At 40.7% G+C, this 144,179-nt stretch overlaps 6 protein-coding genes, 1 long non-coding RNA gene and 1 pseudogene across 8 annotated transcripts in view; 3 read left to right on the top strand and 5 right to left on the bottom strand.

Annotated features, from left to right (window-relative positions):
• Positions 1–1,562, bottom strand: part of LOC143109669 (microfibril-associated glycoprotein 4-like) — a 2,838-nt gene extending 1,276 nt beyond the window's left edge. The window contains exons 1-4 of the mRNA XM_076272496.1: positions 1,371–1,562; positions 775–993; positions 460–556; positions 1–146 (exon numbers count right to left, since the gene is read on the bottom strand). The exon at positions 1–146 is cut by the window's left edge and continues 22 nt beyond it. Coding sequence (XP_076128611.1) covers positions 1–146; positions 460–556; positions 775–993; positions 1,371–1,403 — 495 coding nt within the window. The 5' untranslated portion in view covers positions 1,404–1,562. The remainder of the gene's footprint in view (positions 147–459; positions 557–774; positions 994–1,370) is intronic.
• Positions 1,563–18,320: 16,758 nt separating this feature from the next.
• LOC143109583 (peroxisomal sarcosine oxidase-like) lies at positions 18,321–23,061 on the top strand. The gene is made up of 8 exons (XM_076272388.1): positions 18,321–18,680; positions 19,275–19,423; positions 19,699–19,912; positions 20,722–20,904; positions 21,178–21,330; positions 21,988–22,137; positions 22,309–22,384; positions 22,686–23,061. The coding sequence occupies exons 1-8, from the start codon at positions 18,573–18,575 to the stop codon at positions 22,814–22,816; spliced, it is 1,164 nt and encodes a 387-aa protein (XP_076128503.1). The 5' UTR covers positions 18,321–18,572; the 3' UTR covers positions 22,817–23,061.
• A 4,213-nt stretch (positions 23,062–27,274) lies between these two features.
• Positions 27,275–38,006, bottom strand: LOC143119419 (uncharacterized). The gene is made up of 5 exons (XM_076280916.1): positions 37,907–38,006; positions 36,863–36,989; positions 30,086–30,619; positions 28,257–28,364; positions 27,275–28,151 (listed from the first exon to the last, which is right to left on the bottom strand). The coding sequence occupies exons 1-5, from the start codon at positions 38,004–38,006 to the stop codon at positions 27,275–27,277; spliced, it is 1,746 nt and encodes a 581-aa protein (XP_076137031.1).
• Positions 38,007–45,901: 7,895 nt separating this feature from the next.
• LOC143109443 (B-cell receptor CD22-like) lies at positions 45,902–54,984 on the bottom strand. 2 transcript variants are annotated; one of them, XM_076272287.1, is made up of 11 exons: positions 54,876–54,984; positions 50,939–51,005; positions 50,434–50,733; positions 50,120–50,332; positions 49,578–49,880; positions 49,236–49,493; positions 48,545–48,808; positions 48,273–48,354; positions 48,075–48,123; positions 47,746–47,981; positions 45,902–47,524 (listed from the first exon to the last, which is right to left on the bottom strand). In XM_076272287.1, exons 1-11 carry the CDS (start codon positions 54,891–54,893, stop codon positions 47,479–47,481), a joined length of 1,836 nt encoding a protein of 611 aa, XP_076128402.1. In that variant the 5' UTR covers positions 54,894–54,984; the 3' UTR covers positions 45,902–47,478. The 2 variants fall into 2 exon arrangements, with proteins under 2 accessions (XP_076128402.1, XP_076128330.1); XM_076272215.1 differs by lacking the exon at positions 54,876–54,984 and adding an exon at positions 54,422–54,484.
• A 32,746-nt stretch (positions 54,985–87,730) lies between these two features.
• On the top strand, positions 87,731–94,727 carry LOC143119409 (von Willebrand factor A domain-containing protein 7-like; annotated as a pseudogene).
• A 2,301-nt stretch (positions 94,728–97,028) lies between these two features.
• LOC143119406 (B-cell receptor CD22-like) lies at positions 97,029–102,952 on the bottom strand. The gene is made up of 9 exons (XM_076280899.1): positions 102,822–102,952; positions 100,125–100,191; positions 99,602–99,913; positions 99,290–99,502; positions 98,879–99,178; positions 98,522–98,779; positions 97,586–97,849; positions 97,304–97,385; positions 97,029–97,134 (listed from the first exon to the last, which is right to left on the bottom strand). The coding sequence occupies exons 2-9, from the start codon at positions 100,177–100,179 to the stop codon at positions 97,029–97,031; spliced, it is 1,590 nt and encodes a 529-aa protein (XP_076137014.1). The 5' UTR covers positions 100,180–100,191; positions 102,822–102,952.
• A 13,709-nt stretch (positions 102,953–116,661) lies between these two features.
• LOC143119400 (uncharacterized) lies at positions 116,662–120,979 on the bottom strand. The gene is made up of 6 exons (XM_076280884.1): positions 120,971–120,979; positions 117,852–118,110; positions 117,580–117,661; positions 117,378–117,432; positions 117,004–117,239; positions 116,662–116,778 (listed from the first exon to the last, which is right to left on the bottom strand). Exons 1-6 carry the CDS (start codon positions 120,977–120,979, stop codon positions 116,733–116,735), a joined length of 687 nt encoding a protein of 228 aa, XP_076136999.1. The 3' UTR covers positions 116,662–116,732.
• Positions 120,980–129,067: 8,088 nt separating this feature from the next.
• Positions 129,068–131,299, top strand: LOC143109393 (uncharacterized). The gene is made up of 4 exons (XR_012983854.1): positions 129,068–129,353; positions 129,797–129,864; positions 130,108–130,218; positions 130,349–131,299. It is a non-coding gene; the product is annotated as an uncharacterized LOC143109393 (long non-coding RNA).
• Positions 131,300–144,179: the final 12,880 nt, after the last annotated feature.

The raw sequence follows: 144,179 nt of genomic DNA, 5'->3' as shown, positions 1-144,179 counted from the left end.
AAAGAGACGGAGTCTATACCCATCCACTGCTGATTCTACAAAGAAGTTGGGGTACAGAGCATAGACTTTCGCCCCAGCAAAGTCCTCCAAGTCCACTCTCAGTGCATAACCCCGCCCCCGTGTGAGGAGGTGCATGTTCTCCAGACCTAACAGCAGGTGACACAACAAACATTGGAACAAACATTGACAACCAACAATAAAAGAGTTATATCTCATCAAGATTTTTTGGGATTTTCAAGAAATCGTCCTCTTGGAATTATAAGGTTATTCCTGACATTTTTGTCAAAACAGAATTATTCACATATCTTATTTACATTCTGTGGGGTGTTTCTTTCTTACCTGCATTTTTTTAACTTTATTTAAAAAAGACTTAAAAGGAATTCAAAAACTTTAAAGCTCAATTTGAAGTCCTGGTTTGTATGTTTATGGTTTCATGTAATATGATTGCAGATGTCTTACCCAGCCAGTACTCTCCATCCTTGTATCCAAAGCCCTCCTTATACGTATCATAGGTTCTGTCAAAATTCACACTCCCATCCATTCTCCTCTGAATCACCTGATGCGAAGGTGTTGAAAGCAGGAAAGTCATAATGGGTAGACCATAACAGACCTTAAACCTTTTTAGTAAGTACTGTTTAGGTTTATATGGTGTGTTAATAAGTCTATGCCATAAACCTCAGGCCAAAGTTACATCGTACATGTCTGTGCATTTGGCTCATATTACGTCATTAGGACCAAATCTACACTTTTTATGAGTCAAACACATTTACTCACCGTCCAATGGCCCCCTTCATGGTTTTCATTCTCACTGCAACCCATGTCACAGTACACCTCCATAGGTGAGTCCTCTCCTACAGGGTAGATGGTGTAGACGCCATCGTGAATCGATCCGTTTTTGAAGACGTCTTCGCAGTCGATCGGCAGGCCCTCGTGATAGATGCGAGGGCGAGACTGCACCAGCAGGGGCAGGAGCAGAGCAACATGCCAGTAAACCTGCCAGGGTTGGAGGACAATAATGTGAAGAAAAGTACTTGGGTACTGGTCTGTAGAGCTGAGCAGCCTCCGATTTCTCTACAATAAATAAAGGTCATTATTTCTGGTGCCTGCATGATAACCTCAGTGAAATGCTCTTGAAGGCTGCCTTTTTTTGCCCACAAAGATTGCTTTGTTGGTGATTGTTTTTTATAGGCTTGTTTGTTGATTGGCCGCTGTGGGAAATCCCCTACCTATAGCAATCATACCTATAAGGAATTTAACACCTCTCCTCCATCTGACGTGAAATAAGCCTCTGATAATAAGTATATAATATCCTAAAAAGTTGTTTTTATCTTTGTATACTCAACCAAAAATGCATTTCAGCTGTAACTCACCATTATGAGGTCCAGATAGTGTCTGGTGTCCATGAAGATCGAAAGGTCTTCTGTATCTTGTATATCTCTTTGCACAAAAGTGTTTAACCAATGAGTATTTATCTCTTGAAGAAGTATTGTCAAAGATGTCTATCAAAAATCTCACGTCTGTGGATGGGCAGTGGTTCCAGGGTCATCTCTCTGGTACTTGCACTCACCAGGTGTTATATAGGGCAGTTCACGGAGGTGGGGGTTGAGGGTTCAGCAATAGATATTAATTTGGAACCTGTATTACATGTTTTGTTACATTCAACCCTTTTTCCAGTAACAGGAAGAAATCTCATGGTTAAAGTTTGTTATTGATCTAGAACATAGGTTCTCAAAGTGCGGCCCGTGGAAACATTTCTGGCGGCCCGCGATAACATCTGTGAAACTGTACAACTGTACTGTGTGCTTTGAAAAGAATGAATCTCCATTTAGTGGTGTTTAGTGGCCGTCGGGTTTTCCTGTGGTGCTTTGGTGGAATTGCTCCTGAATAAGGCCTATGCTGATAAGAAGCAAGGCACACTGAGACTGTTTGTTCTAAATAAGTTTGTACTTGAAATGGACTGCAACCAGAACTGTTATATCCCAAATTTGTCTGTTGAGGGTGAAACCCGGGGATTGTGTGTAGATTTTCACAGGTTTTGCCAGGTTTAGCCTCAGTTAAGAATTAAAATGTGTTTAATGCAATACATATAAACTGTAGAGATGCAACCTGTTCATTAAAATGATTACAAATGGGATTTATTTCCATTTTTTTTTTCTTTTTCTCCCCCCGCCCCTTTGGCGGCCCTCAGTTCAATGTTGGGTTCCTGAATTGGCCCTCACCTATCAAACCTTTGAGAACCCCTGCACTAAAGAAAGGTGAGTTATGATGTTTTTCACAAAAGAAAGGTGAGTTATGACGTTATTCACAAAAGAAAGGTGAGTTATGATGTTTTTCACAAAAGAAAGGTAAGTTATAACATTATTCACAAATTGGGAAAGGTAATGACATTATTCAGAAATTGGGAAAGGTTATTTAATTTTGTTGCGCTAAAAAATAGCGGTGGTGTAGTAACATCACCGTCAGGGAAACGATATGCACTCCTGACATCAAACTGCTTTTCATCTCCATTCATCCGTTTTATCTCCCGAGAGAATTTCCCCAGATATTTGTGACTGTAACATATATACACCCCAAAGCAAACACACAAACTGCTGCCGATACAAATAAGGAGGCTTATAGGCCTCCCCTCTGGCTCCTATAGGATCCTCAGATCACTGTGCTTTCAATCTCATCCCGGTGTACAGAAGGGGGGAAGTCAAAACTAGAGAGATTGAGATCTGGGAGGATGAGTCTGTTCTGAAATTACAAGGTTGTTTTTATTGCACTGATTGGTCTGTCTTCATTGACATTGAGACTGGGCAGTAACAACTTGAAGATAGCATGGGATGGTGTGAAAAGAACGATAGGTTTGCAAAAAACACATAATAAATCAGTCCAATTGCCAATGTATAAAAATGATAGCAAGTTATCCGAAGCGTTGAACACCTTTTTTTCATGTTTTGATATTCATGGCAAATTAAAGAAATTAACTGAGGAACAGGCTGTAAAACAATAAACTGAAACTGAACTAATATAGCATAGTATAAGTATATCCTTTTGATCCCGTGAGGGAAATTTGGTCTCTGCATTTATCCCAATCCGTGAATTAGTGAAACACACTCAGTACACAATATACACACAGTGAGGTGAAGCACACACTAACCCTCTATTGCATGAATTATTTTTTTAACATGATAAAAATATGTTGATGTGTTTTTATGACTTCAGATTGCTCAAATAATGCAAATCTAAAAAAAATGTTTAACAAAATTATAAGGGGGGGGGGGGGGGTAGTTGGTAATTTGTTGCCATATGGCAACAACGCGCAATCGTGGAAAGTGCCTTAAAATCCATTATTTCTTTAAAACATGCTTTTATTAAAGAAAATACTGAACAACTTCAACTTACTTTTGTTAAAATGTATAGAATAACTTATTTTACAATCAAATGTATTTAGTTTTCATTGTAGTTTACAAAGAATATTAATAATAACACTGTAATAAGGCATTTATATACCCCTGAAACAACACACACATACACAATTTATTCGATTGAAAAACACTTCAACTCCAGTTTAACATCACTAAATCCTAAAATATTTAATATTCATTCATGTCATTCATCTCATTTGGTACAAAAAATATAATTTGGTACAAAAAAATCTTATTTGGTCATCAGTAACCACGTTTTTAAAAATCCACATTTCAGATTGATTTCATCCCTGATGAAAGGCAATGAAGCAGTTGCGCTCCTGGGTGATGCAGAGAAAAACATCACATTTTGAGTACTTGTTTCTCACTATGCCTTTGCATCCTGGCATCTTGCACCTTCCTTTGTCAGCTGCATGCAGGGCCAGTGGTCTGTGCTGTCCGTTCTGACAGGATCTGGGGGCACAAAGCTGTTGCGTCCTCGCTTCTTTTCCAAGACCACAGCTTGGGCAGGTCTCCCCTTTCTCTTGTAGACCTTTTTCCTTTCCAGGCACAGGCAGGAGGCTACCTGCATCTTGAACTCCAACAGTGGAAGTTCCTCACTTCCTGGCATCAGAGATTGGACATCACGGCGATAAAGCAGCCATGCCTGCACCAAGGTCAGATCCAGCGAATGAAAAAAGATGCGATGGTACCACTTTTTGGACCTTATCTTGATTCGGTAGAGGGCTATTAGGGAGTCCAAAAGATCAACTCCCCCCATGGTCTTATTGTAAACTCCCACAATGTTGGGACGCTTCACACGTACAGTTTCCTTCCTTTTCTTGTCCCACCTTTGGACTTCCGATGTAGGGTTGGCTGACACAAAGGTGCTCAAGAGAGTCACAACACGTAGGCTGTCAAACCACTTGACAGCCCACAGGTTAACGCCATTGTGAGTAGTCATCTTTTCCGGGAAAGTACCCCTTCCTTTGGCTTTCATGATTTTGTCATCCATGAAAGAGCACCCTGCCAGCCTTGACTGTTGCACCGTGCCCACACTGTGGATCTTTTTTTTCTCCAGAAAAATCTGAAGGTCTACACCACAAAACCAGTTGTCAATCTTGTGGGAGATGTTTTCAGGGATGATGGAGGCAAGTTGCAAAACAATGTACCAATGTTTGGGAATCCTTGTTGTGCTAGGATTGGGCCGGAGTGGACATCAAAATTGTACACAATGCCATGTTGGTCAGCAAGAATGAACAGTTTGTAGCCCCAGCGTTTTGGCTTCATGCGTATGTAGTGTTTTAATGAAATCTTTCCCTTGAAGGGCACCATCTGCTCGTCCACGCAGAGTAGTTCATCCATGGGAATAGTACTGAAGCGCTCTCTCAGGTAGTTTAGGAGAGGCCTGACTTTGAAAAGCTTGTCTTCCCCTGGCACCTGGTTGTCATTGTTGGCAAAGTGGAGATTCCGCTTTCCCAGCGATTTACCGTCATGGTGCTAGCTACTGCTTCTACCCTTGTTTGAGGGCTCCAGTACAGCCTGGTTTTTGGGAAGCCATGGATAGACATGTAGAAGCACACCCCAATGAACTGCTCCATTTCATCCATGCTCAAGTTAAGGGGTTTGGTTATGTCGCTCTGTAAAGCATAAAGATTGCTTTGCCTTACAATGTCTTCAATTATTTCCCTATGGAAGAGGGAGCTAAAGTAATCCACTGGCTCTAATATTTCCTCTGATACTGGGAGAGAGCCTTTCCAGGATGACACGGGGGGAATTGTGCGATTTGAGTGCCAGTGGAGGTTTTTTGCTTTCTGGAAATCTTCAAAATCATTCATCACTGGCTCACCTGGGGATTTTTCAAATAAGAGCAGGTAAGTAACCATAATTGAGGTAAGTAACTGGAAAGCTACTCAAAACTCTCCCACATCTGCGTTCTCTGCGTTCTCTCTCTCTCTCTCTCTCTCTCTCTCTCTCTCTCTCTCCCACACACACACACACACACACACACACACTCACACACCCTTGACTAAGTAACTATCTAACACCTTTACCTGCTTCCTCTGAGTCTGCCTCTGGTTCTGTGTCTGCCTCTGATTCTGTATCTGTGCCTGAATCAGACTCTGACCTTTCACTGCCCTCATCAAGGTTGACGTCGATATCGTTCTCTTCCTCACTGGTCACTAGCTCATCCTCACTTTCCTCTCTTGGCAGAGCTGTCTGCCCTTTTACCTTTCCTACCATAGAATATGCTGGCTTGCATGTTCTAAGGATGAAAATCAACAGATTCAAGCTGACTGGAGGTACAATATAAGCTGAATACACTGACTACACTTATAAATATTGAAATCTATGGCCATTGAAAAAATATGTCTAAAACATTTCTTCCATTTAACCTTCCATTAGCAAAAACGAATTTATTTAGCGAGCAGTTCATATATTTTCCATAACTCAAATAATATATTAATGATATAACTAAATTGAATATGTTTTCCTTTTGAAATGTTATTAGTAATAGAAAACATAGTGTCAGAATAGCCCAGTGCTATGTAAGTCAATGGGAGCTCATTAGGATGAATGGACAGAATTAACTTCAATATTCGCATGAATTAATTTTAGCCTTTTACAGAAAAAATATAATTACTAAATTGGTTTAAATGATGAAAATGTAAAGTTTACTTACCCCAGACAACAGTTGGATTTTTATTTTGGCAGAAATTCTACTTAATTCTAAAAAAAAAAAAAATTTGGCTGACACTGTGACGTGACCTCCACAGTGGGGCACATGTGTGGAAAAGGGTCCGGTAAACAGGATATCCTGTTTATGTGATGTCATCAAACTTAAGAAATTTCAAAATTAAAGACCCATTTTCTCAACTAAAGAGAAAAGACTGGATTTTATGTTGTTGTTCATTAAAAAAAAACTGAGAAAAAGAAATTGTTGCCATATGGCAACACCATGCAATCCCGGCGCAGTGAGCTGCCTGCAACAACAGCGGCGCTCGGGGAGCAGTGAGGGATTAGGTACCTTGCTTAAGGGCACTTCAGCCGTGCCTACTGGTCGGGGTTCGAACTGGTAACCCTCCGGTAGCAAGTCTGAAGCGCTAACCAGTAGGCCACGGCCTCCCCACGGCTGAACTGAACTGAATTGAACTGACCTGACCTGAACTGCCTGATATGGTGAGTGGTTTTGGCTTGCCTGCTTAGGCAAGCCAAAACCACTCACCATATCAGGCAGACCACAAAGGTGGGGGTTCAGCAATAAGCATTTGGAACCTGTGTTACCAGTTTTGTCACATTTATCTCTTTTCCAGTAAGAAGAAATCTGAGGATTATCGTTTCTTGTTACAGATCAAATTTTAGATGTGATTTTTTTTAGAGCAGGCAAGCCAAAAAGTTCCCAAATCTAACAACCTAACATCCTAACAACCATAATAAACTTGCAAGTCGCAAGATTGATCTCAGCTTCACATCATGAAATCAAACTGAGAATGTTAGCTTACTAAAGATAAAAAAGTGCAAGTCACCTGTTTTCATTGTTTAAAAATATCCATCAAGTCTATTTCATGAGCAAAAACACATAGTTAAAATTCCATGGCACACCCTCCCTTTGTCTTGGCACATCAGTTGAGAACCATCATCACCCATGTGTCACATCATTCTAAAATACAACTAAAATTCTAACTGCTTGCTTTTCATTAATAGCACTTTTTTAGGCTTTCATATGGAATGTGATGTAGCTGCCTTTCTATACATGTTGGATAAACTTCATTATATGCCTATAAAAGGAAGCAGCAGTGAAAATGAATGGCAGCCATACCTTGATCAGGCTTCAAAGACATTGTGTATGAAGTGTAGGCACCAAGTTTTAAGGTGCTGCATGAACTTAATAGCTTATCCAAAGTTCTGGGGTCGTATTAACAAAGAATTTTAAGGCTAAAAGTAGCTCCTAAGTGGCGAATTTAGGAGCAACTCCTAAAAATAATGGGCGTGTCACTCCTAACTTTAAGACTCCTAATTTTTTTTTCACTAAAAGTAATTCACGAAGCATTTTAGACCTAAAAGTAACAGGAGCACTCAATTAAGAGGGAATAATTATGCATTGTAGCCTAATTAAAGGATGCAATAACGCCACCAACAACCAAAACTATAATTGCATGACTCATTGTAGCCTAAATCAAATTAAATTATTTCTCCTCTTTACGAATGTATAGGCCACATACATGCAGATTAATTTAAAACATGTTGCAAAGACATTGCATCAATCCATAGTGTATTTTATTATGCTACTAGGCCATTTGCTTTGTCTTACTCTTTATTCATTTAGGCTATTTATTCATCATCTTCCATCCCTCGCGGTACTTGTGTAGCGCACACATTCTCACCAGCACAGACCTGTCACCTGTCACTCATCGTCGTAGGGGAGGTTTTTGGCATCATTCCCACGTTGTAATCATCAGCCAATAAAGGTGGTCACTTCAATCAAGCTCGTGCATGAGTAATGACGTCAACCATAGCAACAAGACTCACCCTTAGTTCAGGAGTTGTCATTTTTCCTAACTAAGAGTAGGTCTGAAAGGCATGGTGATTAACTTTTAAGAGAAAACTCCTAGCTAAAATCTTTTAGGGCGATTTAGGAGTAGGCCTACTCCTAGGGGTAAGATAAAATGCTTTGTGAATATACGGCCCCTGATATAAAAAAGTGCAAGTCATGTAACCTGTTTTTATTGTTTAAATCTCTCAAGTCTATTTCATGAGCCTGAACAAAAACACATCGTTCAAATTCCACAGCACACCCTCACTTTATCTTGGCACACCAGTTGAGAACCATCATCACTAGGGGTGTAAAGATTAACCGATACGTATCGGTATCCGTTTTTAACGTGTATGATACGGCTACATCGATACGTGATCGACTCATTTACGTTCCAAGCAGCGCGTTCATCCCACTTCCGGTTTTGAAACTATACGTGGCACGGAATTGTGGGTAATGCAGTTCGTTTTTGGTTACATTCATTGCCCAAAGTTGTCAAATGACCTCATTACCCATACATGTATTGCAACTTAAGCATGTGACAACTTGCACTCGGTCGGCTTTTGTTTTTCGAAATCCAGCGCGAAATTAAGCACTTATAGCATTCCTCAGGGGCGGACTGGGACCAAAAATCGGCCCTGGCATATTTGGCCCAAGTGGCCCTCAAATCGGTCGGGCACACCTAATAAATACACAATCTTGCATTACCCTTAAATATGCATATATTTTCAACTGTCATGGAGCACTGAAAGTGATGTAGGCCTCACTGGCTATCACTCTGACCGATCAGAGGTAGCCATAGAGCACATGATCTCCATATTCAAGTAGGCTATACAAGCAATTATTAAATAAGAGTTTCTGCTTGAATTCAAAGTATCATTTCAAATTATTCAATAGGCTACATTTAAACTAGCCTATACAATGCTCAATTAACAGCAGCACCAAACAATTACTGAAGCCTATGTGTAAATAACTACCTAGACTGTCGTAGACATTAATGTAATGTATACCAGTTATCACTGTAGGACAACTGAAACAACACGAAATAAACAGGGCTGTTGCTGGAAATATTTTATTCCTGTAGGCTATAGCCTACATTGCTGGTACATTTTGGAACATAGCTACAAGAACTAATGTCTTCGTATAGTTTATATAGCTTAGTTGGCTCGTGCATGAATATGACTTGACGTTTTAGCCTATATTTCCGTCAGTCTAGGGCCTACAGTCTTTTAGCCCATCTTTACCATGATAAATCTTCCAAGATAGAACCCTTTCGACGCTCTACTTTGAGAGACCAACCACCACTCATGCCATCGATGTTGAATTTTGGGCGTCTGATGGAAACTGATCAATCTGACCAACAATTAACGTCGATTTGACACTCTTTTGCTGTCCGGGTTTGCAAATCATTCATTTAGAAAATTTGCTTACATCCTCGTTCAAACTCAACTTCAACATGTTGCTGACATATGCTAGCCTACTTGCAATATTGTCTTTTTGAAACTTCTACATTGGTGTTACTTTTGCACAATTGTCACTACGGCACCCGCTGCAATTTCGTGTAGGAAACTTCGATTAACTTTTGATGCGCTCACAGAATCCTGGCTCTGAGCCAAAATGGGAGGGGTGGGGCCTGACGTGAGCTGTTATTGGATCAGTCGAGTGTCAATATGGAAATGTAACCAATGGGCCGCTGATTGTCCTTCCTTTGGGCCAATCGTTGGCCCAAATGATTAAATTATGTAGGCTATATAGCCTATTGTATCGGCCCAAAAGGTGCGTCGGCCCACCGGGAAAATGCCCGGTATGCCAGATGGCCAGTCCGCCCATGGCATTCCTAAACAGCAACGATAGTCTGTAGAGTAGCATTACCTTTGATGAAGGGATTTCCTTAATGTTAAATAATAATTTGGCCCTTGCTGCTAAAATGATGCATAAATTATTAGCCAATGATTTTGTTCATATTCACTCAGACTTGTGGCATTTTAGGTTTTTGCATAGGTCTACTGTTGGAACAAAATAAGCCCAATTCATTGATTTGTAGGCCTATTTTATTCTTGTAGAGTAGGCTAGGCCTATATGAGAAAAGGCCAAGAGTGTCTTAAGCACTGTTTTATTTTATTTCGGTATTGTCTTACCTCAACAAGGCTACAGCTCCATGAAAACAATCAGATATAACTCTATAAAATCTGTAAAGTCTATAAAAATGTATTTTTATGTTGTATTTGGCTGCTGTGTTTGACTGAAATGTAGACTATTCTTTTTTCATTTCAATACAGTATATGAAACAAACCTCAGTTTATATAATCATATTCACACATTTTGTTGCCTAATTGACAACCATGACCATGATAATTGATAATATAAAAATGAATGTGCACCTTGAGCAAATTATAAAAAATCTTTCAGAATGCTTTCCATTCTTGAACTGCATCGAATTGCATCGAATTGCATCGCATCGAATCGTACTGAATCGTTTTTTATAAACATGTATCTTTTCCCTAATCATCACCCATGTGTCACATCATTCTAAAATACAACTAAAATTCTAACTGCTTGCTTTTCATCAATAGCACTCTTGTAGGCTTTCATATGGAATGTGATGTAGGCTAGCTGCCTTTACATGTTGGATAAACTTCATAGGCCTATAAAAGGAAGCAGCAGTGAAAATGAATGGCAGCCATACCTTGATCAGGCTTCAAAGACATTGTGTATGAAGTGTAAGCACCAAGTTTTAAGGTGCTGCATGAACTTAATAACTTATCCAAAGTTCTGGGGCCGTAGCCTATTATGCGTGTGTGCGTGTGCCTGCCTGAGCTCATCCAAGACAGAGCATCCTGGGCCTGTTTCAGTAAATTAAGTCATTTTCTGATCAAATATATGTGCTTCTACTCAAGCGTAGGTTTCAAATACTTTATAGGCTTCTGGTAATGAGGAGGGTGGGGCATAGGCTACCTTATGTCATATCACATCCTGAGGGTGTAAGCTTTCAAAAAACATATGGTGTAGGCGTAGGCCTATGGGTAGAATCAGTTTGCCCTTCATGGTTTAGACCAAAATGTGCTGGTTGTAGGCTATGCTAAAATATGGGCTCTGGTTAACGGTTCACAGCTTTTATTGGTATGACAGAATGTGTATGTTGTTGCCTCCTCCTCAACCCTCAGCTCGTTGCACAGGCTACACTTTTTCAGTAGGCTATAGTACAACGGAGTATTAGGGACACACATGAAGAAAAAAATATTTTTGCCATGGCGAGATTAAACTTGACATGTTGACTTTAAAGTCACCATGTCGACATTAAACTCGACATTTCGAGAATAAAGTTGAAATATCATATCTACTTTAATCTTGACGTGTTGACTTGCCGACATTAAACTCGAAATACAGTTTAAACATAGCCTAGGCCTACAGTTTAAACTATGTAGCCTACACTAACACACATGTGGCATGAATAATAGGCCTACTTCAAATAGGTGTTATTTCAGATAGATTAGATTGCAGATAGATTGCGTCTTCTGTTACCTCATTGCCGTCATCGTGAAGCGCTGTATCTCGAAGCACTATAATATAACAGGGGTGGGCAAACTTTTTGGCTCAAGGTCCACATTGGGTTTTGGACTGGGCACATTGGGCTGGCCGCACAACAACCCTCCCCCCCCCACCCCACCCACGACACACACATAAAAAAATACATTTTTTTATAGCCTATAATTTAGTATGAAAAGTATTTCTTTTAAAATATTAATTGCTTAAAATACTGCTAATGTTATGCTGTTTAACAAATGTATAAATTGTGCACTATCGCTTTAAGACAGTCGCTTTAATTCACATTTATTTCTCAATGATCTTCTGCCTGCTCCGCTATGGCTAGTGCTGTACCTACGGCTGGGCCCTCTCACAGTTTTTAAATGGTCAGTAGCCTAGTGGGAACTACTGTTGCCTTCATGATTTCCTTTTAAAAGTTTCTTATAAGAAGGAGATATCAATTATCAACAATGACAAGCTGGAACCTGCGGCTCTCTCTCTCCCTCTCGTGAGTGCAGACGCGTTATCAATTAAATGGATCGCACAATGTTCACGTTAGATCTGCTGCAAAGGAGAGTTAACTTAGTTTAACATGATGTTATCTATATTTAACATGATGTTTTGACATTGACATTGTAAACGTTCTCTAAGGAGAATGAAAAGCAGTTTGCAGTAACCAACGTCGTCTCTATCGCAGGAAAAAAATAGCGAGCAGCCTGATAACCAAATGAAATGCTCGGCGGGCCGGATGAAAGTGCTTGGGGCCGCAGTTTGCCCACCCCTGAGCTAGAATAATACATGTTTCCAATGATATAATGTTTAGTAGGCTACAAAATGTTATTATGACCGCCGCGCAGCGAAGCGGCGGTCATATAGGTTTAGTCAGATTTTTTTTTTTTTTTCTTTTTCGCATGTCCAAATTTCCGTCAATGATTCCCGGGACACTGAAAGACCGGGGTAGACGAAACTTGGTGGGCATGTAACCCCATATGGATAGCATGGAACCATCGTTTTTCGTTTTGATCTGTAGCCCCCCCGCTGGACTGCACCCCCCGAAAGGAGGGTAGGGCAGACACAGTTTTCTGTGAATATCTCGAGAACCGTAAGGTTTAGGAGGACCATTTTTTTTTGTATGTTGATCTCAAGGGGCCATGTCAACCCATTCCATAACCACTCATTTCATGTATAGCGCCACCTAGTTAAACACAAAAAAGTAAAAATGAGGTGTTGTAATCGCATGTATCTGTGACCTAACATAGTCAAAACTGCATGAAATTGGAAGTGTAGGATCATTATGACACCCGCTGAATGCACGCCAAGTTTCGTGGAATTCCGTTCATGGGGGGCCACACAATAAATTAATTTATGTTACACCAACTGGCCTGTAGGTGGCCGGAGACAGTTTTCTGTGAATATCTCGAGAACCGTAGGGCCTAGGAGGTCCACCTTTTTTTTGTATGTTGATCTCAAGGGGCCATGTCAACCCATCCCATTACCACTTATTTCATGTATAGCGCCACCTAGTTAAAAATTAAAAAGCAAAAAATTAGGTGTTTTCATCACAATATCTCTGGCTGACATGGTCAAAACTGCACGAAATTGAAAGTGTAGGATCATTATGACACCCTCCGAATGCATGCCAAGTTTTGTGTACTTTCGTTCATGGGGGGCCTTACAATAAAACAATTTATGTGTACATTTAGTGACGTACACCAACAAGGATTCCCGGGACACTGAAAGACCGGGGTACACAAAACTTGGTGGGCATGTACCCCCACATGGATAGCATGGAACTGTCATTTTTCGTTTTGATCTGTAGCCCCCAGGCTGGACTGGACCCCCCGAAAGGAGGGTAGGCCAGACACAGTTCTCTGTGAATATCTTGAGAACTGTAGGACCTAGGATGACCATTTTTTCCGTATATTTGCTTCCAGGGGTCATGTTAACCCAGTTCATGTGCACACATGTGCACAAACAGATACACACACACACACACACATTCACAGTAATCATACGTATGACCAGGGCCGGCTCGAGGCATAAGTGAACTAAGCGGCTGCTTGGGGCCTCCTGGCCACCAGGGGGCCCCCAATCGAGTTTCTTTCTTTTTTTTTTACATAATAAATAACGTAAACAAGTGACATCAATGAATGAATAAATGAAACAATTATCATTCAAATCAAGAAAATTATGATTTCATGATCAATATGCCTGCCTACTGCTACTGTGTCTGCCAGCCTTTGAGTCACGCGCATAAAGTAGACACCTCGGGTGCATATACAATTCGTGCAGACACTGCATCAAGTTCAACAATCGGAAGAGACGGTAATGTTCAGACAAGTCACAAAAAAGGACGTATCCCTCTGGTGCCGAAAACAGAACGAAGAAAATGACAGAGGAGGAGAAAAATGAGCAAGATACAGGTATGTTTTGCATGAGGTAGCTAGCTAGCTGTCATGATCTAATATTAGCCATCACCAGAGCTAAATCTCCGCCATCAACAGAGAAATGTCTCCCATTAATATATATTTATCTAGATGTATTTCAGATGTCAAGGATATTGGGATTGTTTTGGATGTTCAATCAAGCATGTACCCTAGCTCTAGGTGGGCTTATTATGTCGTAAATTAAAGTTAGCTAGCTGACTGAAGTGGACATTAGCACTACAGTAGCTAGCAGCTACATGAAAACGTAGCTGAAGGCAAATTTACCACAGAGGGATTGTTTCTGATTTCGCACCTGAAAGTGTTGATAGTTTATTACTGCTCTATAATATGTGACATAGTGGTAAGTCTGATAGCAACAACAGACTAAGCCCAGGCTCCCAGTCCCAACCCAACCCACTGACTAGCGCGACTCTGGGCATCGGTAACGTTCCAGCTTCATAGGCAAAGATGGAACAGTACGTGCGCTCTGCTCTAAGATCTTTGGAGAGAGATGGTAGTGTTTGAGAAAATATACCATGTTGGGTGGGGAGACTTCTGTGATGAAAATAAATTTACATTTGATTAAGAGAGTGGCAAGTGATGTAGCGGTGCTACCCTAATATTTAGCCTGCAGTAGATCACCATGTTAAGCGTTCACCATACTGCAATTAAGTATACTCTTTTGATTATGCCTCATTTGCCAATAGAATATAAATTGTTAGATGTGGAATTGCTTGTTATTTGAGTGTAAGTAATGATAGCAAAATAAACTCATTCTGCTCGATCAACTATGCACTTATGCTGTTGAAGTCCTTTGGAGCACATCTCTACCTCTACCTAACTCTACCTACCAGAAGGTGAGGTTTTCTTGATGGCAAATGGTTACATAGCCTGTTAATATGACACGACACATTTAACATCGTTTTTTATTTATTTATTTATGTATTTATTTAATCATTGCAGGTTCGTCCACTGCAGAGTTGCAGATGCCTAAAAACCAGGAACGAAGTAGGAATAATTATCTATTTTTTGGGACATTTTATTTTTGATTATTAATGTTTGTCTATTTTGTTTTTATTTTGTAGTTGAAAATTGCTCATTTAATGCACATTTGCGGATTTGTTCAGCAAATCTGTTGAAAAACAAGTCATTAAACTGATGTACTTGTTTACAACAAATACAAATGCTGTTGTATTTTGTTATTTGTCAATTCAACTTCAATAAACCACCCTTAGTGCTTCACTTTGAATATGAATGTTTCAAATAAATCTGTGATTTTAGTACCCTCTAAGATTAAAAGGTGACAGCGTTGGTGTAAATAACAACTATATTAATACATTGGTTTACCAAGCACATGGGGCCAGAAGTCTAGATTGGAGCCCCAAAAAATGTTTGGCATGTGAGCAAGGATGGATTACTGAATGAGCCTACCGAGCCCAAGAGGTCAAGGGACCCTGAACCCCAAGTAGTTGTGTGAATTCACTACCAATAAGTCAAAAAGCAAAAGGCTATGAATCTGAACAAATTTAGGTACTGCCCTTCTCCAGCTGACCATCCCAAAAATGCACCAGAATACAGGAAATCACATCTAACCCCCCCCCCCCCCACACACACACACACACACACACACCCGTTTGTACCCACATTTGCACAAAGAGGGTAGGGGGAGAGGGTCCTTATGCATCTGTGTCCAGGGGGACAGTAGTTCATAATCAGTCGCTGTATTAATACATAACCTCACTGTATTAATTTATAATATGACATTATAGTGTGAAGTTGTCAATTATCGCCAAGCACAGGTGACTGCGTTGTGGGAGGGGGCCCCCAAATCAAATTCTGCTTAGGGCCCCCAAAAGGCTTGGGCCGGCACTGCGTATGACACATACTCACACAGTAGACATATGTACGCTTCCATGCACAGGCACATACGCAGGCACACACACAAGCACGCACACACACACACACACACACTCACACACACACACACACACACACACACACACATAACATAAACATAACACAAACAATCAAGAATTTCTCATAATTATGAACAGGCAAGATGGAGGTGGGGTTGTATAAAATGAATTTTACATGTGAAATCTATGAACTAATCATGTTTTGGTACTTGTTGTCTAGCAGATACCAGTGAGAATTGAGTGTGGATAATGCAATTTAGTGAGACAGTTAGAATCATATAGGCCTTTCAGCGTGATTTATTTTTGTGGAAAAAATGTGCTGGACTGGGCGGCGGTCATATTTTGTACCGCTCTGCGGTACATCTAGTTTCACTCTGTTTTACGTGGGAAAGGCCACCGCACATCCAAATAACTGGCCTTCATCACCCACAGGCCGTCATTCTAAAACTGCTTTTCCATGTCTCACCTGCATATGAGGCTATAAACACAGATATAGGTTATAAGTACATAGGCCTATACTCTTCCCGTGAGGGAATATGTGTGCATTTACTTAGATTGGGGTTGCCTGGTCGGGAGGACAGATTCATTCGTCCCTTCAGCAATAGCATCCATTAGCCTACAAACGAACATGCAATGTGGAAGTCTGGGATTGGGGAGACCTTATTTGGGGGTGATTTTGAATAAGTTTGTACCCCCCCCCCCCCCCCCAAAAAATAAATAAAATAAAAATGAATAAATAACGAACGAACGATTCATAGCCTAGTAATGTCATGGCTAATACGATATTAATTTTGCCACCTTTGTAACATTTTAGTTTTAGTATACCGTGGTGTATGACTTTAAACAGCGAGTGTGCTTGGTATGATGATCAGCTCATCTAATGCAGGGTAGGACTACGTTTTGACAAGCATACAAATTCACCTTGTTCTTGCCCCATCTGAAATGACTCCTCTACTTTTGCTGCCTCCATCCTTTCTGTATTTGTTGTGTAAAAAAACGTATATGATGGCACTGGTAACCAAATAGCCTACACATTGCGCTACACGCTGCGTAGGCTACGTGCATTCTCTCTCCTGCTGATTTGCGTTCAGTAGCCAAGTGCGTAATATTGCAAAAGTTGAAAAAATAAATGTGTTTATTAGCCTACAGAAAATAAATAGCCTACTATCATACTGTCAGTTAATCGGCTACTGTGCAGTCATGGGCGGATTATGAACTTTCGGGCCCCTGGGCCAGGATGTATTAAGGGCCCCCCACTCAGTTTCGTATATGTGGGAGGGGGGGTTTGGGGGTCCTCCCCCAGAAATTTTTTAATTTGTTTGATGTGATTTCCTGTATTCTGGTGCATTTTGGAGATGGCCAATACTAAATTCCATCAGATTCATAGCCTACATCCTGATTTGTTGATATTGAGGCAATGATTCCATGCAAAGGCTTGGGCTTCAGGGCCCCCTGACCCCTTGGGCCCCTGGGCCTGGGCCCAGTAGGCCCGTTCAGTAATCCATCCCTGAGTGTAGTGAAGAGTTTGGAGAGTAAAGGTATAGGGCAACTTGAAGTTTTATGAAATTTATTTATGAACCAGAACATAAAGACCATGGAGCTTCTATTTCTTGCAGCTGTTAAAACACCCGCTAGATAGTTTAAATACCCACCAACATTCGTTTTTTGCAGTAGCCTACATATTATTTCTGAAAGTTATTTGTCTACTAGGCCTAGCCTACTGGCTGATTTATCAAACGAGTGCTTTCTCGTTTGTCCTCCGCAAACTACAGGTGTTTCGGTAGAGCCATTGAATAAGCGATGCCAAGCAATTTCTGTAACACTTTTTGTGACATTCAGCAAATATCTCCTCATTTAATGTAAGTTCCTTCAGACAATAGGCCTACGTTCTACGTGCAGTTGTCCTCCATCTCAGTTGCATCAGTTTTCTACATTTTGAAGGTTCTAAAATATGACGATATGCTTCACTGAATCCTTCCCGTTTTCTTTCATTTGTCCAGCTAACTTTTTCATTGAAACTAGCCATTTATGATGGATTACACACTCGACATTCTGAAATGTCCTGCACGATCAAGGCCAAATTAAGTTATCACGCAGCCACTGTGTCAGCAGCATGAGTGCTGACGGTGACGGTGTGTTTCTGATGTCAGATTATTATGTAGGCTAGCCTACTAGACTGTTCTCACGTTGCAGCGCTTTACTATATGAAGTAGCATTAATCAATATGAGGGGCAGAGGGGGATAAATGTTGTCCCCACCGGGAATAAAAATAATTTAGCAGAGGTAGGGAAAACCAGAGGGGGGGAAATCCCCACCACCTCTCCCCCACAAATCGCACCCTGCCTATGTCTGTGTCTAGTCATTGTTCCACTCGAAGAAAACTGCAATGTTTCATTCGTCCTCCCTTTCAATCGTCCCGAGCGGTCGTCTATCTCTCTCCAAACTAACTTTATACTCAAAATGTTGAGTTTAATGTCGACACGTCGAGATTAAAGTCGACATGATATTTCAACTTTATTTTCTTTAAATTCGATATGTCGAGTTTAATCTCGTCAAGGCAAAAAATATTTTTTTCTTCATGTGTGGCCCTAATACTCCGTCGTAGCCTACAGAGAGCCACTAAACTAAGGGAATGCCAACTAGGCCATCTGTCAGGCATGGTTACGTAAGTTTAACTAGATAACTCCGGACTGCTAACTTCAAGTTGGAAGTGTAACAACTTCCACTCTTTGGAGTTGATTTAAGTCCGTCAGTGTGTGATTGTCGCGGAGCTGTGCGAAAAATGTCTTCGCAAGTATACGATTGCATTGTGATCGGAGCTGGGATCCAGGGGTCTTGTACAGCGTACTACCACGCGAAGAATAACAAGAAAACGCTCCTTCTCGAACAGGTCGGTGCTCAGTGCCCTCATGTAACCTTACTTTCACGCTGCACCTCTAGGATATGTACATGCCCTGGGTATGCCTGACCTACAAACTGGTAAACTATTTTGATTCCATACTAAACAGGCTACACTTTTGTCGAGTGCTGACTCATAACAAAGGGAAAGTTTTTCATATTTTTGTTGTAGCTTAGGCTACTTTAAATAAGTAGCCTACTTCAGCTGAAGGTTGGCGATTCCCTTACAAAAAATACCTGCACTACTTCTAGTAAGTTTTTCTGTGTTTGAATACTGCAGTTTTGGAGGAATTGTTTGCAGTTCATATGCGTGTAATGCAATATTTTTGAACATGAAAAGAATGCATTGCACTAGGCTATACTTTGCTGCACTTCACTTAAGAAATAGGCTACAATATTTGGGACATGAAAATATTGAACTGCAGTCTTGTGTCCTATCACTGCTTTTGAGACATTGGACTCAGTGTCACTATCACTGCAAAATATTGAGTGAAAGACACTGTTGCAGAACTGTGTGTAATTTAACACAACCAACCTTAAGCATACAGGGTACAGGGTTTGACCTCATTACTTCCTGCTCTTTAAGTTCGTCCTGCCTCACTCTCGTGGAAGTTCCCATGGCCAGACACGTATCATCCGGAAGGCCTATCCGCAGGACTTCTACACCCGGATGATGGAGGAGTCTTACAAACTGTGGGCTGAGCTGGAGAAAGAAGCAGGTGTGAAACTATACAGGTGGGTGAGATGCTTCCTCTGATATGCTGAATTAAACAGTAAAATATTATTATGTTTGACATATTTGACATATTTTCATTTAAGTCAAGAGCGAGCTGCCCCCAAGAATGTAATACAACATCTCACTGAACTTTTATAAAAGACGATCAAATAACATCAGACTTCCCCAAAATACAACTGCAATGAATTAAATATCTTCTGCCTATCGTTTGGTTTATGTTCAGCTATTACTCTTGTGTTGGCTTGAAATATTTCTTTGGATATTTCCCCTGCAGACGCACAGGCCTCCTTGTCATGGGCGCCGAGAACGGTCAGCAGTATCCCCGTGTCAAGGACGTGCTGCTGCGGAACCGAGTTCCCACGGTGGTGCTGAAGAGAGAGGAGTTCAGCCAGCACGTCCCCAACTTCAACCTGAGCAGCGGGGACGGGGCGCTGGTGGACACCACCGCAGGGGTGCTGTACGCCGACAAGGCCCTCGCGTCCATTCAGGTGAGGACCACTCTCACAGCGCCATCGCTGTGCGTCATCGCTGTGTGTCAGTACGCACAGTACACATAGTGTTGCAGGTAAATGCCTTTAACAAAGCTAGGTGCACTACTGTAGATACAGCCAGGTAAGTGAGATTTAGCAAAAGCAACGTAAAAAGAACCTGGGCCCACCACTTAACATATTTCCCCAGCCTCTGAACAGAACATTAACAGCGTTAGGCCTCGTTTTAAACCTTGAACCTTAACGCCACTTGCTGTATCACTGCTCACAATCTCAGCCTAACCCACACAGAGGACTCAGGCCAGGACTTTGATCCATTACACTTTATCATTAAACCCTGCTTTTTAACACCCATGTCTCACCCACTATTCTGTTTTTCCTTCAGAATAGACATTCTTGTGTGTGTAAGTGCAGGTTCATTCTCATAAAGGACATTGTGTTACTGAGTGATGGTGTCATCCTGTTCAGACATTCAGATCCCTCAACATAACTCAAGCCAATCAGGTCGGATGTAGTTTGATACCTAATGATACCCACCTACTCTCATGCCAACACAATCAATGGCACTTCAGGATGGGGTACGTGCTCCCATTGGCTAGTCTATTTCATGTGTTTGCAATGTTTCCTGTTCAAACTGCCTCGGAGCTGAGTAAATCATTAATTTACTAATCTCTGTTTCTGGTTCATGTGGGGTCATATGACACTTACACTTTGTTAATAACTTTTTCACAGCCATGGACATGTCTATGGTCATTTAACTTGTTTGTGTCATGATTCTACAGTATGTCTACCTGTGCTTCCTCCATCAGAGGCTATTTCAGTCACTTGGCGGGGTGATCAAAGATGGGCAAAAAGTGACTGGCATCACGCCAGGTGCGGTCGTCACGGTGACGACAGTCTCTGGGGCGTACCAGGCTAGGAGCCTGGTGATAGCGGCGGGGCCGTGGGCTAACACGCTGCTCTCCCTCACTGGACTGGGGCTGCCACTGCAGGTACAGCTGAACACCACGAACCACCACCACCACACATGGCCTCAGATGCTCTCTGAGTGTATACCAGGTCATTCAATTTAAAAGTGTATTGTGAATGCAGCAATTGTTGGAGGCTACTTTTGGGTTTGTTTGTACAACGCAGGGGGAATCACTGAGGAAAGGCCTGCCTGTAGTTCCTAGGACCAATTTTCATCTGGGCAAATAAGATCTGCCTGTGGGTCTTGGGCAGAATTTAACTTCCTCCTCCTCCTCCTCCTCTTTTTTCCTGGACAGGTAGTGAAGATAAATGTGTGCTACTGGCGGGAGAAGGTTCCGGGCTCGTATGACGTCCAGAAGCGCTTTCCCTGCTTCATCCAGCTGGAGAGCCAGGAGGCGGATCAGCACATCTACGGCCTGCCGTCCAATGAGTACCCAGGACTGATGAAGGTGAGGCGGCCTGATTGGCTGAGAAAGGTGGCTGTGTGGGATGGAGTGGAGCATAGGGCCTTGGGGCTCCATTTGCGAAATAAGAACTATTCATATGAATTTCTTTTTGCATGTGCATTACACTGCTGATTCCCCTCCCTGCTGACTAACACACTGAGATTAGTGCAGCTTTTAAGTGCACCTCTGAAAACTAAAACTCTTTCCTAATTGTTGTTTTGACAACCAGCTTTGACAGTTTATTTTTCGGCACCTGCACATTAGATCATACTGTTTTTTTTTCCCGAGTGGATGAGGCAGCAGGAGTTTTCTACAAACTAAGTCATCCCTGGAACAGTTAGCAGATCTTCTCCTCTCCGATTCCTTCCCTGCCGAACACCTCCAGTGCTGCTTCTTAAAAAGCACCTCATTAGTGCTATCAAGCAAATGCAGCACGCCCCCTCCAATGACATAACTCTTATACTCTTGGGGGAGCGACTATTTGGTGCTTTGAAGTATATTATAGTTCTATTGTCCTATCCCAGACAGAATAATTATATATGGGTGCTACCACCTGTCTCCATCCTCTAACAGGTGTGCTAATAGGTGCTATTACCTGTCTCTATCCTCTAACAGGTGTGCTAATAGGTGTGCTACCTACCTGTCTCCATCCTCTAACAGGTGTGCTACCACATTGGTAAGGAGACAGACCCGGACGAGCGCGACCGACAGACAGACCAGAGTGACATCGCGATCCTGCAGCGCTTCATCGCCCGCTTCATGCCCGGCCTGGTGCCCGTGCCTGCCGTGGTGGAGAGCTGCATGTACACCGTGAGTCATGGGTGACCGTCGTCATGGTGCCCGGCCTCTCAACCGGAACGCACTGGCCCTACACGCCACAGGCTGCATACATCTCTGCCTGCTGCTTTTCCTTCAGCCAAAAGTGTCCTGATTATGTTTATTATAACTCATCATTAAGAGTTATCTTTGGAATTTTGACAGTTAACACCTGACAGTGACTTTGTCCTGGACCATCACCCGACTTACAGGAATATTGTCATCGGCGCTGGATTCTCAGGTCAGTCCTGGTGTTCATGATGGTAACCTGGTGCTGTCTACATATGCCCTAAACGCCTTACCATACTCCCACGGCACCCAAAGCACACTTACACACAAACACACACATACAATTTCTCTGTCTGAACTTTTAATGAGGCCTGCACACAAAAAAAAACCATTAAAAAAAAACATTAAAAAAAACAACAACAATCTTGTGGGTTGGATTTGCGGGCTGGGAGTGTGGTAATAGAACTAAACTACATTATAGGCATGTGAGGTTTTGGTCTCTAACTCGGCCCTTCATGCGACTTCCCTTTCAGGTCATGGCTTTAAGTTTGGCCCCGTCATCGGCAAGATCCTGTACGAGCTGAGCACGGGACAGCTGCCCTCCCACGACCTCTCCCCGTTCAAGATCAGCCGCTTCCAGACGCCCACCAAGTCCGCACTGTAGACCTGCTCCTGATGATCGCTCTCCATGGGACCAATGCTATGCATCATCAAGCATCATGGACTAGAGACCAATGCTATGCATCATCAAGCATCATGGACTAGAGACCAATGCTATGCATCATCACGCATCATGGACTATTGAATCAATAGACTCTAATGCTCATCAACAGTCTGCCTCATGATGAGAGGAGATCGCTTTAAAGGAATTATCCGGAGTAAAATGCACTTTAGATCGATTTAGGATGATTGGGGGTACATACGTTGAGTTGACATCAAAATCATGTCATTCGGATGTGTTTTGAGAAAGTTCGATTGTACCGTTTTCAGTCACAACTCGTAGCCTGGAAGTGAGCGGGGCATTTCAATTGCGCTATTTTTATACCTCTTCTACAGTTCCAAACAACATAACACTTACGTGGTAGTGAGTAGATGGTCCCTTAAGCCAAACCGAAGTATCCCGAGGTCTTTATGTGGTCGAATAGATAGTCCAGAATGAATTTCATCAAGCCAGTACCTTTCCGGAAATGTTGCCATCTTTGCCGCCATCTTCAGGGGAAAGTCCGTAGGAGTCTTATTGCTGAGTGTGTTGTAACACGCTCTGGAAATTCACAATTTCGTCGCCGTTTTTAAAAAAAAAAAAAAACATAGTCCAGTATTTCTTTCGAAATTGAAATGAAGTTGTATGGACTGGACTATGTTTTTTTTTTTTTCTTAACGGCGACAAAATTGTGAAGAGGTATAAAAATAGCGTTTTGTAGCGGCGCAATTGAAATCCCCCGCTCACTTCCAGGCTACGAGTTGTGACTGAAAACAGTACAATCGAACTTTCTCAAAACACATCCGAATGACATGATTTTGATGTCAACTCAACGTATGCACCCCCAATCATCCGTAAATCGATCTAAAGTGCATTTTACTCCGGATAATTCCTTTAAGCTTCAATGCCTTTGTCCCAGATGACGGGGCACACAGTCATAGAATATGGGTACGTAGTACATGTATGAGCGTGTGCCATCTGAGCTCCTTCACACGGAGAAGACATGATTCAGAGGCATTCAAGCTTAAAGTGCACTTGGTGTGATTTTTATATAATGCTTCCACTACTACACCCTCACTCCCTACCTTGAAGTCGGGGGAAAGGGTGAAAATAAAGAACGTCGTGAAAAATCATCAACTTTGTTGCCACTGTTCTGTTCTGCTCACTTTCTGCTGCCCCCTACTGTCTGCTATCACCTATCACACAATTCACAGATAATAATCTGGGGCCGTATTCACAAAGAATTTTAAGGCTAAAAGTAGCTCCTAAGTGGCGAATTTAGGAGCAACTCCTAAAAATAATGGGCATGTCACTCCTAACTTTAGGACTCCTAATTTCTTTCACTAAAAGTAATTCACAAAGCATTTTAGACCTAAAAGTAGCACCTAAGTCTGGGACAGCTTAAAAGAAGTCGAGAGGACTCCTAACTCACTAAGACCTATTCACAAACAGTTTTTTGTGGCATTTCACGTTGCGATGTTTTGAAATGCGTATGCGGCAACAGGAACTTCCAATCGCGAGGGAACAATTTTGCATTGTAGGCTAGGCATAAAAGGGATGCAATAACGCCACCAACAACAACCAAAACTATTCATTGTCAACATGTAAATTAAATGTAACGTTTCATTGTGAATCAAATTCAAATGTTCTCCTCTTTGCAAACGTAGGCATATGGTGACAGATTAATTTAATAATGTTGCAAAGATACTGCATCAATCCGTAGGCTACTAGGCTATTTGTTTTGTCTTACTCTTTATTCATTTAGGTTAGGCCTTTTCATTCAGTTATTCATCATCTTCCGTCCTTCACACTACTTGTGTAGCGCTCGCATTCTCGGACCTGTCACCTGTCACTCATCATCGTAAGGGAGGTGTTTGGAATTATTCCCGCGTTACAATCATCAGCCAATCAAGGTGGTCACTTCAGTCAAGCTCGTGCATGAGTAATGACGTCATCCATAGCAACGAAGACTCACTCTTAGTTTAGGAGTTGGCATTTTTCCTTACTAAAAGTAGGTCTGAAAGGCGTTGTGAATAACTTTTAAGAGAAAACTTCGAGCTAAAACCTTTTAGTGCGATTTAGGAGTACTCCTAGTAGTAAGATAAAAGGCTTTGTGAATACGGCCCCTGGTCAAGATGCTTGGTATGTATGAATACTTCATTGTAAGGGTTCTGGAGAACCACTTATCACCTATTACATGCTATGGACAAAATGTGACAGATGCACAGAGCCACCTGAAGCATGCAGATGTGTTTACAAAAAGGAAAGTCTAGTTGGAGCAACATCAAGGCGATTCAAATATGCTTTACCAACTGTGGTTGTGGTTGTATTATTATTTTAAATGTATTATACTTTACTATACTGTATATAATTGACATCGAGGCGATTCAAATATGCTTTACCAACTGTGGTTGTGGTTGTATTATTATTTTAAATGTATTATACTTTACTATACTGTATATAATTGTATAATATTTTAAATTATATTTCAATCATATTAAAGGTTGTATCAGCGATAGCGGGGATACATCACTTCTGTTGATGTTTAAACAAAACAGAGAGCTAGCTTGCAACCCCCCCTTCCCGTGCAATTAAAACTCTCCTAAATGCGCATCTCGTCGGTTATTGGTTTTTGACGGCCTGCTTATGGGGCAGACAGCTAGCGGATCGTTAGGAAAGATTAGATGAATGTGATCATTTATATTTGGGCCTTTTTTTGGCCTGAAATTGCTGATACAACCTTTAATGCAGTAGTACAAACAATGACCTTCAAATAAACCTACAGTATAGCCTGAAAGCTGTGGGTTCAATTCCCGACTTCCACTGCTGTGCCCTTGAGCAAGGTACTTAACCTACAACTTTAGAGTATATATTTTACAACCTCGTCAATCAGTCGGTCTGCCATTTCCTCTTTCCCTGTTCCTCCAACAACAAATGACTTGCTTTCTGCTTCTTTTCACTAGCTCTGCCATGACGAATGTCTGAGAAGCTCCATCGCTACCTTGTTCTAGCCGGTGCCTGGCTAGAACACTAGTGCAGTAAAGCAATTTGTTACATCGCGAGGCTGTGAGACTTTCTGTCTCTGAGTCCGGCGGCCTGCCGGCCTACAGTTGCAAGGGTGGCTATTCTGCTCACAGACGCTAAGGGAAAACATTTCTTATGTTCATTGCAGATAATGATCATTATGTTGTCTTACCAAATGCTATACATCAAGTTAACATACAAGGCACCTTAGTGATGCTTTCCAAATTCTGCATATTTAAACTGCTTTATAGAAGTGCTAATGCAATCGTGTATGATTTATTTCCTTATTGGACACTGACATATCTTTGAAATATTGTTATTCTCTGTCATTGTAGTCAACAAGTAGTATTATTTTGATATCATAGTTACCAGTATTATGTTTGTAACATAAGAGACACAGATTGTAAAATATGCTTTTATTCAAACTCCATTTTGTTGTAACCAAATTATTACTGACATTCCATATTTGTGAATACTCACAAACTTACGTGAGACCACTATTGTGTCTATAGCGTCACATGGTGCCAATGCCAGGTCAAAAGACAGATCACTGAGAAAACATTGTAGGTGAGCCCCTAGCACGTTGTGCAAATGTGCTAGTGAGATAAAATACATTCTATTTTCTCTTTGTCACTTTTACAACAACAACACATAACATTTAATTAGCGCTTTTCTCGACACTCAAAGCGCTTCACAGGGAATTAGGGAACCACCTACTCTTTGCGATAAGTGCCATGGGATCTTTAATGACCACAGTGAGTCAGGACCTCAGTTTGACGTCTCATCTGAAGGACGGCATCTCCTACAGTGCAGTGTGCCCGTCACAGCACTGGGGCATTGGGATCGATCTTTTTGGCCAGAGGGAAGAGTGCCACCTACTGGCCACCCACCAACACCACTTCCAGCAGCAACCTAGTTTTCCAAGGAGGTCTCCCATCCAAGTACTAACCAGGCCCACCTAGCCTCAGTAATTCAGCTAAGACATCCATTGGTCTGGCTGCTGGCTACTTTTAGTACTTCTCAGTAGGCCTATTTAGGCAATTTAGACGGTGGGACGTTTACTACGCTGTTGACTGATTGACGTTGATAGACTTTTATTTTAACTGTTAGTCTTCTCGGGCACATCCACGGATAGTCCTAGTCATTGACCCAATCAGATCAGAGTAGGCTACCTAACATCATTGATTCATGTCAGCCAACCGCGTACAACTTGAACCAAACACGGGACAAGAGAACAACCCGTAACCACCGGACATTCATGGCAGGCGTGTCATCTCCCAAGGGTCCTCACGACTTCTGCTCTCCGCTGCTGGGCTCACGTTACACATTACATAAACATATTTATTTAACGTGTAAAAAACACCAAGTCCTCTATTGTTGTCTTGACCATTTACAAAACTAAAGTAGATGGGCAATTCCACGCAAAACTGTCACATCCATAACATCCATGAAGCTCTTGGTCCCTCTTCTCAAAGACTCGTGGATCCTAGACCAAGACTCCAGCTCGGAGCGCCACAGATCTACCCTGGACCGGATGATCTGGGCAAATTCATTTTTTCCCCTTTTGGACAGACTGACACTTTCTCTGGCTATCATGACGCCATCAAAACCAATGCAAAGTACATTGAGACCAATTAAGCCATATCGTGCAGCCTGAGTAAGGGCCAGTGGTGTTCCTTTGAAACCCTTCCCAATCTTAACCACATCCTTACTTCGAAGGACTTTCACAGCCGAGGCACCATCTACTAATGAATCTATCTTCTTTGCAATGGCACCAACCCTATATCCAGCCTTCCCTACTTCTAATGCCCTTCTAATGCCTTTCCTATCTGACCCTACAGATCCCTTAGAATCTGCTACCTCCACCAATAACACACTAAGCTTCTCCATATCCTCCTTGTAATTCGTGAAGATATAATCAGCTTTCTTTCTATGGCGACTGTTGACCACTGCATCTGTGATGCCAGTGACCAGACTGTTCACACCGCCGGTAACCCCTAGACCAACCCCAGTCAGAGTGAGAGCCAAGGAGGCACCTCCGGTCACTGGAGCTAAGGCCAGACCAACAATGGAACATATCCCCGATGCCACCGCTACTGAGTTGCTAGCTACACTAGAGATACTGGCACCACGTTGCATTTTATCCAGCTTTTTTTCTGTCTCCTCCAGATCAAACAGGAACTGCTCCATCCTGGTATGACGCTTGCTGAACTCATCAATAAAAGTTTCCGCCGTGTCTTGGAAGAGGAATGTCAACCTCAGATCCGGGTCATTCCTGTAAAATTACCAAGGGCTTTGGGTCTTCAGCTCACTTTCATTGTGCCACCATGCAATTTGAAATCATGTTCCTAGATTTACAGCACACAAAAAATATGATTACCTTAAATCTATTAGCTGTTTCAAATGGTCAAGAATGGATTCTTCCTGAATGAATTCCTCATTGCTATCCTCAGAGAAGCTATCCTCGGAGAAGTTGGTATTTTTCTCTCTGCAAATATAAATGACATTGGTAAAAAAGTCATTGGGGCAGGCATTTCAATAGCCCAAATGAAAAAAGAACATTTTCCAATGCATCTATTCAAGAAAGCTACCCTGGAAATCCAGAGTTCTCGCGAGAGCACAATTTGAATTGTGCCCGCAAGATACTCTGGCCACGAGCAATGATCCAAATTTCTTCTATCTCTCGAGCGATAGGGACCAATCAAATCGGTGTAGGCGGGACAAAGGCGAGCTACACTGATGACGACAGTGCTGCGACGTCCGGAATCATCTAGAAAACATTGCAAGATGGCTACCGATGAACACCAGTTGTTTGAAACGGCTTTGGCCACTACAATAAAGGATTTAGATTTGGCTTTTCAACTAAAAGAGGAGCAGAAAATCGCCCTCAAATCGTTCCTTTGCAAGAAGGACGTTTTTGCAGTTTTGCCGACCGGGTATGGCAAGAGTTTAATTGATCAGTTAGCTCCGCTGGTAGCTAGGCGTCACACCGTGAATTGTTGTGATTGGTCGTAGCGTTATCCAACTGCGTGCAGTGAGAGTTTCAAATGCATGCTTGGTGCCGCCCCTCGAATTGGGCCATTTTCATTACTCGTGGCCAGACCCTTAATCTGAAAGATTCCAGGGTCTGGTTTACCAGGCTACAAGAAAGCAATAAAACCCATTTTTTTACCAAGCACAAACTAATAAGATTAATAACATAAAGATTATTTTACATCAGTCAATAAATGCACTGAAGTATCAGATTACAAAAGACATTGAGAGGTCTAAAGGCCTATCACATTACACGCGGTATGCGCTATGAAATGCATTATTGTCAAAGTCTTGCGCGCCCAAGAACTGGTCTGCCACTGTGCTGAGCAAAGCGCAATGCAAGCGCCATTTTGCTAGCCTGGCGAGCCAGACCCACATTAACATGTAGGGTCTGGACACTCACCGTTCGCAGTGCTCAGTCCGAGGGGCGGGATAATCAGTTGTCTTTCAAATTCCCTCTGCACGCAATAGGACAGCGGCAGCGCTATGAGTCCCATGCGTTTCCCACCAGCGGAGCTAGTTGGCTAGTTCAAACGTTTGCCAACTTAATAAAAGCTTAACTCGTGTCACACTGTTCGCCAACAGCAACATCCATCTTATTTGTTTTCAAGTAGCAGGGAATTCAAGCCAAACCGTTGCAACTCTGCCATCAATCATTATGTTAAGCCCACTTAACGACTCTATACACGATTTCATTGGCCCGGAGAAGTTTCGATATCTGGAGCTCACAAGCCAACGGAGAGTTGCTAGACTAGCCCACTAGGGGCGCGTCTAGATTTCTAGGCTACCATTTTGCCGCTCTTGCGCGTGCCGCGGTCAAAGTTCAATCAGGTTGATTGTGTTTGTTCAATCAGGTTGATTGTGACAGGAGATGTGTTTTTTATTCATACCATCAGTGTGTAGCTGGCACATTGTGTGTTTACTATTGTGATGGCTTGTGTTTACTGTTTGATACGAAAACACCATTTTTACGAAGGTGTGAAGAGTTAAGCAAGGTGTGTTAGCTTTTGCAAGAGAACTACAATGTTTTGCTGATTGGGTGAAAGGTTTTCCTATTTGTGTGTAGAGTTTTGCAAAAATAGCCAATAGTTACAAAAGATGTGCTTAATCAATCAGAAAAAACTGTAATAGGTTAACAATTCAATTTAAATCTTCTAATGTTATTTGACACCTGACCTTGTTTCCAGCGTTTCACAGATCAGCTTTGAGTTGTTAATGTAATTCCCCAGCTGGCATGTCAGAACTTCCACAATATCCAGGCTGGGTAAGAAGAATGCCTTGTCGTCCCTCTTGAAGTGGATGACACGAGGGGCAGCCATCCTGGCAGCCATGATGACTGAACGGACATCCGCAGCATTGAATCCTTTGGGTAAGTGGTGGTCATCGGTGAAAACATAGAGTGACGTGACGGCCAGCTTCTCCACAGCTTCCAGAAAGGGTTGCAACTGCTCAAGCCCTTCCAGAGTGCCTTTTAGAACATCCCCCAGCTTCTTCTCCAGGTCTCGACGTCCGCTGTCACCAGTTATCACGCCCTTTAGAAACTTTCTAAAGCCTTTGCGCTTGGCCTCAGCCTGGATTGTTTCCATCTGTGTTATCTCCTCATTTCTCTTTTGGGACCAATTGTCTTGTTGGGCACAGAAACAGTTGATGGCATGAATGCTGGATAAGGTTTCAGAAATGTACCGCTCTAAAGTTCTTTGTAGCGCCTGTCTGAAAATAAAGGAAATATGATAACAATCATATAGAGACACAAAGCAGAAAAATGGAGCAAACTGTAAAACAGTATGCCTATAGGCTATATGCATACATATGTATTATTTAACTATTTATTTAAATTAATTTATAGGACACAACAAATCTACCCAACAAAACTGATGACTGTTTTAGTCACAATTTAGTGACAATATTTTGATGTAACAGAAATCACTGTATTTCTCTCCTGAAAAAGACATTAGTGACCATTTCTTTTGCCATAAATAAGTGATCCCACATTCATCTGACACATCTATTGCCCTGTTCAGCTGATCAAATGTCTCACCTTTTTGCCGTCTTACCCATATTGACATCTGGCCAAGTCATGTTCGTTCAACCTTTAAAAAGACACAAAAGGATGATTTTCTTCACATAGGCTGTGAAGCTCAGTTGATTTAATTAAATGTATGTGTGTGTGTGTGTGTGTGTGTGTGTGTGTGTATGTGGTGGGGGGTGCTTGGCCAGGGGTATTTGGGGGGCCTTGTCATTGAAAAGAGCGGCAGCACTGTCTATCAAAGAAATGCAGACCTGCAAACCTTGAAGCATTTTTTTGAGTAGCACCTCGAGAAAAAATAAATTACTCAAGTCAGCTTGCATGCAGCCAACAGACATAGCCATGCACACAAGATACATTTTGAATAGCGACCCATCTTGGATATCTATCTAGATTTGATCCAATGCGTGCAAACTGAATATTTTATAGTAGCTCTATAATGTTGACAATTTGTTTTAGAGCCCAATAATCCTGACCTATGAAAACCACTTGTGTTGATAGGGACTGATGTGGATATGTTGTCCATTTTCTTATATGGTCTTTATTCAATCATGCCTGGTCTATTATTACCTGGTCTACTATTTGTAAAGAAATAGGCTACATCTCTCCATCTGTACATGTTATGCCAACATATTTAATTCACCAGAATATTAGGCTACAGAGATTTATGGACATCTGCCGTTGTCAATGTGCAGTCTATCCCTTAACTACTAGTAACAACTGCTAAAAATAGCCAAATACTAACACACGGTAGCAGCTGCTTGACAAACAGAACGCAAACAGCTTGTATGACATGACGTCACTGACGAGCTACGAGTTCGCTAAAAGACAAATCTAACGGCACAATAATATATAATAATAATGGCCTACCTTTCAACAATGAGCCCAGTCCAAGAAAAGAAAGTAGCTGCCAGTCGGCAGTATCTACAGTACAGCAGTCCTGTGTCCTGTGTGTGTGTGTGTGTGTGTGTGTGTGTGTGTGTGTGTGTATGTGTGTGTGTGGGGGGGGGGGGGAGGGGAGAGGGGAGAGGGGACCCTGAAGCACAAGAGGTCTTTTTAATTTCCCAGTCCTAAATAAAATGTTATGGTATATAGGCTACTGTGAGTTGTGTTTTCTTCAACCTAAGGACCCAGACAGCTCTATGAGCAGGTTGGAAATAAATGTACTTGGGCTGAGGCTCAGAGTTTCTGCAGATCACACCATAGGCACTTGGGTAGTTGGGTAGTGTGAAAGACGATAAATAGAAAGGCAAAGTTAGAGAAGAATAAATCAAGAGTGTGCCAGTCTGGGGGGTACCACATAGAGTCTGGAGGGAACCACTGGTATGAAGTTAATTGTGTAGTGTCTGTGTGTGTGTGTGTGTGTGTGCGCATGTCTGTCTGTGTATGCATGTGTGTGTGTGCGCACGTCTTTGTCTCTCTCTCTCTCTCTCTCTCTGTGTGTGTGCATGTGTGTGTGTGTATGTCCTGTAATCCTTTCTATTTCTCTGAATTTCAAGATGATACACTAATATAGGATATTTTTTCAAGAGATCATGGAGTGTGTGTTTGTGGAACACCACAGTAAAGTGTTGGTTTTAGTTTAATGATCAGTAAGGTTTTTAAGAAATGTAATCCATACCCTATCAAAGTGGCTTTTGTGATTGTTCCAGAATGTGAAATAGATAGATAGATAGAGATAGATACTTTATTGATCCCCAGGGGAAATTCAAGAAATAAATAATAAAATAAATGTTGATATTTGAAGTCGTTGGCAGTACTTGTGTTTTTCTTGTACAATCTTGTCATATTTAAAAATACATCTGATCAATTAGACTACTCTTTCCTCAGTACAGTCAATAAATACATCTGAAAATCCCAAAACCTATTTGACTATTTATATAGTATTTGAATATCACAGCATACAGTAAAGTGACAACATTTCCCATACTAAGCCACACAAATTACATGCAGTGATATTCCATCTCCACTAGAGGATGTGTTGTTTAAGCCACTACAGAAGAAAAAGTATTGATGCATCAAACTTTATTATTCACATCATGTAAAACTAAATGCACAACATATACTTATAAAGTAGATGTACCACAAAGCGGTACACAGGGTTCCTACGCAGTATGGAAAACCTGGAAAAGTATGGAATTTGATTTTAGAAATTTCCAGGTCTGGATAAGTATGGAAAAAAGAAACAAGGGTATGGAGAAATATTTGTGTTTCCAGACTATTGCATCTACAGTACTAATCACTTCACTCAGGTCATAATAAACTATTCCTACTGTTGTGTAGCTTAAGATGTCAGTCCACATCATCAAGATACAATTGAATGGGGGTCCTCAGAAAAAAATCTCTCCCACAAGGGGACCCTGGTACCAAAACCAAATCCAAAACCCCAGTTCTATGTACGTGCCCTATACCTAGCTCTGCTATTTTCGGCTAAAACACTGGTAGACTTTTTTGATTTTGTAAAAGTTACCAAGACATGGATACTACATTATCTGATAAACTGTTATTGCAAACAAATAATACTGTTTACGGTGATTTCTGAAGCCTCTGCCAGCAGTGCACTAGTCTCCAACATATGTAGTATGTTGTATCAAATGTGAGTGCACCTTCCAACACAGCACTTCCCCATCGAAAAGTATCCAACAATGGGAAAGTGTTTTCTGAGGGCTAACAAGTTAATAATAAACATTATTATACAGTTCTTCACAATGCTAGTAGAACACTCCATTGACAATATCTAGAATACGGTCAGAAAAATCTACCGAGAAGTTTGAACATTTGAGTATGGAAAAAGTATGGAATTTTGAAATGAAAAATATGTAGGAACCCTGGGTACATCATATGAATGCCACATGGTTAGGCCATGTACTGTATCATCAACAACAACTACAACAACAACTAGATGTACCGCAGAGCGGTACAAAATATGACCGCCGCCCAGTCCAGCACATTTTTTCCACAAAAATAAATCACGCTGAAAGGCCTATATGATTCTAACTGTCTCACTAAATTGCATTATCCACACTCAATTCTCACTGGTATCTGCTAGACAACAAGTACCAAAACATGATTAGTTCATAGATTTCACATGTAAAATTCATTTTATACAACCCCACCTCCATCTTGCCAATTCTTGAATTGTGTGCATGTGTGCGTGTACACGTTTATGTTTATGTGTGTGTGTGTGCGTGCTTGTGTGTTTGCCTGCGTATGTGTGTTTGTGCATGTGCATGCATGCGTACATATGTCTACTGTGTGAGTATGTGTCATACGTATGATTACTGTGAATGTATGTGTGTGCGTGTGTATCTGTTTATGCACATGTGTGCACATGGGTTAACATGACCCCTGGAGGCAAACATACGGAAAAAATTGGTCATCCTAGGCCCTACGGTTCTCAAGATATTCACAGAAAACTGTGTCTGCCCTACCCTCCTTTCGGGGGTCCAGTACAGCGGGGGGGCTACAGATCAAAACAAAAAACGATGGTTCTATGCTATCCATGTGGGGTTACATGCCCACCAAGTTTCGTGTACCCCGGTCTTTCAGTGTCCCGGGAATCCTTGTTGGTGTACGGTCACTAAATGTACACATAAATTATTTTAATACAAGGCCCCCCATGAACGAAAGTTCACAAAACTTGGCATGCATTCGGAGGGTGTCATAATGATCCAATTCCACCAAGTTTCGTCTACCCCGGTCTTTCAGTGTCCCGGGAAATTTGGACATGCGAAAAAGAAAAAAAAAAAAAAATCTGACTAAACCTATATGACTGCCGCTTCGCTGCGCGGCGGTCATAATAAGTGCCTCCTGCGCACAGACTTCCTCTGACCTTCACTGACTCAGACTGGCGGTCCACTCCGCTCGGGACAATACTGCATGACACTATGGACGGCCTGGACACAACACACCAGAGTTCCCAGAGCCAGCTGGAGCTCCTAACAGCAGTGGCTCCACAGTCTCCACAGTCTGAGCTCTGGGGGGAAAGAAACACTGTGCATGCATGCAGACATCGTCACCCCATGTTTGTCCCCGTTTGTCCAAGTTGAGAGGTTGTTGGCATGAAAAACAAACATTGAGCTTTACAATCTTTTGTCCAGGAGGTGGCAACAGATACAAACACGTCAAAGCAAGTAACATTACTGTAAGCGACTTCATCCTAGTCTGAAGCATCTAATCTCTATTCAAATAACAGAGAAAATCCACCCCATGAAAATATCATGAACTGAATTAAATTTCCCACTGAATTGGAAATGTACAAATATATTCATTATTTTAACTTATTGCCACAGTTTTTGCCATTACTACTAACTACCAGCAACATTCTTGACAGTGATACCATCATGCGAGAAGTCTTTGAAACACCAGCATGGTGTTTCATTCTTTCTCAGCAGGATGTCCATGGCTGACCCTTATGCAAGGGGAGACTGACACGTCAGACGCTGTCATGCACTGCTGAAGGAAGTGTAACTCCGGGTGAGAGGAATGTTGCAGAGTTCTTCCCAGTAGCACATCAGTGCCGTGAAGTAAGATAGGTTAAATAAGGTAGTATATTGCACATTTTCTGGCATAGTATAGCTACACATAGGTGCTTCACATACTGTACAGTAGGCACAAACAAAGAAATCATCAATACAAAGTCCAACACACAACAGCATGGAGCTCTTGAGCAGTCCAACCAGGTTGTGTGTGTGTCATAATAACCTTTGAGTTAATAACAATATACACGTTTTCCTTTCCAACCTAGAGCACATTTTTGTCAGATACTACCAAAACAATGTCAGTCACTTCACGTTAATACCATCTCTTAATGTTTTAAAGCCATGATTCACTTCATATCAGAACAGAAAGACCATTTTCTGGGCTTTTATCGTTAAGTATTTAGCTGCTTTATTTAAAATAATCAGACTTAAGATAAATCAGTAAAAGGAATCTCTGAGTTGCTCTCCGAGTGATTTACAGTAACATTCAATCAGAACTCAAAGGCAGAACTTTAACATGCAATAAAACTCACTTTCTGTAATAAAAGTGTGGACACTTTCAAGTGTATTCAAATGACCGGTAGTGTGGTTTTAATAAACGTTTTTTTAAAGCCATTTTGTAATTTCATTTCAATTTCAATAAGTAATCTGTTTGTAACAATGTAAGTCCATGTAACAATGATCTGATATCCATTTATAGAAATCGTGTTTTTTTATCATGACCAAAACAGGAGACTCCTGTAACTAGTCCTCTGACTCAGGCAAGGAGACTCTTCTCACCTTCATGGAGAATTTCCTCTGTGAATAGCGGTTCCCTTTCTATCCACTCCAAAACACCCCAAGTTTGTATTCACCATTGGGATTGGCATATGCACCATAGTGATACCAAAACCCTCCCCTGAAAGTCACTGCACAGTTGCCCCTGGAGTAGGGATCCTGGTCTCTATCAAAGGTGGAGAACTTCTGTCCATTATGGTATAGAGAATTACCTGAAAGTAGTGTTCGTTTTTATTCAAATTAAAAAAGTGTGTGCTTTCTGTACTGTTAGAGGAAAAACAATCTGCATCCTAGGTGAATAAATAGATAATTTGGGACAACATAGGCCAAGTTATGGACAGCCAGCTTAAAGCAGACCCATGGGGCAGTGAGGAGTTACTTTCAGTTTCAGTTTTGATGCCCCATGGGTCTGCTTTAAGCTGCCTGTGTTAAGTGGCCTATTATTGTCCCAAATGTCTCATTCTTTTTCTAATGGGCTGCATGTGGTGAGCTTATACAACAGGGCTATGGGTCATTTTACATGGAACTTACACTTTAATGTCCCCAGGGCACAGCACTATGTAACATATCCCATCCACACATAACATATCCCATTTGAATCCCATATCTGAGGACAGGCCGGATTTACCTGCACCACCATCAATGAAGTCAGATACATGTAGCCTGTACCCATCTGACTCTGGTCCTAGAAAGAAGGAGCCGTACAGAGCGTAGACGCTGCCCCCCTCCCAGTCCTCCATGTCCACCCTCAGCTCATACTTCATCCCATATGTGAGCAGGAACATGTTCTGGAGACCTGAGGGATGGAGAAATGGGGTTAGAACAAACATCCCATGTGTGAGCAGGAACATGTTCTGGAGGCCTGTGGGGTGGAGAAATGGGGTTAGAACAAACATCCCATGTGTGAGCAGGAACATGTTCTGGAGGCCTGTGGGATGGCCAAATGGGGTTAGAACAAACATCCCATGTGTGAGCAGGAACATGTTCTGGAGGCCTGTGGGATGGCCAAATGGGGTTAGAACAAACATCCCATGTGTGAGCAGGAACATGTTCTGGAGGCCTGTGGGGTGGAGAAATGGGGTTAGAACCAGGGCTCCGAACCGGTTCAAGGAACGAAAACGAAAAACGAAAACGAACGGAATTTTACGGAATTTTACGAGGAGCGGAAACGGAAACGAAAACAAAATGGTCTTCAACTGTTCCGGAACAGAAACGTTATTCTGAAATCCACAAAACCGGTTAATAACGTTTTTTTTTTTCGTTCTCTATATAACAGCCTAATAATTTGATTTCTGCAGTTTGAAAAAAAAAAACGAAAATGGACCTTTGGTCCAAATGTGTATATTTTGTCTTGCTGTTGTAATGTAATCTTCGGATCTTAGGCCAGCTCGTAGCGTAGGCTACTGAAACTGATTTGGAAATTGTTTGTAGCCTATGCGTAATAGCCTATTTTGCCTGTCCACGCCTTGTCATTTTAAAGTCGGGATTTGAAATGTTTGCGCAATTATAGCCTATTCTATGTAGAAGAGTTAAACGGGAAATTTGAGTTCCGAACCGGTTTAGGACCGATATGTTGGTGGCGGAACGCATGCAAGAACGAAAACGTTAAACATATGCCTACCTGAACCGTTCGGAGCGGAACTTTTGAAAAATAATTCCGTTTTCAAGCCCTGGCCTTTCTATTAATGTGTTTGGACACAGAGCTCTGTGAACAGCCAGCCTCTTTAGCAATGACCTTTTGTGTCTTGTCCTCCTTGTGCAAGGTGTCAATGGTCGTCTTTTGGACAACTGTCAAGTCAGCAGTCTTCCCCATGATTGTGTCTACATAACTAGACTGAGAGATCATTTTAGAGGCCTTTACAGGTGATTAGAGTGTGGTACCAGGTGTCTTCAATATTGAACCTTTTCACAATATTCTAATTTTCTGAGATACTGAGTTTTCATTAGTTGTCAGTTATAATCATCAAAATTAAAATAAACTAGATGTACCGCAGAGCGGTACAAAATATGACCGCCGCCCAGTCCAGCACATTTTTTCCACAAAAATAAATCACGCTGAAAGGCCTATATGATTCTAACTGTCTCACTAAATTGCATTATCCACACTCAATTCTCACTGGTATCTGCTAGACAACAAGTACCAAAACATGATTAGTTCATAGATTTCACATGTAAAATTCATTTTATACAACCCCACCTCCATCTTGCCTGTTCATAATTATGAGAAATTCTTGATTGTTTGTGTTATGTTTATGTTATGTGTGTGGGTGTGTGTGTGTGTGTGTGTGTGTGTGTGTGTGTGCGTGCCTGCGTATGTGCCTGTGCATGGAAGCGTACATATGTCTACTGTGTGAGTATGTGTCATACGCAGTGCCGGCCCAAGCCTTTTGGGGGCCCTAAGCAGAATTTGATTTGGGGGCCCCCTCCCACAACGCAGTCACCTGTGCTTGGCGATAATTGACAACTTCACACTATAATGTCATATTATAAATTAATACAGTGAGGTTATGTATTAATACAGCGACTGATTATGAACTACTGTCCCCCTGGACACAGATGCATAAGGACCCTCTCCCCCTACCCTGTTTGTGCAAATGTGGGTACAAACGGGTGGGTGTGTGTGTGTGTGTGTGTGTGTGTGTGTGTGGGGGGGGGGGGGGGGGGGGTTAGATGTGATTTCCTGTATTCTGGTGCATTTTTGGGATGGTCAGCTGGAGAAGGGCAGTACCTAAATTTGTTCAGATTCATAGCCTTTTGCTTTTTGACTTATTGGTAGTGAATTCACACAACTACTTGGGGTTCAGGGTCCCTTGACCTCTTGGGCTCGGTAGGCACATTCAGTAATCCATCCTTGCTCACATGCCAAAAATTTTTTGGGGCTCCAATCTAGACTTCTGGCCCCATGTGCTTGGTAAACCAATGTATTAATATAGTTGTTATTTACACCAACCCTGTCACCTTTTAATCTTAGAGGGTACTAAAATCACAGATTTATTTGAAACATTCATATTCAAAGTGAAGCACTAAGGGTGGTTTACTGAAGTTGAATTGACAAATAACAAAATACAACAGCATTTGTATTTGTTGTAAACAAGTACATCAGTTTAATGACTTGTTTTTCAACAGATTTGCTGAACAAATCGGCAAATGTGCATTAAATGAGCAATTTTCAACTACAAAATAAAAACAAAATAGACAAACATTAATAATCAAAAATAAAATGTCCCAAAAAATAGATAATTATTCCTACTTCGTTCCTGGTTTTTAGGCATCTGCAACTCTGCAGTGGACGAACCTGCAATGATTAAATAAATACATAAATAAATTTAAAAAAAAACGATGTTAAATGTGTCGTGTCATATTAACAGGCTATGTAACCATTTGCCATCAAGAAAACCTCACCTTCTGGTAGGTAGAGTTAGGTAGAGGTAGAGATGTGCTCCAAAGGACTTCAACAGTGTCTCTGAAAAAAAAAAATATTGCATAAGTGCATAGTTGATCGAGCAGAATGAGTTTATTTTTCTATAATTACTTACACTCAAATAACAATAAATTCCACATGTAACAATTCATATTCTATTGGCAAATGAGGCATAATCAAAAGAGTATACTTAATTGCAGTATGGTGAACGCTTAACATGGTGATCTACTGCAGCCTAAATATTAGGGTAGCACCGCTACATCACTTGCCACTATCTTAATCAAATGTAAGTTTATTTTCATCACAGAAGTCTCCCCACCCAACATGGTATATTTTCTCAAACACTACCATCTCTCTCCAAAGATCTTAGAGCAGAGCGCACTGCTGTTCCATCTTTGCCTATGAAGCTGGAACGTTACTGATGCCCAGAGTCGCACTAGTCAGTGGGTTGGGTTGGGACTGGGAGCCTGGGCTTAGTCTGTTGTTGCTATCAGACTTACCACTATGTCACATATTATAGAGCAGTAATAAACTATCAACACTTTCAGGTACGAAATCAGAAACAATCCCTCTGTGGTAAATTTGCCTTCAGCTACGTTTTCATGTAGCTACTGTAGTGCTAATGTCCACTTCAGTCAGCTAGCTAACTTTAATTTACGACATAATAAGCCCACCTAGAGCAAGGGTACATGCTTGATTGAACATCCAAAACAATCCCAATATCCTTGACATCTGAAATACATCTAGATAAATATATATTAATGGGAGACATTTCTCTGTTGATGGCGGAGATTTAGCTCTGGTGATGGCTTATATTAGATCATGACAGCTAGCTAGCTACCTCAAGCACAAAACATACTGTAAATAATCATGCAAAACATACCTGTATCTTGCTCGTTTTTCTCCTCCTCTGTCATTTTCTTCGTTCTGTTTTCGGCACCAGAGAGATACGTCCTTTTTTGTGACTTGTCTAAACATTACCGTCTCTTCCGATTGTTGAACTTGATGCAGTGTCTGCACGAATTGTATGCACCCGAGGTGTCTACTTTATGCGCGTGACTCAGGAGGCCCCAAGCAGCCGCTTAGTTCGCTTATGCCTCGGGCCGGCCCTGGTCATACGTATGATTACTGTGAATGTGTGTGTGCGTGTGTATCTGTTTGTGCACATGTGTGCACATGAACTGGGTTAACATGACCCCTGGAGGCAAATATACGGAAAAAAAATGGTCATCCTAGGCCCTACAGTTCTCAAGATATTCACAGAGAACTGTGTCTGGCCTACCCTCCTTTCGGGGGGTCCAGTCCAGCGGGGGGGCTACCGATCAAAACGAAAAATGACGGTTCCATGCTATCCATGTGGGGGTACATGCCCACCAAGTTTTGTGTACCCCGGTCTTTGGAAATTTGGACATGCGAAAAAGAAAAAAAAAAAAAAAATCTGACTAAACCTATATGACCGCCGCTTCGCTGCGCGGCGGTCATAATAAACACTTGAAATATATCAGTCTGTGTGGAATGAATACTTTATACATTATACAAGTTTCACTTTTTGAATAGAATTACTGAAATAAATCAACTTTTTCATGATATTCTAATTATATGACCAGCACATATAACCTTTCAATCTGTTCCAAGAGGATTTACGAAAGTCAACTTTACGTAAAACTTGTCTTTTGTCCACAAGTTATCATTAGCTCAATGTTGTTTCTGTGCCTCAGAAATGCTTTTGGAATGCACATGTTTCTGCAGATGAAAGGGTCTATAGGCCTATGGATAAACATGTCCAATGCCACGCCCCATCCCCAAAAACACACACACACACACACACACACACATACACACACACACACAATAATATATTTTCTTTGGAAAATGAGCTTTTTCAAAGCTCCATGTACTTCTGGTGGTCAAAAGTGACAAAAGTGTTTATAATGTGAGGTGAGTTGAGGCATTTTGTGTGAACAGTTGGGTGTTGTGTGTAGAGTTTTGAAAAATAGACACAGTTTGAAAATGTGTAAACAGTAAAACAGTGTAAACTGGACCTGTCTGGATTTTGTTATTTCAACAGGAAGTGACGTATAATATATTTCCTGTATCACACACATGTCCATATGGTGAATTAACTGTATGTAACTCTGTATCATACCTGTTAGACTCAGGAGAAAATGCACCAAAAATACCTCCATGTCTTTTAAAAGCATGTTCTGCCTGCCCTGCAATCATATACAATACAATCCAGTCTACCATTATGATTTTTTTTGTGCTGGTGCTATGTATTTGTAAGAGCAGAAAAGGCACCAATTCAGCAACGGTTGGAGTTGATGATTTTCATTGAATTCTGTGCCATTAATTCTCAGACATCAAAATAGGGGTCCGCTGAGGAAGCTGTGGTATTCATGTCAGCTAAGTATCTAGAAGTAAAAAAAATAAAAATGTTTAAATATAGTCACCATGGTTCCTCCATGGTAAGTGAACTGAGAGCCTTAACAGAGGTCATACCACAAGTAAGAGAAAGAACTAAATTTACAGAAAGGAAGTAGCTTTGTTAGTTCTGCAAAACACTATGTCATATGAAGAGATCTTTTCCAAAACCGGAATAAATCCATGTTTTAAAACAAGTCATGTGATTTAGTGGTGCATTTCAGGTAATATCAGTATATCAAGTGCAGTTGTGTTGTTTTGATTGAGTGAAGAAAACAACATTTTAAAAATATATTTCTGAAAATGCATTAAAATGGAGGATATAGCATTTTGGAACAGAGATCTTCATATAAAGAGTAGCCTACCTCTGGATGGCAGCTGGGTTATGTTGAGTACCTTGATCCTTTTTCAGTGTGCTTCTGGATCACAAGCTGTGCTACACCACTGTGCAACAATCTTGACTAAATGTCACTGAGGTGTACGTCATATTGATGCAGAAAAAAAAACATATTGAGGCAACGTGCAGTTACACCACGACCACAAAGAGACATACATATGTGTGTGTGTGTGTGTGTGTGTGTGTTTGTGTTTGCCAGGGAATGACTCATGAGGCACATGAGAGCCCATGGATGATCTTTAAATTTGCAGAAATTTCGTCACCTGCAGAACATTTATAAAGCCCTATCTGGCTCACAAATTCACTGTCTCTTACTTGGGAAGACCCCAACATTTCTTCGGTTACACTTTACTTGACAGTATCGACATGAGTGACATGACACTGTCATGAACGTGTCATAAACAAGTCATAAACGTTTATATGACATAACGCTTTTGTCATTTAAGTGTCATTCGGTTTTTGTCATAACAATTTAGGGTTAGGATTAGGGTTAGGTTTAAGGTCACGGTTAGGGTTAGGGTTAGAGTTAAGGTTAGGGTTAGAGTTAGAGGTTAGGTTAGGATTAGGGTTAAGGTTAGGGTTCATGACCTCATTCATGACCTCATTCTTCTTTTCTTGACCTCATGTGAAGTCCCTTCTCTCTGTGCATTACAAAACTGCATGTGTCTTCCTTTCTCTGGTCTTGGATGTTGAATTATAAAATGAAAGTTTGAATAATCATGAATTTTGAAAGTCTGAATAATTAGTCCTAGTGTTATTTGATAATAGGGCTTTTTCAGGTGTTCACGTTCATGAAAAGGTAATCGATCCATTATCGTATTTAGGCATACAGTATATAATGGTCAATATGGCATTCATTTAAATTGTTTTAGGTTACTTTGTTTCAGTCAGTCTCTGACAGGCTGTAATCTATACAGGCTGTAAATTAGGGTGTCAATACATCAGGCCGAAATAGCTCTGTTCTGTGATTATTTTCATATCGGTGACTATGCTAACTGGCAACAGCAGCCACACTGTCACGTTCACACCATGACTCAACCATAATTCAGGTAGAGAATAGAAACAGAAACAACATTTGATAATCATATGTGTTTGTGTTGAAAAAAGTCATTTTACCTGAGGTTGTGTGAGATCTGTCAGTTTTGTGTGTCTCACGGACAGTGTGTGACATTTGAGAGCATGTGTGGTTGCCAGGGTGCAGTTAAAACTAGAATACTACCAGTTTTAGATACTAGTTAAATGGCCAAGCAGACATCATACAGTATGTTTGTAACCCTCCAAGACTAAGCCTACAATATTTTCTGACAGATATTGATACTGCATGTTGATCTTAATTGTCTGTGTCTGGATGAGGTTGCAAAAGTCTTAAAGTTGACTGATTCTTTCCTCGCCAAGGAGGCTAATAGGGCCGATACTTAAACCTGATTTCTGTGTTCTTAAGCAGGTGAGAGTAGACTCCCTCTGGATGGGACAACAGCCCCATTGCAGACTAACCCCCAGCCAAAGCCAGTACCAGTGCACATGAAATGCCTCGTCCAAGGGTCAACATTGGCAAACTTCTGGTAATATTTTCTAGTGAACTCATTTGTTTCCCACAAATCACCCACAAGTTTGCTGCAAATCATGCCTGAAACAACTGAAAACAACTCCACCCTAGCTATGACACAAGTCCATTTAGAAGTGCAGTATCACTTCCAATATTTGCTCCTTTCCTCATTACTCCTTTCTTCAATCACCCATTGCCACCCTGCCCAATTGACATCATCATGTGCTCTCGCTCTCTCTCTCTCAGTAATCATTAGTATCACGGTGTTCAGTAATGTTAACTAACCATTTCTGATCTGATCAAATCAAAAAAATATTAACTTACTGTATCTCTTAGGCCCTGTACACAGTGCAGTAGATCAGATTAGATTCAAATGTATTGTCATTGTGCAGTACAAGTATTGTCATTGTGCAGTACAAGTACAGAGACAACGAGTATGATAGCTCCATGACATTATAGTTGATTGATAGCATTCATCTTGCAAATCGACCCAAAAAAAATGTTTTCATGCAATTACTTACAAGTGTATTGTCATATACTTGATAGAAGATGTTACATCAATACCAGTAATGAAATGTGTAGACTCACCCCAACTTCCCAGAGTAAGTTAAATAGAAATAATAAATAGAAACATTCAAAAACAGTAATTAGAGTCTTAAGTGCAAAAAGAAAGATAAGAAGAGGAATGAAAGTGGCAAGAAACAGCGTAGACATTAAAGGTTGTATTTGCGATTGCGGGGTATCGTCACTTCTGTTGATGTTCACACAAAGCAGAGAGCTAGCTTGCTACTCCCTCCCCCTCCCTCCCGTGCAATTGAAACTCTCCTCCGCATCTCGTCGGTTATTGGTTGGAACACTTTATTTTGCCTTTGAGTGGTTGGCAACACTTGTTGGTAGCAATTGTTTTTGTGTACAGATCTCGGAGCCTAGGTTGCCTACAGACGTGTTTTTTTGATGGCCTGCTTATGGGGCAGGCAGCTAGCGGATCGTTAGGAAAGATTAGATGAAAGTGGTCATTTATGTTTGGGCCTTTTTTGGGCCTGACATCGCTAATACAACCTTTAATGTTGTGTAATTGTATGTAGAAAATTATACAATTTATTTAAGACATATAAGAAGTGTTTACTATACCCAGACCCCGCAAACACACACACACACACACAATAGTATCATCACCACCACTCATCAAACGCTCACTGGGTGGCAGCACTGATGATAGAGAATATCAGCAAAGGGCAGATCTTGATGTCCTGGAAGTACTTGAACTCTTTCATCCACAGACAAGAGATCATTTGACTTTATGATTTCCAGAACAATAATACTAGACATACTGTACCTGAACATAGAGCTGTCCAAGTCGACATTTTTATAAATAAAAATGCACTCTTGCATTATTGGAGCATATTCAACAGAGGAAAACAGCTTTTTTCTGTTCTAAAATGACATTAGGCCTACATGAAAAAGGCATAGCATTGATATGGCATATCATAACACAGCAATACATTCATTATACCTATCCTGTACTTTCATCTAGTCTTTTAGACTAAATTGCCTGGGCCAAGTCTGCCTAGACGGATTGTCTTAAACTCCAACATGAAATGATGCTTTCTAAGGTGTGGATATTGGATATTTGGTTGAGACATTGTTCTTTGACAGGAAATATTTGAATGCACCAATCACAAACCATCACTACCCAAGTCTGATTTACCAACAGACAAAAACAACATTCCCTTGATATAGTCCCTTGTACAGTTAGCTATTTGGACAGTGTCACAGTTTCTGTAATTTGACCTCTGCACACCACCTCAATGGATCTGAAGCAAAGCAATCAAGATGTTTAGATTTGGTTTATTTGAACATATTTTTAACAAATATATCACATGAACTGTTTAGGGATTTTAGCCATGTTTATACATTGTCACTCCCAAGGCTGGCACCCCAAAGTTCATTGTATATTCTTGAGAGTACAAAGATTAAAAAGAACCTCTGTATCAGTATTTACAAAATAAAACAACACTCATAAATAGGAAAAAAATCAATAGAAACAAAAACTCAAATAGAATATCTGAACACTTTTAAAAGGAAAGAACCTCCTCATGAACTTCAACATACATATTCGGTAGATCACATTACAATTATCCAGAATCTTGAATTGTGATATACCTGATATATACAATGCAGAAAAGAGAATAAGGTTGGAATACAGACACAGTGAGGTCACAGCTCCTGACAAATAACACAGGTAACCCATATATCCAAGCTGCACGAGGCTAAATTAATGGTGTATACAAATGAGAAGAAAAATACACAGACATGAACTGTAACTCTCTTAATGTAAACCCAATGCAACACAAAGCTGATTAGAGCAGCCCAGAGCCAGATTATGATAGAGAAAATAGAAAATGCTTAATTTGGAAACTTTAAAAGGAGTTAGCATTGATAATACGATTACTTAACACCAAAAAATAACTTGTAGCACTTGTATAGATGTCTGCTCTAGAGCTCAACAGTCCCGCCCCCCTTCCGTTCCGGAAGTAAGAATCCAGTTCATGTTCTCCATTGAGAACTGGATTATAGGCCATAAAATTGTAACCGGCTATGGTAGACTTAAAGCCAGCTATGACATGACTAAGCGATTGTATATGCTCATATATAGACGCCAAAAGGTAGGAAGTAGTCATCTTGTCTTATATTCAAAAGTAAGCATGATAAACTATTGTTATGTTGGAAATCTTTGGAAAATGTATAATTCGCTATGGCTGATGGGATGAGTAGTACCTTCGCTTGGAAATTATTGTGTAATTTCATGGGATAATTCTTGGGGGAAATTCTCCCATCTAGCGGTGAGATGGTATATTGCAACAGACTCCAGCTCCCCCCGACTGCAAGCGTGGTTTACAAGCTACGGAAGCCGCACCCTAAATGTCCTAGCTGACATTACAAGATGTCATACACTACTTTAGAGTATTCCTTATCGACCCACAAACGCGAAAGGCATAGCTAGAATTTCAGGTACAGTACATGTATGTCCCTCCTTGGCTAATGTATTCTGAAGATGGAGTCCGAAACATGGCTGCCGCCATACAGGAGACTCGCTCGTATGCATTCTGAATGGCAGATTCTACGCTTAAGAAAATACTTTGATTTGTTGGTGGAAGTAATTATACACAAATGAGCACATATTCTTGGAAAAAAATGTGTTTTTGCTAAAAATCGGCCCAAACAATTACACAATGTAGCTTTAAAACATTTACCTTTATTTTAGTTTTTCTGTTAGTTTTTTTGCTCAACATGAACTGATTACGTCACAAGTCACGTCATAGCTGGTCAGCTTAAGACACAGGTCTAAAACTCTTTATATACAGATTTTCCAGACATCTATTGGAGAAATTAACGGAAAATTTACTTCTGGAAAGTAAGCCCTCGCGGAAGGTGGGTGGGACTGAACGCTATACTCTGACGATGAGATGAACAGAGGGTATTTCTGTCCTTTCCCTCTGTCAGGATTTGTGGACTGCACTGTAGATCTCACCCTTATCATCAGCTCTGCAAACACACAACAGAACACAGTCTGAGAAATAGGAAATACGGATAGATTGTGATGGAGCCCAGCAACACAGGTCCACCTACTGCTAAGCACGAAAGGGGGATGACTGCACATTAAGTCTAACATTGTGCTTGTTTAGACTAATCATTCTAATCATGAGCATCTAACTGGCCCTGTCAATTATGCAGCAAGATTTGTTGTAATAATCTGAAAGGCCCACCTGGTGGCTGCACTCCCTGTGAGGAGCTGAACTGAAGTGTAGACAATGTTGTTGTCCAGTGTGGATGTTGGAACCATGTTAACAGTGGAATTTAGAGGCACTTCCTGTGTTTTGGAGAGATTGATCCGAACACTGGCATACTTAATGTCATCTTGATCACATGAGGTCGCTCTCTGTGTGGGGTCAGAGGCCGTGGCTCTTGCTGTGATGGTGCTGTACATGGGACCTGAGTCACTCTGATCAGAAAATAAATGATTACATAATGTGACAGATGTGTCCTATGTATAGATATAGATATGATTACGACAGTTAAGCTCCAATGTCCTCACCTGTGTGTTAACATTTGTGGCCCTTGTAATACTTTCAACATTCTTCTTCCTAATTTGTAGGCAGGACAGTCATATGCATGTTTAGTTAATGATAGGTAAAAATATATTATGTCATATTTAATAGAAATATGCTGTAAGCATTATATATGTCACGCCTGGATTGGCATTAAATTATCTCAGAGGAATTGGTTGCATCACCTCAAGTGACCAATTCCAAGTATCAGCAGGACGGCGAGAATGATGAATGTGGTGACAATGGCTGGCAGGAGGACATCAGCATCTAAAGAGACATTTTTATGAAGCAAAATGATCAACTGTGTTGAGAGATACTTCACAAGAGCAGCTGACTGGATATAGCATAGTCATGTCTTCTTCCTCATTTTGTAAGTAAACTGCGGAATTGTAGCAGTAACAACCTCTTAGCGGTCAAAAACACACTTTAGTACTCAACAGACCACATAAACACTTACCTGTTTGAAAAACAACTTCAGTAGAAATCTGAGAGCCAAGTTCATTCTGTGCCTCACAGTAGTAAAGTCCACTGGTATTAGAAGTCAGATTGAAGCTGACACTCTCCCCTGTGCCCATAACAAGAGATTCAGCTCCACTCTTCATAGACCAGGTGTAGGTGTGCACTGGTGGGTTGGCATCACTGCTGCAGGTCAAGGTCACTACACTGCCCTCCTCTATTGTACTAGAGGCAGTGATGGACGCAAGGACATTCTTTGGCTTGTCTGTTATAAGAGGGTATTATAACAGACAAGCCAAAGAGGGTTATAAGAGGGTTTTAAGAGGGTTGTAAGAGGGTTTTAGTTTTTTGCTTACTAAAGCAGGCATGGGAAATTGTATAGAAGACATATAGTACATGCTTGTCATAATAAATCTTTCATATGTGTTTAGAACATGCGTTATATCTGTGTTAAAGTATGTGAATCTAATCCAACTGCCGTAATTTCTCATGGTGCTTCAGTTGTCTATTCACATACAGCCCTGGCTCTGTAAAGCCTCATTCAGACATGTCTTGGACTCAACAATACCAGCCCTTCTGAGGCTCAAGTGGTGTATAATTTGATTAGCAGTTGAGCTCCAACCTCAAGAACCTTTAATCAGAGTTATGGACTGCAACTTTAAGTAGGAGTGAAATCAGGCATGTTTACTTACATCGGACATTGAGAGAGACAGCTGCTGAAGAGAGACTCTCATCTCCTTTAACAGCACAGGAGTAACTGCCTGCATCCTCACTGCTGACTGGGTCTAGATGCAGCTTGTTGTCTCTAGTTGTGTGTTTATAGGTCACAGGCTGTCCATTCTTGTACCAGATGAAGTTGGGGTTGTTACTCAGAGTACAGGTAGTATTACAGGTGAGGGTGACTTTGTCCCCCTCTTTCACTGTATCAAGAGTTGCCCACACCTGCAGATCTGGAAAATACACGATGCAATGAAATGTGGCATGTAGACAAACTGCAGTAAAATCATTAAACTGTATTAAACTTCAAATGTTACCTGTAACAGAGATGGTGACTCCAGGTACTCCAGAGAAACCCTGCCCCCCTGTTGTTGTTAACCTGAAGGTATATTCTCCAGAGTGACTCTGTCTGATGTCTTCCAATCTCAGTGTAAAACTATTTTCTTTCTTACCAAGATACCCATACATTATAGATTTTTGATTGTGATACCAAAACATGTTGCTAATACGGTCATCTCTTGGATGCAGGTAAGTGCACAGAATGTCCACTGATGAGCCCATTAATACACAGATATTCTCATCGGAGTAGGTCACACCCCAGCACTGTTTATCTGGAACACCTATAATCACACACAGCACCAAAACCCACATGAATGAGAAAATATACAGGCTGAATGTGCACATTATTGTTTGTTAGATATGACAAAATACAGCCTAGTACTTTGTAAAATCCATCAGGGCGGCAGTGGCTCAGGAGGTACTTGGATTTAAATCTTTGAATGCCATTCCTGCTCTCTGAGTCCTTCTGCTATAGCTGAAGATGTTCTAATGTAAGACCCTGAAGGTGATCTGTACTCACACACTGCTGGGGAGCGTAGAGCTTCATGACCTCTCACTGCACAGGAGTAACTGGCCACTTCATAGACTAGTATGGAGGCTGTGGTTCTGTCTTGTAGAATCTGTCCAGTCTTATACCAGACATACTGAAGGTCAGGGTGCAAACTGCAGGAGGTGCTGCAGGTCACTTCAGTCTGATGCTGTTTCTGTGCAACAACTTCCTCTACTCTCAGATCTGTTCATGGGCAGGCAGGAGTGAGATATAAGTTGACCATATTAAGTTATCAACCATAAATACTGATAAAATGGCAATGACGTCTAATCCCAACACATTACCTGTAACAGACAATGTAATACCACGTTCACTTGTTATCCATTTCAAGTGTAAGACTGTATAAAACCGAAACTGATAAACACCAGAGTCTCCATCTGAAAGGTTGTCTATGTTCAGACTGCAGTCAGGATAAGTAGAGTGACTGTGTTGTATGACTCTACCACTCTTCTCTTCATACCACTCTCCTCCCAGATACGCCCCTTCATAAGAATACTGGTATGTGCAGGGCAGGACCACTGATACTCCTTTAAGGCCACAGACATGTGTAGAGGAGTAGGTCACATTCCATTCACACTGCACCGCTGAAACACAACCAAAACAAATGCCGTCGAGATGAAAACAATATGCACAACAAACTCAAATAATCAAAAAGGAACTTGACTGGATTTTGTTCATTCAGGAAGCAAAGTCTAATAAACAATATTTCCAGTATGAATCACACATGCACAAACATACAGTAAGTACATATTATTTTGTGAATTGATTTTATGTAACTCTGCATCATACCTGTTAGACCCAGGAGAAAATGCACCAAAAATCCCTTCATGCCTTTTAAAAGCATATCTTGTTCTGTCTGCAATCAGAAAGAGCACAATCCAGTCTACCATTATGATGTTATTGTGCTAGTGCTATGCGTTTGCGAGAACAGAAAAGGCACCAATTCAGCAACATTTGGAGTTGATGACTCATTGCATTCTGTGGCATTAACTGGTTTCTTCATGGGTATAAGTGAACTGAGAGTCTTGATAGGTGTCATACCACAAGTAGAAGAAAGAACTAATTCTACAGAAATGAGGTAGTTTGTCAGTTCTGCAAAACACCATGTCAAAAATATATCATATCACATCACATCACACCACAGACAACATGACAATTTAATCACAACAATGTTCTAATTCAGCTACAGCTGCCTTAGATATAGGTTCCAGAAACACTGTTAAAACAATTGGCTCAGCTCAGTTATGTCATCTTGATCCATTGACTGAGTTGAGATATGTCACGTTATGCATAACTTAGTCAAAGCAAAATTATTATTTTTTGTACAGAATAGCTTACCTCTGGATTACCTCTACACAGCTATAAAGTAGCTCTGTAGCCCAGTGACTTGACATGGGCAGTATTTTAATTATATGTATTTTAAACACATATTTAATTACTTTAGCATATTTTGTAATTAGTATTCTAGGATTGGAACAAATCTAATGTAGTTTGTAACAAAATACTTTGAGGGATTGTATTTAGAGTATTTCAAATACTTAAGAAAATCTGTCATTTTTTCTCTAATAAGCCAACATTTCATCACTTAAATATCCTAACCATTACAATAAGCTATGCTTATCATAGTCCTGGAGCCAAATGCCAGAATCATGGTGAACCTTGTTTTGTTGGTTAAAGGAACCATATGTAAGAAATGTATTTCAATAGACATAGACCTCTCCAGAATAAGTCCCGCCTCCGTAACTTCCGTATCCATCCAACTTCCTGGCGTCGATTGTCTATGGGAAATAACATGGCGTTTCGAAATATCATACCGGTAAAACATCTGTAGGTAGCGAAGTAGAAAAAGCTGGTGGGCAGATTGGCCTACACACTTCTGCCATCTAGTTTCCACTGGATTTTTTGATTGTCGGTGCCGTTTAAGTAGTATACTATAGACTATACTACTTAAACGGCACAAAAAATCAAAAAATTTGGAAACTAGATGTCAGAAGTGTGTAGGCCAATCTGCCCAGCAGCTTTTTCTACTTTGTCACCTACAGAGTTTGACAGGTACGATCTTTCAAAACGCCATGTTATTTCCCATAGACATGAAGTTAGGAGGTGGGACTTATTCTGGAGAGGTCTATTAAGAAATCATGTACATTTCAAATATTGTTGCCTAGGGGTTACTCCATAAGAATAGGGTGGGTGCCCAATGATATCCCTTGGGCAATTCCCTATATTCAGCTCTAAAGTTGACCTTAAAGTAGCGATGTATCCATACAATTATTAATAATTTCATTACCCTTTTGGAAGGACAGCGTAAAATGTAAACCCATTTTTCCTTTTTCTTGCAGTAGTTTGCCACATTGTGACCAACGTAAGTGTTAGATACAACTTTTCTCTTTTACGATCCCCTCTGGACATGTCTGAAGTTGGAAAAAATGAATAGAAAAGTCAACTGAGGGAGCCAAAATGGTCAACATGGGTTGTAAACCCAATTTTTTTGCGCCGCCAATATAATGTCACCCTATAGACAAGTTAAAAGCATTATACAGTATCTGTCTTTTCTGTTTCATCATCCCCTTAGAACACTGAAAGTTAAAAAAAAGTAACTAACTTCAGGAGCTTGAATTGTCAGGTGTGTCAAGTCAATACTAAAATGTGAAAACGATACAGATAAGATACTGAGGGAGAACATTAGGACATGGACCCCATATGACCTAATAGCTGATGTTCATTCTCACTACAGGACAGTATTAAAACCACTTGGATTTGACATGAGGATTTATGCCAGGGATAACATCCGCCGAGGTATGCAGAAGTAATGGAGGAGACGGACGCAAAGACCTCCCTGATGCAGAAAGAGTTTTCTCCACCAAGTTAATTATTTCTGTATATCGGGACACCTTACAGGATGTTATTCTGTTTGTCCCCCATGTTGCCAGTCATTTATGTAGGCAATAGGCATGCATTTATAGCACAAAAAGGGAAATGCAGTTTAAAAAGAGGCCGACCTGTTAAATTTGTCATTCTACATTCATTCACATCCACCAAATGATGGTGGGTAGTATGCCATGTCAGTGGTTCTTAAGTGGTCTGGCTTTGGGACCCACAATTTCCCATGTTCATAAAGTCGCGACCCATATTTTTAGCGTTCAAGCCAATTAATATGGTGAGCTACATGGTAAGACAAGCGAAGTGCCTGTATGCCTACTTGTTTGGAACATGCAGATGTTTGGCATTAGCCTACATTTGTGAAGTCTTCAACTCTTGATAAACATTGTCTATGTCCATGGCAATGACTGATATGTAGGCTATTAATAAAGTTTATCAAAATAAAGGTCCAACATTAGATCTGATAAGGCAGCATTTTAAATTTGCGATTTTCTACCTGTGCGACCCACTTTTGGGTCCCGACCCACCAGTTAAGAAACACTGTATGTTACAGTTGATTCCACTGTTGCGAAGTTTGCTTCTTTTCAGTTCAATCATCGATATGGGATGCTGTTTACATTTTTTTTACCAGATCTACTTCATAGGAGCCCCAATGTACAGAATTAATAGCCCTCTGCCAGCCAATCAGAACATAGTATTTCTTGTCTCTTGGGGATACCTTTTCAATAATATGCTTTGTAGTTTATTTTTAAAAAGTTGGTATACCATGATTATTGTGTGGATATTGTGTATTTTCAAAATACTAATTACTTGTATTTTAATTAAATACATTTTTTCACATCAGTATTTTGTATTTTATTTTGTTACATTTTATGAGCCAGTATTTGTAGTTTGTAACAAAATAGTTTTTGATGTATTTGTGCCCACCTCTGTTCACAGCTTGTGATCCAATCTTGACTAAATGTCACAGAGGCATATGCCATACTGATGCAGAACAGTATAGAACACTAGACACTAGACTATGACCTACAGAGACAACGGCAGACACAGGAAAAGTGCAAGTTGGTGGTTCTGATATTGCAAAGTGTAGTGGCAGTGCTATGTGTAATGTCAATATGTAGTGTTTTGTTTATGATAACCTTACATACATCCACATAGTAATTTTGCAGACTTACAAAAATAAGGAATAGCATTCAAACTTCACACTACACTACACACACAAGAGGACAAAGGTCCTCTTTTTCACAGAAATGTAAGTAAAAGTGTAAGTAATGTAAAAGTGTAAGCATAAAATGCTACGTTAAATAACAGATTTTGTATTGGTCCAGTCATCACATTGGTTACCAGAATACAGATAAACATCACAATAAAATCAATAAAAATCACACCCACATAGGCTGAAGCAGGAACTGTACGCCAAGACATCCTGTTTAAGAACCTAGTTATGTGGCCAAGCAAAGAATTAGTAATTGCAGAATACTTTACACACAATGCTCAATGCTGTACCTAATATAATGCTTTTGAGGGGAAGAAAAGTACTGTATGTATGTTGAGCTAATCTAACCAATCACCAGGTCACAAAATGATTGTGTCTGGAATGCTCTGGGCCTTTTGGCACATCTGTCTCGTGTTATGGCTTCATTTGAAATCCCACAGAAGCTTCTGGAATCATTAGTCACTCTGCATTCTGACAGAGAACAGAAAATATCCTCCTAGGTGCTCTTTAAGGCATCAAATGCTCAACTGAGAAATCAGCCTTACAATGTTCTGCACTACATATAAAATGTACGCAATGGAAAGAGTAACTGTAAAACTGCAGGAAAGTAAGATAATACCATCATCTCACCATGATTATGGTCTTCATTCCAACTCAGGTTGTTTGGTTCAGTAAATAAATCCACATAGCATGCATTGTAGCAAATTATAGGATACTTACAGGTCACCTCAACATAGAGGGTTGCTGATATGTGATTTTCCAGCTTGAGTGAAATACATGTCCTCACTTAACGCTTAGAACAAACACTTTCACTTCATGTTCCTCTTCATCTTCCTGTCAAGAGGTGTGAGTGTGTGTTGTGTTGCCAACAGTGTGTGAGTGTCAGTCAGGTTTGAGTGGCTAGTAAACTTTGCCCATCTTTCAGTTTCTAATGTTTCAAAGCACATCTCAAGACCTTTTCTTAATGATCACTTCTGCTCCACACCCAAATAGCTCTGTCTTTCCTACTACTCTTTTTTGTCTTTGTTTGTATTGTTTGTTTTTTTGTTATTGTATTTTCTTTTCCACTATGTAAAACGACCTTGGATTTTAGAAAGGCGCTATAAATATAATGTATAATAACAATAATAATAATAATAATAATAATAATAGCAATAATAATAATTAGGGCTGTCAAAATAACTGATTCATTTTGATGAATTAATTTGAGAAAAAATAACTGATTAAAAAAATTAGTGCAGATTAATCGATTCCGTATGACCTTTGACCCCGAGCTGTTCTAGTCAGTAAAAATTAGACTGTAAAATGAAGGAGAGAGAAGAAAACGTGCTGCCTGGATCATTGATTGGAACATTTACTTTTAAAAAACGGCCTGATGGTGTTGATAAAAATAAAAAGTGTTGAAAATAAAGTCCTCTGCAATGTCTGCAGCAAGGAATTTGCATATCACCGGAGTTCATCAACTCTATAGTCGCACATCAATGCAAAGAAATAAGTGTTGACATTTAGGGGAGTGTTAATTTATTTTCATTGTGTCCCCCTAGGTTATATCTGTGGCCTGAAATGCCTTGTTTGTGAAAAAAAACTTCCCGAGGCACTTTTGAATTTATTTCCTCAGCATATTAGGTCATATCATAGATTATTATGGCAATTATTTGAACAGTGAAAATAATAATAAAAGAGTTTTTGAACTTTAAAGTCACTAATGCTGATTATTCAATGATTCATTTGAATTTAAATATTTAAAATACTTTCACAGCAAAAATTATATATGCAATTAATTTAGATTAATTAATCACAGAGTATGTAATTAATTGGATTAATTTTTTTAATCGATTGACAGCCCTAATAATAATACTACTATGTTCCGATCAGCAAAATATCGAACAGTTTAGTACATGGTAGATGGAGAATATCCCTGGCAATGAAAAATATTTAATCTTTCATCAAGACCAACACTGAGAGGTTGTGTCATACACATTGACACCTTAACGTTGTGTTTCTGTAATGTTGAATGTATGTGTATTCCGCTAAAATTAAAACATTTTACTTTTTTATCTGAACATTTCTGGCACTTCAGATCATGATAAATCCTACCCCCAGGTGCACTGGTTCCTCTGTGTGTACAGCCTCCATCATTCATACAACATTATGCTGAGAAACTGATAAAGACTAGCCTGACGAGCCAGACCCACATTAAAATGTAGGGTCTGGGCACTCACCGTTCGCAGTGCTCAGTCCGAGGGGCGGGATAATCAGTTGTCTTTCAAATTCCCTCTGCACGTAATAGGACAGCGGCAGCGCTATGAGTCCCATGCGTTTCCCACCAGCGGAGCTAGTTGGCTAGTTCAAACGTTTGACAACTTAATAAAAGCTTAACTCATGTCACACTGTTCGCCAACAGCAACATCCATCTTATTTGTTTTCAAGTAGCAGGGAATTCAAGCCAAACCGTTGCAACTCTGCCATCAAATCATTATGTTAAGCCCACCTAACGACTCCATACACGATTTCATTGGCCTGATTGAGTTTCGATTTCTGGAGCTCACAAGCCAACGGAGAGTTGCCAGACTAGCCCTGGCAGCAAATATAATTTGCTGCCGCTAGGGGCGCGTCTAGATTTCTAATCTAGATAAAGACTGCTTTCACCGAGAAAATCTTTCTTTGTTTGTCATCAGGTGAAAACGGCACTGAACGTCCATCACAATTGCACTAGTCAGCTCGGGTACTAAACAGGTACAGTTCATGGTTCTTGGCTTCCTCCCACACACACATGCACCACACATACAGTACACTTTTTCCACACAGATTCCCTGCCTCACACCAACCCAAGTGAACAAATTCACAAAGCTGGTGTTAGATGAAAAAATACGATAGTTGAGGAAAAAGTTGTGAGCCAAGATCACAAGAAGATGAACATACTGTACTGTACATCAGACCAATTCTCATGTGAAATGCAATATACTACTGCAACACACAAACCCACTAGACAGACAATCACCAAAACATTCACAGAAACAAGATGTCATTCACACAGTAATAAGGACATTCACCTTCTGAAACAAACATTCAGATAAACAAAGAAAAACAAACAAACAAAAAATAAAAAAGGGGGAATGGGGTTTATAATTTTACAGTAAAGAAAAGAAAAAACATAGCCTGGAAAAATCCAAACTCCTTCACTAAGTGAATAGAGTCTGGCAACTCGGAACGTTTCCAACACTTGCACCACGACAGGCACCAAGTTTGAAATCACTGGTCCAGTCATACCAATCACATTGATCAGAGATTCCTAACGTTACTTCCTTCTTAGCCTAAAATTTACAAGCTAACAATAAACAACATCAACAATCAGGAAATTAAGCAATAAGGCCCGAGAGGCCGTAGGTTACGCTGATTCTACAACAGCTAAGGGGTGTTGTTAGGCACGACGCGCTAGCGGAGCTCAACATGAACTGTTGTATGATAGCACTAGCACTATTTTCTTGCTCAACATGAATTTCGCGCAATATCTGCCGTGATTCCCTATGCGTGAGTCACAAGCTCCTTCCAGCTACTCTGGCAGATCTCGTGGACAGTCAGTCGCGATCGATTATTTAATAAATAAATGTGAATTACGAATAATAATAAAAAGCTTCTACCTAATGTGATCCATGAAATGTAAAAGAAAACACGTTTTTTCCAGCTGTATTCTCCATAAAGAGTAAAGTGAATTATGTACTTATTTCCGGAATTGACGTCACTTCCTGGACTCGTCTGAGGCTGGTCTAATGGGTCTGAGGCAAGGGGGCAGGCGAATTCCCGGAAGTAGAAGAATCAATGTAAGCTGGAGGGACCACTTCTCTGCTAACCCCCATAGAAGCCCATTCATTTTAGGATTTTTTTGAAATACCATAACTTCATATAACATATATCCTGTGCCGATATTGTAGCTTCTGTGTAATCTACATAAACAATAAAAGGCAAAACAAGACTCGACTACCTCGTACGTAACGTTAGGTTCCCGTAAGAAGAATGTTTAGCATGTCCGGTTGTAGTGAAGCTAACGTACCGTAGGGGGATAACCGTATTGTTTGAATAAGAAGCTCAGTCCAGCCAGCACGGAAACTCATGAACAAAGCTATGTAGCCTATAGCATTGTATGTTAAAGTAAAGCATTGCACAGAGGCAAGTAAACTTAATGAAAAACGGCACTAACGATAATCATTTCAGAGGTTTTCGATGGATTGACCGTAGGTCGGAAAAGTGGAAAGAAGCTTCAACATTAACACGACTTGGTATCACTTGTGAGGATGATATTAATAATAATACATAAATAAATGTTTAACTTTAATGACTTTGAAGGCGAAGGAAGTGTGAGAAGAATTTCTGTGTATCTATCATATGAGTTACAAGATTCAGTTCGATGGCTAACGTCACAAAGTTAAGTGTGAGTCTGCGTAGTACTGGGGGGACCAACTGAAAAATCGTTCTATTTGACTCAGTGCCCTCCCATTGAAAACGACGGTCTGTTAGTCCATTTCTTTTACTGTGTATGGTCTGAGGTCTCGCAATGACTTAACCCCTACTGGGATGTTGGAGCCATGTTAACAGTGGAATTTAGAGGCACTTCCTGTGTTTTGGAGAGATTGATCCGAACACTGGCATACTTAAATGACAAGTTCGGTATTTTACACTTAAAGCCCTGTTTTCAGATAGTTTATGATTAAATAGAACGTTTAAGATTGAAATTTGGACACATGCTGCTGTCCTGAGAATTTTCGGTTTCTGTGGTAGCGCCCCCCCCCCCCCCCCCCTCCTCCTCCACAACGCTGCATAGGTGCACTGGAACAATCCTTCCTAAAGCGCATTAAACTTTAGTTTACAAAGACGTGAAACTCACCGAGTGGTCAGGGTGTTCACTGATATGCTCACACAAAAATCGCTACAAAAGATTCTTTCCAACAGGTTTTATCGTAGTTTTTGTCCAACTCCATTGACTTGTATTGGATGTGCTGTGAGGTACGGTATTACTCCGCTGCCGGAAACGGATATGGGGTTGTTTGTATTCTTTCTGTAGTCTTATGCAGTCGCAGTATCGTACTACGCTATCCAAATTATTGTCACGTCCAACCATGGCTAATGCTAAAATGTCTTGGAACTTGCACGATGTGAATGATAGCCTACGTGAATCATTACGTTTTCATCATGAAAGTTCCACAGCCAAAAAAATAGTAAACGTACAAAATCATGTAGCCAAATTATTCATGTAGGCTAGGGTTAGTGTTAGGCTTATGATGTGAACATGACAGGTTATAGACATAACAAATAAGTTCATTTTCCGCCTGTTACAAACGTTACGTTACAAAATGTCAACCTTACCCCAAGTTCTTCCAACTCTGTCGTCCCAGGACAGTAGGAGATAAGAAAAACGAACAAAACTAAATACACTATATAAATTAAATGTAAAAAATCCAGTGTGCTTGAGGGTGATCAAGCATGAGATGCTTGTAGTGACAGGGCCTGTAGTTCTGTGTGCATGGTGAGGTGCTCAAGAGAGTGAGTGTCATGGTGAAGGTGCAAAAGTAGTCCAACAGTAGTCCTGTAGTTCTGTGTGTATGGTAAGGTGCTCAAGAGAGTGAGTGTCATGGTGAAGGTGCAAAAAGTAGTCCAACATTAGTCCAACAGTGCAACAGTGCAATAATAAGGTTTAGAGACCAGCATAAATAATATGAACAAATAGGAGAGTAAAGTATAATGTAGACAAGGTAATATAAAAAACTATTAAAAACTATGTCAGTGCAAGAACAGGTTGAGGTAATAGGGTTACAGCCATTCAGTAGCAGAAGCCATTGATCATGTGTGCTAATATAGCATGAAAAACAGTGTAGCAGGAAAACAGTAGTAAAAACAGTGGGCAGTCAGTACTCAAACATGGAGAGGGTGGAGAGGCAGACAGACTAAGCAGAGAAGTCTATCTCTCCTCTTCCCTTTAGTGAAGCATTGAACAGTTCAATGGCCCTGGGGACAAATGACTTCCTCAGCCTTTTAGTTGTGCATGGCAGTGAGCGAAGTCTCCAGCTGATCAAGCTCTTTTGCTTTTTTTTTTTTTTTTTAAGTATATTTTTTTGGGTTTTTTATGCCTTTAATTATATAGGATAGTGGAGATTGACAGGAAGTGAGTGGGAGAGAGAGTCGGGGTGGGATCCGGAAAGGACCACGGGGCGGGAATCGAACCCGGGTCGCCGGCGTACGGTGCAGGTGCCCCAGCCAGTCGCGCCACTGCTGGGGCCTCTTTTGCTTTTTAATAGTGCTGTAGAGTGGATGGCATTCATTGTCCAAGATGTTGTATAAGTATAAGCATATAAGTATATATACTCTTTTGATCCCGTGAGGGAAATTTGGTCTCTGCATTTAGCGGCGCTCGGGGAGCAGTGAGGGGTTAGGTGCCTTGCTCAAGGGCACTTCAGCCGTGCCTACTGGTCGGGGTTCGAACCGGCAGCCCTCCGGTTACAGGTCCGAAGTGCTAACCAGTAGGCCACGGCTGCCCCCCAAAGTAGGCCACGGCTTCCCCCCATGTTGATCGGTTTGTTCAGGGTCCTTTTGTCAGATATTGAAGTGATGCACTCCAGTTCAGCTCCCACTACAGAGCCAGCCTTCCTTACCAGCCTGTCAAGTCGCCCAGCAACCTTCTTCTTTGTGCTTCCTCCCCAGCATACCACTGCATAGAAGAGGACGCTGGCCACAACAGACTGGTAGAACATCCTGAGGAGCTTGCTGCACACATTGAAGGACCGCAGCCTCCTTAGGAAGTATAGCCTGCTCTGCCCTTTCTTGTAGAGTGCGTCAGTGTTGGCTGACCAGTCCAGTTTATTCTCCAGGTGGAAACCCAGATACTTGTAGGTGCTTACCACCTCCACATTGACCTCATCAATGGAGACTGGTAGCAGAGCGGGCTTAGACCTGCGGAAATCCACCACCATCTCCTTGGTCTTTGAAGTGTTGAGTTGAAGGTGATTGAGTTTGCACCATTGCACAAAGTCCTCCACCAGGCTCCTGTACTCCTCCTCTTGCTCGTCCCTGATACACCCCACAATTGCAGTATCGTCAGAAAACTTCTGCATGTGGCATGACTCGGTGTTGTAGCAGAAGTCAGATGTGTACAGGGTGAACAGGACTGGAGAGAGCACAGTTCCCTGTGGTGCTCCGGTGCTCCTGATCACAGTGTCAGAGAGACAGTTCAGTCTGACGAACTGTGGTCGCTCGGTCAGGTAGTCTGTAATCCAGGTTACCAGGTGAGCGTCCACACCCATCTGCAAGAGCTTGTCTCTCAGTCTGAGGGGTTGGATGGTGTTAAAAGCACTTGAGAAATCAAAGAACGTGATTCTCACAGCACTTTTCCCCTTGTCTAGGTGAGAATGTGTCCTGTGTAGAAGATAAGTGATGGCATCGTCCACGCCCACTCATGGGCGGATTATGAACTTTCGGGCCCCTGGGCCCAGATGTATTAAGGACCCCCCACTAATTGTCGTATATGTGGGGGTTGGGGGCCCTCCCCCAGACATTTTTTAATTTGTTTGATGTGATTTCCTGTATTCTGGTGCATTTTGGGGATGGCCAATACTAACTTCAATCAGATTCATAGCCTACATCCTGATTTGTTGATATTGAGGCAATGATTCTATGCAAAGGCTTGGGCTTCAGGGCCCCCTGACCCCTTGGGCCCCTGGGCCCGGTAGGCCCGTGCAGTAATCCATCCCTGAGCCCACTTTCTCCTAGTATGCAAACTGTAACGGGTCTAGTGCATGGCGTACCTGGGGTCTGAGCATACCTAGACCAGTCGCTCCAGTGTCTTCATCACATGTGATGTTAGAGTGACAGGCCTGAAGTCATAAAGCTCGAAGTCGTTGTCACCTCATTGTTCGTGGTCGCCATGTGGGGGAAGGGTGCAATATCCAGTGATGGTGGGGGTGAGTGTTGCACTGGTAATGAGGTGGGGTGGGGGCTGGGGGATGACCACCTCCTTGATGTCCCTGTCAAGGTTGCAGAGTCTTGGACAGCTCAACAGGCACAGGCAAGGAGGCATCAGGCGGGGGCAGGGCGTGGGGTAATGGGGGCTCAGATCGTTGGATGTCCCCGGGATGCAGAGCTGGAGAGACTGGGAGACTGGGAGGTGGGGGTGGGGCGGGCACGCAAACAAGAGCACTACTTGGAGCTGGTGCAGGGCAATCGAACCTGTTGTAAAAGTGGTTCAGCTGGTTCACCCTGTCCAGGTCTCCCTCCACAGAGCTGCTGCTCTTCTTAAGGCCAGTGATGGATTTCATACAGTCCCACACCTCCTTCATGTTGTTTTCTTGCAACTTCTGTTCCATCTTCCTTCTGTAGTCCTCCTTAGCCTCTTTCAGCTTATTCTTGAGTTCCCCCTGTACTCGCCTCAGCTCTGCCATGTCTCCCTCTTTAAACGCCATCTTTTTCCTATTGAGAAGGGTCTTGACATTACTGGTTATCCAAGGCTTGTTATTTGGATAGCAGCGTACAGTCCTTGTGGGAACAACAATGTCCATACAGAAATTCAGATAGTCAGTAGTGCAATGTGTGACCTCCTCTAAGTCCTCTCCATTCAGTAGCACACTCCAGTCAGTGGACTCAAAGCAGTCTCTCAAAGCCTCATCCGCTTCTGGTGTCCACTTCCTGAAGGTGCGCGTGGCAACTGGTAGCCTCTGAACTTTTGGCTTGTACATTGGCTGAAGATGAATGAGGTTATGGTCTGACTTCCCCAGTGGGGGAAGGGGGGTGGCACTGTAAGCATCCCTCACGTTTGCATACATGAGGTCTATTGTCCTGTTTTTCCTAGTTGGGCAGTCAACAAACTGGTAAAAGTTTGTGAGGGTGGAATCCAGTGTAATGTGGTTGAAATCACCAGAGATCGCAAAGAAGGCATCACTTTGCTGAGTTTGGAGCCTAGCGACTGTAGAGTGAATGACGTCACACGCTGTGTCCGGGAGGGTTTGAGGCGGAACGTAAACACAAACAACAATGGCGTGCGAGAACTCCCTCGGCATGTAGTATGGTCGTAGACTGACCACTAGTAACTCCACATCCTTACAGCATACACTTTCCTTCATTGTAACATGTCTGGGATTGCACCATCTGTTGTTTATGTATAGCACCAGTCCGCATCCCTTCTTTTTGCCAGAAAGTTTAAACGCTCAACGTTAGCCGGGGGGATATGGCTTGTTAGCCACGTCTCCGTAAAGCATCGCAAACTACAATCCCTGTACAACTTCTGATTTCTTACCAGAGCAGCCAGTTCGTCAGTCTTGTTGGCCAGTGAGTTCACGTTTCCCATAACCATCAAAGGAACTGAGGGCTTGTGTTGCCACTTCTTCTCCCGACGCCTAGTCCTCACTTTAACTCCCGCTCTGCACCCCCGAAAGCACCACAGCTCCTCCGGGATGTTTACGTGAACCCTACCAGCATTCCGTCGTATTGCAAGCAGCTGATTCCTTGTGTACACAAGTTTGCTGCCGCTGGAGCATTGTAATAGATCCATATCCATAGGATAGAATGAAAACACTCCTCAACGTGCGTAATCCAAAAAAGTTGCTTAGTAAAAAGTAAACAACGGTAAAAAAACACAAAGACACGGAGCTACCTCGACATGCTGCCACTCTTGTCGGCGCCGGAACCAGAATGGCTAACCCCTACACATTACCTTTAACAGCCAATGTAATCCCAGGTTTGCTTGTTATCCATGCCAAGTGTAAGGCTGTGTAAAACCGAAAGTGATAAACACTATGAAATTTGCTATATTATTGCATTTTACACACTTATAGGTCTTCTGTGAACACATTCATTCTTTGGATGTCGTTGTGTCTGGATCAGAGACAAGCTAAGAGATGCCATTTGTGATGGAAACACATCAATGATTACGTACCAGCCACAGTAATTTCAACTCCAGTTGAGTTTTGAGATCCAACTTCGTTCTGCGCCTCACAAGAGAGTAGAGTCCACTAGCCTGGAAACCAGACTCTCTGACTTCGCAGAGTCTGGCCTAGATCTTAGGCGTACGTTTATTTCCGGTTTGGGAGGGCACAGTTTGAGGTTTAAAATCATTGGAGTTTCTTTGAACCAATCACTAACAACCGGCGTTTCGTCATACAGAGAAGTTTCTCTGCATCACGCCCATAACAAGCAAGCGTGCATCTTCTCAGCAAACAATCACACGTTTCATCGGCGTAACTCTCGCCAAAATTCATCATATAGTGTTTTGTGAATGTACCCAAGTCAAACTTTCATATAAATGCATAAGTACGTCCAAAGTGCCAATTTTAAGCTTGTATGCGTTGTCGGCTTGTATGCGTTTTCGGGTGAAATGACCTTTTGAATGGGAATCCTATTGGGCCACTACTTTTTTGATACAATTGTGTCAAAATCGCTATTTTTCAAACACTACGAAGGCTCGACACAACATGAAACTTTGATTGAAGTATCATCAGTGTCTCTACACATGAACTCGAGCATTGAGAACATTGTTGGTGTACACAGAGTTGACTAAAAGAGAGGTTTTGAACAACTCACTTGTTTTTTCTGCTCGCTGCCATCTTGCCATCTTGCAAGGAGTGAGTTGTGATTTTGACGAGACCATGTAGCCTACTAAACTAAAGTTTGACTCGGGTACTTTCGTAACCTATTTCAAGTGACAAAATTAGTGCTGCCACTAACGACTAATTTTCTAACGACTAATCTTTCGACTAATTTTTCGATTAGTCGACTAATCTAAACGACTATTTTTTTTTTAAATCAAGTGTTTGTTATTTTGTTGTGTACGTTTTATTTTGAACTCAACTAAAGGGAAAACGTAAAATATATATCACCCTACTTTTGTTAGAAGCTGTATTACTGTAAGTAAACTGTTCAAAAACATTATGTATTAAAAAAAAACACCCATTTAAAATGCTACCTTCAGATCTAATGTCAGACCTTTGATAGACTTTATTTGTATGCCAGTGTTGCCATCAACATAGACAACTTCTTTGACCTGAGGCCCGGTCATGGCATACTTTGGGGTCATAGGGCCCACCTACATGAACCCACCCCCCATCAAATTATCATTATATCACATCACAATTATTATTGTTATGCTATATTGTTATACATGCACTTCAAAGCAGCCAGTGTTTAAAGTGCTAACATTGTTCACAAAAAGTTTGAAAACATGCACATCAGAGGACTGCTTTACTAATGTAAAATATAATTAGAATAGTTCCATTGCTTTTGCATGGTTGCATGATAAATAGTTATCAAAACAACAGCAATTATATGGGTGTCATCGTTTTGGGATGTTTCCCTTATGCAAGCATCATATACTGGTAGGCAAATGGAAAGAATATTTACATATTTAATTATGCCACAAGCTTTTGGCCACGTTATTCAAATTTGACTATACAATACTAGATAGTGTATTATAGTCTTTGCTCTGTTTTTATGGAAGTTGCATAAATCCACATTGTTCTATTAAATGTAGTTTCATAATTAAATAGCTTTCCAATAGGTTGAATTGGAGATTTGCTACCAACGTTATCAAGTGGTTTCAGTTTCTCTCGCGCATTGAATGAATGCTCATACCACCATTTAATTGTATGCCTCTATGTTTGATGACACCAAATTGGCAAGTAATTCCTACTGATTGCAGAAAAGTTTCTTTTCTTTTTCTGTCGGTCCGCGGTTCGTTGATCAATTTCGCAGCAAATTATCAGACGAAGCCCCGGGAATAATTTCACTCCGCGGCTCCGGACCAGCAATGTCCACGTTACGGCCGGTGCTGGTCCGCGCGGCCCATAGTTTGAGAAACGCTGGACTTTGAAAGGCGACAGGAGTTGAGGACTTTGCAAATGAGCCTAACATCAGCATGTTCAAAACAAGTAGGCTACAGGCACTTTGCGCGTCTTACCACATAGGTTACTTCACTTTATCAGTTGGCTTGAACGCTAAAAAAATATGCGTCTTGACTTGTTGACCATGGGAAATGACGCGCACCTTGATTGTTGATATCACGGGCGGCGGCATGTTCGCTATAACGTTTTTTTGTATGAATGAACTACAGTAATGACACGCCGTTGCCTTGTCAACGTGAGGCACTTCACTTCATTTATTTCAATTTCCACAATACTATATTAGTCAGCAAGGGCGTCAGTTTGTTTTTAATAGTGGTGGGGACAATAACCATAAGCTTGAGTGTGGTTTGAAAAGTGCTTGCTTCACGCACAAATGATAACCTAGGGCAAAGAGAATGGACATCTCAACATAAGGATACATTAGAAGATGATGATTGGTGTAAACTTTGTCACACGACGACGACGTGATAAGCAGTTCTGGCGCATAAAAACGCAACGTTCCATTCAGTCATAAATCATTCAAAAGTAGGCCTAGTGCTCGTCATGAAAAGAAAACAGCAGCTTAATATTTTTCAGGTGTTTAACAGTAGGCCTAGGCGCACTGTATCAGTTATGCCATAGGCAGTGAGATTATTAGGCATTGCATCCTGTCACTCTGTTTGGAACATCGCAGTTCGGGTTGATAAGATTCAGTTAATGCGAGTATAGGTCGTCTCAAAGTTTGGGACAACTTTGGGACAACTAACTACTTGTTAGGTTACCAATAGCTGTCTTTTCTCTAGGACTAGGCATATCGGAAATCGTGACATAAGCTCGTTGGTTTCTTTTTTCTTTTCTTTCTTGTTCGCGTGTTGGGTAGTAAAGCGATAATGCATTTAAATCAATGTACATCAGAGCCGATATGGCCAGCCCTGATCTGCTGCTCTGTAAAGGTATTTCTGTCCCACCCAAATTTGCTGAACAACTTGCGAAATAGCCTATTCATCACAGACATCACATGTATCACACGAAAGAGCTTTTTCTCAGCTTTTAAACGATGTTGGTGGTTAGTTGTTGTGGTAAACGGTTCGCGAGAAAAGTAGCTTTAATTTAATCATATTTTCTGCGCCCGTCTCCCTACCCATTCATCTTGGCTTCGCGAACTTTCCCTCAACACATGACAAACCATATATCAGAATAAACAGCAGACCTTACCGAACACAAAGGTGTAATTAAAGTTTAAAGTTTTAATTAAAGTTTAAAGCACTCCCCTGTACAGTTAGCCATTCCAGAGTAATCCGGTTTTACATTTGCAGCAATGTCTATGCATGTCTCCAACTTTGGGGTTCACAATGTGTTTAAATTGTTCAATAGGCCTACATGATTTTATAACAGGCCAAATACAAAATAAATGTTACAAATATCGCCTAGATAGCCTATCTGTAATATACATATATAGGCCAGACCGACCCTCGAGTTCATGCTTTGTTTTATCGCTGGATTTTAGGATAGCCTATGGCAACCGATTGCATTCCGAGCTACAGTCAACTCTAGCAGGCATTATGACTGGAGGGTCGGGTGGGTGCGGATGTTAAAAAACCTTAACCACAACACTCGATCCACACATATCCAGGCAGGTGTGCATGCTGTGAGGATGTCATTGTGCGCGCCTATCGCATGGTTTAGACTCGATGATTTCATATGTGGGGATTTTTTCGGTCGCAATTGGTTTGCACTTTTTTAGAAGTGGTGGGGACAAAATTCAAATTATAAATAGTGGTGGGGACATATCCCACCCGTCCCCACCGTAATCTACGCGTATGTTAGTCAGAGTCTGGACTAGCGTAACCTACTAGCTTAGCTCCCCCCACTTAGCTATGCCTAATAATGAATTGCGCTGAAAGCAGGCAGGCACGCAGCTTTGCTGCTGGCATTAACACTTGCGTGCATAGTGGGGTTTAAAACATGACTGCCAAAGTCGCTTGTTTAACATCCAAAGACAGTCATTGTACTTTTCAAGAGTTAATAACATAGAGTTAATATAACATTACAGCCGTGTGAGACCAAAAATAAATAGGCGGTCAATAGTAAAACGACTCTTCGACTAAAAAAATTGCCATCGACTAATTTTCATGGTCGATTCGGTCGACTAAGTCGACTAATCACGGCAGCACTAACCTGGACACTGTGAAATTGGTCTATTACTTACAATGCTGTGCCAAGAAGGTGAAGATGAAGATCATAGATGTCAGTTTGGATCTACTTTCAATTTCAGGTGCATTTTAGCTTTTGACAAAACTGTAAGTAAGCACAACCCCCTTCATTTCAGAAGTGACGAATAAACACAAAAAGGGAACATAAGGTTTGAGGGTCTGATTAACATTAAGTGGGAAAAGAACTTAAACATACTGATTTGGCTACAAGCCTCTGACAGTGATCAAATCAAAGTTTCAACTATAGCTGATCATATACTCAATTACCTAAACCATTTGTTGTAAAAGGGTAATTCCATGGAAAATTAAGTTTTTTGTAACATCCATAACGCCAATAAAATGTGATGGTATGGTATGATGTGAATCATTACATGAAATTTGAGCATTTGCTATTTTTGACTGAAGAATGTACATGAGAAAAAATGCACAAAAAATGAATGTTATCATTCACATTATAAAAATGCCAAGGCATTTTACTGGCGTAATGGATGTGACAAAAAGTAAATTTTCCGTGGAATTGCCCAAAAGCAAAACTGTTGAAAGACAGTCTATGAAAGATCCTTCATCTCCATCTCTGTTTGGGGCGTCTCTCTTCCCTGTAGAGTCTCATACACTGAGGACTGAGTTCTTCTCTGGAGAGGCCTGTACGTGTCACTCACACTCCCCACACTGAAAGATACAGATGCAATTACTGTAAGGCTTCTAACAGTTTGATTAATTCATGAAGAAATGCACACACACATACACACACACACACACAGTGGTGGAATGTAACCAATTACAAATACTTTGTTACTGTACTTAAGTACATTTTCCATGTATTTGTACTTTACTTAAGTAGAATCTATAGTGCATACTTTTGACTTTTACTTTGTTACATGTTGCAGCAATTATCTGTACTTTTACTCCGCTACATTTCTACAACACCATCGTTCCTTTTTACGTTAGGCTACATTTTATGATCAGTTTTTTTTGTCTCTGACAAACACGTTTGTTTTACCAGGGGGCGGGGTTGAGATTCTAGAGCGCTACGTGCCCCGCTTCTACAGCTTTGAAACATAGGCTTCTAGTCTAGACCAGGCAAAGCGTGAGCTTGTAGCCATCTGCATTCGGTAGGGCAGGCTATTCACCAGACCCATGGCTACACTGGACATGCAAATGTGTTCTGTGCCCTGAGCATATGCTTGCCTTTCTCTCTATTATCTGCAGCGTCATGCGTCATTTTTTTTATTAGAATATAGATATTAAAAGAATAAATCATTATGCAAATACTTTTACTTTTAATACTTAAAGTACATTTAAAAGCAGGTACTTTTTACTTTTACTTAAGTAGGGTTGTCATTGTGGTACATTTACTTATACTAAAGTAAATATTTCTTTGCTTATTTGTACTTTTACTTAAGTACTGAGTTTCAGTACTTCCTCCACCACTGCACACACACACACACACACACACACACACACACACACACAGCCACAAATAGCCTTAGGATTTTTATTTAGTCATTCAAACATTATTGGGGTAAGGGTTGCTTTTTTTTCAGGCTAGGTTTTTGATTGTAACCCCTTGTCACTCAATAGTGAAAGTAAATAACTGTGTAGAACTGTCAACAGTGATGTGATGATAGTTTCACTTAGCCTTTGAGCTCAAATAATAGGTGAGTGCAGAATGCATGTAGTCACAAACAGGTCTCAGTAAAGCAAGGTTTAGTGGAACCTCTGTGTTCTCTACATGGTCTCGCATGCAAACAGATTCCTTCAAATGCGCCGCTGACTGGCAAGGACCAATGCACTGTTTGAAGTTGCGCTGCTTGCTGTTAAAGGGAATGACAGATGTCACTCTCATCGGTTGAAAGGATGTTACGCCCAAAACACACCCATGACTGATTAAGAAACAGAAGAACAACCTTTGTGAACAATGCGCCCGACGTTGGATAACAAAACCACCCTGAATGTGAACTGGACACACCCCTAAATGTATTTTAGCTTTTCACCACTGACCATTCGTTTAGATTGTCAAAATAGGACCCAATGTATGAATAGACAACAGTGGAAAAGAACTCAAGATGTGCACAAATATGTGCAGGAAACCCACCTTACACAAGCTACAGTGATAGCAACTGAAGCTGCCACAGCCAGAAGAGCCATCACACCAAAACAAATAACCTCTTAACCAAAACAAAGTACCTCTTACCAAAACAAATAACATGGTGCCCATCTTTATTGCTGTGTGTGTTTGACAGAGAGAGAGAGAGAGAGAGAGAGAGAGAGAGAGAGAAACATACAGAAAGAGTAACTGTAAGTTCATTACATTTCACACATGTGATAGTCGTTTTGGTAAAACTCTTAAAGGGCTGTCGAAATCTCAAATGATTTTTGGCATCACACAGTGAAGACACAGTTATTTTGTGTCTGAGACACCACAGGAGACTGAAGATCCTCATAATTTGGTAGAGTTAATTTATTTCTGAAGTGTTTTGTTGTTGTTGTTGTTGTAAAGTGAATTGTGTTGTTTTCTTATTGTAACAATATGACAGTGAAATATTATTGAAATATAAATAAATTAAGTGAAATATTATTATACCTTAATATCTGAAAACATCAGAAAACATTTTAGTATATTCCACAGACTACAATTGCACTAACCTTTTTGAACAGCAACTTCAGTAGAGATCTGAGAGCCTTCTTCATTCTGTGCCTCACAGTAGTAAAGTCCACTGGTATTAGAGGTCAGATTGAAGTTGATGCTCTCCCCTGTGCCCCTAACAAGAGATTCAGCTCCACTCTTCATATACCAGGTGTAGGTATGCACTGGTGGGTTGGCATCACTGCTGCAGATCAGAGTCACTAAACTGCCCTCCTCTATTGTACTAGAGGCAGTAATGGACGCAAGGACATTCTTTGGCTTGTCTGGTATAAGATGTATCCAGGTTATAGGTTTCAGTTTTTTCTTAATTACAAAAGCAGGCAATCAGTCTGTCACCAGTGTCTATAATATGCATTATGTCTGTGCTAAAGGAGAGGTACATGATTCTAATCCAGTACACGTTTTGTCTTATTCAGCTAATTCCTCATGATCCTTCAGTTGTCTATTCACATACAGGCCTGGCTCTGTAAAGCCTCATTCAGACTGCAAGCGACTAGCGACAAGAAATCAATGCTAATGTACTTCAGCGATTACAGGCGAGAACACTGGTGATGCAAAGCGTCACACGGCATACTGTAGTTAATCGACAGACGACAAGCGAATCTTCATGTATGTGCACAGGGCAACAAACATGTTTATGACCGAGCTAATCAATAGACTCCTTCATGGGCTTGAAGGGATGGGGTGTAATTTCATTAGCAGTTGAGCTCTGATTTCAACAACCTTAACAGACTGCAACTTTAAGTGGGAGTGAATTCAGGCATGTTTACTTACATCGGACATGGAAAGAGACAGCTGTTGAAGAGAGACTCTCATGTCCTTTTACAGAACAGGAGTAATTGCCTGCATCCTCACTGCTGACTGGGTCTAGATGCAGCTTGTTGTCTCTAGTTGTGTGTTTATAGGTCACAGGCTGTCCATTCTTGTACCAGATGAAGGTGGGGTCGTTACCCAGAGTACAGGTAGTATTACAGGTGAGGGTGACTTTGTCCCCCTCTTTCACTGTATCAAGAGGTGCCCACACCTGCAGATCTGGAAAATACACGATGCAATGAAATTATGTATGTAGACAAACTGCAGTAAAATCATGAAACTGTATTAAACTTCCTTAAAATGTTACCTGTAACAGAGATGGTGACTCCAGGTACTCCAGAGAAACCCTGCCCCCCTGTTGTTGTTAACCTGAAGGTATTTTCTCCAGAGTGACTCTGTCTGATGTCTTCCAATCTCAGTGTAAAACTATTTTCTTTCTTACCAAGATACCCATACATTATAGATTTTTGATTGTGATACCAAAACATCTTGCTGATAAGGTCATCTCTTGGATACAAGTAAGTGCACAGAATGTCCACTGATGAGCCCATTAATACACAGATATTCTCATCGGAGTAGGTCACACCCCAGCACTCTTTATCTGGAACACCTATAATCACACACAGCACCAAAACCCACATGAATGAGAAAATATACAGGCTGAATGTGCACATTATTGTTTGTTAGATATTCACAAAATACAGCCTAGTACTTTGTAAAATCCATCAGGGCGGCAGTGGCTCAGGAGGTACTTGGATTTAAAACTTTGAATGCCATTCCTGCTCTCTGAGTCCTTCTGCTATAGCTGAAGATGTTCTAATGTAAGACCCTGAAGGTGATCTGTACTCACACACTGCTGGGGAGCGTAGAGCTTCATGACCCGTCACTGCACAGGAGTATCTGGCCACTTCATAGACTAGTATGGAGGCTGTGGTTCTGTCTTGTAGAATCTGTCCAGTCTTGTACCAGACATACTGAAGTTCAGGGTGCAAACTGCAGGAGGTGCTGCAGGTCACTTCAGTCTGATGCTGTTTCTGTGCAACAACTTCCTCTACTCTCAGATCTGTTCATGGGCAGGCAGGAGTGAGATATAAGTTGACCATATTAAGTTATCAACCATAAATACTGATAAAATGACAATGACGTCTAACCCCTACTCATTACCTGTAACAGACACTGTAATCCCAGGTTTGCTTGTTATCCATTTCAAGTGTAAGAGTGTATAAAAGCGAAACTGATAAACACCAGAGTCTTTATCTGAAAGTGTGTCTATGTTCAGACTGCAGTCAGGATAATTAGAGTGACTGTGTTTTATGACTCTTCTCTTCATACCACTCTCCTCCCAGATACGCCCCTTCATTAGAATACTGGTATGTGCAGTGCATGACCACTGATGCTCCTTTAAGGCCACAGACATGTGTAGAGGAGTAGGTCACATTCCATTCACACTGCACCGCTGAAACACAACCAAAACAAATGCTGTCGAGATGAAAACAATATGCACAACAAACTCAAATAATCAAAAAGGAACTTGACTGGATTTTGTTCATTCAGGAAACAAAGTCTAATAAACAATATATATTTCCAGTATGAATCACACATGCACAAACATACAGTAAGTACATATTATTTGTGAACTGATTTTATGTAACTCTGCATCATACCTGTTAGACTCAGGAGAAAATGCACCCAAAATCCCTTCATGCCTTTTAAAAGCATATCTTGTTCTGTCTGCAATCAGAAAGAGCACAATCCAGTCTACCATTATGATGTTATTGTGCTAGTGCTATGCGTTTTTTGCGAACAGAAAAGGCACCAATTCAGCAACATTTGGAGTTGATGACTCATTGCATTCTGTGGCATTAACTGGTTTCTTCATGGGTATAAGTGAACTGAGAGTCTTGATAGGTGTCATACCACAAGTAGAAGAAAGAACCAATTCTACAGAAATTAGGTAGTTTGTCAGTTTTCCAAAACACCATGTCAAAAATACATCATATCACATCACATCACACCAGAGACAACATGACAATTTAATCACAACAATGTTCTAATTCAGCTACAGCTGCCTTAGATATAGGTTCCAGCAACACTGTTAAAACAATTGGCTCAGCTCAGTTATGTCATCTTGATCCATTGACTGAGTTGAGATATGTGAATATGCATAACTTAGTCAAAACAAAATTATTATTTTTTGTACAGAATAGCTTACCTATGGATCACACAGCTATAAAGTATTACTTTACCTCTTTTATTACCTCTATTTTTTTGATATATGTTCTATATTTCTATATTTTATGTTCTATATTTCAGTCTCACACTTTAATGTCTGTATGTGGTATGTCTGTATATTTTTATTTTTTATTGTCTATGGCTATGTCTATGTCTAAAGTATGTCTATGTCTGTATTTAAAGTATGTCTATGTCTGCATGGGAAAGTAAGAAACGAAATTTCAATTCTTTGTATGACCAGTGCATGTAAAGAAATTGACAATAAACTTTTTTTGACTTGAAAAGTAGCTCTGTAGCCCAGTGCCTTGTTCACAGCTTGTGATCCAATCTTGACTAAATGTCACAGAGGCGTATGCCATACTGATGCAGAACAGTATAGAACACTAGACACTAGACTATGACCTACAGAGACAATGACAGACACAGGAAAAGTGCAAGTTGGTGGTTCTGATATTGCAAAGTGCAGTGGCAGTGCTATGTGCAATGTCAATATGTAGTGTTTTGTTTCTGATAACCTTACATACATCCACACTTAGTAATTTTGCAGACTTACAAAAATAAGAAATAGCATTCAAACTTCACACTACACTACACACACAAGAGGACAAAGGTCCTCTTTTTCACAGAAATGTGAAGTGTAAGTATAAAATGCTACGTTAAATAACAGATTTTGTATTGGTCCGTCATCACATTGGTTACCAGAACAGATAAACATCACAATAAACATCAATAAACATCACACCCACATAGGCACATAGGCTGAAGCAGGAACTGTACGCTAAGACATCCTGTTTAAGAACCTAGTTATGTGGCCAAGCAAAGATCAAACATTGTCTTGACTTCACCCTCCAATCCTCCAAGACTAGGCATACATTTTCTGACAGAAAAGACAGTAATTGCAGAATACCTTACACACAATGCTCAATGCTGTACCTAATATAATGCTTTTGAGGGGAAGAAAAGTACTGTACTGTATGTATGTTGAGCTAATCTAACCAATCATCAGGTCACAAATTGATTGTGCCTGGAATGGATGAGGTTGCAAGAGCCATATATAAATAAAGTTAGCTAATTCTTTCCTCGCCAAGGAGGCCAATAGGGCTGGTACTTAAACCTTGGTTCTGAAGTTGCTAAGCAGGTGAGAGTAGACTCCCCCTGGATGGGACAATAGTTCATTACACATTAACCCAAAAGCTTTTACCAATGTACAGATTGTTAACTGAGACCATGCAGATACTGTAAAGTGCCTCATCCAAGGCACAGTGTGACTAGCTGGGATTTCAACTGGTATCCTTCCAATTGTTGGCCTAACCAATTAGACACGCTCCATGGTGAATTACAAAACAAAAAGAGTGTATAGGGCAATTCCTATACTCACTCTGGTACCCTTTGGCATGTCTGCCTTGTGTTATGGCTTCATTTGAAATCTCACAGAAGCTTCTGGAATCATTAGTCACTCTTCATTCTGACAAAGAACAGAACATTTCCTCCTAGGTGCTCTTTAAGGCATCAAATACTAAAAAATGAACCATTTCAACAGAGAAATTACCCATACAATGTTATGCACTACGTATAAAATGTATGCAATGGAAACAGTAACTATAAAACTGCAGGACTGTAAGATAATACCATCATCTCACCATGATTACAGTCTTCATTCCAACTCAGGTTGTTTGGTTCAGTAAATCCACATAGCATGCATTAGATACAGCTAATTAAAGGATACTTACAGGTCATATCCTGTCTTCAACAGAGAGGGTTGCTGATATGTGCTCCTGTCAATTTACAGCTTGAGTGAAGTACATGTCCTCAGTTAACGCTTAAAACAAACACTTTCACTTCATGTTCCTCTTCATCTTCCTGTCAAGAGTGTGAGTGTCAGTCATGTCAGGTTTGAGCGGCTGGTAAACTTTGCCCATCTTTCAGTTTATAATGTTTCAAAGCACATCTCAAGACCTTTTTGTTTAAAGATCTGCTCCACACCCAAATAGCTCTGTCTTTCCTACTACTCTTTTTCCCTCTTTGTTTGTTTTCTTTGTTTGTTTGTTGTTGTATTTTCCTTTCCACTACGTAAAACGACCTTGGGTTTGAGAAAGGTGCTATATAAATGAAACTTATTATTATTATTATTATCATTAATGTTGGCTGTATCTGTCTTTTTCTAGTTCCTATAGGTAATAGGTTATGTGGGCACCCAAATACCAAAAGATTCTTCAGACGATTCTCTTCATGGCTGTGGCCATTTACAACACTGAGAGGTTGTGTCATACACATTGACATTCCACTAAAATACAAAATTAAAACATTTTACTTTTTTATCTGAACATTTCTGGCACTTCAGATCATGATAAATCCAACCCCCCGGTCCACTGGTCTATATCAATACTGACTCAGTTAAGTGGATCACTTATAATTTTTGTGACATCTGAAACGGTCATTAGCTGATTAGCTTCTCTTTTTGCATGTGTATTTTTAAAACTTTGTGACATGGAATGACAGTTTTAAAAACCAAGATCATGTTTCAGAATATAGTTTTGAAAAACAGTAAAATAATTAATATGCACTAGTCCCAATAGTCCCAAGCGCAAGGTTACTTATGGGGGCTTCGGGCTTGTAACCGGAGGGTTGCTGGTTCGATCCCCGTCCAGTAGTAGTATTACACCATACCCCCAAACACACACCATATTCACACACCTCACCACCACCCCCATGCATGCACACCATTTCATCATCCCTCCCACCCAACACACAACAAACAACAACATACCCCCTTCCCCCACACACACAGGTACACTCCCCTCCACCACATACACCATTACCCTCCCCCCCACACACACACACACTGTATACCATTACTACTTTTATTTTTTTCTTTAAAGTTGAGCTAGCTCTTGAGCACAAGAATTTCATTACTTAAAATTCCTTTTATGAGTACATGACAATAAACTACTGGAACTTGAACAAACAGTGGACACTACAGATAAAGTGAAATTATAGTTATTGGGCCCTATTTTGACGATCAGAAACGCAGTGCATTGCGTATTCTTATCACAACGCAAAGTTTATTCTTACACTTGAATTGTTTGCCATGCGCTTCTCTTTTATTAAACAATGTTCCCAGGGGTGTAGCAATTAACAGGTGGGATTTAGCACATTATCTAAAAATCGCTAAGCATTATGCTACTGACCAAGAAAAACCTGGTCTATAGCAAGAGGCGCATATGAAGCACAACTCCTCTGCAGGATAAATCTCATTAGGTTTTTATTCAGTCATTCGAACATTATTGGGGTAAGTTTATCTTCAAAGATCTCTATCAAAGATCTACTTTCATTGGCTAATCGCCTCAATGGTTTACTTTGCATAAACATAGATATTAGAAAGCTAGATATACGCATTGGGCTCCAGAACGTATGTAAATAGCGCCTCCAATATTGGTGGGGGCAACAATCACTGGAGGGCAATGGAGAAACTGATTGCCAGCAAGAGTTGCCCATAGACCGTAAGGCTGTTCTGTAAGGCTGTTCACGTATGCCACCTAAAAGAACTCGACAGACAATGCGGTAATATCTTTCTAATCTAATCTAATCTTCTAATCTTTCTAATATCTATGTGCATAACCTTGATCAGAGCCCAACTTCTTGACACACCTTCCCAAGGTGCTTTGCGGAAGTGTTAACCACTCCTTGGGTCCTAGCGTTTATAGGTCATCTATAGGCCAAAGTAGTAAGCCCAATTGTTTACTACTTGGATAATTGACCCAGTGAAGCATTCCCTTCTCTCTCTTTGGTAGTAAGCCAAATACCCCGCAGCAGGGACGTGCACAGGGCAGGGCTACAGGATCTTACTGAAAACACCCAAAGGACACTGTATTACTCCTGTGTATGAAATGTGCTATATAAATAAACTTGCCTTACACATTTTGAAGGGCCATTGCTCTTACCTGAAAAAAGGGCACCCCCCCCCCACACACACACACACACACATACACCTTTTTTTCAGGTAAGAGCAATGGCCCTTCAAAATGTGCACATCCCTGCCCTGCAGGGCTACATACCAAGGTAAGGCAAGTTTATTTATATAGCACATTTCATACACAGGAGTAATTCAATGTGCTTTACATAAACAAAGGCAAAGACACAGCAAAAAATAATTAAAAGACAAAACGAGTGCAAAACGACAGTCAATTACTGGAACACAGCCAACAACTTAGCCTTAAATGCTACGTCACACCTCAGTTTGGCTGTTGCTCCGGTTTGGCTGCTTAATTTTAAAAGACAGGCGCCAAATGGTCTGAACCAGCTGGTTTTCTCTGGTTTAATTGTGTCACGGCTTTGTGAACCTCAGCGACAAAAAAAAAATGAAAGAGAAGGGGCAACAGAATTAAACAACATAAATCTCTCATTTCACTCATACTGTATCAATATGAACTCATTTCCACAAGACAGGGCTTGAAGGATAGGGTGAATAATAATGACATACTGTTGAGAAGTCACACAACTCTTATGTAGAAAACAATTGCATTGAATATTTCTTGATTCTGTGTAGAATTAGAATCACAGCATATTTTTTTATGTGAATCAGGTGCACCACTGATACACTCTGTGGACTTTTAATGGCGTGCAATGTCAATGTTGTTTTTTCTCAGTAAAAGACTTTCATGTTTGGATGTAAAATCTATTGTTTGTCTACAGTTTAGCTCTCTGTTTTTCAAAGTCAGGGAAGGTTTCTTTTGGAACCACTGAACCAAACAAAAATGTCATATTTCATGTCATATGTGACAAAGACTGTGATATGATATGCTGTGACTAACTCCAGTCTCGCCACACAAAACCGAGAGGTATTCCATGCAAAATTTCTACATAAGAGTTGTGTGACTTCTCAACAGCTGCATGTCATTATTATTCACCATACGGACGTGTTGCCTGAACACCATCCATATGGACCACAGAGCGGTAGCACAAAACCAATACGTCTTACAAGGCGAAAAGGCAGAAAGGCTAGATTAAGCGTTAGCTATCAAGGTAATCTGTCTGACCTAGAAAATATGATTAGGCAAATTAGAAAACAAACTGACCAGGAATTGAATCGTAATGTTAAACCAATGACCTTGCAACCTACTCTTGAATTAAGTTCACCTGAAAGCGTGGAAGTGAATGAATGTGTTGAAGCAGATGTTGAACAATGTGCAGGATTACTAAACCAGATCACCCTGACCTCAAAAATACTTGATGATTATTGAATGTGAATAAAAGAATGGAAAATGAACCATAACTGCAAACAATGACCTCATAATAAATAATAAAGTGCGATGAATGAAATGTATCATTACAAGTATTTTAGTAGCCTGACCTTGTAAAGTCTAGGGAATTATGCATGTAAAGAATTGTATGTCTCAAACTGTGAAATGGGTAAAGTGCCTTAAACTGTTTAAATGAATGTATTCAGATTGCATTGCGTGAAGAGTTAATGCCATAAGTGTTTGTAACCTGTAAGAATGTAACCGATCTCTCTTGATGACTGTAAAAGTGTATGTTGCTAAATGTAATGTGTCACATGGTTATAATTGCCATTGAATGTAAACTGTTTGTGTAACCTCTGGAAACTATCTGTAAACCTGAATGCAATGTATCATCTCCGAAATGTAACCCGGAGAAGTATGTTAATGCGTGTCATCTTAAATTGTTGGTTAAGATCAGTGACTTCTAGAATGTATTAGCTATCGTGGGAATTTTCCCAGCTACCGTGAGAATATTCCCAGCTAACGTGAGAATATTCCCAGCCATCGTGGGAACTTCTAGAAGGTTCTAAACTGTCGTGGGAAAATAGGATTGATTTGTCTCAGGAATGTGTGGGGGAGGTCAAGTCCACCTAGTATAAATAGGGGTCGAACTAAACGATCGGGGCTGCTTCTTCTTTTTTCCTTCCTTCAACTCGTTGGGTTTTTGCTTTATGATGTCGCGTGCGGTTGTTAGAATTCGTCCTCCGAAATTCGTTGAGAAGCAAAGTGTTGGACGTCGTGCCAGGCTGAGTCGCGGACCGAAACTCCGTGGAACCTGTTGCAGATATCAGACCTGCTACTCCGACAGAGAGTGACTGCAGAAGACAATCAGCTGACTTTTTCCCCTTTTTTGAGGACTTACTTTTTTCCGTATATTCTCTTTTTCTCCATTTGTGGATTTACTATTTTTATTGTAATCTCTTCTCCATTTGTGGATTTACTATTTTCCTATTTTGTGGATTTACTCTTTTTCCATTTTCTACAACATTGTAACCTGCAAGTGGATATTACGCCGCATTTTGTTAACATCACCAAAGTGCTGAAAAGTAAAGAACTCATTTAACCTTGGCATCCAATTCTTCAAGCAGTATTTTTGTCTTTTCTTGGTTTTTTCTACGAATTCCAGCAGGAGGGTAAGATAACTGGTTTCTTCTGTGGTTATTCATCTGCTCTCTCTAAGACTTGGGTTAGTTGGACTTGAGTACTGCTGGATGGTAACAAAATCTCCATCCTTATAAAACCTGAGCAAGAAGTAGCCTATAACCTGTGTCTCTAGATAAATTCTAGGGTCAAACATCTTTGCACGTTAGCCAACTGTTCGAGACCTAGGCGTAGTCGCTCCTTATTTCATAAACATCTCAATAAATCCACCACGGAAGCCTGATCAACTTCCAAGGGGGATATTTATATAAATTAGGAGCAATAGGTTATCTGCGCCGCAGAGGGAAGACGTGCGACTTCGCTCAACAGTAGGTCCCTGCTATCTACAATAACCTCAAGGGGATATCGTGGGTCTTAACTGCCTAGGCCTGGGGTTACGTCTGAGAAACGGCTGACGTTGACTAGGTTCTGGGGGTTACCTGCAGGGGGCAACACAATACCCTTCAAGCCCTGTCTTGTGGAAATGAGTTCATATTGATACAGTATGAGTGAAATGAGAGATTTATGTTGTTTAATTCTGTTGCCCCTTCTCTTTCATTTTTGTCCCTTTTTTGTCGCTGAGGTTCACAAAGCCGTGAAACAATTAAACCAGAGAAAACCAGCTGATTCAGACCATATGGCACCTGTCCTCTAAATATTAGCTGCAGCCAAACAGACGCAACAGCCAAACTGGTGGTGTGACGAAGCATTTAAAGTTAAGTTGTTGGCTGTGTTCCAGTAATTAGAAGTTGTTTTGCACTCTGTCTTTTTATTATTCTGTGCTGTGTCTTTTATGTCTTTTAATGTTGTAAATATTCTATTTGATGTACTTTACTTTTTTAAAGCTATTGCCCTTTTAGGCGGAGATCACATTAGCCAGCGGCAAGTGGCAGGTATCCTATTGTTCTCTATGGGTCGGCAGCGGAACGGTGGCAACGTTGGCGTAACGCTAGCGTTGAACAAGCTGAGCATTGAACTTGGTTCAACTTTCAAAGCGCAACACGAGCATATTCAATTGACAAACCGTTTGTGTTGTTTAGGAATGAGGCAAAACTTATTATGGTCTGAGCGTGGCGTTATATTTGCCGCTGCCGCTGGCTGCCTGATATGATCCCTGGCATATGCTTTTGTTGTACTATTACTCTTTGCCTTTGTTTCTCTCACAATAATATGTAACAACTAGATGTACCGCATAGCGGTACAAAATATGACCGCCGCTCAGTCCTGTACATCCATTCCGCGAAAATAAATCATATTAATGAATTTGTCTCCATCTTCTACTCCATCCCCCACTCTTGAAACTTTTGTGTATTCCGCACACAAAGTAGCCTACTGGCGCTGCAAAGGTGAATAGATTTTTTTCTGGGCCAAGAAATTTGTAGCATTGTTATAAAACCTTTAAAATCTCTAAACAATCACAAGTAGGGCAGTTCATCACAGTCCATCCATTGCAACTGGACTGATGAAAGGTACACCTGTAGGCTACATTGTATTTGGGAAAAGCAGAAGGTAGCAGCATAATGTATTTATTTATTTATTATTAAACAAAACAATCCCTGTCAGTTCCATGCAGTTTTCAACAGCTATCAAGAAGAGAGGTCATGTCGATTTTTGTGAATGTTTCTTCTTCTACATACAAGTTTAGTCATCTAGTTCAAATGATATTCAGCTTTATTGTCAATGCACAAATTAAATACCAGTAGTCTAAAACAAAATGCCGTTTTACCCAGTGGTGCAAATAACTGACATGTCCAAAAGGGCCTTCATGAAATGCGTTGCGAGACTGTTCATACACATTTTAACGGCAAAGTTGAAGAGCTACTGTCTGTTATTGTTTGTGCAAATAATATGCTGATTCATGTTCCCTTGCATTTTGCAACTATGAGGTCCATGGTTAAGCTCAATCTTTTGACGCAATCTTTTGATTTTCACCCAGCCTAGTCCATGGTAGGCGCCCGATAGAAATATTGTTTAATTTTGCGATTGAGATATCCACGCGCTGGCGCCCCCCCTGCGACGTGTTCGCCCCCCGGTTTTAGAGCTATTCTAAATGCAAAAATGCATAGAGGGAGTTATGACAAAACCGTGACTGTTAACAAACTATAAGCTATATAAGGTAGGCCCTATGCTAGGCCTATTACACAACACAAATTGTCACTAGGCTATGCTGGCGACCCAAATAAAATCTCCTTTAGAACCAATGGCTTACACCTTACAGTATCAAGCTGCCACCTCTTGGCGAAAAGTTAATAGTTTTGCATATCAGTAGTAATACATTTCACGTAGCTGTGTGAATCACGGAAAGGGCGAATGAAGTGGACACTTCTTAATGGAACCCAGCCCACTGTACAGTAGCTCAAGGTCTGTGGCTAAAGCAGCCATAATGAAAGCGTTTTCATTGTTTGGATACTTCACACACACGTGTTTTTTAATCGCATAGACTACAACTACCAAGCTGGAATCAAAGCACATCGACTCCCCTCTCACACCCTAAACGCACTTCGAACAAACAAAAAGCGCCTCAGTCTCACGGAATAGCCATAGGCAAAACTGTATCTGACCGGTGTAACGTTGGTACTAAGACCCCGTTTACATGAGCATGCATATTTTTATAAACGAAGACATTTCCCTACGTTTGAGCCTTTCATTAAGACGCAAACGGAGAATTTGCCCCGTAAAACGGTTATCCAAAAAAACTCCGGCAAAAGTGTTTTTTTTGGAAAACTCCGTTTATGCGTTTGGTTCTAAACTGTGGTAAACGGCGTTTTGGGCAGCCAACGTCACAGTATGCGACAGAAGTACACCAAATGTGCGACCAATGTTTACATTTACATGTTCTCACGTGCGACTTTTCAGTGTTCTGATTGGTTAATGTGAGCTTGAGCTTATCGTTAGACTGCCACTGTGGTTTGGCGTGCTCATGACAGCATGTATGTACACGGGTTCGTGTAAACACATTTTAAAAATAAACGGTCTCATGTACATGCAGTTTTATTAACGCACCCGTGATGATCTACATCTCCATTTAAACCAGATGTTTTAGAGCGCACGTTGAGATGTATTTAGGGCAGGGCTGTACCTACACATATTTGTTGCACGTGCTACAAAAATCATTCTTTGCGATGGATGATCTACATTGCGGCGAGTTGACACAAATTATTCACTTTGACGAATTTATGTAGTTTCAGTTACTTTACTTTGAGCCATGCTCTTCCTTACTTGAATCACATTTGAAAATAGAGGATTGAAGTAGCCTATATGGGTGTTTGGGAATGAACGTTGACTCAGATGCTTTTTGAGACCTTGAGCAGAAATGTCCCAGCCCGGTGTTTAGGATGCATCATAGACAGGTTATCTTTCAGATAGCCTATATATTTTCCATTAAAAAACCATCACGTAGCGAACGTGTTGTGGCTAACTCACTTAGCTCCTGTTAGTAGCCTAGGTTATGGCCATAAGCGAGATGACAGTCGAAAGATACAATTAGTGCTGTTATCGATTTGCTTGGTAGCCTATAAAGGCATTTATGGTTTTCTACAAATACATCAATAATCAAATTGGCCTCCATCACTCAACCATGCTAACGGTAACATTATTTTACCTACGTTCTGCTATTGATAGGATTAACGTAGCCTACCTGCAGTAAAAAACAAGCATGTCCGATAAACATTCTCAGATTTATTTCGGCTTCAAGAGGAAATGGGAATTACATGTCATGCAGAAATCATCCTACCCTTAGACGTTCTCTGCGGTAAACTACTGTAGCCTACAGTCTTGTCCTTGTAGGAAGCGTAGTGTCTTTCCAACCCACTTTAGATTAACTTCCAACAAAATTACGTCTCACTGCAACGATGCGCCATCTAGTGGACAAACGACTACTTATCGCCAATACTGGAAATGCAGCCATGATGATGATGATGAATATTTATTTTGGCTTTCTTTTAATCCTACTGAATTTGTAATTATTTATCGGCCGTTCTAATAACGATAGTATGTGGGTGCCTGTGTGTGTGTGTGCATGTGTATATGTGTGCACCACCATCTACAGGCCAATGAGTGTACAGTCACTAAATGTACACATAACTTAATTTTTTAGACCCCCATGGATGAAATTCTACGAAACTTGGCATACCCCCAGAGAATGTCAGGTTAATCATACACATAAAATTTGGTGCAGTTCTGAACGTCTTTACTGAAGAGAGGTAGCCTGGTGTTACCATCCTACAGTACGTACTTCCGGCCAAAATTTGATTTCAGCCTCGCACGTAGTCTGGCCCAACGCACAGTATGCGGTTCGCGTACGACCGCGCCAATCAGCGAACAGTTGAGTGATGTCGCGGAACTTGCCTGCCGAGTTGCTTGTAGTCCAGCGAAGCTTGTAGTTCAACAGCATAGCAACAATGGCGACGGAGGAAGTACTACTACTACGAAGCTATCCGCAAAGTTGTCTCAACTCTCGAGGGCATCACGCAATTAAAGCAGGAACAAGAGGCTTGTCTTGTCAATTTTATAAATGGCAAGGACGTCTTATAACTCTCCTTCCAACTGGCTTTGGGAAAAGTTTGATTTATCAGATGGTGATAGCTAAACCTAAACGCACAAGTGTACTACATGCATCACTACTTATCATGTTTTCAAATAAACGTTTGCTGCTCGTTATTCTCTCCCCTACTCTCTAATTACCTTAACAAAATAAATGCGGCATAGGCCTACTTAAGGAATGGAATGTTAGCTACTAGCTACCCTACCGAGCGGGGCTCAAGGCGAGGCGGTGTGTCTTGACGTAAGCTAGCCGGTTACCAAGCGGAGCTCAAGGCTAGCCTGTGGCCGAGCTGGGCTCCAGGCGAGGCTACCGTGCTTGTGGACAGTAACGTTAGCCAGTCACCGAGCGTGGCTCAAGGTAGGCTGCGTTGTTTTATGCCGAACAACTGTTAGTTTAACTGAGCAAGCTCCAGGTTAAATAACACGTAGGTCGTCAGTACAATCCAACTTATCCGAGAGTGTAGTCTGAACAGCCCGTGGAAAACGAAGTAAGCTCCGACGAAGTCACCGGGCTGCGTAGAACAACAATCGTCTGATAAGCGGCGAGAAGAGATAAGAGGGAAAACTGCCGTGTGACAAGAGCTGATATAATCTCGGCGACGTGACGCTTTTGGTATACAACTCTCGGTCTGTGGCTGGCGCAAGTTAGAGATATATCCACTACGAAGAGACTGCCCTGTCGGTCAGGTAGCCTGCATACTAGCCAGCGGTCCGTTTACTACTGAGAGCAGAAGTGGGAAGCATAAGAGCCTGAAGCGGTGAACTCCGGCGCACAGCATACGTCATTACCAAACGTTGCTGATTGGTTAAGGGAACTCCAATGATTTTAAACCTCAAAATAAGCATCCGCCCATTACGGAGACAGATTATTATTACTTTGTTCCAGACTGTATGACGAAGAGAAACGTAGTCACAGGCGGTAAGGACCAGGCTAGAAGAGAGGGGCGATTAAAGCAGAATGATATTGCATTTTCATTTTTTACCGGGGGGGTGCAAATCACAAATGAGTGATTATGGGCTAGGTTGATGTGGGCCCTTGAGACCAACATACCATAAAAATTTCTTCATCCTCGGTGCCACGGTTCAGGTAGTTATTTAGGAAAAACTGAATTTTTTGGGTTTCGGGGGGCCCAGCGCAGAGGGGGAGTGGCCCCCGGGGACCAAACGAAATTTTTCCGTAAAAGTCTAGTGGGACTACATACCCACCAAATTTCATGTGCCCCGGTGTTTCGGTGCCCCGGGTATCGTTGACCAAAATTTCAGGAAGTAGATGACGGGGGAAAAAAAAAAAAAAACCTTTGACAATCCCTATATGACCGCTTCGCTAGCTTCGCAGTATTGACATAAGAGTGACATGACACTGTCATGACACATGAACCCTAACCCTAATCCTAACCTCTAACCCTAATCCTAACTCCAATCCTAACCTTAACTTGTTATGACAAAAAACAAATGTCACTAACAGAAGTGTTAAGTCATAAATGTTTATGACTTGTTTATGACACATTCATGACAGTGTCATGTCACTCTTATGTCGATACTGTCAAGTCAAGTGTAACCGTTTATTGTCTCGTATGGTGGTCTTTGTGTCGTGGCTATCGTCCACCATTCCATTTCTGTTTTCCATGCGTGTGAATGCGTATGTAAATTGTGAAGGTGTGTGTGTGTCTGATTTGTGTTATTTCTTTTATTTTGTTTATTTGTCTCTGTGTTCCTTTTTCTTTAAGCACTGGTAGGAGGCCTTCTCAATACTGCTGCCCATCACCAGTGATTGCAGTAACTACCCTGCTACTGCTATTGATTTAATTTTTGTGTTTATGGTTTTGTTTGTACCATTAGATTAAACTGTACTGTCCTCATGGGGCCCACAGGTGCAGGCCATTGACCATTTTTCGTCACTGTAATTATTGTCTGTGAGTAGCCACTCTTGTGTTAATTTCCCTTTTTCCTATTTTGATCGTTTTGCTGTGCGGGTGTGTGTGTGTCTGTGTGTGTGTAAGTGTGTGTGCGTGTGGGTACCAGGGCTGGAGTGGAGGCTAAACGCAAGTAAACGCCGTTTACGCACCTGCTGAATTTCGGATGTTCGTGTTCCAGTAGCGTCAAATCAAGCACGTTCGATCTTGCAGCGCTGCGCAGATTTGGCTGAATCTTGCAATACAAACATGCCTTACGTTCAGCCAGATCTACACAATGCTAGAAGAAGTCAAACAGGCCCACTGATCCACCACTGGTGGACACCATCCACCTCCTGCAGAAGCACTGCTCCCAGGCCAATCCCTGAAGCGTCTGTCTGGAGGATGAATGGCTCGTCAAAGTTTGGACTCAGCAGCACAGAGTCTCCACACACCACCTCTTTCAGGTTCTGGAACGCCTGCTGGCTCTGCTCCGTTCACACCACCTTGTTGGGTGCTGCCGCCTTGGTGAGATCTGAAAATATAGCAGCTCTGGCTGAAAAGTTAGGTACAGTATGAACCTTATGTACCATCCCACCAGACCCTGAAATGATCTCATCTCTTTCTTGGATGGCTTTTACCTTGTCAAGCTACGCTGAGTACGGATGACCTCACCAATGATATTGCCCAGATGTCTGACCTCCTTCTGGGCCAACATGCACTTCTTTGGGTTGATGGTGAGCCCTGCTGCCTTTATGCGCTGAAGCACCTGCTGTAGGTGGTCACAGTGGTCTTCAAAGGCCACACCATCTAAATACACTGCAGCAAAATCACCTATGCCCTTCAGAACTTGGTCCATTCACTCCTGAAAGATGGCTGGCGCCTCCTACAGCCCAGACGGCATCACGTTGAAGTGGTACAGTCCATATGGTGTACAAAACGCTGTGAGCTCCTTGGCTCTCTGTGTTAGGGCAACCTGCCAATAGCCTTTGCATAAATCCAGTGTGGAAATGTACTTTGCTTTGCCGAGTCTTTAAACGAACTTATCAATGTGAGGCATGGGGTATGGATCAGTCTTTGTGAGGGCACTGATTTCATTAATTGGTTTAATTGATTGATTTTTAATTATTTGTTTCTCTCTGGGAAAGGGTCATATGAGGAGAGTCAGGTGATGGAAGGAAACAGGAAGAGAACGTGTGTACATTTTCAAATTTATGTGGATCTGTCTATCACCCTTCATCCCAGCATTTTAGCAGATTCAAACAGATATTTTTCAATCGGCTTCTAAAATTAAGATTTTTTTTAAAAAAATGAAAAATACACAGGTTTTCCATGAAGCAGTGCAGGGGCGGACTGGGACCAAAAATCGGCCCTGGCATATTTGGCCCAAACGGCCCTCAAATCGGTCGGGCACACCTAATTAAATACAAAATCTTTGCATTACCCTTAAATATGCATATATTTTCAACTGTCATGAAGCACTGAAAGTGATGTAGGCCTCATTGGTTATCACTCTGACTGATCAGAGGTAGGCATGGAGCACATGATCTCCATATTCAAGTAGGCTATACAAGCAATTATTAAAGAAGAGTTTCTGCTTGAATCAGAGAATCATTTCAAATTATTCAATAGGCTACATTTAAACTGTACAATGCTCAATTGACAGCAGCACCAAAAAATGTATAAAGAGTTAAATTACCCAGATTGTCGTAGACATTAATGTAATTTATACCAGTTTTCACTGCAGGACAACTGAAACAACACAAAATAAACAGGGCTGTTGCTAGAAATATTTTATTCCTGTAGGCTATACTACCTACATTGCTGGTACATTTCGGAACAGTATAGCTATGAACTAATTATTTAAAGTGTCTTCCAGTAGCCTATCGTATAGCCTATATAGCTTAGTTGGCTTGTGCATGACTTGACGTTTTGTAGCAAACATTTCCGTCAGTGTAGGCCTACAGTCTTTTAGCCCATCTTCACCATGATAACCCTTCTCAGATAGAAACCTTCTCTACTTTGAGCGACCAACCACCACTCAAGCCATCAATGTTGAATTTTGGGCGTTGATTTGACACTCTTTTGCTGTCCGGGTTTGCAAATCATTCATTTAGAAAATTTAAGTTGCACTATTTGTTATTATAATCACAGCACGGCCTTACTATGTTATCAATACATATCATTACATTATCGCAATGAATAAGTCATCATAATCATCATCGTCAGCATGGCATGTCACACATAGCCTAGCTACCTGCTCCACCACTGAGTTCTTATCATGTAGCCTCAACTAGGCTCGCACTCTCCACCACCTGCTCACTGTCCCTCTGCTCTGTATGCTTGCTTACATCCTCATTCAAACTCAACAAACTTCAACATGTTGCTGACATATGCTAGCCTACTTGCAAAATTGTATTTTTAAAGCTTCTACATTGGTGTTAATTTTGCACAACTGTCACTACCGGCACCCGCCGCAATTTCGTGTAGGCAACTTCGATTAACTTTTGATGCGCTCACAGAATCCTGTGGAAGGGGTGGGGCCTGACGTGAGCTGTTATTGGATCAGTCCAGTGTCAATATGGAAATGTACCCAATGGGCCGCTGATTGTCCTTACTTTGGGCCGATCATTGGCCAAAATAATTAAGTTATATATAGCCTATTCTATCGGCCCCAAAGGTGTGTCGGCCCACCGGGAAAATGCCCGGTATGCCAGCTGGCCAGTCCGCCCATGGTCATAATCATGACACTGAACCAATAATTCATTTTCAGGCTTTGGCCCGCTTATGAGGACAACTGATGCAGACATTTTCAAAGCACAAATCAATGCTCTCAGGGTAAATGGAGGAGGAGACATCCCTGAAATGAGCCTGTCAGGTCTACAGGTATGTGACATTGAAAATAAAAACAAAATGTGCATGCATGGACTATACATGGTAAAAAACAGAACTGAAATCATTTCTGTCTACTGTTGATTAGATTAGATTTTATTAGATTCAACTGCTGAACTGTTGATTGAAGCCATATCAGGTTCATCATGTTTCATTATTTTCTCTGTGGTTACAGCTGGCTTTAACAGGTGCACTGCCATCGTCTGAAATATTTATTTTCACTGACGCACCGGCAAAAGATGATCACCTGAGGAGCACTGTTCTTGCACTGATTGAAAGCACTCAATTAGTGGTAGGTGTTATTTCAATTCAGAGTATCCACAGGTTTTAAAAGGAAAAGTAATAAAATGTAGGAAATCGACGTAGCAAAAATTAAGGCCATTAATTGAACAATGAATATCCAAATCAGCACTCCTAGAATGTAATGCAAATTTGTCTTGACCAGGACTCCCTGGCAAAAGAGACATTGTGTCTAAATGGGACCTTCCTGGCAAAATAATGGTTAAATAAATAAAAATAAAAAACCTTCACTTGATCAGTAGCCTAATATCACGGGCAAAGTAATGACTTTGACTTACACATTGTTAAGGCACATCACCTCAAGTCATATTGAAATTGTTTTGTTTTTGAGCTTTTCATTCTTTAGGACATCTACATACTGTAAAGGTTATGCTATAATCACTCGCAACACTTCAGATTCAGACAAACCTGTGTAGCCCAAGCGAGTTGGTGCATACAAGGAAATCAGTGCATATAGTCCTAACATTATAGGTGATTTAATATTATAGGTGAAGTATTTTTACAAACCAGATCAGTCACATCACTTGACAGTGAAGTTATCATGTAGGCAGACGTTTAAGTTGATCAAACTGCTTACACATGGCAGTGTCCTGCCTTGCATTTATTTGTGAATGTATAGTGTTCAGAATGAATGTAAATGAAATGCAATAGACATTTTTGCATGATCCCGATGTTTGTAAAATAAAAGTTCCTGGAAACTTTGGTGTCTAGGCCAGAGATGGCAGTTCAAAATTAAAGTCCCTTGACAGTTTGTGCACACAGCGGGTAACTACAAAAAAGGACCCAAAGCTCAAGTTAGCTCAAATATCAAAGTTCCCTATATAAGATCACAAAACCCGTTCAGTCAGATGACGAAAGTGTGTAGGGTAAAATGCATGCATTTAAGACATATTAGATATTAACAGGTGTGAATATTAAAAAATCCCCATGTTATTTTCCCATAAGAAAAATAGCAAATAACGGATCTCCTTATATGGACAAAGATGGAACCTTTTTGTAGGCAAATGTTTGAGGTCTATACATATAAGATCAAATCTGATTGAATAGGATCAGATGGGTATGAACTGAAATTTGAAATCAATTAATTTCATACCCCCTGATCAATATATTAAAATAACTGCTTCAAATTTGGCTAAGAGAGTTTTCAACGATGAAACCCAGTGTGTGGTGTTGAGGTTTTAGATTTTTTGAGAAGGTAATTTAATTCCAATATTTTTTTTTTTTTAAAGACTGGCTCATTATGTGCAACTCAATATTTTAATGTTTATCATGAAAATCCGTGTCCAATCATAGTGTAATCGACATCTCTGTTCCACTCTCTCCAGGTAAACTCCATGCTGACAGGGGTATTCCTTGGGGCCCGCAGACGTAGAGCAACCAATGATAACCAGCAGAACCAAAGACTGCTGTTCTCTAACCACTCAGCTCTACCAAGAGCTGGCCCAGGTATCAGGTGGCCAGGTCATCCAAGTCACCAAGGAGGACCTGCCGCAGGCCACAGGCATCATCGAAGATTCCACCAGTTCAGCTCTGGTAATGAACAAGAGAGCTGACTTCTACCACAGCATTCCTTCATTTGACATGCTCTATGCACCTGGGTGTTAACCTGACAATAGCCAGATGAATTTCGCTCCGCCTAGCTCCACTCATCCATCTGGAACTGATCCATTGAAGTGTTGCTTCAGAAGGCTGGGCCTAATCAAAAAATGCTTGCATATGATTGAATAAGCCACTTGTCAGTCATCCATTGACGTGCTACTTCAACCACTCACATCGAAGCCAACCCGTGACGCTGATAACAGTCTCACAGTCGCTTCTACGCTATGTCACATCTATGAAACTCCCGCCCTGCGTCCTGATTGGCTGAACCATAAAGTTGGTTGCAGAAATCACTCTCAATGGAAGAGGTCCCAGATGGATGTGAGTGAAGCTAGGCGGAGCTAAGCGGAACGACATTCATCTGGCTATTGTCAGGTTACCTGGGTGTCCCTCTGATGAGAATAATTATATTATATTCTCTTGTATTCCACTGATGCCTCTGTTGCACCATTGTTGTTCCCTGTCAATACACCGTTTGTATCCTGTTCTAAATGTCCAATTCTTTACACACTTATAAAAATAGGCACAGGTAGTGTCATATCAGACAACCCAGAGAATCACAAATTGCTTTACGCCAATTGGAAAGGACACAAGGCAAGCCATGATATGAGTAGTACTTGGAGTTACACTCCCACTAAATTTTTTGGTGCTACTCAGCAATTAATGAGCCAAACTTTAAAAACATGTCAGTTTGTATGTGCCTACATGTACTTAAATGGTAACACAAAATGGTCTGGTGAAATTATATCTTTATGATTTTAAAGCTAGAAAGTGCTCAGTAACAGAGTTACAGAAAATAAACCATAAAAGTCAACATCATCAAACATGGTTCTCAAAATATAACATCAAAAACATCTACTGTATAATGGACGTTTGATTTTTCAAGAGTAATTTCCCCAACATACTCGGTGATGACTGTAAGGAAATGAAATGGGCTCTTCCTCACAGGTGCGACCCAGAATGATAGTGAATCCTCTGGAGCTCTGGGAAGCATCCAGACGGTAGGGAATTTCAGGACTGTGCGTCTGAACACCACTGAGCAGGGAGGGGTGTGGGAGATCAGCGTGGACTCCACACAGGCCTACACCATCAAAGTGACAGGTGAATATTGTTATCAAAAGGCTATATCAAGGAGAACTAGACAAACGCGGTTCAAGAGTTAATATGGGAAAAAGCAATATGTGTATACAGAGTGCACCACAATGTATTTCAAGCTCCAAATGAAAAATACAAATACAATGCAAAATACAATACCACATTGATGATAAAAAGTGGTCATGTTACAGTGGCTGAATGTGTCCACATAATAACAATTCTTACTAATAAAAATCTTCTTATTTCCAGGTCAGAGTGGCATAGACTTCCTCTTTGAATTTGTGGAGATATTTACAGAACCGCAACCTGGATTTCTAATTTTATCAGGCCGGCTATCTGCCAGTAAGACAACATCCATCACCGGCAAAAATGGAAAACTCAAAAGTAGTGCTGGTACTTTCACTAAATAAATGTTTCTCTTGTAGATAAGAAGGCCACACTTCTTATGACCGTAACGGGTGACTCCGTTAGTCTCACTGGGGTCATGTTGGTTCCAACGTCTGGTGCGCAGCCTGTCAACACAACAGTGGAAGATAGAGGGCAGAGCGACTACCTGGTGACTGTGGACAGACTACCAGAGGGCGAGTTTGCGGTTCGTGTCACAGGGGTAACCGGTGGAGCCTCCAGGACGACACATAGCGTGTTTCAGAGACAGTCGTCTACCCAGCTAAGGACCTCTGGTGTCACAGTGACTGTGTCTGTGAGTTCATCCCTACCATATGACTTTCAGAAATATCTGTCTTCTCTAGGTAATTGGTACTAATCTCTGTTGCTCATCACACCCGTAGGAGCTGGAAAATGACCCTTGGGAGCCTGGCACAAACCTCACCATCCCCTTCACCATAGCCTCTAATGCCACTGGTAGCAACTTCACCATCCAAGCGAGGAATGACCGCGGGTTCACCTCGTCTTTCCCCAGCAGTGTGACCCTGGAGGCTGGAGGTCGTGCTGGGGGCACAGTGATCCTCACAGCTCCCTCAAACACCCCCTCAGGCACCGACGTCACGTTGACCATCGAGGCCGAGGCTCCCGGAGGCTCAGACTCCAACTATGCTGGGCAGGGCCTGACAGTCATTGCTAAGGTATTTATTTTGCAGCACATGCAGTATAACTGATACCAGCTTTTAAACATAATTTGTTTATAGCACTGTTACACAGACATATTTCATAATTTCACAGTGCTTCAGTAAATAATTTCATTGATTTTAACAGGACATACACCAATAGTTGAGTGAATTTTCCTGAATCTCTTTCAGGTGACCGACATATCGTCTCCCACATGCAAAGTGGTTAGCGTCAATGCTAATTGCACTGGCAACTGTAGTTTTCTCTCATGGGAATTATCTGCAAACCTGACGGAAGGCAACGGTACGGGCATCGAGAGCATCACAGTCCACCAGGGCAGCAGCACTCTCAACACGACCGTGGTGACCGGTGTGGATGGACTGAACGTGACCCTGGCCACTTACAGGGCCTTGTGCTGCTCCGAGGAGGTGGAGCTGGTGGCTGTGGATGCCATGGGGAATGTGGGCGTCTGCTCCAGATCCATAAGAGCCTCGAGTACAGCAGAGCCTCCGACTACAGCCCCAGTTGCAAATACTTCTACAGCCCTAACTACCTCAACGCAAACTGAAAGCATGACACCACAGACCACTGCAGCTAACACCACCTCTGGTGGGGAGAGCTCTCTGGCCTCAGCTCCTTCATTCTGGTTCAGTCTGATTCCTTTCTCCCTTATAAACATTCTAACACACTAGTCAACACTGCAAAAGCATTCCAATTACCAATTAGTAAACGTTTAATTGATTAATACAAATTTGAATCAAGAAAAAAAACATTTATATCAAATAATGGCTAATCAGTGCTATTTTACATGCCATATAATTATGTGAGAAAGATCTGCCACTCAATGTAATTAAAATCGGTTGAACCTCCAATAAACTCATGAACATTTTTTTTTGCTGTAAAGCATGTGATCAGTGAAGACAAGGTCTGTAACAATTAGATGGTACATTTTATTGACTTTATGAACAATATCCCTAGCCATAGCCTTGTTTGTAGGGAGCTAATTCAACTGTGTATTCAGGGCCCAGTTGTTCAAAAGTAATCCGATCAAATGTTTGATTGGATCAAATCTTGAAAATGGGTTGTTCAGAGGGAAAAAAAGGGTCCTGAAATCAGATTGGATCACACAATCTAATGTTGCTTTTGATCTGGATAAAACCTTCACTTTGTGTTGTTCAAAACTTTTAGTAGTAGGATTGGGATAAATTTGATCCAAAAAAATCAGGATTATCCAAATCTAAACAGAAGGAACACAAAATGTAATAAAACATTAAAGTTGGTCAAATAATATAGCACAATAACATATTTGCACTTGATTTATTTAAATGTTACAATAATAAAATACAAAGTATGATTGTTTGTGTTTATTTATTTGTCGTGGATAAGATGAAGGGTCTGTTAAAAATAAACTGACAATGGAAGGGGATGTTTTATTTACGCAATAAGCCCCGAGAGGCAGTAGGTTACACTGATTTTAGAACAGCTGTTAGGCACAACCCCCTTAGCTGTTCTAAAATCAGTGTAACCTACAGACTCGAATGGCTTATTGCTTTTCTAAAATGGTTTCTACATACTGTACATCAAGGACTGGAACTATCCGTTTTAGAATGTGGTGTGTTCTGTCTCTTTAGATAACACAATCAAAGCTACTCCATGCCTATTCTAACTGGTGATCCTCACATTCTGGTCCAGATTAAATGTTTTGAACTACTGGGCCCAGGATCAGGTAATCCGTTACACTTTCATGCCGGTTTTTCAAAGCAATTTGGGATTGGATCAATTTGATCCAGATACAACCTTTTCAGGATTAAAACACTTATTTTGCATTATATATTTTATTTTACTTAATTAACATTATTTTGTAGAAATCTGCTTTCATTTTGACATTAAAGAGGGGATTTTTGTAAATCATATAACAAAAATAACTGGGAATAATTCAGAAATATCCAAGAGGGGTGAATATTTTTTATAGGCACTGTATGTGACAAAAAACATTAAAAAAGAGATTTATTTAAGATACAGAGAACTGAAAGCAAACAAAACAATTATCAACATGAAATACTATCATTTCAACATTAATATTTGCAAAAGAAAAAAAACACACAGGAATATAAAAATAAAAATAGAGACAAAAACTAAACTTTTAAAAAAAGAAACCTTCTCATGAACTTCAACATACTGTATGTAGATCAGATGGCAATTATCCACAATCTTGAATTGTGATATACCTGATATTGTCAGGATACGGCGGGTACCCGTGGCACAAAGTCTCTAGTCCAGGCCAGATCCTGACAGATATACAATGTAGAAAAGAGAATAAGGTTGGAATACAGTCACAGTGAGGCCACAGCTCCTGACAAATAACGCAGGTAACCCATATCTTTAATCCAAGCCATATTGATAGAAAAAAGTGCAGACATGTACCATGACTCTCACAATGCAGTACAAAACAGAACAGACCACATGCTGCACAGTACCTAATTGTGACAGTCAGAGGAATTCAATAATTGATAATAAGTATCCAGCCCAAATTTAGCCCCGCCCACAAAATCTGAGGTCGGGAAGTTCGGTCTGTACTTGTTCCATTGAGAAGCAACTATGCCCGAACCAGAGCGGTTTGAACCAATCAAATTGTTTGGGTGGGCTTTGTACGATGATGGACACATGAGCAACAGTGCCTCGCCGCCTATCACATCACCTGAGCACGCTTCGTTTGATTTTGTTTGCAACAAAAACGCTGTCGCTAGAAGCTACACATTTAGACTCTGTTATTGACAGCCCAAAACTTGACCAGAAAACAATTTATGGAGAAGAAGGATGGATCGGGTGTTCTTCCTACAGGGTTCACGGTAAGCTATTTTGTTGATCTGATTAGATAGGTCTATCCAATTGAGTGCAGAGGCATTCCAGCACCACAGGGCCACCCTCTGCTAAGCATGAGAGAGGACCACTGCACATTAAGACAGCTTGCATGTCAGCATGACACCTAAACAAGGCCTGCATAGCCTGTCGATTAGGCAGCAAGATTTGTTGTAATGAGCAGAAATGCCCACCTGGTGGCAGCACTCCCTTTGGGGAGCTAAACTGAAGTGTAGACGGCGTTGTCGTCCAGTGTGGATGTTCGTGGCATGTTAACAGTGGAGTATAGAGGCACTTCCTGTGTTTTGAAGTGATTTATCTGAACATTGGCATACTGAACGTCGTCTGGATCACATGACATCACTCTCTGTGTGGGGTCAGAGGTCGTGGCTCTTGCTGTGACTTCCTCACCTGTATGTTATCATTTGTGGGTCTTCTGTCTGTAGTACTTTCAGCATTCTTCTTCCTAATTTGTAGGCAGGACAGTCATATGTATGTTTAGTTAATGATACAGAGGTAAATATATAACCTATATATAACTGCATATGTCATATTCAGTAAAAATGTGCTGTAAAATATATACATATCATGCCTGGATTGGCATTAAATTATCTCAGAGGAATTGGTTGCATCACCTCAAGTGCACAATTCCAAGTATCAGCAGGACGGAGAGAATGATGAATGTGGTGACAATGGCTGGCAGGAGGACATCAGCATCTAAAGAGACATTTTTATGAAGCAAAATGATCAACTGTTTTGACAGATACTTCACAAGAGCAGCTGACTGGATATACTGTAGCATACTCATGTCTTCTTCAGACTTTTGTAAGTAAACTGCGGAATTGTAGCAGTAACAATTCCAAGTGTAGTGGCCACAAAGACATTTTAGTATTTCCACAAACCACATAAACACTAACCTGTTTGAACAGCAACTTCAATAGAAATCTGAGAGCCAAGTTCATTCTGTGCCTCGCAGTAGTAAAGTCCACTGGTATCAGAGGTCAGATTGAAGCTGATACTCTCCCCTGTGCCCCTCATAAGAGATTCAGCTCCACTCTTCATATACCAGGTGTAGGTGTGCACTGGTGGGTTGGCATCACTGCTGCAGGTCAGAGTCACTACACTGGCCTCCTCTATTGTACTAGAGGCAGTGATGGACGCAAGGACATTCTTTGGCTGGTCTGTTATGAGAGGTATCCAAGTTATAGGTTTTATTTTAGTATTTTTTTAATTGCAAAAGCAGGCATGGGAAACAGTATAAGAAAAGTCATACATCACATGCTTGTCATAGTCAATCTGTCACCAGTGTTTATGATCTGCATTATGTCTGTGTTAAAGTAGCAGTCTGTGATTCAGTTAACTCCTCATGATCCTTTAGATGTATTTTCACATACAGCCCTGGGTCTTTAAATCCACATTCAGACTGTAAGCGATTAGGAACAAGAAACCAACGTACTTCAGTGATTACAGGCGATAGAATAATTGGTGACATAACAAAGTTAAATTACCTCAACTTTTGAGGCGACAAGCGACGGGTGAGTGAACCGCTGTGTATGTGAACGAGGCTGGAAGGGGAACCAACCCATAAACAATTCTAGCCAATCAACAGAGTCCTTCAGGGGCTCAAAGGTAATTTGATTGGCAGTTGAGCTCCAATATCAACAAACTTTCATTAGATCACAGACTGCTACTTAGGTGTGACAACGGACAAGTATAGAGACAGGTGTCGAAGAGAGACTCCTTCATGGGCTTGAAGGGATGAGGTGTAATTTCATTAGCAGTTGAGCTCTGATTTCAACAACCTTAACAGACTACAACTTTAAGTGGGAGTTAGTTCAGGCAAGTTTACTTACATCGGACATTGAGAGAGACAGCTGTTGAAGAGAGACTCTCATATCCTTTTACAGCACAGGAGTAACTGCCTGCATCCTCACTGCTGACTGGGTCTAGATGCAGCTTGTTGTCTCTGGTTGAGTGTTTGTAGGTCAAAGACTGTCCATTCTTGTACCAGATGAAGGTGGGATCGTTACTCAGAGTACAGGTAGTATTACAGGTGAGGGTGACTTTGTCCCTCTCTTTCACTATATCAAGAGGTGCCCACACCTGTAGATCTAGAAAATACACTATGCATTGAAATGATGTACAGTACTGTAGACAAACTATATGTAGACAAACTTCATTAAAATTATTAAACTTCAGTTAATTGTTACCTGTAACAAAAATTTTGACTCCAGGTGATCCAGTGTAATTCTGTCCTCGTCCGGTTGTAAACCTGAAGGTATATTCTCCAGGGTGACTCTCACTGATGTTTTTCAGTCTCAGGGTACAGCTATTTTCTTTTTCACCAGCATGACGATGCATAGATTTTTGTTTGTGAAACCAAACCATTTCTTTGATGAGGTCCTCTCTTGGATGCAAGTAAGTGCATGGAATGTCCACTGATGAGCCCATTAATACACAGATATTCTCATTGGAGTAGGTAACACCCCAGCACTCTTTATCTGGAACACCTATAATCACACACAGCACCAAAACCCACATCAATGAGAAAAGCTACAGGCTGAATGCACATAACTGAAAAGAAGTTCAAATGTAAATCACTGGAGGTGATCTGTACTCACACACTGCTGGGGAGCGTAGAGCTTCATGACCTCTCACTGCACAGGAGTAACTTGCTATTTCATAGACTAGTATGGAGGCTGTGGTTCTGTTTGGTAAAGGTTGTCCAGTCTTGTACCAGACATACTGAAGTTCAGAGCCCAAACTGCAGGAGGTGCTGCAGGTAGCTTCAGTCTGATTCTGTTTCTGTGTAACAGCTTCCTCTACTCTCAGATCTGTTCATGGTTAGGCAGGAGTGAGATTGACAGACAGTATAGTAACCAAAAATAAATAAAGATAAAATGACACAATGATTTCTAATCCCTACACATTACCTGTAACAGACAATGTAATCCCAGGTTTGCTTGTTATCCATTTCAAGTGTAAGACTGTATAAAACCGAAACTGATAAACACCAGAGTCTTCATCTGAAAGTGTGTCTATGTTCAGACTGCAGTCAGGATAATTAGAGTTACTGTGTTTTATGTATCTCTGGCTCTTCTCTTCATACCACTCTCCTCTCTGATATGTGTCTCCACCACCCACCTCCCATGGATACTGGTATGTGCAGAGCAGGACCACTGATGCTCCTTTAAGACCACAGACATGTGTAGAGGAGTAGGTCACACTCCATTCACACTGCACCGCTGAAACACAACCAAAACAAATGCTCTGGAGATGAGATAAATATGCACTACATTTAAAAATAATTAAACTGGACCTTTGGACCTGGATTTTGTTAATTCACTAGGAAGTTACATATTATATATTAATATGTAATATATTTCCTGAATATATATCACACATGTCCATACATGCATTAGTGGTAAATTGACAGTATGTAACTCTGCATCATACCTGTTAGACTCAGGAGAAAATGCACCAAAAATCCCTTTATGCCTTTTAAGAGCATATCTTGTTCTGTCTGCAATCAGAAAGAGGACCATCCAGTATATCATTATAATGTTATTGTGCTGGTGCTATGTATCGCAATAACAGAAAGGGCACCAATTCAGCACTGACTGAGTTGGTGACTTGCATTGAATTTTTTGGCATTAATTCTCAGATATCCGAAGAACCTTTGGTATTATTGTAAACTAAATATAGAAATAAACAATAAATAAATGCTTGAAATATATGTAACTTGTTGGATGTCATACCACAATAGGATAAATAACTAATTCTACAGAAATTAAGTAGCTTTGTCAGTTATGCAAAACACCATGTCAAATACATCATAACATTACAGACAACAGTTTCTGCTGACATTTTATCACAATAATTTCCTAATTGTTGACTCAGCTTAGACTTTGTCATCTTAGTCATTTTGACTCTTTGACTAAGTTTATGTATGTCAAGAATAATTTAACTTTGTCAATATGAAGAGATCTTTTCCAAAACGCTATACATCCATTTTTGAAAACATTAATAAGTCATTTAGTTATTTAGTTGTGTATTTCAGGTATCAATAAAAGTGCAGTTGTTAAATCAGTTTGGAAAAAGATTCCAGGTCCAGGCACTCAGTAGGATGCAATTTTTTTTTAACATTTATTATTTAAGGCTAATCCATTAAAAAAAACCAACGCGTGTCGGCTCACCAGCCTTCATCAGGGTGTTGGGAACAGAGAGTCTGAGCATAATTTTAGCATGGGTTTCAGGTGTGCCAATGAGGCACTTGCTATACATTTCTTCAGCCAGTGTGTGTGACCCCAAACGTTCTTCTTTTCTTGACCTCATGTGAAGTCCCTTCTCTCTGTCGTGTCCCTCTTGCATTACAAAACTGCATGTTTCTTTCTCTCTCTGGTCTTGGCTGTTTCATTTTGAAATGAAAATCTGAATAATCATGAATTTTGAAAGTCTGCATAATTAGTCCAATAGTGTTATTTGATAATAGGGCTTTTTCAGGTGTTCATGTTCATGAAAAGGTAATTGATCCATTATCATATTTAGGCATAGTATAATGGTCAATATTACATGCATTTAAATTGTTTTTGGTTCCTTTGTTTCAGTCAGTCTCTGACAGGCTATAATCTATAGAACTACAGGCTGTAAACTAAGGTGTCAATACATCAGGCCAAAATAGCTCTGTTCTGTGATACTACTATCAGAATGTGTACTGTAAGCTGCAAACTACATGCACAAAATTGATATCAGTTCGACTCATACTTTAGAATCAAATTATGACATGACATCAGAGGAAGCAAAAGGTGAGAAAAGAGACGTGTGAGCTGAGGTCATGTGATATCTGTCAATTTTGTGTCTCACGGTCAATGTGTGACATTGTGTGGTTGCCAGGGTGCAGTTAATACTCACATAGAATACTTCCTGTTTTAGATACTAGTTAAATAGCCAACCAGAGATCAATATGTTTTATTGTAACCCTTCAAGACTACAATATTTTCTGACAGATATTGATACTGCATGTTGATCTAAATTGTGTCTGGATGAGGTTGCTAAAGTCATGCATAAATAAAGTTGCCTAATTCTTTCCTCGCCAAGGAGGCTAATATAGGGACAATACTTAAACCTGGTTTCTGTGTTGCTAAGCAGGTAAGAGTAGACTCCCCCTGAATGCAACTAACCCCCACAAAGCCAGCACCAATGTACAGATGAGTGAGACAGTGCACATGAAATGCCTCGTCCAAGGGCACAATACACTACATGGAGTGACTATAGCTGGGATTTCAACCATGCAGTATGGTTCAACATGGTTGGCCTAACCTAAGACTGCACACTTCACACTGAATGAATAAAGATCATGATGAGGGCAACTCCAACTCACTCTGGGCCCTTTGGCTCACGTGGTATTGCTTCATTTGAAGTCTCACAGAACTCTCAAGCTTCTGGAATCATCACCTACTCTTTGCATTCTGACAGAGAATAGAACATTCAAGTGCTCTTCAAGATCAAATACTCAAAAATGAACTGAGAAATTGCCCTTACAATGATATGCATTATATATAAAAAATGTATACAATGAAAACAGTAACTGTGCAATTGCAAGACTGTAAGATAATATCATCAAAAAAGCGTGAAAAGCCGTTTGATTGTCGAACAGTATTGTCTGACAGATATTACTTGCCAGAATACCACAGAATAAAGGTTAACCCCCAGCTAAAGCAGTTATGTACAGACGGGTGACCGAGACAATGCAGATGAAGTGCCTCATCCAAGGGCACAACTGGCATTATCAAGTGACTAGCTGATTTGAACTGGTGTCCAATTGTTGGCCTGACCAATTAGACTACACACTCCACGCTGAATGATTGAAAAACAGACAAATAGAGACCATGAGGTTCTACTCACTCTGGGCACGTCTGTCTCGTGTTATGGCTACATTTGAGAACAGAACCATTCCTATAGGTGCGCCTAAAGACATCAATTACTCAGAAATTACCAATTTCAACTGACAAATTGCTCTTACAATGATATATAAGATGCATAAGAATGCCATCATCAAGATGTATAAGAATACCATCATCTCATGATTATAGTCTTCATTCCAACTAAATCCACATAGCATGCATTAGATACAGCTAATTATAGGATACTTACGGGTCATTTCCTGTCCTCAATAGAGAGCGTTGCTGATCTTTCTGTGCTCCTGTCAGTGTACTAGTTGAGTGAAGTACATGTCCTCACTTAATGCCTTAAATAAACAGTTGAATCTTCTGCTTTTTCACTTCCTTGACACCCTCATGTTCCTCCTCATCTTCCTGTTGAGCTGTGAGAGTGTGAATGTCAGTCATGTTAGGGGAGAGCGGCTGGTAAACATTGACCACCTTTCAGTTTGTTGGCTGAATCTATTGTTGGCTCTAGTTTTGTCCACAGCTTAACACCTTAGACCAAGACTGCTTTCATGTTGTGTTTGTTATGCTGGATGTATGTGTCAAGGCCGTAATGGTATTGGGCCTTAATACTGTAGGTCATTTCAGTCATTAGTCAAATTGTATTGACAAACATTAGTCATTAGATGCCATGTCTGCCATTTACCTGAAAACTGTTTTTAGATGGTACTTTTCATTTAAAAACTTGGGCCTGCCCTTGTGGTTAGGCTTCTATCTATGTGTGGCTATTACCATGGTTCCATGTAAACACTATTCAAACCAAAATGACTGCACGCTATGACACTTTTTAACTGAATAAGTCCATTTTGAATTGCAGTATCACTTTAACTACCAATATTTGCTCCTTCCTCATTGCTCACCCATTGCCACCCTGCCCAATTGACATCTGCTCTCTCTCTCTCTCTCTCTCTTTCTCTCTCTCTTTCACTTTAGGCTTCTCTGATTACACCAAAGTGAAAATATTATCAGTAATCATTAGTGGCATGATATTCAGGAATGGACAACAAACCATTTCTAATCTGGGGTGCGTTTCCCAAAACAATACATGTAGTTGCTAACCAACTTAGTTGGTTGGCAATGGGAAATTGCATTGCAACCAACAAAGTTGCTTACTGAGTTATAACTATAGCAACTTTGGTTTTGGGAAACGCACCCCTGAACGGCAAATGAAATCTCTCTCTTCATCTGAAGGGGTTTATCCTATAGCATAAATTAGCATAATCGTCTATATTGATCATATTATAGGAGCTGCTTGGCCAAAATGAACAATGTTAGTATGTTTTTAGGGGTTACTGGAGATGCTGAGTCCATATCTGACATTTTCAAGACTCAAAATCACTATTTAAACATGGTTTGGTCACGTTCTTACTCATATTAAGCTGATTTTGCTGAGTTTTTGGGGGCGATTTAGACGGATTTTTGGAGGATAAAAATGATCAGTGTTCAGGAATAATTTCAAGTTATTTCTGAATTCCACAATAATTTTGGAAATAGCTATTCACTGGCCCTCTGCTGTGACTCAAAATTGAGTAACAAAAGGAAGAACTAGCCTCCACTACTCCTCCTGTCCTCATCCGTTGTCCTGTCGCCATCTTCTCCAGACTCTTCATCCCTGTATATATATATATTAGGGCTGTCAATCGATTAAAAAAAATAATCTAATTAATTACATACTCTGTGATTAATTAATCTAAATTAATCGCATATATAATTTTTGCTGTGAAAGTATTTTAAATATTTAAATTTAAATGAATAATTGAATAATCAGCATTAGTGACATTAAAGTTCAAAAACTCTTTTATTATTATTTTCACTGTTCAAATAATTGGCATAATAATCTATGATATGACCTAATATGCTGAGGAAATAAATTCAAAGTGCTTCAAATTCAAATAAATTCAAAATAAAGTGCTTCGGGAAGAAGTTTTTTTTACATACAAGGCATTTCAGGCCACAGATATAACCTAGGGGACACAATGAAAATAAATTAATACTTCCCTCAATGTCAACACTTATTTCTTTGCATTGATGTGCGACTATAGAGTTGATGAACTTCGGTGATATGCAAATTCCTTGCTGCAGACATTGCAGAGGACTTTATTTTCAACACTTTATTTTTTATCAACACCATCAGGCCGTTTTTTAAAAGTAAATGTTCCAATCAATGATCCAAGCAGCACGTTTTCTTCTCTCCCCTTCATTTTACAGTCCATTTTTTACTGACTAGAACGGCTCGGGGTCAAAGGTCATACGGAATCGATTAATCTGCACTAATTTTTTTAATCAGTCATTTTTTCTCAAATTAATTAATCGAAATTAATCAGTTATTTTGACAGCCCTAATATATATTGCAACATGTAACATCAGTGCCTTTGCAGAAACAATAATTAGTACAGGCCAGGGCCCACTTCCCCGAAAGCATCTTAAGCCTAAGAGCGTCGTAAAGTCCCTCTTACGAACGTCTTAAGATTTGCCGACTGTTTCCCGAAACCATCGTAGCTTAAGAGCGTCGTGAAAACACTCGTAGATCTACGAGTGCTCCAGAGTACTCGTTACCGGCTAAGAGCGTCTTAACAGTACTTCTCACTGAGGTCACCAACAGGACATACAGAGGAATTACAACTTAGAATACATAATCCAATTTACGTTCCCATTCTTTGTTGTGTTTACCTGTGATGAATCAGATTTTAGCGTGCAAAATAGCCTACATTTAATGGTCATAATAATGTGATGAAAAGCGGACAAAAATGCAATAAAGTTATGAAACGAGACGTTGCCAGAATAGTTTGACATTATCTTTGCTAAGTGAATATTTTATTAGGCCTATGAGGTAAAAAGCAGAGAAAGCAACATGTGGTTTAGTCTGTAGCCTACTGCATCAAAATCTAAGCACATTTCCTCTCTTTCTTACTCGACTTCTTTCTTATCTTCAAACGTGTTCTTAAGTGGCACTGCGAAAAATTATTGCATGGTGCAACAATCTAATCTTAAAATAATTACAATTATTTATGTCTCTGTGTGGTATATAACCTACTTGGGATGCTTACATGCAGATGTCAAAGTGTTTCTATTTTCGTATTGATGTGAATTAATGTGTAGATCCGAAGTTTAAATGGTAGGCCTATAGCTGTGACGTGCAGTCACCTGACATCACCGTCAAATCAGAGGATATTTCAGAACTATTAACGTGGACAGCTCCCCTTAAGAGCATCTTAAGAGCAGTGCACGCGCGTTCACGCTACGAGCATGTTCGGGAAACAGTCGGAAAAACCAAACGAACGATCGTAAGATGAATCGTAGAAAACCCTCTTAAGAGCGTGTCTCCGTCGTTATCGGGGAAGTGGGCCCAGGCCTGCAGCTGCACAGCTGCACTTTCCAGATACATGTATACACAGTTTTAACCCAGCTTTGCAGTTACTGCTGATAACATCTAACAAATCAGCAGGAGCAACAGGACTTGAATCGAGGGTGGGCGAGTTCCTCTTCTTTCTTCATACCTGTCTTCTTACTCCATCCAAACGCGGTGATATACACAGCCGGTGGATCAGGGCGGTCTGCTGCTTTCCAAAGCAGCACCTGTAGATGGGCACGTTTTCCATGGAGGAGTAAGTTGCGTTCTGTAGGAGACAGTGTCTTCAGTGCTGGAGGAGCCGGGAGTGGGAGGCCTCACCACCAGGGATGGATTACTGCACGGGCCTACCGGGGTCAGGGGGCCCTGAAGCCCAAGCCTTTACATGAAATCATTGCCTCAATATCAACACATCAGGATGTATGGTGTATGAATCTGATTGAATTTAGTCCATCCCCAAAATGCACCAGTATACAGGAAATCAAACATTTTAAAAAATTCTGAGGAAGGACCCCCAAACCCCCCTTCCACATGTGACAATTAGTGGGGGGCCCTTAATACATCTGGGCCCAGGGGCCCGAAAGTTCATAATCCGTCCATGCTCACCGCTAGGTGGAGGCCCAAGCAAAAGGATCCGAAGAGAGCCCTTGTAAGGGGCACTAAAAAGCTTACAGAGGCCTTCAGTAGAAGCCGCGGGAGGACACCAGCCATCGCCTGGGCCTGGCTACGGGAGGAGTGCTAGCCTGAAGAGGATCTCGATGCAGTGGACACGGCGGAGAAGGGCTTCACGCGACTGGGAGAGCGGCCTTGGAAGATGAGGTGGTGACGCCGACCTGGGCGCTGACTCCACCGTGAGAAGACCTTGAGCCCCTGGCCCCGCCAGGCAGCTTTAGGCTGGAGTTGGCGGTGGCCCTGTCTGCGGAGCAGAGCAGAGGTGGTGCCTTGAGGACGGACGGTTGGCGGAGCCGTTTGAGGCACGACAGTTGGGCAGCTCCGGCGGAAGGGCCCTCTGAAAAACGGAACTCTAAGCCTTTGTGTGCGTGTGGGAGGCACCATGCTGTGCGGGCGCCTGTTCTTGTTGGCCTGTTCGCCGGCGCTCTTTAGAAAAATAAGGGGAAAAAAAGTTTGTTTTGGCGCAACCGTGGCGGAGTGCAGCGGCCGGGAGCAGCGGAGGACCGCTTTGCGATGAGGCAGCAGAGGAGGGACGCCAACGTTGGTAGCTGTAGCCCGATTGCGCAGCGTGGTCCAGCTACGATGGAGCTGGAGTCTGCTGCCTCGACTGGCGGGACAACGGAGCAGAGCGTTGGAGGTGCGGTGCCAGTTATGGTGTTCAGTGGTGGGGAGTCTCTGCCAGTGGAGGCTAGGCTACTTTCGCAGTGTGCACCACCACAACGTTCCTCCAACACCTGGAGGTGTTGGAGCAACGTTGTGGTGGTGCACACTGCGAAAGTGCGACCTGAGGGAGTTCTCTGAAGGGAGCTGGGGACGAGCGGCGACAGGCCAGGTGACTGCCAGCACTACCCGCATTGGGCTGCTGGTGGTTGTGGTTCCCCTGGGTGAGTAGGGCTCTAGCGGTGTGTGCACCCCACCTGCTGTGTGGCAGTGCCAGAGACTATGCTGGACTGAATGTGCCGAGGACGGCAATGGCTTGTTGGGGGAGCTGTGTAACGTCAGCGTGCTGGACTGTGCTTGAGATTCCCATAATGTTTCGCGCTGGGGAGTCTGGAAGAACTTTGGGGTTGTTATTATGTGTGCTTGTGCCTGTATGGTGCGGCTGCGTCCAACCCTATGTGTGTAAGGTGCGAGTGTTCTTGACTTCCCTGGCGTGTGCTATGTTTTGTGCCGATGTCCCTGCTCCCGACCTTTAATAAAGCTTTTGATTAGACAACGCTGTCTCATCAATCATTACACTATTAAATCTGCTTAGCATCATTAGCATGCTGCACATATTTGTTAAAGCTCTTGCATTCAAGTTGAGTGATCATCTCAATACCAATGTTTCCCAAAAGGGCTTGTCCCTACGAGAAGAGTATTACCTTAAACACACATGAGGAAACTTAACAGTCCAATCAGTAGACTATGATAAGCTAGCCAACTATGCTTCTTTGTGTACAATATTTCCAGGCCAGACAGCTGAATGTGGTAGAGTTGTAATAGAAATAGTAGGCCTAAGCTATAGGCTAATCTGCATAAAGTGTGCTGTCATAAATATCAGACATTCAGTATTCTCTCTTTTAATATCAGGATATAAAATAATACAGATATATTATATTGTAATCAGGGCTTTGAACCGATTTTTTTCCCCAATCGGTTCGTTCCGAACAGAAACGGAATTATAACGTTTCCGGTTATGAGTTCCACCAATAAATTGACGTTCCCGAACCGGTTAGAACAAAAAAATACTGTTCCCGGAACGGTTAATTTCGTTCCTGTCAGCTGTTTATTGCTATAGAATTGTCACATCTTTCTCATCCAGCTTAAACCAAATGTTATAATATTACAACCATTATTACATAATAATAATTATATTATTAATAATACTAATAATTAAATAGGCCTACAATTATTTCAAATGTGTAGTTTATTGTTAAAAGAGAAAATTTCCAAACAAACGTAACGACATTATTAAGACACATGGTTATGTCACTCGGGCAACAACAAATTGCAACTGTCGTCGGGGGAAAGGCTATCTAGTAGGCCTATTCAGGGGCGCCTGCAGGAATTAATGCTATGGTAAACACACCCATTTACCCCCCCACCTCCCGCAAAAAAAAATCACTCGTGAACAATATTTGTCCGTTTTAGGTCCGTGCATTGGTCAGCAAAAAAGTAGCCTACATAGCATAACAACATCCACATGCAATAATACAACGACAATGTCTACAATGACCTATTCATTTGGACAACTTGATACAGCCCTATACAGGCTAAAGTTACCTTTAGTTTTGTTCTAGCGTAACGTGACGTCTGGCTTTAGCGCAGTCTAACGTTCTGACAAGCACACCAATTGCCTACCTTGCCCATCTGGAATAACTCCTAGCTTTGCTGCCTCCATCCTTTCTGTTTTCGTTGTTTAAACTTGTGATGTCCATGATGAGTATTGAGTTAGTGAATTAGCTCAACATTGTGTGCTGATAACCATATATAGATAGCCGAGTAAAAGAAAACAACAAGTAGCCTATTGCGTGTCTGCGTGCGTATTCTCTCTCCTGCTCAAACAAAATGCGTGCACGTTAATTTTTCACTAACTTTACGTAATAGATGGTAAATAGCCCAATGGCATGCAGCTAAAGGGATACTGTGCATATTTGGGAAGGTATGGTAGGCCAATTTGGTGTGAATACACACACTCAAGGGAAATGTTCTGTTGAGTAGCTTGATGGTACGCACAGTGCCTACGGACGTACACCTGCAGGCGCGCCTGGGCCTAATGTTCGCTAGTCCATTATTAACGTGGAGTCGACAAATATAGCTATTGATATTGTGTTTGGAATGAGCGTTTTAATTAACGATGGATCGTAATTCACCTCTTATTTAAGATGTGGAGTGGAGACTTTGTAATCCATTGCTCTCTCTCCATTCAGTCAGCGAATGTCTGATGTGATGTCACACAGGAAGTGAACCTCAGCCGTAACGTGCGCAGGAAAATAATGATTTTTTTTTTTTAGTTAATTAGGCAACGAAAACTTTGAGGAACGAAATAAAACCGGTATTAACCGGTTACCATTATTTTAAATAAGTGTTCCTGTTCCAGAACATAAAAAATAATAACGTTTCCGGTTTCGTTTCTGTTCCCTGTAAAATACAAAAAGTTCCCGGTTTTCGTTTTCGTTCCTTGAACCGGTTCAAAGCCCTGATTGTAATCCTCTGGTCTTCTAAGGAAGGCTATTGAAATGTCTAGCCCGACCCCTCCAAAAAAATCGAGGTTCGTATCAAACCATGGGTCAAAAATCGCGATACGAATCGAATTGTTAGGTTGGTGTATCATTACAGCCCTACTGTATATCGCTACAGCCCTATCCTCCAAAAATCTGTCTATATTGGACCAAAAAACTCAGCTTAATGAGAGTAAAAACGTGACCAAACCAAGTTAAAATAGTGATTTTGAATCTTGAAAATGTCAGATATGGACTCAGCATCTCCAGTAACCCCTAAAAACATACTAACTTTGTCCCTTTTGGCCAAACAGCTCTTATAATATGATCAATATAGGTTATGCTAATTTATGCTAATTAGCTCAATTACACAAATTACCCAACATATGCAAATTAGCATCCGGCAGTTTCTGCATGCTGGGAACCCATACTATATATTTCCATCATAAAACTTTGGTGTACTCAACATTTCCGGGTCCACAATGGGGCTCTATGAGGCCCCTTTGAAAATCAGAGGTTTACAGGCCATGGTGGCCTTGGTGCCCCCTTCTTTCAATATTCTGCTTTGCGTCCTACTAATAGCAATTTTTATTTAGCCTGTGGCCTGTCAAAATAATCTTAGCATTCACAGCGCAAATTATTTTAGTCTTTTACGCAGTGGAGAAAGTGACAGCGCAAGAAAGAAAGTGCGTCCAAATTCAGCCATTCATCTCAGTTAAACTACTCGCTAAGTAGCCTATTCATCACACAGACATCACAAGTATCACATGAAAGAGCTTTTTCTCAGCTTTTAAACGATGTTACCCGATAATTGCTGAGTTGAACGGTTCGCGAGAAAAGTAAATAATATAATTCAATTTAATCATACATTCTACTGAAGGTTTTGCATCCCATGATCTCCCAACCCATTCACCTCGGTGGAATACATCAGAATAAACAGCAGACCTTACCAAACACAAAGGTGTAAAGCAGTCCCCTGTACAGTTAGCCGTTCCAGAGTAATCCAGTTTTGAATTTGCAGTAAATTTCGACATGCATGGATGTCTCCAAATTTGGGCATTTAGTTTTACAATGTGTTTAAATTGATTCACATGATTTCATAAGGGGCCAAATACAAAATAAATGTTACAAATATCGCCTGGATATTGGTAAATCAGAGGACAGCTGACTGAGTTTGTGAAAGTAGCCTTAGCCTAATGATCACAAAATGCATTTAGGCTATTTGAGTTTCTTAAAGCTGAGCTGTGGTTAAATTGTTCAATACATGATTTTATAACAGGCCAAATATAAAATAAATGTTATATATAGCCTAGATGTCTGTAAATATTAGATGATCAGATGATTTACTGTTCTATGTAATATGTCATGTTTCATGTTTTTGTAGTGTTTCATACAGTGATGCAGGTCTACAGCAGTGAATAGGCTAAATAAAACTTTGATCATTTTTATAGCCTACTACTGTATAGTTAACTTTGGCCTTGGTGCCCTGACATGTGGCCTTTGTGCCCCCCACCAAATATGCCCAACTGAAGGCCAAGTGGCCTTGCCCCCAGAATGGTGAAATTCCAAGCCTGGTGGATGGTATCTTTTTTTTATTTTGAAGTAATCCAAAAGTAATCCAAAAGTATTCATATTACATTACATTATTTTTGTAATCCAATGGATTACGTTACTGATTACAAAAATTGGCGTGTAGTTTCTACTCAGTAATGGATTACAAAGTAATCTGACCCAACACTAGCAGCGCAACTTTAAATAGTGCATTGGTATTTTAATAGTCAGCTACGCATTTGAAAGAAACTGCTTGCGCGCGAGACCGTATGGAACAGGAATTCCACTAAACCATGCTTTACTAAAACCTAGCAGAGTATAGCCTACATGCATCTGCACGCCTTTATTATTTGAACTCATTGGCAAAGTGAAACTAACTTCACCGTGGTGTCATATTCAACGACAAACCAGTTATACACAGTTATTACTTTCACTATTAATTGACAATGGGTTACCATCAAAAATATAGCCTGAAAAAAGCACTTACCCCAATAATGTTGGAATGACTGAATAAAAACCCTAAGGACATTTATCCTGCAGAGGAGTTGCTGCTTACATCTCATGAGTGTGACAGTGCGTCTTCAGCTGTGCTTCATGTGCGCCTTTCAGTATAGACCAGGTTTTTCTTGGTCAGTGGCGTAACGCTTTTTTAAATAGTGTAAGATAGCGATTTTTAGATAATGCGCCAGACCACACCTTAGGTCGTTAATTGCCACACCCCTGAGTGCATTGTTCAATAAAAGAGACATGCATAGCGGAAAATCTGAGTGTAAGATAGGAATACTCTTTTAGTCGTGATAACAATATGCTTTGTGCTGAAATGAAACTATTTTCTAGGCTGATTTGACATGGAACTATACTCTCATTCAGGCGTAATAATCCAGTGACAAACAAATTTGTCTGCTGCAGCTCAACCTTGTTGCTGGAAGTTAGCCTACAGGGACTATTTTCAGGTGCTGCATGATATCATTGTGCTGCTGCGCCCATGGTGTTCTTTTATTATTATGCTGGAATGAGAGTATAGTTCCATGTCAAATCAGCCTAGAAAACCACCAAGTTTCATTTTCTGTTGGTCGCATTACACTTTCTAACTTCAGAGGAGACAAGTTTTAAATAGGAAAATTACCGGAAATCTTAGTCACTTTTAAAAGTGATGCTAGCAGGCGAGATGCTAATGGTCTCATCTGATTCAATGATATATATGCTAGGCTGGAGATAAAAGTGGTATCGCCAGAATCAGAGAACGGCTGAATGAACTGGAGAAAGGTAAAAATCAATTGTTTAACTCAAGGGGAGGTGGAAAATGAGTGTAATTCCCCAAATGGTGGAATATCCCTTTAATGCTGATGCTTTCATTTCTATTGGTGCTAAACAAAACTGTCAGCTGCTTTCCCTGGCTAGCTTCTCCAAAGATGAATGTTTTCATGGATGTGAAATGTCATGTCCTCCATCAGCAGTAGGATGATCGATCTTAGTTTAGTCAAAGTTCCTTATAACATCTCTGGTTTAGTCTACATGAACATGCACACACACACACAGATAAAGCATGTACCACCTAAGACCACTGTGGAAATTCAGGGTCCCCGAAGTAATTCAAATAACTTTTTATACTGGGGCCAAGAGTATTACTTGGTATACTTACTTTATTATTGTTATCTAATTAATTCATATTATTATCATTCTCCTTTTATCTGTCTTCATCTATTTTATTTGTTATTTTTAAATTTTGTAGTCATGGAGTTGACTAGGTTTACATTAAGATACAGAGAGATGAAAGCAAATAAAACAAATATCTTTAGTATAATTTGAACATTAATATGTAAAAAAGAAAACAACATTCATAAATAGGAAAAGAAAAATCAATAGTGCAGGTAAACAGCATATTTTAATCCAAGCTGCACTATTGATTTTTTCTTTTCTTCTTCTTGGATAAACTAATGGTGTACTGTATACCATAGACTGTATGTACTGACATGTACTGTAACTCTCACAATGTAAATCCAATGCAATACAAAGCAGATTAGAGTGGCCCAGTGCCAAATTAAGACAAATCAGTCAGAGAAATTTACAGAAAATCCTTAATTTGAAAACTTGATAATAAGACCAATAAATGCTGAAAAAGAACTTCCACAGCTGCTATGCTCTGATGGAGAGCTGAGATGACGAGGGTATTTCAACTCCTGTTGTATTTCAACCAGGGCCCACTTCCCCGAAAGCATCTTAAGCCTAAGAGCGTCGTAAAGTCCCTCTTACGAACATCTTAAGATTTGCCGACTGTTTCCCGAAACCATCGTAGCTTAAGAGCATCGTGAAAACACTCGTAGATCTACGAGTGCTCCAGAGTACTCGTTACCGGCTAAGAGCGTCTTAACAGTAGGCCTAGGCTACTTCTCACTGAGGTCACCAACAGGACATACAGAGGAATTACAACTTAGAATACATAATCCAATTTACGTTCCCATTCTTTATTGTGTTTACCTGTGATGAATCAGATTTTAGCGTGCAAAATAGCCTACATTTAATGGTCATAATAATGTGATGAAAAGCGGACAAAAATGCAATCAAGTTATGAAACGAGACGTTGCCAGAATAGTTTGACATTATCTTTGCTAAGTGAATATTTTATTAGGCCTATGAGGTAAAAAGCAGAGAAAGCATGTCTCTGTGTGGTATATAACCTACTTGGGATGCTTACATGCAGATGTTAAAGTGTTTCTATTTTCGTATTGATGTGAATTAATGTGTAGATCCGAAGTTTAAATGGTAGGCATATAGCTGTGACGTGCAGTCACCTGACATCACCGTCAAATCAGAGGATATTTCAGAACTATTAACATGGACAGCTCCCCTTAAGAGCATCTTAAGAGCAGTGCACGCGCGTTCACGCTACGAGCATGTTCGGGAAACAGTCGGAAAAACCAAACGAACGATCGTAAGATGAATCGTAGAAAACCCTCTTAAGAGCGTGTCTCCGTCGTTATTGGGGAAGTGGGCCCAGGGCTTTGAACCGGTTCAAGGAACGAAAACGAAAACCGGGAACTTTTTGTATTTTACAGGGAACAGAAACGAAACCGGAAACGTTATTATTTTTTATGTTCTGGAACAGGAACACTTATTTAAAATAATGGTAACCGGTTAATACCGGTTTTATTTCGTTCCTCAAAGTTTTCGTTGCCTAATTAACTAAAAAAAAAAAGTAATTATTTTCCTGCGCACGTTACCATGACGGCTGAGGTTCACTTCCTGTGTGACATCACATCAGACATTCGCTGACTGAATGGAGAGAGAGCGATGGATTACAAAGTCTCCACTCCACATCTTAAATAAGAGGTGAATTACGATCCATCGTTAATTGAAACGCTCATTCCAAACACAATATCAATACCTATATTTGTCGACTCCACGTTAATAATGGACTAGCGAACATTAGGCCCAGGCGCGCCTGCAGGTGTACGTCCGTACGCACTGTGCGTACCATCAAGCTAACGTTACTCAACAACAGAACATTTCCCTTGTGTGCGTGTATTCACACCAAATTGGCCTACCATACCTTCCCAAATATGCACAGTATCCCTTTAGCTGCATGCCATTGGGCTATTTACCATCTATTACGTAAAGTTAGTGAACACGTTATCAAAATTAACGTGCACGCATTTTGTTTGAGCAGGAGAGAGAATACGCACGCAGACACACAATGGCTACTTGTTGTTTTCTTTTACTCGGCTATCTATATATGGTTATCAGCACACAATGTTGAGCTAATTCACTAACTCAATACTCATCATGGATATCACAAGTTTAAACAACGAAAACAGAAAGGATGGAGGCAGGCAGCAAAGGAGTTATTCCAGATGGGCAAGGTAGGCAATTGGTGTGCTAGAACGTTAGACTGCGCTAAAGCCAGACGTCACGTTACGCTAGAACAAAACTAAAGGTAACTTTAGCCTGTATAGGGCTGTATCAAGTTGTCCAAATGAATAGGTCATTGTAGACATTGTCGTTGTATTATTGCATGTGGATGTTGTTATGCTATGTAGGCTACTTTTTTGCTGACCAATGCACGGACCTAAAACGGACAAATATTGTTCACGAGTGATTTTTTTTTGCGGGAGGTGGGGGGGTAAATGGGTGTGTGTACCATAGCATTAATTCCTGCAGGCGCCCCTGATTAGGCCTACTGGATGGCCTTTCCCCCGACGACAGTTGCAATTTGTTGTTGCCCGAGTGACATAACCATGTGTCTTAATAATGTCGTTACGTTTGTGTGGAAATTTTCTCTTTTAACAATAAACTACACATTTCAAATAATTGTAGGCCTATTTAATTATTATTATTATTAATAATATAAATATTATTATGTAATAATGGTTGTAATATTATTACATTTGGTTTAAGCTGGATGAGAAAGATGTGACATAATTCTATAGCATTAAACAGCTGACAGGAACGAAATTAACCGTTCCGGGAACAGTATTTTTTTGTTCTAACCGGTTCGGGAACGTCAATTTATTGGTGGAACTCATAACCGGAAACGTTATAATTCCGTTTCTGTTCGGAACGAACCGATTGGGGAAAAAAATCGGTTCAAAGCCCTGATTTCAACTGCTGTTTCCCAGAACTGTCAGGGTTTGTGGACTGTATTGTAGATCACACTTTTATCCTCAGCTCTGGAAACACACAGCAGTACACAGTCAGAGGAATACTGTTGAATTGTGAAGGAAACTAAAAACACAGGGCCACCCTCTGCTAAGAATGAGAGGGGACCACTGCACATTAAGACAGCTTGCATGTCAACATGACCTCGAACATTGTACTTATCTGTGCAACTGGTGTTCAGACAGTCCTAATCATGAGCACCTAAACAAGGCCTGCATAGACTGTCGATTTGGCAGCAAGATTTGTTGTAATAAGCAGTAAGAACAAGAAAACATTGGTGAATACCATAATCTTCGTAAAAACTGCGTAAGTGGGTTTTAGGAACACATTTCTTCATAAGAATGGTTGGAGAATGAGGCCCATTGTTATTAAGTGTGGATGAGTGGTATTAGCAAAGTCCTTTTAAGCAAGTTCCCCCACTCCATGGCCATCTTGCAACACACTTTGGGCAGTTATCGGACAGCTATTTTGGACACACTGCGCGTGTGCAAGGCTTCACCCCCTTCACAAAGCAGATCATAGCTGCACAATGCAAAATTATGATAGGAAATCCTTTATTTGGAAACTTTAAAGACATTTAGCACTGATAATAAGACTAATGAATGCTGAAAAAGAATGTGCACAGCCTGTAGATGTTTGCTATGCTCTGATGCTCTGGGTATTTCAACTCTGCTGTTTCCCAGGCCTGTCAGGGTTTGTGGACTGCACTGTAGATTACACCATCATCGTCAGCTCTGGAAACACACAGCAGTACACAGTCAGAGGAATACGGCTGGATTATGATAGAAACGAGAGACACAGGGCCACCTCTGCTAAGCTTGCATGTCAACATGACTTCCAACATTATACTTGTCTATACAACTGGTGTTCAGACAGTCCTAATCATGAGCACCTAAACAAGGCCTGCATAGCCTGTCGATTAGGCAGCAAGATTTGTTGTAATGAGCAGAAATGCCCACCTGGTGGCAGCACTCCCTGTGAGGAGCTGAACTGAAGTGTAGACAACAATGTTGTCCAGTTTGGATGTTCGTGGCATGTTAACAGTGGAGTATAGAGGCACTTCCTGTGTTTTGGAGAGATTGATCTGAACACTGGCATACTGAACGTCGTCTGGATCACATGAGGTCACTCTCTGTGTGGGGTCAGAGGTTGTGGCTCTTGCTGTGATGGTGCTGTACATGGGACCTGAGTCAGTCTGATCAGAAAATAAATTATTACATAATTATTATGAGTGATGCAGGGGATCTAGACTCCCAGGGATATTTAAACTGACAGATGTGTTCTATGTGGAGATACAGGTATGATCACAACAGTTAAGCTCCAACTTCCTCACCTGTATGTTATCATTTGTGGGTCTTGGGTCTGTAGCACGTTCAGCATTCTTCTTCCTAATTTGTAGGCAGGACAGTCATATGCATATTTAGTTAATGATAGGAAATATACATTATGTCATATGTAGTAGAAATATGCTGTAAGCCTGTAATTGCCAGTACTGTAAATTATCTTATATTAAGAAGGAAACTTGGTTGCATCACCTCAAGAGCACAATTCCAAGTATCAGCAGGATGGCAAGAATGATGAATGTGGTGACAATGGCTGGCAGGAGGACATCAGCATCTAAAAAGACATTTTCATGAGGGAAAATTATCAACTGTGTTGAGAGATACTTCACAAGAGCAGCTGACTGATATAGCATAGTCATGTCTTCTTCAGAATTTTGTAAGTAAACTGCAGAATTGTAGCAGTAACAACCTCTTAGTGGTCACAAAGACATTTTAGTATTTCCACAACCCACATAAACACTAACCTGTTTGAACAGCAACTTCAATAGAAATCTGAGAGCCAAGTTCATTCTGTGCCTCGCAGTAGTAAAGTCCACTGGTATCAGAGGTCAGATTGAAGCTGACACTCTCCCCTGTGCCCCTAACAAGAGATTCAGCTCCACTCTTCATATACCAGGTGTAGGTGTGCAGTGGTGGGTTGGCATCACTGCTGCAGGTCAGAGTCACTACACTGGCCTCCTCTGTTGTACTAGAGGCAGTGATGGACACGAGGACATTCTTTGGCTTGATATGTCCAGGGTATAGGTTTTAGTTTTTTGCTTACTAAAGCAGGCATGGTAAATAGTATAAAACACATTCATGCTTGTCATAGTACATCTTTCACATGTGTTTATTATATGTGTTATGTCTGTTAAAGTATGTGATTCTAATCCAGCTAATTCCTCATGGTGCTTCAGTTGCCTGTTCACATACAAGCCTCATTCAAACACTTCTTGGTCAACACTACTTCAGTATGGAGTTACATTTGTTCCACTTTTATGAGCGAGCAATAGCAGAATTTGAGCGCAGAAAAATATTTTGAGCGAGCACACAAATTATATTTTGAGGAAAAATGAAACTCAAGCACAAAAAAACTTGTAGTTGAGCAAACAGGAATCTATGTTGTGCTCCACAAATGTCTTTGCCTGTTTGCTAATATCAATATGTATGTGCAACATCAGCCCCTTTCTTTCAGTTTCACTGTACGTGCTCACATAAACTGTTCCTCCGCTAGCTCAGGAGATCTCTAGCCTGGAAAATCCAGACCCTGATAATCTAGAAAGATTAAGGGTCTGGTAAAGAGCAATGTAAAGGCCCAACTTGAGGGGCGGCAACAAGCATGCATTTAAAAATCACACTGCACGCAATTGGATAACACTAGACCATGTTTACTCTGAATGATTTCGGACTTTGACGCAATCGGATAACACTACAACCAATGTGTACTGTCCTACAACGTTGCAGCACTATCTTCATCAGTTTAGCTGGTTCCCCGGAATGTTGGGGAAAAAGTAACGTGCATCATTGCTCTTTGCCAGAGTGTCTCGCAGAGACAATTCCATTGTGCTCTCGCGAGAAATCTGGATTTCAAGGGTAGGAGATCTCTGTCGCGCTCGCTCAACTTTGTCTGTGTGCTCACTCAAAACTGTCGACAACGTTACGTTTGTTCAACAATTCATCAACCAATCAGAAAATTCAGGGGCTGAAGTCCAATTCTCATTGGCTGCTGGAGTCCACAATGCCTAGCGTCATTTACTAGTGTCAGTGGGAATCGGGAAAGAAGGAACATTGGAGCACGCCACACGAAAATACATCTTTGGTAAGTATTTATCATTTGGGTATTGTTGGATTTACAACACGGTTACAACGTCTACTTAACTTTATGCGTTAAAAAAGACCAGCATTATTAAAGGACAAGTTCGGTATTTTACACTTAAAGCCCTGTTTTCAGATAGTTTATGATTAAATAGAACGTTTAAGATTGAAATTTGGACAGGGGCATAGCACCAAATTCTGGGCCCTATGCACAAGTGGTGGCCATGGGCCCCCCCAACCAACCAACCACCGGCTGTAAGCATGAAGCATGAGGTTCACAACTAACTACTATCTAATCACACATTGAATTAATCTAACAACTCTTATATGTACTGTATAACAGAAAATAATCTTATTACCCAAGACTTCACTGAATTTCTGTTTTATTTGAAGAATGTTTAAAAGCTAGAACATGAAATGAATGAAAACACTTTTGGCTGAGAGGACAGCTATCTATACAAATTGAACACTTTTGGCTGAGAGAACAGCTATCTATAGCTAACTGAGTGTGATGCGTTTCAAAAAAGAATAGAAAAAAAAAAGCAAAAAAAGAAAAATAAAAAAAAAAAAAATAAAAAAAAGAAAAATAGAAAAGAAAATAAAATAAATAAGAAAAAAAAAAAAAAAAAAAAACAAAAAGAAAAAAAAAAAAAAAAAAATAAAATTGACACATAAAAGCAAAAAAAATTAGATAATACAAGTTAGCTTGCTACTAATTTGACAGCCTTTCCTCATGAACCTATATAACATTGAGCCTACTAAGTTAAGCTATTAGCTCATAATAATTTTCGAATTAGTAGGCTATTGAAATGTTGTGGTAGGCTATAAATCAGGCATCATGTTATTTCTAATTTTGTGTTAATGCTGTTTTAGCACTGATAATGGCGGATTCGCGGTGGTATTGAAGTGTTTTGTAACCTTCAGGAGTTAATTTCATTAGACTATTGCTTTCACATTGGGCTCACCTTTCTTGGGAAAGAAGGCTGTTAACACTTGTTTTCCCTCATTTCTTTTTTCTCCCTTTCTTTTCTGGGAACCGGATTTAGCTTTCTTAAACTTAGACATCTTCACACCGTGACCGGGAAGGCGGACTGAACCATTTCGTGCAAGGGAGAGGGTGCCTGCCCTCAAACAATGTTGGCTTGGACACAATTTAATACATCAATCAACTGATGCATTTACCCGAAATATTTGCATCTATATTAGTTAATATTAATAACATTTATTAAGATCTTTAAATTAAGGAAATTATTTATTATTAAGGAAAATAAAATTCAACTCCTTAGGGGCCCTCCCCCCACATGGGGCCCGGGTAATTTATTCCCACTTGTCCCCCCACTACGACGCCCTTGCATGCTGCTGTCCTGAGAATTTTCAGTTTCTGTGGTAGCACCCCCCCCCCCCCCCCACCTCCACAACGCTGCATAGGTGCACTGGAACAATCTTTCTAAAACACATTAAACTTTCGTTTACAAAGACGCAAAACTCACCGATTGGTCAAGGGTGTTCACTGATATGCTCACACAAAAATCGCTGCAAAAGATTCTTTCCAACAGGTTTTATCGTAGTTTTTGTCCAACTCCATTGACTTGTATTGGATGTGCTGTGAGGTACGGTATTACTATATTACTGTCGCCGGAAACGGATATGGGGTTGTTTGTATTCTTTAGTTTAGTTTGTTTAGTCTTATGCAGTCGCGGTATCGTAGGCTACGCTATCCAAATTATTGTCACGTCCATGGCTAATGCTAAAATATCTTGAAACTTGCACAATGTGAATGATAGCTTACGTGAATCATTACGTTTTCATCATGAAAGTTCCACAGCCAAAAAAATAGTAAACGTACAAAATCATGTAGCCAAATTATTCATGTAGGCTAGGGTTAGTGTTACGGTGTGTTTCCACACAGCGAAACACCTCGCGATTTTCGGCCAGCGAAATTTCGCCTCGGGGGCGTGACGGCGAAACCGCTAACCTTTTGACTGCAGTGTCTAGCCAGTGGTGGCAAGCGAGCTAATTAGGCTAATCAGCTAATTCAAACGTTTAAGTACTTAATGAAGATATCCAGGGGTCTTTATGCCTCGACTAAGTTGATGTTGCCTATAAACAACAATTCATGTTCATAGAAACAACAAGGTCAATAAGACATAATATATTTCATACCTGTGTTGCAGCATGTAGCCTAGCTGTCTAGCTAGGTTTACAATGCAATCCAATGTCCTAAAATACTAGCATTTCGCCTGTCAGCTAGCTAAAAATGATCGAGTGCTTAAACTAACATATATAGTGGTCTATTTAGTGGTGTATGTGCTCTGACTAAGTTCGTGTGGCATATAAACCACAATTCGTGTTGATACAAGTGCCAATGTTCGTGTAGAAACATTTTAATCACATACAAATTTTCGTGTTCCAGCTCAGGTAGTCTCCGCCATCTTGGTCAGACTTTTTTGTAACTCCCGCCTCCAAACACAAAGACGCGGACCTGATTGGTTCTCGAATGGTCCTCATTTAAATAAAGTTAAACTTTGGCCAACTTTGTTTCGCCTGCCTCTGCGATTCGCTTTCATTTCGCCCAACTAGGGCGAATTTAGTCTCCATTCAACCTCAATGAGAGCGACGCGAAATTTCGTTGTGTGGAAACACACCGTTAGGCTTACGATGTGAACATGACAGGTTATGGACATAACAAATAAGTTCATTTTCCGCCTGTTACAAACGTTACGTTACAAAATGTCAACCTTACCCTAAGTTCTTCCAACTCTGTCGTCCCAGGAGGTAATATGGGAACCGCTGTATTTCTCAGGCGAAAGAGCTTTTTGGGCGATTTCTTTCGACCTCCAGCGAAGTTCAATAAATGCAGACCGCAGAGACACGGTGATCAGCTTTCTGCAGATCCTCAACAGGTGTGCTCACATCCAACCCCAGCAACTCCAGCCACAACTTTAGCCTTTCTGGATCGTTGAAAGGAAATCTGTGACAACTTTTTTGCCACGAATTTTCCCGCAATTCGGAACTGCACAAAATCGCCCCATTTTTAGCTGTCTGTTGCAAAATACTTCAAGACAGCGATCTTCTGCTACTTCTGTGTATTCAATGAAATGCCAGTGGTTTGCTTGTAATTGGCAAGTGTAAGGTGCATTATCGCCACCAACTGGGCTGGAGTGTCTATTATTCAAGCTCTCAACGGAAGAATGTACGGGTGTGAGGCGTTTGGAAAAATAGCTCCACAGTTTTACAAGAATGGTAAAACACCTGTTGGAAAGCATCTTTTGCTGCGATTTTTGTGTGAGCATATCAGTGAACACCCCTGACCACTCGGTGAGTTTCACGTCTTTGTAAACGAAAGTTTAATGCGTTTTAGAAAGATTGTTCCAGTGCACCTATGCAGCGTTGTGGAGGTGGGGGGGTGCTACCACAGAAACCGAAAATTCTCAGGACAGCAGCATGTGTCCAAATTTCAATCTTAAACATTCTATTTAATCATAAACTATTTGAAAACAGGGCTTTAAGTGTAAAATAGCGAACTTGTCCTTTAACCTTTCAAAATATAATTTGTGTGCTCGCTCAAAATATTTTTCTGTGCTCAAATTGTGCTATTGCTCGCTCATAAAAGTGGAACAAATGTAACTCCATACTTCAGTGGCTCAAAGAGGTGGTGTGTGATTTGATTGGCAGTTCAGCACCAACGTCAACAACCAGGGATGGACAGTAACTACATATACTTCCTGTACTTAAGTATGATTTTTGAGTATCTCAATAGAAAGATTAATCATTTAAATTATATTTTTGCATTCATTTGAACAATTGCAAAGTTATGACAATAGTAAAATGTTTTTGTTGGATGTATGACTGAACAAAATGTATACCCTATTACTGTAATGACTAAATGAACATTACATTACAATACATTAAAAATGACAAATACTTGTACTTCTGAATACTTAAGTATTTTTAAAAGCAAGTACTTCTGTACTTCAACTTAAGTAAAAATCTGACTTGGCAACTTTCACTTGTATTGGAGTAATATTTGACAAGGTGTACCTATACTTTCACTTAAGTAAAGGAATTGTGTCGTCCACCTCTGTCAACTCTAGTTGTGTGTTTGTAGGTCACAGACTGTCCATTCTTGTACCAGATGAAGGTGGGGTCGTTACTCAGAGTACAGGTAGTATTACAGGTGAGGGTGACTTTGTCCCCCTCTTTCACTGTATCAAGAGGTGCCCTCACCTGCAGATCTAGAAAATACACGATGCAATGAAATTATGTGGACAAACTGCATTAAAATGATTAAAATGCATTACACTTCCGTAAAATGTTACCTGTAACAGAGATGTTGACTCCAGTTGATCCAGAGTAATTCTGTCCTCGTCCGGTTGTTAACCTGAAGGTATATTCTCCAGAGTGACTCTCTCTGATGTCTTTCAGTCTCAGGGTACAACTATTTTCTTTTTCACCAGCATGACGATGCATAGATATTTGGTTGTGAAACCAAACCATGTTGCTGATACGGTCATCTCTTGGATACAAGTAAGTGCATGGAATGTCCACTGATGAGCCTATTAATACACAGATATTCTCATCGGAGTAGGTCACACCCCGGCACTCTTTATCTGGGACACCTATAATCACACAGCACCAAAACCCACATCAATGACAAAAGATACAGACTGAATGCACACATATTATTGTTTGTTAGATATTGACAACATTTTGAATTAAACTTTTTGAATGTCATTCCTGCTGTCTGACTCTTTCTGGTAGAACTGAAGATGTTCTAATGTAAGACCCTGTAGGTGAATGTCATGAGAGTCTTTGTGATAAGAACTGAAAATAAGTTCAAATGTAAATCACTGAAGGTGAGCTGTACTCACACACTGCTGGGGAGCGTAGAGCTTCATGACCTTTCACTGCACAGGAGTAACTGGCCACTGCTGGGACTAGTATGGAGGCTGTGGTTCTGTCTTGTAGAATCTGTCCAGTCTTGTACCAGACATACTGAAGTTCAGGGTGCAAACTGCAGGAGGTGCTGCAGGTCACTTCAGTCTGATTCTGTTTGTGTGCAGCCGCTTCCTCTACTGTCAGATCTATTCATGGTCAGGCATGAGTGAGATATAGGAAATTGACCACATTAAGTTATCAACCAGAAATACTGATAAAATGACAATGATTTTGAACCCTGTAATTACCTGTAACAGACACTGTAATCCCATGTTTGCTTGTCATCCAAGTCAAGTGTAAGACTGTATAAAAGCGAAACTGATAAACACCAGAGTCTCCATCTGAAAGTGTGTCTATGTTCAGACTGCAGTCAGGATAATTAGAGTGACTGTGTTTTATGACTCTACCACTCTTCTCTTCATACCACTGTCCTCCCAGATACGCCCCTTCATTAGAATACTGGTATGTGCAGGGCAGGACCACTGATGCTCCTTTAAGACCACAGACATGTGTAGAGGAGTAGGCCACATTCCATTCACACTGCACAGCTGAAACACAACCAAAACAAATACCATCGAGATGAAAACAATATGCACAACACACACAATCAAACTGAACTTGACTGGATTTTATTAATTCAACAGGAAGCAAAAAATATACAATATATTTCCTGTATAAATCACAAATGCATACACATACGTGTGTATATATATATATATATATATATATATACACGTATATAAAGTAATAAAGTATCTATCTATCTATCTATCTATATATATATATATATATATATATATATATATATATATATATATATATATCATTTGGAAATCGACTGTATGTAACTCTGCATCATACCTGTTAGACCCAGGAGAAAATGCACCAAAAATACCTTCATGCCTTTTAAAAGCATATCTTGTTCTGTCTGCAATCATAAAAAAGTATAATCCAGTCAACCATTATGATGTTATTTTGCTGGTGCAAAATTTGCAAGATTTGCAAGAATAGAAAAGGCAATTTAGCAATAAATGATGAGTTGAAGACTCTCATTGAATGTTGTGCCATTAACTGGTTCCTCCATGGGTAAGTGAACTGACAGTCTTATTAGATGTCATACCACAAGTAGAAGAAAGAACTAACAGAAATGAGGTGGCCTTGTCAGTTCTGCAAAACACCATGTCAAAAATACATCATATCACATCACACCACAGACAACATGAAAGTTTTAATCACAACGATGTTGTATTTCAGCTACAGCTGCTTTAGATAAAGTGCAGGTACACTATGACCTACCTACAGAGAGAAAGTGCAGGTACACTATGACCTACCTACAGAGAGAAAGTACAGGTACACTATGACCTACCTACAGAGAGAAAGGTGCAGGGACACTATGACCTAACTACAGAGAGAAAGACAGACACAGGAAAAGTGCAAGTTGGTGGTTCTGGCCTTGCAAAGTGCAGTGCTATGTGCAATGTCAACATGTAGTGTTTTGTTTATGATTACACAGTATGTTTATTAATTTAGCAGACACTTTTATCTAAAGGAACTTCATACTACATGGTGACATAACTTAATCAAATGAACCAAAAGTCTTCTTTTTTCACAGTAATGTAAAATGTGAGTGTAAAATGCTACGTTAATGGGGAGTTAGTGCACTGCACAGTAAATTTAAATCCTACACAGGGACTTTACGCTAGAACTTCCTGTTTAAGAAACTAGTTAATTGGCCAAACAGAGATCAAATATTTTCATGACTTGTAACTTTCCAAGACTATGCCTACATGTTCTGACAGATAATGCAGTACTTGTAGAATACTTGCAGAGTACAGAACCAATACTGTATCTAATATGATGCTCTTGTGGAAGAAAAGCTACTGTATGTATTTTGAGCTAAAATGTTGATCTGACTGTAATCTAACCATACCCTGGAAATCCAGAGTTCTCGTGAGAACACAATGGAATTGTCTCTGCGAGACACTCTGGCAAAGAGCAATGATGCACGTTACTTTTACCCCAACATTCCGGGAAACCAACTAAACTGATGAAGACAGCGCTGCAATGTTGGAGGACAGTACACATTGGTCATAGTGTTATCCGATTGCGTCGAAGTCCGGAATAATTCAGAGTAAACATGGTTTAGTGTTATCCAATTGTGTGCAGTGAGATTTTTAAATGCATGCTTGTTGCCGCCCCTCGAGTTGGGCCATTACATTGTTCTTTGCCAGACCCTTAAAGGAGAAGTTCGGTGTGAAATTGACCTTAGCTGTACTGAAAGCTAAGGTCTAAAACGGCGTAATTTGGAATGCTAGGGGGTGGGCGAAGGTGCCTATTGGACACATGTGAGTACTCGGCAACATCTTTCAGTACAGCTAAGGTCAATTTCACACCGAACTTCTCCTTTAATATTTCTAGATTATCAGGTCTGGATTTTCCAGGCTAATCTAACCAAGCACCAGCTCGCAAATTGCTGTATGAGGTTGTGCATAAATAAAGTTAGCTAATTCAAGGAGGATAATAGTGTCAGTATTAATACCATCATCTCTGTGTCTAATACCTTGTTTCCTTGTACCCTAATTCTTTCCTAGTCAAGGAGGATAATAGTGTCAGTATTAATACCATCATCTCTGTGTCCAATACCTTGTTTCTGAATTGCGGTGAGAGTAGACTCCCCCTGGGTAGGACAACTAGTTCATTACACGTTAACCCCAGTACCAGATGGGTGACTGACACAATGCACATGAAATGTCTCGTCCAAGGGCACAATGCACAACATTGAGTGACTCTGGGATTTGAATTGGTATCCCTCCTACACAGACTGCATAATAACAGAGAAATACAGACCACAAGGGCAACTCCTACTCACTCTGGACCCAAGTCTGTCTCGTGTTATGGCTTCATTTAAAAACCTCACAGAATTTTAAAGTTTCTGGAATCATTACTCACTCTCTGCATTCTGACTGAGAACCAGAACCTACCCTCCTAGGTGCTCTTCAAGACATCAAACATTGCTCTTACAATGTTATGCACTACATATAAAGATGTATGCAATGGAAACAGTAACTGTATAGTTGCAAGACTGTAAGATCATACCATCATCTCACCGTGAGTATGGTCTTCATTCCAGCTATGGATGTTTGGTTAAGTAAATAAATCCACAAAGCATGCAGCATGAACTGTCTTCTGTCAGTGTACAGGCTGAGTGAAGTACATGTTCTCAAAATAAACATCTTCTTAAAATAAACAGTTGAGTCTTCTGCTATTTCACTTCCTTGGCACCTTCTCGTTCTTCCTCATCTTCCTGTCAAGAGGTGCACAGTACGAGTCTCAGTCATGTTAGGGGAGAGCGGCTGGTAAACTTTGACTGTCTTTAATTTCTCATGTTGGCTGTATCTATTGTTGGCTCTATGTTAGTTTTGTCCACAGCTTAACACCTTAGACCAAGAATGCTTTCGTGTTGTGTTTCTGATACTCTGGATGTACATGTGTATCAATGGTGTAATTGTACAACTTATATTTGGTATTGCACCTTAATAGGTCATTTTAGTCATTAGACACATTTTATTGGCAAAACATGGTCATTAGATACCATGCCTGACATTTACCTGATAACTTGCACAGTTTTTAAACAGTAAACAGTGGTTTTTATTTAAAGGATAAATCCGGCGATTTTTCACATAGATCTCCATTTCTTCAGCTACCGCACTACACTCTGGGGGCATGAACATAGAGGTTGACAAACATGCCCCCAGAGTGTAGCGCTGTAGCTGCCTGATTGGGCCTCATTCACCAATATCTTCCTAAGAATTGTCTTAACCCGTTTAATCCCCCTCTTCAAGACTTGTGTGTTTGATGCCAGACAGGCTCATATGGTAATGCTGTTGTATATGCATTTAGAACCTTACTTAATCCACTGGTAAAATTAATCAAATTTAGCAATATAGTGGACATCACACCGCTCTGACACTAGATTAGGCCAATAACTGAGGTCAGAGCAGGCTATATGCTCCTTAGGTTTATATGTAATAGAACCATGAACAGGGGTCCTGTGTTCCCCAGTTCAAGCATTGTATGTTTCCAGGGTCCTCCAGCTTTATAAAGCACATAATAGGTACCTGAATGAGCATAGGTTCCAGGATACATAGGACACTGGGAACATAGGGCCTTATGAATATAAGGCCTTTGGAGCATAGGGGTAACATAGGTTCACTTCATTTAGTGACCTTAACAATACCAATCCATGGTCCAATGGAAAGTCAATTAATGGCATTGGAAGTATGGCAGTAGACTTGCAGGACAATCTGTTGTGTAATTAATTAATTCATTAATTAATTAAATAATGAATTATACAATTAAATAATACAATAATAAACAAACAGACAAACAACATCACTTTTTGTAACATTTGTGGTTGCTGTTGTATTGTAGGGTGGTGTTGTTTACACTATAGTCATAATAGTGTGATATAATGCCTTTTCTATGTAAAAATTGGCACACTTATAATCAGGGTTCTAAATTAACTTTTTTGATCACCAGCCAATGTGGCTGGTAACTTTCTAAAGTTACTAGCCAATCAGAATTTCTACTAGCCATTTTTTTCCTGTGAAAATAAGAGAATTATGAGTTTATGAGATGAGTGTCACTGAATGCATTTGATCATTTTATTAACATTGTTGGCATGCATGAATACATATCACAAAATATACACAGAAAGTGCAAACACTTCATTTCATGTTTAGGATCTCTATCTATCTATCTATCTATCTATCTATCTATCTATCTATCTACTGTATCTATCTATTTCTCTGTCAATATCCTCATCCCCTGCTTCATTCCTCTTCTCGACCCCCAACCACAGACCCCACACTCTCAAAAATAGGGGTACGGTTGGGGTACATTTTTGTTCTTTTAGGTACAACTTTTGACCCTGTACCTTACAGGGAACAAAATTGAGCCCCTAAAGTACTAATATGTACCGTTCCTGGATCATTAATGTACCTTTTCGCAAAGGGACCATATTTGTACCTAAGGGTACAAAAAGTACATGGCCTGTCACTCAAAAGTTGTTGGGGGAGGAGATTCGGGACGGGAGCAACCGTTATTTTCCCCCTCAACTTTGTTCATCTCACTCACCAAGAAATGGAGCAACTTTCAGTGAGGAGCTTGGTGTGAGAAAACACATGTGCAGGATGGAATAATCTTTGTGGAAGAGGAGGCAAAGCTATTCAGAGGTAAGGTGTAGTTGCAATTTATCAAAATTTGGTTTGTACATTGTAAATAGCCTACTGTTACAGTAATGGAGTCAGATTGTTGGCTTAAACAGCACTTAAATAGCACTGTTAGCCATACATACTTGCTAACTTCCCTGAAAGGCTGGTTTAATATCAACGGTAGTGCAGGTGAAAGAAGCCTGGTAAGTGCATACATGCAGTAAGCATGATCACTCTCAACACTGTCATTTTGTTTAGGTGAAAATTAATTAGTTGAGTTGCCTATGTTCACCTGGGGCCTCATTACAGAAAGAATCCTAACTGCTCATCCTAACTTAAGTTAGGATAGGATTTCAGAGTTAGGAAGTTTCTGTAATGAGGCCCCAGAACATCCTGGTTGTCATTGCTTATCTAGTTAGAAGCTAGAGGGAGCAACTCTAATCTAACGTTAATCCTTCTCACAGATACCCACCAAGGCAGAACATGGCCACTTGGAAGTAAGCTTACCTTTCCTAAAGGATCTAATGGCTACGTAAGTTACCCAACTTGGTGTTTTTTTTTGTAATGGTATTTTTCTTATTGATGTTAAATACATATAGAAAAGTATTGCATAATAAATTATGCAAATTATAATAATACAGACAACTTTTAGATTTTTTTTTTGTCCAATAGCAATTTATATATTGTTAAGATTATCTTTGTGCTATTTCATTGTTGTGTCATTTTGTTTAATTATATTATTCTATTGCATGGCATTTGTCTCTCAAACACATAGTGGAGCAGGCAGCTTTTGTTCATGAAGATACGGTGAAAAGGAGTAAGGAGAAGTTTGGGAGAGTCAGCCGGTCCATGGAACTTGTAATGACTCAACGCTGATCTATGCCAGGTGAGCAGATTCATATAGTTACATACATGTATTAGACAAGGTATTTTACACAATCTGTCTGAGGCTATTTATTTGTGTGGTTGAAAAAAATCTTATTCTGAGGTTTGTGTTTGCATTTTGCTTCCAACAGATGTAAAACCCCTGCTGTCATTGGTGAGGCTACCACTGCTATTGAAAATATGTGAACGTCCTGTAGATCAAGTAAGGTTCCAGTCTAAGTCAAAGTGGATATATGCAGAGGAACAGAAGTTGAAGAGGGGGAAAACAGCAGCCTCTACTGCTGTTGACCTTTACTTAGCACACTCTCCTGAAGAATATGTTGGATTTCTGCCAGTTTTTGAAATTGAACTTTGGTGCCTTTTGAGACTCTTGCCTTTTTAGTGGCTCGCCTCATGATTGGAAGGATTGGAGTGTGTTTTCTGATTGATTGATTTATTGGTGAGGTAATGAACATTGTAACAATATATTGTACATTTTTACAGGCTTGCTAATATTTCCCAAAGGCTTGCACATTGTTTTCTGAGATACTACTCTAAAATGTCGCTATATGACTCATTACATCACACATATCGTTCACTCAATTCTATGGTGTATGCACTGTGAATGAGATCTAAGATCATAGCTACTAAGTTACTGCAAGGACTTTGTTAATTTTGCAACGTGTAATGGTTATGGCAAGCAGATACTGTATTTTCATCACTGTCACATACACGAGTATTAACATGAACTTGAAAGCATACAAGGTTTGTTGGAGTAATTACTAGCTCAAATATTGGTATTTTATAGATCATATAAAGGTGTTATTAGTGCTATCGTGCAAATTAATATATTTTTTTCCTTCTGCGTATAAACACAATGTGGCTATTCAGGCAAAATATTGTAAACCAAAGTGTTTTATTATTTACACTTACATTAAGAGTCATAACATGTTTTACGTGAATATGTATATTGATATGGATATAAGATATTTTGATGTTTTGATATGAATGTGTTTTTAATATGAACATGTTAACATTTATTGTACCTGTATTCATGTGAAGTATTGTGTGTAATATCCCCCCAGAATAAACATTTAAATGTACTTATTGGTTGTGCATATATTTTAGTTATACCACCTTAAATTTTCACTGGGGTTGTACCCTTGAAGTACAGAATAGTACCTTTTAAGGGTACTATGTGATAATGATATATACAGGTACATTTTAGTCATTGCAGGTACACAAGTGTACCTTGATGGGTACAGATGGCTAGGGTACACAAATGTACCTGCATTCATAGGTACAGTATTGTACTTCAAAAGGGTACTGCCCCAGCGACAAGCATTTGTACCGACTTAGGTACACACTGGTACTTCCATTTCTTAGAGTGCAGTCTGTCCTAACCACCGCCGCATTTAGTTTAATCTTAACTTAATAAAAAGGAGATATAAATTATCATCAACAATGACAAGCCAGCTTGAAGCTGTCACTCATTTTCTCTCCCTCTTGTGTGTGCTCAGATGCGTTCCCAATTACTGTAAATGCATAGGGACTACGTACGTACGTTCAAGTTCTTTATAGAGAGGACCCGAAAAGTATCGTCTTTTTGTAGCATGCTGTTGGTGCATGTTGACATTACTTTCTCTAACAAGAGTGAAAAACAGTTTGCACTTCAGCTACTATTTATTGGCTAAATGTTGGTGCCTGCGTCATTCCACGAAATCGGTGCCTTTTCAACTTTAAAAATGTGAAAAATATAATTGTTTTAAACTGATTTTTTTTTTTTTACCATTCACTTATTACATAGAATATTGTAGGATAGTAACAGGACTGATGGTAACAGGACTGATGATTTCATGCTAAATTGCTCATTTCTAGCTAACAGGTCAAGGTTAGGAAGGCACATGGTATGTAATCTGAAAGGTTATTACTTCTAGATATTGGTAATATCAGTATTGCTAAATAATTGTTTATATATACACTTTAAAAAATGGTAACAGGACTGATGTTGTATGCTTGCCCCTCTCTCACAACCCTGATAAAACATGAAAAATAGGACATTTAAGAAGAGAGAAAGTTACCCTTTCTTACACTGTGGAATCTGCTTCTTCTAAATGATGTCACTTCCTTGAAATTATGTCACTTCTAGTTTGTACCATTATTTTATAGGGGGATTTGGTGAAAGTAACAGGACTGAGATGAAATTAAGGGACAATGATAAATTACTTATATTTTCTAAGAAAACATATCTATTTATGTCAAAATCATTACTTAACAATGAGATTTCACTTAAGACAATATAAAACTGTGAAAATTGTATCATTTTACCAACATTTTACAACTGAGAAGTGCTGTTGAAAAAGAAAAAACATAGCGTGGGACAGGCCAAAATCAACCAAAATCCTTAACCATAGAATATATTTATGTGATTTTAATCATTTTAACTTGTATTTTATTGGGTTTACTTGGTCTTATATTGATGCATATGATCTATAGTAACATTAAGTTTTTTAAATTACACATTTATTTGTTGTTAAAGCAACTTTAGAACTGATTATGTGTTGTGGGACTCAAAAGGCACCGATTCGGTGGAATGCCCACTGATCAGGCAACTTTTTAAAACTGATAATTTTCGCCTATACAAGCTCCTAGTCCTCACGTTCCTCTCCATCTTCAGCTAACTCCATAGAGAATAAAATAAACGATCTAGCTGTTTCAGGTTTTGCGGCCTCCGCTACGACATCAGCCTCCCACAAAGGAAATAGGTTCACAATGCATTAATTGCGTTAATATTTCGAAACGTGTTATGTATTTGTGTTATGTACATGTCACATGTGTTATGTACATTTTACTTTAATTTACTGGCTAACTCCCTCCTCTTTCAGTCTATGCTCCCTGCTCTGGCTCCGTTCGTTCTTCTAATTCCTTGAGTTTTCTGGTAGAATCTAGACGCTCCGTTCGTTTCAGTCTGTCATCACGTGCATTACGGCACAGTGGTCATGGGAAATGTAGGAAGTACTGCCAGGGAGATATATGACCACAATATGCCAAGAACACAACCTTATGTATCATGCACGTAATGCCTCATGCATCAGCGGCCAAACTGGCTAGTGAGTTTTTATTAACACCCGCCAAAATGAATTTTAACCCGCATTTGGCGGGTTGGCGGGTGTTAATTTAGAACCCTGCTTATAATATAATAGAGAATTGCAGAGGCAATGTTGAGTATTGTATTGTGATGCAAAATTAAAAGTAAAGAACAGGCCCCAGCCATGGCGCAACTGGCTGGGGCACCTGCACCGTACGCCGGCGACCCGGGTTCGATTCCCGCCCCGTGGTCCTTTCCGTATCCCACCCCGACTCTCTCTCCCACTCACTTCCTGTCATTCTCTACTATCCTGTCAATTAAAAAGCATAAAAAAAAGGCCAAAAAAAAAAAAAAGAAAAAGTAAAGAACAGACCTTGGACAATGTCCCCTTATCATCTCTGACTGGAATTTATTGAAAATTAGATGATTGCACAATGAAATGTGTGAAAATCCCTAAAATCGGACTATGTTGTCTCGGTCACAATTGTGACCAAGCATAAAACACTCCTTTTCACCCACTTTTTCAGGAAAATGTAAAAAAATAGTAATTGATTACTTCAAAGGGTTACTCAGGACACATGATTTTGATATATTCAAGTGTGGGAAAAATTTGGGATTAAACGGGTTAACTGTGTTCATAAGAAAGTTATACGAAAAGTCTTAAGCAGATTTACGAAGGTGTCCTTAAAACTCGTTCGCAGTTTCATTCTTATCATGCTGAATCCCATTCCTTCTAAAGTTGACAGGGCGTGTCAATTGTTCTTAATTAACATAGGTAAACACCCTGTCAATCCCCATAAAAGGGTATGATACTGCAGGGCCATGTGCACACAAATTGACGCAGAGGCACCTGCTTTCATTTGTACTGTATATTAAACACTACATGAGCAAGACAATTTGATTACCCTATATGACACATGCTTTGAAGTGAAAGCACTGCAGGAATTGAATAGTAAATGAGTTTTTATATTTAGTAGTTAGTATAAAAAGTGAAAAGGTGTTATTTGCTGTGTTTATATATTTTAAAATACCTTAATGCTTTGTAAAATAGTGGAATTATTTTTTTTGAAAATAATTATATTTTTTTATTCAAAAATATAATAAATGATAACATATATAGTTGTCATTTAAATTCCATTATGTTTTACATCTGCAGATACTGTATGATGAAAATGCAATAGCCATTTATTTTGCACAAACAAGTCAATTCCCAAATGTACGTAAGAGTGCTCTTGAGTGTTCGTAGATTCTCTTCTTACCTACAGTAAGAACAAGAAAACATTGGTGAATACCTAGCCTGGCTTAATTGCCTTCCTACGTACTTCCGCTCGATTTTCATCTCCCTCCACCACTCCGTCTGGGATTTCGGCCATTGGCCGCGTTCGCAGCGGTAGATTCGACTCCGCGCCAATCAGCGAGCAGGAGGCGGGAGTTGTGAGAGACGACGTCGAGATTCTGCGCTGTGTTTGAATTGTAGTCCTCGAGGAGTTTGGCAATGGCATAAGTTAATGAAGCAATTCAGTCCGTGCTGGCTACGCTTCCAAATATTCAGGAACTGAACTCCGAACAAAAAGAGTGTTTAACACATTTTATTTCGGGCAAAGATGTCGTGGCCCTACTCCCTATGGGATTTGGGAAACGTTTGATTTGTATCGCGCAGTAGCCTCGATATTAAATTACAGCATGTGCGGCAGACCCGGTATGAATGAAGCGGCGTGTTTTCAATGATCACATCTAGCTTTGACAATTGTGATGATATTGTATCGCCGAGGCTATTTGCCCCAGTGTTGGGCTTTCTGTGTTCCCGGCGTGTGCGTGTGTGTGCGCGAGTGTTTGTGTCTCCCTCTCCCTCCTGTGTCATGGAATGTGTCAATGAGTTCTGATGTGTTTTGATTGGGGGGAGGTGTCCGGGAGGGAATATTTAGGTGTATGGATAGGTTAGCGATTGCTAAAGGGAGGGAATAGAATAGGGGGTTCTAAGACGTCTAAATTTAGTCAGAGTAGAAGTGGATTACGTGCGACTGAGTTGTGTTGCGTTGTGTTGTTGGCCGATGAGTGTGAATGACGAGTGATTGAGACCGTGATTTATCAGCGATCATTTTGTTGTTTTGTAGTGGACACCTCCTGTTGCCCGTGCACTAGCCTGTACATCTATAGGAAATAAACTACCGGAGTTTTGGAACGATATATCAGCCTCCCCGTCTCCTAACTTCTCATCGGCGTTACAATATGTTATCTTCAACCTTACTGTTGAATAGTTATTTGCTATTCTTCCACTAACTCTTACATTTGTATCGCAAAGCTGGCATGGTCATTTACATCCATCTTGTTCGCTTTGGTGGGGAATGATAATTGTTGTGGGCAATTTCTGAGTGTTGTAGTGTAGCTTACTTCACGATCGAGCTGGCGCATAACATACGTCACGGCCAAACTTTAGCGATTGGGTGAAATCAGATCCAATCGTTTTAAACTTCTACAGAGTCCACGCATCCAGCTTGCAAACGTTCGTCAATAGCCGAGATCCCAGACCCTTGTAGAAGCGAAGCTTACCAAGGGGATGGCAAATTGCCAGGCTAGTGAATACCATAATCTTCGTAAAAACTGCGTAAGTGGGTTTTAAGAACACATTTCTTCATAAGAATGGTTGGAGAATGAGGCCCATTGTTATTAAGTGCGGATGAGTGGTATTAGCAAAGTCCTTTTAGGCAAGTTCCCCAGTTATGTATTAACAGGGAAGGTAACGATCTCTTGTGAAAAACGTGAACTTGAAGAAGTGAAAATTGAACAACTTGAAGCTAGCCTACATCTGTAAGTGTGAACATGCATAACAAAATATGGGAACAAAAACGTGCATTACGAATATAATCAGTGGGAGCCCTGCAACAAGAAGCTTCCATCTGGGGGTGATGGAAGATAGTGACACCCTCAGTGTGTTTGAAATGTCCAGTCGATTGCGCAATTTGGTCTTAGTTGCAGTCATTGCCGAAAACCCGGCCTCGCATATATACGTGGTGGGAAACGTTTTCAGCGCTTTAACGGCTATCTCGGGATATTCTGCTTTGGTTTTGATCCAAAAACCCGCCAGAGAGGTTTCCTTATACACACTCAAGGGCGTTGTAGTGGGGGGACAAGTGGGAATAAATTACCCGGGCCCCATGTGGGGGGAGGGCCCCTAAGGAGTTGAATTTTATTTTCCTTAATAATAAATAATTTCGTTAATTTAAAGATCTTAATAAATGTTATTAATATTAACTAATATAGATGCAAATATTTCGGGTAAATGCATCAGTTGATTGATGTATTAAATTGTGTCCAAGCCAACATTGTTTGAGGGCAGGCACCCTCTCCCTTGCACGAAATGGTTCAGTCCGCCTTCCCCTGCTAGGCGCATTTTTGAAGTAACGTTCATTCTGCCGAAGCGGCAATGGAGACGGTCATGGTGTGAAGATGTCTAAGTTTAAGAAAGCTAAATCCGGTTTCCAGAAAAGAAAAGAGAGACAAGAAAGGGAGAAAAAAGAAATGAGGGAAAACAAGTGTTAACAGCCTTCTTTCCCAAGAAAGGTGAGCCCAATGTGAAAGCAATAGTCTAATGAAATTAACTCCTGAAGGTTACAAAACACTTCAATACCACCGCGAATCCGCCATTATCAGTGCTAAAACAGCATTAACACAAAATTAGAAATAACATGATGCCTGATTTATAGCCTACCACAACATTTCAATAGCCTACTAATTCGAAAATTATTATGAGCTAATAGCTTAACTTAGTAGGCTCAATGTTATATAGGTTCATGAGGAAAGGCTGTCAAATTAGTAGCAAAGCTAACTTGTGAAACGCATCACACTCAGTTAGCTATAGATAGCTGTTCTCTCAGCCAAAAGTGTTCAATTTGTATAGATAGCTGTCCTCTCAGCCAAAAGTGTTTTCATTCATTTCATGTTCTAGCTTTTAAACATTCTTCAAATAAAACAGAAATTCAGTGAAGTCTTGGGTAATAAGATTATTTTCTGTTATACAGTACATATAAGAGTTGTTAGATTAATTCAATGTGTGATTAGATAGTTAGTTGTGAACCTCATGCTTCATGCTTACAGCCGGTGGTTGGTTGGTTGGGGGGGCCCATGGCCACCACTTGTGCATAGGGCCCAGAATTTGGTGCTACGCCCCTGTGCACACTCTTAAGACCACCGTCATTTGCAATTTCGATCAACTGCTCTTCCTCCTGCGCTGACAAGTTAGGACTATTCGGGATATTGACAAATGGGTTGCGGACCCACTCATTGGTTTGCCGTGGATCTTTGGAAGATGGGAAGTAACGCTCAAACTCATTTGAAAGCGCAACAAGGTGATCGCGCACCAGCTGCGAGAGAAAGGGCCCTGCCTCAGTCTCTCCCAAAAACCCCACTACTGTTTGGAACATATGAAATACACCCCGGTCCACTCATCGTCCCCACAAATCAAGCTTGGCTTTAAATGCAGCGACTTTATCTGCCAGTTTAAAGACAGTCGTCATTCTCCCCTGGAGTGACAGGTTGAGGTCATTAAGCAACCCGAATATGTCACACAGGTAAGCGAGTTTTGACATCCAGTCCTCATAACTAAAATGTGCAGCTAACAGTGACTTTTTTTCTGTAAGAAATCTCTGCAGCGGCTCTCGCAACTCAAACACTCTGGCCAGTGACCTGCTAAAGATGCTTGTTTTTTTGTTGCTCATTCTAGCAGTTTAGCTAACTTTGTGTGACACTGCCGTTCACCAAGAACTGATCAAGTGAAGTGAGCTGAGCTGACCTGAGGCTGCGCAGCGCTGAAGGCAATACTGTATGTAAAAGTGTTGAAGGCGGGACAGACAGACGTAAGAAAATAGACCTTGCAAAATGCAAACATGCGTGCAATCAAACAACTGCATATAGGCCTATACCATGTAAAAACGTGACATTATTGCAAATTAAATTTAGTTTAGTTTGCATGCATTTTTTTTAAACTCATGTCGTAGGCTACGGCCCGGTTAGGAATGTCCTGCGGCCTGGTACCGGGCCGCGGCCCGGTGGTTGGGGACCGCTGGCCTATACTATGTGATAACGGGCTGCTTATCTGCAAGCTATCTGTCTGATTATTTAGGCTAAACGTGGCAAACTCAGCCTGGCTTTATGAAGATTTTAATTAATTTCATAAAACTTGATGACGATGATCGTTCGTTTGTCACAAACTCACCTTTTCCGACAACGTTGAGTCGTACGACAACCGCGAAAATCTCCTTCTAGGGCCGCTTATGCAGGCTCAGCTCAGCTCAGGTGCTGGTCGCGTGCAGCGCTGCAGCCACGTAAACAGAGTTTGCCCTTCCCCTACTGACTTTCACTTTCGGTGCCCGAATGGAAGTGAATGAGGCTTTGTGATTTTTTTTATCTAGTCCTACGTGAAATTCTGCATCCATTGTGCGATTTATTTATTTATTTTCCCTATTGGAAGGGCAACATGAGTCAAGAAGGGAATATGGGCAGTTGCCCGGGCAACCTGAGCAACCGCCCTGTGCACGTCCCTGCTTTGGGCAGTTATCGGACAGCTATTTTGGACACACTGCGCGTGTGCAAGGCTTCACCCCCTTCATAAAGCAGATCATAGCTGCACAATGCCAAATTATGATAGAAAATCCTTCATTTGGAAACTTTAAAGACATTTAGCACTGATAATAAGACTAATCAATGTTGAAAAAGAATTTGCACAGCCTGTAGATGTTTGCTATGCTCTGATGCTCTGGGTATTTCAACTCTGCTGTTTCCCAGGCCTGTCAGGGTTTGTGGACTGCACTGTAGATTACACCATCATCGTCAGCTCTGGAAACACACAGCAGTACACAGTCAGAGGAATACGGCCGGATTATGATAGAAACGAGAGACACAGGGCCACCTCTGCTAAGCTAAGCATGTCAACATGACTTCCAACATTATACTTGTCTGTACAACTGGTGTTCAGACAGTCCTAATCATGAGCACCTAAACAAGGCCTGCATAGCCTGTCGATTAGGCAGCAAGATTTGTTGTAATGAGCAGAAATGCCCACCTGGTGGCAGCACTCCCTGTGAGGAGCTGAACTGAAGTGTAGACAACAATGTTGTCCAGTGTGGATGTTCGTGGCATGTTAACAGTGGAGTATAGAGGCACTTCCTGTGTTTTGGGGAGATTGATCTGAACACTGGCATACTGAACGTCGTCTGGATCACATGAGGTCACTCTCTGTGTGGGGTCAGAGGTCGTGGCTCTTGCTATGATGGCGCTGTACACAACACTCAAGTCATTCTGATCAGAAAATAAATGATTACATAATTACATTATTATCAGTGATGCAGGGGATCTAGACTCCCAGGGATATTTAAACTGACAGATGTGTTCTATGTGGAGATAGAGGTACGATCACAACAGTTAAGCTCCAACTTCCTCACCTGTATGTTTGTGGGTCTTCTGTCTGTAGTACGTTCAGAATTCTTCTTACTGATTTGTAGGCAGGACAGTCATATGCATGTTTAGTTAATGATACAGTAGTAACATTATGTCATATAGAAATAAGCAATGTACATGTCATGCTTGGATTGGCATTGAATTATCTCTGAGATATTTTTGTTTGGTAAACTTGGTTGCATCACCTCAAGTGCACAATTCCAAGTATCAGCAGGACGGAGAGAATGATGAATGTGGTGACAATGGCTGGCAGGAGGACATCAGCATCTAAAGAGACATTTTCATGAGGGAAATGAAATACATTTTAATGAAGCAAAATGAGTCAACTGTGTTGAGAGATACTTCACAATGGCTAAAAATAGCATTCTAGCATAGACATGTCTGCAGAATTGTAGGAACAACCTCCGAAGACATTTTACTAATTCCACAGACCACATAAACACTAACCTGTTTGGACAGTGACTTCAGTAGAAATCTGAGAGCCTTCTTCATTCTGTGCCTCACAGTAGTAAAGTCCACTGGTATCAGAGGTCACATTGAAGCTGATACTCTCCCCTGTGCCCCTCATAAGAGATTCAGCTCCACTCTTCATATACCAGGTGTAGGTGTGCACTGGTGGGTTGGCATCACTGCTGCAGGTCAGAGTCACTACACTGGCCTCCTCTATTGTACTAGAGGCAGTGATGGACGCAAGGACATTCTTTGGCTTGTCTGTTACGAAATATATCCAGGTTATGGGATTTATGTATATATTTTTTTAATGAATAAAGCAGGCATGGGAAACAGTATAAGAAAAGACGTAGAGTACATGCTTGTCATAGTCACCAGTGTCTGTAATCTGAATCATGTCTGTGTTAAAGGAAAAGTCTGTGATTCTAATTCAGCTAATCCCTCATGATCGTTTAGTTGTCTATTCACATACAGCCCTGGCTCTGTAAAGCCACATATATCTCTTTACATTTATTTGTTACCATTTCGTTGTGGCTTTTGCTGAGAAACAAATAGTTTGCAACACACACTGAACTTGAATCAAACATTCTTTAGAACACAGCTGATAAACCGTCTGCCTTCACTTTTAAATGAAAATCTGTTGCCAATGACAGCGGTCATTATTTCAGAGGTCCTTAGACGAAAATAAGGATCCGTAGAACTTTGGGAAATCCCATTCAAGTCAATGGAGGAGCCGTATAATAAGCAATGTTAATGTAATTCAGTGATTGCAAGCGAAAGACAGCTAACAAAAATACTTTCACCTTTTGAGGCGACGAGTGAATCACTGTACGGACAGGGCTGAAGGGAAAAAAAACGTATTGGACCGAGCCCTAAACAACTCCAGCCAATCAATACAGACTCCTTCAGGGGCGGGTGGGGTATAATTTGACTGGTAGTTAAGCTCCAACATCAACAAACTTTCATCAGAATCACAGACCGCGACTTTAAGTGGGATTGAATTCAGGAATGTTTACTTACATCGGACATCAAGAGAGACAGCTATGGAAGAGAGACTCTCATCTCCTTTTACAGCACAGGAGTAACTGCCTGCATCCTCACTGCTGACTGGGTCTAGATGCAGCTTGTTGTCTCTGGTTGTATGTTTGTAGGTCACAGGCTGTCCATTCTTGTACCAGATGAAGGTGGGGTCGTTACTCAGAGTACAGGTAGTATTACAGGTGAGGGTGACTTTGTCCCCCTCTTTCACTGTATCAAGAGGTGCCCACACCTGCAGATCTACAAAATACACTATGCAATAAAATTATGTACAGTCTGTAGACAATGTAGACTTTAAATTATTAAACTTCATAAAACTTCAGTAAAATGTTACCTGTAACAGAGATGTTGACTCCAGGTAATCCAGAGTAATTCTGTCCTCGTCCTGTTGTAAACCTGAAGGTATATTCTCCAGAGTGACTCTCTCTGATGTGTTCCAGTCTCAGGGTACAACTATTTTCTTTTTCACCAAAATACTTTTCATATTTTTGTTTGTGAAACCAAAACATTTCTTTGATGCGGTCATCTCTTGGATGCAAGTAAGTGCATGGAATGTCCACTGATGAGCCCATTAATACACAGATATTCTCATCAGAGTAGGTCACACCCCAGCACTCTTTATCTGGAACACCTATAATCACACACAGCACCAAAACCCAAAGATACAGGCTGAATGCACATATTATTGTTTGTTAAAAGTCCAGTGATTATGGGAAAAGTGTAGATATTGATCTCTACAGTCAAACCAATTACACTTATTCATTCCTGCTCTCTGCGTCTATCTGGTAGAACTGCAAAGAAGTTCAAGAAGTAAATCACTGGAGGTGATCTGTACTCACACACTGCTGGGGAGTGTAGAGCTTCATGACCTTTCACTGCACAGGAGTAACTGGCCACTTCATAGACTAGTATGGAGGCTGTGGTTTTGCCTGGTAAACGCTGTCCAGTCTTGTACCAGACATACTGAAGTTCAGAGCCCAAACTGCAGGAGGTGCTGCAGGTCACCTCAGTCTGATTCTGCTTCCGTGCAGCAACTTCCTTTACTTTCAGATCTGTTCATGGTCAGACAAGAGTGAGTTATAGAAAGTTGATCACATTAAGAAATTAACCATGAATACCAATACAATGACAATGATTTTGAACCCCTACACATTACCTGTAACAGACACTGTAATCCCAGGTTTGCTTGTCATCCATTTCAAGTGTAAGACTGTATAAAAGCGAAACTGATAAACACCAGAGTCTCCATCTGAAAGTGTGTCTATGTTCAGACTGCAGTCAGGATAATTAGAGTTACTGTGTTTTATGACTCTACCACTCTTCTCTTCATACCACTCTCCTCCCCAATACGTGTCTCCATAAGAATACTGGTATGTGCAGGGGAGGACCACTGATGCTCCTTTAAGACCACAGACATGTGTAGAGGAGTAGGTCACATTCCATTCACACTGCACGGCTGAAACACAACCAAAACAAATGCTGTGGAGATGAGATAAATATGCACTACATTCACAAATAATTAAACTGAACTTGACTGTATTTTGTTTATTCAACCATCAGGAAGCAACGTCTAATAAACAATATATATTTCCACACTTGACACACACATGTGCAGTGCACATACATTCATCAATATATATTTCCTTATCACATGTCCATACATACATTAGTGGTGAATTGAATGTATGCAACTCTGCATCATACCTGTTAGACTCAGGAGAAAATGCACCAAAAACCCTTTCATCTCTTTTAAAAGCAAATCTTGTTCTGCCTGCAATCAGAAAGAGTACAATCCAGTCTGCCATTTGATGTTATCATGTATCATGTTATTCTCAATTTTTTATATCAAAGCATTTCATACTATATTTAATATCAAAGTAGGAGTCCGGTGAGGAAGCTGTGGTATTCTTGTCAGCTAAATATTTGCAAATAAATAACAAATAAATGTTTAAATATATATTTAAACATTTATTTGTTATAATATTTTGAGTACCTTGATCCTTTTTTAACAGTACCTCTGTAGCTCAGTGACTTGTTCCCAGCTTGTGATTGAAACTTGACTAAATGTCTCTGAGGCTTATGTCATACTGATGCAGAGAAATGCTATTTATAGTTATGAGGCACAGTGCAGGTACACCATGACCTACAGAGAAAAAGACAGAAACAGCAAAAGTTCAAGTTGGTGGTTCTGGTTTTGCAAAGTGCAGTGCTATGGGCAATGCCAATATGTAGTGTTTTGCTAATGATCACATACATTACTTTAGCAGACACATAGCCAAAGCAAATTCCAAAAATAAGGAACAACATTCAAACTTCACACTGACATAACTTAATTAAATTAACCAAAGGTCCTCTTTTTCACAGTAATGTAAAATGTGAGTGCAAAATGCTACACTAATAGGGAGTCAGTGAACTGCAAGGTAAATTTACATTTTATACAATTCTACATCTCTACAGTTTTGGTATTTAGTCCAGTCATCACATTTCATTGTATTTCACCTGTCAGCCATGTTGTTATGCCAGTGTTAAGATGAGTAATTTCCTGTGTATTAGCCACATTGTGTATAAGCCACAGGACAGTGTTTAAGTTTAAACAAACAAAACCATACAGTATTAATGCCATATTAACTGCCCCCGTGTATTAACCTCATAGCTGAAGAAATGTTGCAAAATCAATGTATAAGCCACGGCTAATAGTTGGGAAATTACGGTAGTCCCAAAAAGCATGGTAAATTCTGTTTGGAAAACAAGTATGATCATCAATGAAACTTTTGGGAGCCACATGTTTGGCAGGATGCAGTTAAAACTCTCACCCACGTAAGCTGAACATATTGCAGTACTTGCAGAAGTTTGCAGAGTAATGCAATTGCAGTGCTGTACCTAATATGATGCTGTTGTGAAAAAAGTATGCAAGTTGAGGAAAAACTGTTGATCTGATTACTTTAATCTAACCA

Source organism: Alosa pseudoharengus, unplaced genomic scaffold, assembly GCF_046254945.1.
Source record: "Alosa pseudoharengus isolate Yale_2024_CS ecotype anadromous, Long Island Sound unplaced genomic scaffold, YU_APseudo_1.1 YU_APseudo_1.1_scf_1, whole genome shotgun sequence".
In the NCBI taxonomy this organism is placed as follows: domain Eukaryota; kingdom Metazoa; phylum Chordata; class Actinopteri; order Clupeiformes; family Clupeidae; genus Alosa; species Alosa pseudoharengus.
The sequence above is the reverse complement of the archived record's forward strand: the minus strand, read 5'-3'. Positions and strand labels throughout refer to the sequence as shown.

Excerpts from the sequence above, each read along its gene's own strand:
- LOC143119406 (XM_076280899.1), bottom strand. The coding sequence starts at position 100,179 with ATGCTCTTAAAAGGCATAAAGGGATTTTTGGTGCATTTTCTCCTGAGT. Across the intron at positions 99,179-99,289 it reads TCTACGCTCCCCAGCAGTGT|GTGTTCCAGATAAAGAGTGC; the intron begins GTGAGTACAGAT and ends GTGTGATTATAG. Across the intron at positions 97,386-97,585 it reads TGAAGTTGCTGTTCAAACAG|ATGCTGATGTCCTCCTGCCA; the intron begins GTTAGTGTTTAT and ends ATGTCTCTTTAG.
- LOC143119400 (XM_076280884.1), bottom strand. Across the intron at positions 117,662-117,851 it reads TGAAGTTGCTGTTCAAACAG|ATGCTGATGTCCTCCTGCCA; the intron begins GTTAGTGTTTAT and ends ATGTCTTTTTAG. Across the intron at positions 117,240-117,377 it reads CCACAAATGATAACATACAG|ACTGACTCAGGTCCCATGTA; the intron begins GTGAGGAAGTTG and ends TTTTCTGATCAG.
- LOC143109583 (XM_076272388.1), top strand. The coding sequence starts at position 18,573 with ATGTCTTCGCAAGTATACGATTGCATTGTGATCGGAGCTGGGATCCAG. Across the intron at positions 18,681-19,274 it reads AAACGCTCCTTCTCGAACAG|TTCGTCCTGCCTCACTCTCG; the intron begins GTCGGTGCTCAG and ends CTGCTCTTTAAG. Across the intron at positions 19,424-19,698 it reads GCAGGTGTGAAACTATACAG|ACGCACAGGCCTCCTTGTCA; the intron begins GTGGGTGAGATG and ends TTTCCCCTGCAG.
- LOC143109443 (XM_076272215.1), bottom strand. The coding sequence starts at position 54,454 with ATGTCTTGGCGTACAGTTCCTGCTTCAGCCTAT. Across the intron at positions 50,333-50,433 it reads TATTACATTGTCTGTTACAG|ATCTGAGAGTAGAGGAAGTT; the intron begins GTAATGTGTTGG and ends GCCCATGAACAG. Across the intron at positions 49,494-49,577 it reads AGTCACCATCTCTGTTACAG|ATCTGCAGGTGTGGGCAACT; the intron begins GTAACATTTGAA and ends TGTATTTTCCAG.
- LOC143119419 (XM_076280916.1), bottom strand. The coding sequence starts at position 38,006 with ATGGGGAAGACTGCTGACTTGACAGTTGTCCAAAAGACGACCATTGAC. Across the intron at positions 36,990-37,906 it reads CATTGCTAAAGAGGCTGGCT|GTCTCCAGAACATGTTCCTG; the intron begins GTTCACAGAGCT and ends TCCATCCCTCAG. Across the intron at positions 28,365-30,085 it reads TGTGAAACGCTGGAAACAAG|AGAGAAAAATACCAACTTCT; the intron begins GTCAGGTGTCAA and ends TTATATTTGCAG.